The following is a 121896-nucleotide window of genomic DNA, read 5'->3' on the forward strand; positions in this document are numbered from 1 at the left end:
TTAAATTTATCTGCTCTGTTCATGTTTGGTACGAAATCTTAAGTCTCGTAAATGTTGCAAGCAAAATAATGCAGAATCCGACATTTGATATAGGAAAAATTACAGAAAATTTTGATTATGTTATACGAGAATTAAATACTCGCCGAACAGACCAATATTTTCAAAATATTATTATAACTGCAAAAGAAGTAGCAAGCAATCTTAATATTGATCCTATTTTTCCAGACATTGGCAAAAGAACAAAAACAAAAATGTTTGGTTACGAAGCATCAGATGAGACAATGCATGATCCTAAACAAAATTTTAAAATAAATTTTTTCTTCGCGATTTTAGACACGACAATAACTTCAGTCACGGAAAGATTCATACTCTTAAAACAACATAGCGAGGACTTTAAAGTTATAAGAGACATTAGCAAATTAAAATATTTTACCGATGAAGATTTAATGAAACACTGTAAAGATTTGCACTTTAAACTGAACAACAATTAAGATTCCGATAATCGCGATATTGATGGTATGACTTTATTTGAGGAATTAAAAACTTTGCAATGTTTTATTAAAAAAGAGTTGGCTCCTCAGGATGTTTTAAATTATATATATGAAAATAAATTAACCGACACGTTTCCGAATACTGCGATTGTGATGCGTATTTATTTAACATTACCAATATCCGTAGCATCAGGGGAAAGAAGTTTTTCAAAACTGAAACTAATAAAAAATTATTTACGGTCAACAATGTTTGGAGAGCGTCCAACGGATTTATCAATTATATCAATTGAAAATAATATTATGGATTCATTGGACATTAAAGATATTATTAAAAATTTTGTGGCGGCTAAAGCAAGACAGATAAATATGTAAAATAAATCTACATTTATACTAATTATATAGTTATAAGCATATCTCCAAAATATCTTTGTTATGTAATATTTCTTTTTATATTAAAATAAAAGTAATTTTTGTTTATATATATATATATATATATATTCTGTTGTATTAAGCAATAAACATTTTAAAATGTTTATTGTTAAAAATTCCTTATTAACGAATTTCAGTGATTACAATATTCTACTACTGTTAAATAAAATTTATTTTTATATATGCGCATAAACTGTTTTGTACTTTTAACAAAATAAAATTTTTCGCAAAAAATTTTTCATGGAAAAAACTTATTTTATGGGGGCGCTGAAACACGTTTTGCACAAGGGCGCCTCCTACCCACGGCGCAGCACTGTCGCCGATTATTTTATAGTTTACTATATTCGGCATGAAACTCTTTGATTCCGATCTTTGATTTCTTATTCGGTTTTGAAACATTGTTTCAAAACCGAATAAAGCCTATTGGCTCTTTATATTTAAGTAATTATATATAAGTGCACCTTTTTGACAACTCGTATAGCAAAGTATATAAGTTCTTTTCGCTATAAGTTCTTTTCGTGGTGTGCCTATATATATTGTATATACAATATGCAATATATATGGGCACACCACTCTGGCATTCGTATAGTGAAGGTACGTAAATTCTTTTCACTTAAACTTTGATACGAATATCACTATACGAATGCCAGAGTGGTGTGCCCGTATGCCCGTATACAATATATATGGGCACACCACTCTGGCATTCGTATAGTGAAGGTATGTAAGTTCTTTTCACTTAAACTTTGATATCATCCAGGTCTACTTACTCACTGATGAGACCTCAAAAAAGGTTGAAACCGGTATGGATAGTGACCTCTCCTCATAATGTAAAGCAGTATTACATCTCCAAGGAGCTGTGTTTTCACATTATGAGAAAATATCAATGATGGTGAGGGAGCTTGCTCCACCTTTGCTTCGAGTTGCCTTGGTGTTGTACTACCAAGTGGTCACTTACGCTTGGATTCGCCATAGTTCTTCGGCATGAAACTCGTAGATCGTAGTTTTCGATCTTAGAGTTTCGCATACTGGCTGTAAAATAATAAGGGATTTTTGTCCCCTTAATTTAATTAACTTCGCCAGAAAATATAGCCGTTTGGCTTTTCATCTTATTGCAACACAGTATTCTTCAGCAAAAACGAAAACAATGATTTTAATTAATCGGATTCTTGCGCGTAATTCGATTAATATAATTTGTAACGAAATTTAAATTTGTTCCTTTTATTCCATTAGCATCAGTGCTAGTAATTACAAGGATCGAAATATTTTTTCAATCATGATTCAGTATTTTTCCAAGACCGGCATAAACTCAAAATTATTGAAATTGAGCAATTTAAAAGGGGAGGCATCAGATATGGTGGTAAATGTTTGTGTTCAAACTTTGAAGGATTTGAAAAGCGATACTAAAAAATGCATCGGATTTGGCCGACAATGCAAATATTAATTTTTGGGGCCGAGAAAGAAAAAGGTACAAATAATGTGTACACTAAACTAAAAACAGAAATTGGAGCAGACATTGAAGGAATTGGATGTCCAGCCCACATATTACACAATACATTACAAACCGCGGCCGATCAATTATCTTGCGATGTTGAACAGATTATTTTAAAACTATTTAATTATTTTACTATATACACTATAAGAACAGAAAGACTAAAAGATTTTTGAAATTTTGTGGATGTGGAATATAAAAAATTACTAAAACAAGATGGTTATCGCTGCTACCTGCTAATACACAGTGCGGAGCGGAAGTTGGAGCGCCTGCAAAACTCTTTCCAGAGTGCCTCGGTTAACGGAAACAAGTGTTTGAAAGGAAAAATAAGCGTAAGAGTGTGAGAGTTTCAGAAATGAAGGAAAGAGTGTTGTACAGTGACTCGTTAGTAAGAGGTGTGATAGATGAGAGTTTAACTAAATCGTACTTACGAAATTTAAGGATGTAAGTGAGAGTATTAGAGTGCAAAACCAGAGGGTGAAAGAATTGATAGTTGTGGCGGGTACGAATGAATTGAAAGGAAATAAATTTTTTATGAGAGAGGACTTGAAAGTATTGTTAAAGGTAGCGAAAGAAAAGAGTGACAGAGTTAGGATGGTGAGTGTTGCCGCGGTATGACAGAGAGGAATTTAGAAGGAGAGCCATAATCGCAAATGACTTTATGCGCAGGTTATGCAGACGGTGTGGTGTGGAATTCGTGGACGTGTGAAATGAGTTTGATGGGCGAAAGGATTTGTACAAGAAGGATGGCTTGCATTTGAATGGATTTAGTGTGCGGAGACTGGAAAAAGTGTTGCTGAATGAAATGAAAATGATTGTGCAGAACCATGGAAACTAGAACTATCAAGAAGTGGGGGGGGGGAGTGGATATGCGGACATCAGTGAGACAGTTGAGTGTAAGAATGTATATAATGTACCCAAGCCAGTAATAAGGACAAGAAATCAGAATGGAATAGTTAGAATAATGCATCAAGATAGAGGTGGGACAAAAGGACCTCTGCATTTCATGTATACTAATGCCAGGAGTATTAGGAACAAGAAGGAAGAATTTTTGGCCTTGGTTGGCTCTTCCTGGCCACAGGTTATTGGCATTACTGAAACATGGCTGACGGAAGTTGATATAGTTAGTGGGATAGAATGTGTAGGTTATAGTGTGTTTAGGAAGGACAGAGAGAATAAAATGAGGAAGGAGTGTTATTGATGATAGCTGATGAACTGCAACCAAGGAGAATAGAAGTTGAACTGTAGGATAGTGAATAGTGCATATTTAAGGCTATTTGGAGTGAGATTGAGACTAGCAGAACAAAATATACAGTTGGATGCTACCACAGACCAGGTGATGGAATAGATGGTGGAGATAGTATGCATAAGAAATAGATGCAATGAGCTGAAGGAGAGTAATTATTATGGGGGGATTTCAACTATGGTAACATTGATTGGAAGGAGGAGCAGATACATGTGAAGAAAGAACTGGATTTTATTCAGTTACTGAGGGATAACTATCTGAGACAGCATGTAATAGAAAATTCTAGGGGTTTGAGAGTGCTTGACCTGGTAATAGCATCTGAGAATTTGACTGTAATGAATATGACCATGCTGCCACCTACTGGTGAGAGTGATCACAAGGTCTTGACCTGGGAGGTAGCTAAAGGTGTAGAATTCTCGATTAAGACAGGGTATACGTGGAATTACCATGTTGGCAAGTATGACAAGCTTAGGAGATTGTTTGGTTCAGTGCATTGGCATGTAAAACTGCAAGGGCTGGATGTCGATAGGGCATGGGAAGTGGTCAAGGAGAATTTGCAGGAGGTTATGGCTGATTGTATACCCAGGGTCCGAATAGTAAAACAAGTACGGGTTAAATGGATGAATAATACTATTAAGCTTGAGCTGCAAAAAAAAAAAGAAACAACTGTGAATTTAAAGAGAAAGGTGACCGGCAGGCACACGAACGGTGCAGGCCAGAAGGGTAACGAGTGTGGTAATAAAAGCAAATGCGGATTATGAAAGGAAACTGGCTATGCAAGCCAAAGAGAGTCCCAAACAGTTCTTTCAATATGCTGCAAGTAAAAGAAAAACTGTACATGGCAGAATGATTTTAAGGAATGTCGATGGCAAGGAGGGCACTGAATCAGTTGATATCGTGGAATTACTGAGTGAGCACTTTGCAAGAGCATATCATCCAGATGGTGACATTGAAAGAATGAAGGAACCAATAGTTTATACGGGAATTGTAGTGAATGAAGTGGAGGTGAATAGTTTATTGCAGAACCTTAATGTGAATGCATCTGTGGGATTGGATGGTATACCGGCACGGGTCTTATGTGAAGCGGCTAAAGAATTATCAGTGCCCTTGACCATGTTGTTTAATCTGAGTCTCGTGTCTGGTTTAGTCCCGAAGGTGTGGAAAGAGGCGGAAATAGTTCCACTGCATAAAGGAGGATCCAAGACTACTGTTGTAAATTACCAACCGATCAGCATATCTTGACATATCGTTGTCAAGGTCTTGGAGAAAGTAGTGAAGGGAAAAATACAGAAATGGATTGATGAAAACGAGATACTGTATCGGCGACAGCATGGCTTTGTGAAGGATAGATCATGCCTCAGTAACTTGCTCAAGTTTTATAACATAGCGACGGCTGAACTGGATAAGGGTAATGGGTTTATAGTGATACTGCTGGACCTGGCTAAGGACTTTGACAGGATACCACATGGAATTCTAATCCGTAAACTGCAACATATGGGAATGGATAAAGAGTTGGTGAGATAGATAAGAGGGTGGTTGATGGAGAGATATCAGAGAGTAGTTTATTCAGGAGTAGAGTCCAAAAGATGGCCTATGACTAGTGGTGTGCCGCAGGATTCTGTTCTTGGAACACTACTGTTCAATTTGTTCATTAACGATATAGGAAAGGATCTGAGAGGAACTTTCATTTGTTCGCTGATGATGCAAAGTTGGGTAGGGAAATAGTGAATCCAGAAGATGTCAAAATCTTGCAGGATGATTTGGATAGATTGGAGGTCTGGGCTAAGGAGGATGGATGTCAATTTAATGTGACAAAATATAAGGTTATGCATTTTGGGGTGAAAAGATTAGCAGCAGTATACCACATTAGTGGAACTGTACTCCAGGAGATTGACGAGGCCAGGGACTTGGGGATGTTGGTGGATAGGGAGATGAAGTTTAGGGGTCACATTGCAAAAGTGGCTAAATCAGCTCATCAAATCACTTGGTTGCTCAAGAATACTTTGTCGAGCAGAGATAAGCAAGTTATTGTTCCTCTGTACCGATCCTTCATAAGACATCATCTCGACTACTATGCCCAGATTTGGTCACCTAGGTTTCTTCTTGATGGGGAGGAGGTTGAGGGGATCCAGAGGCGAGTGACCAAGATGATAGCAGGTCTATGGAATGAACCTTATGAGAACAGGTTGAAGATTTGTGGATTGCAGAAATTGGTTGATAGGCGGAAAAGAGGAGATATGATTGAGACATTCAAATTTCTGAAGGGTTTCTATAGGATTAATTCAGAGGATATTTTTGAGATAAGGACTGGTGGTGGGAGGACTAGGGTACATCTATGGAAGCTGGACAAGAGTGTGGTTAGTAAGGGTGTTAAAGCTGGGTTCTTTCTTTTTAGAGTGGTAAATGAGTGGAATAGGCTGCCAGAGTCTGTTGTCGGTGCTATGACAGTGAATAAGTTCAGTGAATGATAGGCGGAAAAGAGGAGATATGATTGAGACATTCAAATTTCTGAAGGGTTTCTATAGGATTAATTCAGAGGATATTTTTGAGATCAGGACTGGTGGTGGGAGGACTAGGGTACATCTATGGAAGCTGGGCAAGAGTGTGGTTAGTAAGGGTGTTAAAGCTGGGTTCTTTACTTTTAGAGTGGTAAATGAGTGGAATAAGCTGCCAGAGTCTGTTGTGGGTGCCATGACTGTAAATGAGTTCAAGGCAAGGTATGATAGATACTGTGAGAATGTCGAATAGTTGTGTGGACATGATGTTTAGGTCCTCCCTCGATGAGTCTAAGGACTCCCTGGAGTCCTTGGAGTCGCCCGTAGTAATAATAATAGTAATATATGTGAATATGTTTTTTTTTTATACCTGGTCACAATGGTAACGTGGAAAGAATATTTTCCTTAATGGAAATCCAATGGACGGAGGATAGAAATAGACTTTCAATAAATACTGTTCAAAGTATTCTTCAATATCTAGAAAACTACGATTTTAATTGTCTTCAAATGCATGATTATTTACTGAATAACAAGGCTCTATTGAAAATGGCCAAATCTAGTGATAAGTTCAAAAAAGAAAGAGTAATATTTTAATTAAAACAAAGGATAACTAATATTAGTTTTGTGATTTTTAATAGTTAAAATAATCCCATGGTATTATTTCTTGTAGTTATAATTTTAAAAAATGTTTTTGTGATTTTCTTTTCTTTAAATTTTGTGTTTGTGCTATACTTGATTCAAGTATAAAGTCAAGTAACTTGAATATCTAATATTTTATATTTATCACTGTGATTTGTTTAGTTGAGTTGTAAGATCTTTATAAACCAAAGAATTTTTATATTTGTTACTGTGATTGTTTTAGTTGAATCGCAGAATATTTATAAAACAAAGAATGTTTTATTTGTCTCTGTGATTTTTTTTTTGTTTTTAGTTGAATATCTCGTGACTGTGATATTTGTAGTTCATTTGTAGAAAAGAAGATGTGTAGTTTTAGTTTGTTTGTTTTTTTTGTTGTTGTCAAAATTTCCTCGATCCAGTCCTGTGTCCCGGTTTGACAACCAAGAAATCTGACAACCCTAGTCAAGGCACAAGGTCACGCAGAAAGTATACCCCTCCCCCTACAGAGAAATAATAGATTAAGAAAAATCATAACACTTGTCCTTTCAGATAATCAAGCTCAGCACCAGATAACAACCTCGTATTTGCTTCATTTGGCGATATCAAATGGCATTCTGTTTCTAGTTTTTCCGCTGTAGTCAGGAAAGTTGCATTTTACGGAAGGATTCCCTGTAACTTTGTGCTGACCTGCAGCATGTACCACACAATGACAACTCTTACAGATGTGCTCTGAAAATATATGGGACTGGATTTTGTAGACGCAGTCTCGTTTAATTCTACTACTACTTTGACTTCTAGTAAAGCCCATTATATTTTTAATCTTATGGAATAACAGTAAATGCTGTTTGTGAAAGTGATCACAAGAGACGAGAACAATTCCTGACCGATTACTTCGAATTTCAGTAACAAGAACGTGTGTCTCAACTTAAGAACCATGAAAACCAAAAGGATTTCATTATGTTGGACGTACTCAAATAAAATGTGACGATTGAGTCTAAAGCATGCATACACGTTCCTATATACTAAAACAGTTGAGGGATGACTTTTTTTTTCACAACTTCGTAATTTTTCATGTAGCAATTGATAACTTTTGTTTTATTTCATGGCGTCGCAAATTCTTAATTAGCTCCAGTTATAGATTATATTATTACATAAAAATAAATATTTTCTATAAGTGAAATTATTTTAAAGTGTTCAAGAGAACAATATTTCAATTAAGAAGAAAAGCCAAACGGCTTTTCTTTTTAATTGAAATTTCTTCTTCTGGGTAGTGACCTCTCCTCATAATGTAAAGCAGTATTACATCTCTTAGGAGATGTGTGTTTTTACATTATGAGAAAATATCAAGATTAGTGAGGGAACTTGCTCCACCTTTGCATCGAGTTGCCTTGGTGTGGGACTACCAAGTGGTCACTTCCGCTTGGATTTGCCGATAGTTCGTCGGCATGAAACGCTTAGATCGTAGTTTTCGATCTTAGAGTTTCGCATACTGGCTGAAAAACAATAAGGAATTTTCATCCCCTTAATAGAACAATATTTCGTTTTCATTCCGAAGTGATTTAACGATCATCTTATGAGAGACAGAATTGCAGAAATCCATAAGAAAAAATAAAATTCTTCCTCTGTGCCTATCTCTTTTTATTTCGAAAATTTTATCAAATAAAAACAGATAAATCTTTTAACGCACTTTTATTTGGTGGCGACACACTTTTAGTTCTCACTTTTCTGGAAATCGGTTGGCGGAAGCAGTTCAATGCCTCTCAAGTCAGAGTGATTAGACGAAAAGTGAAAAAATACGGCAGACAGTTTGCTTTTGTCTTGTGTTCTGAATCATAACTGGTACTACTGCGTGTATTACTGAAAGTTCTATAGTTAATTTTTCTGATTTGAAGGTAGCTAGTCAACTAAGGAAAGAATAAAAAAAAAAGGAAAGAAAAGAAAAGAAAAAAGAAAAAACATGGGAAATAGAAAACTTACTCTTCTTTTCAGTTGGTATATGTACAGTTATATTCTCGATACTAAAATAGTGCTGTGCAAGCGTTATCGGTAGAGAAAAAAAAAATCAGGCCGAGTGGATAGAGTGCTCGCATTCCAACCAACGTTTGGTTTCGAATCGTAGGGTAGCATGGATGATTGCGACAGTTTTCGCTTCTGAAATCCACCATTCTATTTACTGGGGGCCTGATAACTTGAAAAATATTCCATATTTCGCTTTCTACAGCAGGGTTCCCAATTCTACTAATTACTACTTACAGTATTAGTTAAAATTATACTAGTTACACGTAGTACTGGGATTCACATAAAGAAATGAAAAAAAAAAAGCGATACAAGAATAATCGGTACGTCATGTTTCATGTAACACATCAATATTAAATTTCCTTGACAGAGTAAAATATGAAAATCGAACACACAATGTGCTAATGTTTAGGAACCATACAACTTAGTTTGATCAATAATTATTTATTGATTTGACGTCCGTAGACGCCGTATGGTCACTTCCGTACCTCATTGCATTTTAGAAGCGAAGTCTCCTGCTACAATAAGTGATAGGGTTGCAGATTCCCTTTCCACACAGTTTGTGGGACAATCACAAACATCCATGCCCACGGCGGGATTTGAACCCGCAGGCTGGAGAGAGAGGACACACTAACCACTCGGCCAACCAGGCCGGCTACAAATAGTGAATAACGTTAATTTGAGTTAATCAATTATAAAATTATTCATACTCTATTCTTACCAGCTTCAACGTTGCAATCGAATATTGATCTTCGCTCGATAGTTTTATTGCAGCGGCTATCTTCTTATCACTGACAGTTAGCTCAGCACTCAGTTCTCTCCATTTCCTTACCAACAATCTTTCATTATCGTGTGTCTTCTGAAACACTTGACTGATCTTTTCCAAATCCTTTTGGTATTGCTCATATTTTTCATCCAGTGCAAGATCTTCAGAAATCTGAAATGATTTAAAAATTATTGCAGCTCGAGTATAAAACTATACTATTATTCTATAAAACTATTATTTCAGCACTTTAACGGTGATCGTGCAGTGATAAATAGCGTAATGGCTAAAATATTTTTGATACTGGTAACGGCTTGTCTCCGGCTTCATATATTTGTCACACAGGTCTAACGTTGGAAGTTAGATTTTTTTTTTTTTTCAAGTGAGACATGGGCTTTAAACCATATCACACTATACGCACTACATGAAATTAATGTACATATTGAATATATGATGAATATAGGAGTAAACAAGTACCTTCAAAAAACGTGTACTTTCCTTTGTGCAACAAGGGAAACACTTTTTTCTCAGAGGGTTGCAAATGATGCAGCAGCGTTATAACAAGAGTATAACACTTCGTGGGGAATATGGCGAATAATGTGTGAGTTGCACGGTTCCACCTCAGTTCCTTCATGGTGATTATCACAGCTTTTCAGCATACCCTCGTATAGTAATAAAAAGGGTATTCGATAATATCTAATGCAATAAAATGCATTTACTTATATTTCGACATTTAATTTATCGGACATCCTGTGCTCATTCTATTATTTTAAGCTCAGATATAGTCTGATTTCCAGGATCCTCTTTAACTTGCAGCAAAAGCAGATGTGTGAAACGAGAATATGTCCCGTGAGTTCACTTTACATACCTCTATTATAAGTCATTCTTGTTATATAGAATTAAACTTTGAGGACTGAAGGCATATATGAATGCTTAGTATCCTAAAAAAACTATAGAACAATGAGCATGATGACGCATCATGTATTCTGAAAGACACTTTCAGAATGCATTAAGATTACCTATTAGGTATACATTTTGTCAGATAAGTATAGGCAGTTCTAGAATATTACATGACTTTCATTTGATATGGAATATACTGTCCTTCCTTGTAATTCAGCAAGCAAAGCTGAATTACCTGACTCATACAGAGGTGGCAACGGTTTCCTCCTTAATTTGGGATTTTGTCTCGAAAAACAAGCAAATCATTGAGAACTCACACAATTAATAAATTTAATACACTGATCTAATAGCCTTAAGGTTGGAATGAGGTGGAATTAGAATTATTGCTGAAGCTACAGCCACAATATAAAAATCAAACCCTTGCAGAAGAGCTGAGTTCTAGGTACTGGTGAAATGTTATGTGCTGTAGGATGAAAACTTCAACGCTTTAAGCTCAACAACTCAAATAATCCACTCAAGGAAGATTATGACATCACAAAAATCTTGTAGTATTTGTGTGTGTGTGTGTGTGTGTGTGTGTGTGTGTGTGTGTGTGTGTGTGTGTGTGTGTGTGTGTGTGTGTGTGTGTGTGTGTGTGTGTGTGCTTTTACTACTGATTGCGCCATTGCATAAAGCTTATGCTGTTAAGTGTAAGTGTAATTATAGTGTACATGTACTTTGATAATACTGCTTGTATAAAGTCTAAACAAAAGTTGAGTGCTCTATCGATTTAACAGTTACTGAATTAATTTATATTCTCTCATTTGTTTTTCATAGTTTCAGTTTCGGATGTGTCATATTCAGTACGTTATTTTACAGGGAGGCATGTAGAGAGGTAGCAGGAGCATTCGTTCTCTAACTTGAATCAGTCGATGATGGACAAATTCTGCTCCAGGGTGGAATAGGAAAGATAATTAATCAGGTTACCTATTTACTTCCCGACGATTATTCCATACTAAGCAAATAGTTCTGTTTTTATAATTTCGACAAGTCTGCTGTTACTCTCCCTTATCAATCAGATTGGATCCACCCTTGGATCTCTTCCAAGATTTAAATTCTACTACTAATAGTCAGAATAAATATGACTTACAATTTAGCTTGTTTTTTAACTTACTTTTTGAAGCTGTTGGGCAAATTGTTTAAATGACTCCTCATCAGCTGATAGCGAAAACTTTTCTGGTGGTGATCGTAGTGTGCTTTTATTTGTAACCTGCAAATTAGGGGGAAATAATAATAATCAATGCAAGAATAATGAATGCAATAATGAATGCATGAATGCAAGAGAAAGTGAAAATTCGCTTGATTGTTATTTCCACTTCCAAAAAGAGTAATCATATAATTTACATTTCTCATATAAAATACTGTATTTTGTAAAGCATTGTTTGTTTAGTTGTTATTTTAACTATTCATATGATGACGTCACCATCTCAGTGACTGCTAGTTTAAAACCAAAAACTGTATAATTATATACTTCATATTATTATTATCATTATATTTATTGTATATTTATTTATTATTGTTTATATAATAATAATAACACCTTATTTTAAAGAATATTAGCAAAGTTACCTTATTTCTTCGAAAGATTTACATTTAATGTATGAGAAATTGTTTTTGATTTATTCTTTAATATTATCCGCTGAAATCAGACAAAAGTTCACTTACCATTAACGAAACTGTAATGCCAGGACAGCAGAGACAAATATTAAAATAGATCAAAACGAAGTCTCTGGGAAAGGTATAAAAATTCTCAGTGTTTCAAGGGATCCATTGAAAGCTTGTTGAGGGGAAAAACTTAGTTATCCAACCGACTGAAATAGCTTCAAATAAGTAAATAATAATAAAATTCTTAAATCACATGATTCATTTCTAAGGAAATGTATGTCATGCTTCATAGTTATTCGATAGACAAAAGCATCCAATAAGGGAACAGATATAATGAATGTGAGAATTTTGAGATACTGTTGGCCCAAGTATTGTATATTATTAAAAATAGTACCATATTTTATATATTACATCATTGCATACTCATTATGTGATACTGGAGGGCACAATCAATAATGTCTTCATTCACCAAAGGCGTTTTGAAGAATCTTGTTCAAACCGTTCGTAAATCGATAGGCAACCAGTATACACCCTCTCAATCAATTTAATGTATGATGAAGGGCTCATGAAAATTTAGTTTTATCGAACTAAAATGAAGGGAGTGGGAGGTGGACGCTTCCTCCACAGAAACACCTGCAGGTCGCATCGTTCACCCGTTTTTGACTAAATTTGGAATATAGTTTCTTACATTGTTAAAGGTATCCCTCAGTGTGCGAATGTGCATAAGCCCTTCATCAAATAATAAACAACTCTATTCCAAATTTGATCGAAGTCGGTGAACGATAGTGTTTGCGGAGAAGGGGAGGAGGTGAAAGAGGAAGGAAGAATAAAAGCGACACCTTTTTAATACAAAAAATGCACTTGAAAATAGCGAAAAACGGCGTTTTCTGTTTTCAGTGTGCTTTTGTTTTCATTCTTTTTTTATTATTATTTTTTTTATTTTATTTTCTTTTTCTTTTAAGTAAATTGGCTTTTAACGTTCCAAATTAAGAAATCTATGTCCGGTTGACTACATCTGTCTAATAAGTAGTGACCAGAGCTATTAATAATATTCAACTTGGAAACGGAAGCAGGTCAAGTTTCAATTTTGACAGTCATTCTTGTAGTATGCCCAGTCAGTACTTGGTTTAGAGTCGCGGCCCTGAACTTACGTGAACCTATAATGCTCTTTCTCCTGCAGGCTAGCATAAGGGAAAATATCAACAGCCTACGCAGACCTATTCCGATATAAAACATTAATATCATATATTGAATAAAACTATACAATGTTTTATATTAATTATTATATTATATAAAATATCGTAATGGGGAAGATGTTGGGGATGAACATCCTCAGGTCTGTTATTTAAATCAAATAATATGCAATGAAAACTTTCCCTTCAAGTGTTCAATACTGAAAGTGAGTAGGATAATAAGAACAAATAAAAATAAATAATTCATCATGTTCATGCCTCAATTAGGAATAAAAATAAGGTAGAGCGATTTAGGTTTATTTCCAGATAATAGATTAAAAATCACTCTTCATACATTATTGTATGAATTCTATGTTCCGTTTGTTCTGGATGCCAAAACATGATCGACAAAATCAAAAACTGGCTGAAAAAAGTTCTCCTAGTGGGCAATTAGGATCGACCTGATAAAGTGTTACAACAGGTATGTCAAACAAGCCGCCTGCCGACAAGTAACATGCGACCTGCCAAACTTTGTAACCAATATGGTTATTTAACTTTTGACGACACCGAATTAAATAAACATATTTAAAAAAAAATTAACATTTCCACTTAAGATTATTTTATACGCCAAACTACTCTGCAATTTCTAAAGGAAATAATGTTCTATTTGTCATTTCAAAAAATCTTGTTACACCACTGCATAAATATCGAATTTAACCGAATTTTAACGAGCAAGCCTACGTACGCCGCTACATCCGCTGACCACAGCAATCGGAGGCTAGCCGTTAGCAATTTTCAAGTCGTAAGAAAGTGTAGTATTTTTTTTATAATTAATAAAGAATTTATAAAAAAATAATGTCGAAACCTTCAACCAGTATAAGTAAAAAACGATTAATTGAAGAAGAACATCGTAGTTTTCAAGAAAAATGGGAATTGCAATATTTTTGTATTCAAGGGGGGGGGGGATGTCTGATATGTAGAAACTCTATTGCAGTTTGCAGAGAATATAATATTAAAAGGCATTACGATACAAATCATAAAGAAAACCATGACAAATATGTTGCGAAACTTCGCGAAGATAAATTGTCAGAATTAAAGTTAACACTTCAAAATCAACGAAGTGTATTTACCAAACCTATTGAAGATAACAGACCTACGGTAAAAAAAAAAGTTGATATCACATTTAACTGCAAGCAAGTCGAAACCACTCACTGAAGGGGAATTTATTCGCGAATGTATTATTAAAGCAGTTGACGTGTTGTGTCCTGATCAATTAAAGAATTTAAAAATATAAGCTTATCTCGAAATACCATTGCTAGCAGAACTGTTGATATAGCCGGGAACTTAAGGAATCAACTAAAATCAATAATTCCAACATTTCAGACCTATTCCCTTGCAATTGACGAAAGTACAGATGTACGGGATATCGCTCAGCTGGCTGTTTTTATTCGCGGATGTGATATGAACTTAAAAGTAAGTGAAGAACTTCTAGAAATTATGCTTATGCATCAAGCAACCACTAGAGTTGATATTTTGACTCCCTTATGGAAGTTTTGAATGAATACAATTTACCGTTAAAAAAAGCTAGTTTGTCTTGCAACTGATGGTGCTCCTGCCATGAGACTGGTGTTGTTACAAATTTAAAAGAAAAATGCAAAGAACAAGGTAATAATTTTCAACATTTTCATTGCATTATTCATTAGCAAACATTATGCTCCAAAGTTTTAAATATTGGACATGTCCTAAAAAATGTCAGTAAAATTATAAATTATATTCGTGCACGGGGGGTTAATCATCGCTAATTAGTAACTTTCTAGAAGATATAGAAAGTGAATATAGCGATTTACCTTATTATACAGAAATTAGATGGCTTTCCAGTCATAAAGTTTTAAAGCGATTCTTCGAATTGCTGGACGAAATTACCATATTTTTAGAATCAAAAAATTATGAATGTGAAATATTAAAAATTGATCAATGGATAAAGGACCTGGCTTTTTCAGTTGACATTACAAGTCATCTTAGTCAACTTAATCTTAAGCTACAAGGCAAGCATCAAGTAGTTACCGTATTATTTGACAATATTAACATTTTCAAACAAAAATTATTACTTTGACAAAAACAAATTCAAAAAAGAAAATTTATCCCATTTTGAATGTTGTTAATCATTATTACAAAAATCACCGAAATTAAAATTTTCAGAATATGCCAATCAAATTAAGTTATTAGAAAATGAATTCGAAAGAAGATTTTTAGATTTTAAGAAATATGAAAATCAATTTCACCTATTTACTTCCCCTCTATCGATTGATGTTGAAACTGTTGATGACAATTTACAGTTGGAATTAATCGAAATTCAGTGTGATTCCGCATTGAAACAAAAATATATGGATGTTGGAATTCCAAAGTGCTATAATTATTTATCAGTCGATAGATACCCCAATGTGTTATGTGCAATTAGGCGTATTTTAGTTATGTTCGGCAGCACATATTTATGCGAACAACTATTTTCAACTTTAAAGAATAATAAAACTGCGGAAAGATCAAGATTAGCAGACCAGCATGTGCAAGCAATATTGAAAATAATTTTTCAATACAGCTCAACAAATTCAACCAGATTTCGTTAATGAAAAACGTTGTCAAGTTTCTTCAAAAAATGATATGTATAATTTTATTTAAATATGTAAACTTTATATTTTATACGTATTTTTGTAACGTGGTTGTATTTTGTACTTATATACTCTAATGTTAATATTAAAAAATCTGTTTCCTCTTCATTTCGAGATTTTTTTCTGTTGCGTATAATTCTTAATTTGGCCCTTGGAGGTAAACGAGTTTGACATGCCTGTGTTACAAGAATACGCTTGTATTTAAAGTAAGAAATCCTCTTTCATTTTATATTTTTATACTGGCAATGAGTGGCCTATGTATGGTCAAAAATAATAAAACAAAACACACATTTTAGCAATTAATAATCAATATTACATTACATAAGTTTCACTTCAGGACAAACTATATATATATATATATATATACATATATATATATACATATGATTTTTTTTTTTACCTTGGGGATAATATATATTAAGGATACCAAGTAATTTTATAAACTTGGGTTTTTTACTCCTTCTCCCAAGTAAGCAAAACAGTTAAGTTTGCGCCTGAACGTAGTTCAAGTCTAAAAGGTAGTGCAACACCAGGGCAACTCGTTGTAAAGGTGGATAAAGATCTGATCACTATTCTTAGTATTTCCCATAATGTAAAACACATCTCACTAGAAGATGTATACCGTTATACATTATGGGTGGGGGAGTCACTACCCAGACCGGTTTCAACCTTTTTTGAATGTAAAAGTGAAACGGGCTCTAAAAATAAGACGATCCCGAAAGATCGCCCAACTCTGCGTTGTTCCACTGAATGACAGGCTCACCCTGTAACCGAGAATAACGTCTCAGTATTGGCTCTACCCAGTGGCAGGCTTACCCCACCACCAAGCAGAGTCATAATCTCAACGGTGGCCCCACTCAGAGACAGGCAAAAACCTATCCCCAAGCAGAGCCTCCGGTTTCAACATTTTTTGAGGGTAAAAGTGAAACGGGCTCTAAAAATAAGACGATCCCGAAAGATCGCCCAACCCTGCGTTGTTCCATATATATATATATATATATATATATATATATATATATAACTGAATGAAATCGAATATGTGGTTAACAGATATAGTTCGGTATTGTTGTTTTAAGTTTTCATTCCTCTCAATAGATTATTACAGCCGCATGCTGGAGAGACTTGCGTGAGAACGATACCGCTGCCGTCGGGTTTGTACCCTGGTGGGGATCATCTTCAATAACAAGGTTAAAGAATAATTCCGAACTAAACGCAATCCAACAGGACCTCTAGGGCGACGGGACAGAAGAAATATTCTATATTTGAATGGTCGGCATGGAGGAAGAATGTTGCAGGATCCCCATTCAACTTGACTTCTACACCATTGCAATTTGATTTCCTTCAAGTATTGTCTGTTGTAGTGCACCAACATTCCTACATTGAAAGAGGTCACGAAAACGGAAGTCTTTCACACATGGATTACCATCATAACATCCACACAAGTTCCTCTGGCGATCGGTACGTTCAATCAGGAAGCTGCTATCGAATCAAACGTATACGATGGATGTTTGATTCGATCATCAAATTTGATGACTGAGGCAATCAAGCATTTTGGGAGCTGAAACCATGATGCGAGCAGAGCGGATACGTTTTCTGGATCCACTATGCTCACACCAAACGAATAGGAGGTCAGAAAGGTGTCCCAAAAATAGTCTGCCTCATTAACTCCTGATGGGATAACTGCGTTCAAGAGAATCATCATTCATCGACAGATGAATGATGATTCTCTTGAACGCAGCACTTGCTGCGCTCTTGCTACGTACTTGCTTTGCAAACTGATATGTTCGGATACTTATGGATAATTTATAAATTGGATTGACTAATTCACTAAATGGACTATCCTTGAAGCGAAGACTTAACTTCAATATAGGTGTTATTCCAAAAATTCATCATACCTGAAATCGACAGCTGGGAAAGAGAACACTAAAGAAAATACACCTTCTTGTAAAAAGGGAGATAGAAAAAAAATTATTCATGAGGTGATTTCCTATTAAAAATTAGCTTTTCTGTCATCTATCTGAAGTAACTTTTGGAATTAAACAGTGTCTTTTAATCTAATCTAATTTCTGAAGTTGTCATCACGCTACAGTTATTAATGCATATACCTGGAACTTGGATGCTGATAATGGCTGAAAAGAAGTTTTATACCAAATTGAGCACTCTTGTATAATATTCCCAGTCAATACAAAGTATTTTTTTACGACTTCAATGCCAGAGCGGTGAGGATTGACTTACTCTGGCAGGGAACTATTGGGAAGAGTGGTGTTAAAAAAAATCAAACTCAAATAGAATTCTGTTGAAGTAGATTACTGAACACGATCTTATCATCACCAGTACACTTTTGACCAATGAACAAATTCAAGACACCGTGAAAATACCCCGCTCAGGTCACTGGCATTTGAGTGATATTGTCATTGTTATGCTAGTGCTCATAATTATGCCTCTTTCATAAGAGCCATAACCGGTGTTGAGACTGGTGGACTAATCATCCTTATCTTGGCGGCAATCATGATTGTATCAAGTAGAATGAAATGCAAACTACACAGTCAGAGAATTAATGCTAATGCTTTGAAATATCACACAAAGTGCGGCTAGTTCTAAGGGTATCTCCATAGCTAATTACTCACTCACCATCTTGAAAGTGTTGAGCACCATTGGCTGCCGTTATCTACAAAGAGATGATTCGCTTCCAATCTAAGAAACACCACGACTGCTTTGATGAAAATTACAGGGAAATCTAGCTTCGCATCGTTAAGAATATCAAAAGTATCCATGCCAGGCAAAATGATCTCAACAGGACTTTAAAAATAAAAAGTCACGGCAGGAAAGGCAGCTTCTGAAAAAAAAATTCATTGGTGGAGGTTGGAAAAATCTAAGGAAATACAGCGCCTTGCTGACATTTGTGATACTACCCACAGCGTCTTTAGAGCGATGAAAGCATTCTTCTGCTCATTGTCGAATCCCATGCGAATAAAGGTCAGATCGAGTTTCTTTAACGACACTGTCACAATGAGTCCTGACTGGAGAAAACATTTTAACGATCTCCTCAGTCAGAAACAAATGTTACAGATAAAGTTGTCTATAATATTCCCTAAAATCTAATTAGGAATGATTTCAATGCTTTGCATCTTTTGGCTGAAGTTTAATGTTATCAAGCAGGCGAAGTCCAACTGAGAAACTGATCCTAATTCTGCTCAGATTTTTGAAGAAAGAAAGTGTGGAACTTAAGAATCAGCTCCGCAGTCTTTTTGTTCATTTCTGCAAGTCATTAAATAACTAATAGGATATTGAAACCGAACTTTAAGACACCGTTGACAATTAAGATAAGATAAGTTAAGATATCTACTCCAAATGATTCAGAGTAAATACCTGTCATCATCTGGATGGAGTAACCTAGACTAAGAGTAATGTTAAGTAAGTTAAATAAACCTCCCAAAATGACACTAGAGTGTCAATAAATAGAGTCGATTTTCTCGTATTTAGTCAAGCATTTTTCAAATCTCGGCAGTCATATCTCAGAAAATGTATAAAAAAAATGATTCCTTCATGAACGAAATCTTGATCTGTAACCAAATTCTTAGTTTATAGGACTACTGTCATCTCCTTTACCGTGTGGATGGGAAAGTTTGATCACATACCGCTGGTAAAATATCACCACTTGTTTCGAAGGATTCCTAAACATTCAGTGAAAAGACAGGCTCATTATCATCAGCGGTTTGAATGAAGCTAACTACACAAGTACTACTGGGGCAATTATCATCTATGGATAACTTCTTTTGGTTTGGTCATTCATATCCAGCAGATACTCATCTTATAAAACAAATCTTTGTCTCGGAACTGATGGAAGACTAAAGAAGAAGAAGAGAACAAAAGATTCCCCTCAAGGATAACCTCAAGGTAAATATGAAGAAGCGTTAGGCGACATAAACAGTTGAGACAGAGTGGTCAAATAAAATACAGTATCTGCAGGCTCTTAACATCTTGAAACTAAAATTTATGGTGTGCCATTGAGATTGAAAAGAATGGAAAACAATAACAAAGCATAGAGACTGAGAAGATAAAGAATCAGAAATAGGATAGCACTAGAAATACCTCTTAACCATCAATTCCTTCTGGAAGCATATGTCACCACTGTGTAAGGTTGTGTAGATTACGAATAGGTCTCTAATCGGATATATCTAAATCCACCCGTAAGTGGATCACACTCCTAAAATTGTGACAAACTCAGTTGCTGTCATTGAACTGAGTTTTCACTATTTTAAGTGTTTCACAGTTTCAGTTCATGGCTAATTAGTCAAAATAATTTATTATACAGTCGTTGAGTTATATCAAAACTTAGAATGCGTTTGAAAGATGAAACCAAAGGATTATTATAGCGAACAAGAACAAAGAAATGAAATGTTGTTCACCACAAATGAAAAGAATTGATCAAAATCTTCACCCAAATAGTGGGCAAAGTGTTATTCTTCCGTACACGCCATGATATTATTTTCAACGATAAGAAACTTATCAAAATTACTAGAGGATGATACAGTATACTCACAACTTCCAGAAAATTAATTTTTAATTAATTCCAACCCACTCGATATTAAAAATCGAATAAATCAAATATATTCTGACGCCTTTTCATTACTTCTTTTATCCCATACTTAAGGGGAAAATCGAAAGGGTCTGTCTGCAACTCTCACCATTGCACGTTACAGAAGCATGTTAACAGAAGAGGCAGCTACCTGACCAGTATTTGTATGTATTCGCGTGTGTTCTACGAACAGATTTCACTGAATTGTGGGATTAAAAACTGCGTTTCTCCTGAGATAAAGAAAATGTATACCTGTAGAATCAGCTATAAAAAATAGGCCTAGTTTTCTTACTGCGTTAACATGACTCTATGCTAGCCTATATATTAAAATTACTTTATTAAAAAGTTTATGGTCTGTGTGTATAGCTCAGTGGAAGTAACGTTTGCATCAACAGCGCTAATCCTCTCGAAGAAAGACCTAAGTTGAATTCTAGTCGATGACTAGAGAAACTTTTTCTAAGCCTTTCTTTGACACGTTCCTGGTTTAATCGATTTCTGTTAAGAGCAAGCAGGTTTTTTCTCCCAGAAATTGGCGTATTTCTTCCAGTAAACTAAGAAAATCGACCGTAAAATCCACATTATTTCAGACAGTAACATATTGTGTTAGGATTAGTGACCACAAAATATCTGCACTTGTTTGTCGTCTCTTCACTAGATGCCACTTAAAATTAGTGATAATCTCGGCGCAACTATCGCTGCTTAGCTGCCGGTAGAAACTGAATTGCTATGAATCCTAACAATGAATCCTACTATGTTATTAAACAAAAGTGCTGTTAAAATGAAATGGAATATCATTAATACAAATTATAACTGAAAACTCAGTCTCCAAAAGTTAGATAGGGCTAAACGGTCTCGCCTACTCCCTATAACAGGATAAAAGGCAACAGCAGATAATGTTATTAAAAAATAATCAATATTTCCATATTCTGTTTAAAATAAATAAATAAAATTACTATATACATTTGTTCACACCACGATGTTATTTCAGATTTATATTCAAATTCTTTGTTATCATTTGTTAATTCCAGTAAACTGCAGGGAATATTTTATACTATAAAATATGTCAGGCTAAGTTAACCGCCTCGAATGAAAGGGGAGAAGCAGAGTTTCTTCCTTCTGCAGAATTGAAACAATGAACACACGCAGCTGAGAGATATTTCAATCAATTGAATGTCGTCATTGATAATCACACAATTTTCCCATAGCTGCGGATTATTTAAAGGATATACCATAATTATATACATCGCTACTCCATTGCACCTAAGCAATGAAGTGCTGTATTTTATTTTATTTTTTTCTTTTTAAAGACGCTCGAATGCAGAACATAATAGTTATTCGTGAACAATTAAATCGCCATGCAAAGAAACACCACCTTTATATTTTTATTTAAAAGTTTTGTTTTATTATATTTCATATTATATTTGTCCTACATATGGGAGGTACAGGAAACTATAGAACATGTGTTTTTTTTTGGGGGGGGGGGGTGAAAAGTAGAGTTTTAGATCAATTTTCTCTCATAATGAGCTGAAAGTCTTATCATTTCTGGCTATTAAGTTTCCAACGGCGAAATTTAATTGAGAATATAATGGCGGATGTTTGTTTTGAATGAGCTACTCTCTGCAATCAGCCTCCCTCTTAAACCAAAAAATTAAAATGCAATTTTTCTGGTTGGCACACTTAACAACAATAAATCCTACTATGTTATGAAACAAAACTGCTGTTAAAATGAAATGGAATATCACTAATGCAAATTATAATTTCGAAAACTGTTCTTCTACAAAGTTTTTCTTCGAAGAGCAGTTTAATTCTAGGACATTTATAAAGTACTACTAAAATTATTTATAATAGCACATTCAATATCTTACATTATTCTTATTCGTTTTGGAATCCATCACCGAGCTCAATTTGGAAGTTGCATGAATACAATTTTTATTGATTTCTTACATTAATCTTTATAAAACCCCATTAGCTGCCAAAATAAAATTAAAAGAGAATAAAGTTTAATTAACAGAATAACGCAATACACGGATGTTACATTCTAAACCTGTATGTATGTTTAATCAATAAAGCTCGCGAAATAATACTGATTGAATTCTATTGGTGTATTTAGTAAATGACGTTAAACAGATATTTGGAAATGCCTCTAGGGTGAGTATATGTAAAATTTCAGAATAAAATATTATATATTATTTTATAAAATAAAAAAATTATATAGTTTATTAATTTATACAGAATAAAATATTACATAATATTATATTTTTATATAATTTATTATGTATAATAAAATATTTTGATTCTTAAAATATTAAAATGATATTTTAGTAGCAGAAGTAAAATATACAAGATAATGAACGCATTATTCATGACAAATTTAACTGTTCAAATAAAGATATCTTAAATATTTAATTAAAACTTAAATGTTTAGTAAGACTTGATAAACAAATAAATGACCAGCTGTTGAAGATAAGATACATGTAAAGTTGTAACCTATAATTTTACATGTATTATTATTATTACTACCACTACTACTACTAGACCACCAGAAAAAAAAAAAAATTTACATGTTCGATTCTAGTCATCGAATGCTAAGAAGACCTCTAGACCTATTTTTTCAATCGATTTTCGTGTTAGTTAAGCTCTAGCAATTACAGTATCTCCCCCCCCCCCGCTCGAGATACTGGAATTTTTAACCATGGATTTCAGGAAACTTGTACGTAGAACACATTATTTCAGACAACAGTTTGATGCCTTTAAAATCATCGAACGGCTTAGCTCAGGGGTGGAGAACCTTTAGGCATTGGAAGGACGTATATCACTTCACCGCTGATTCATCATATGGCCGTACATTTTATATACGGGGGAGGGGGGGGTGGTCCGGAAAGTTCTGATAAACACCTGTCTTCTTATAAATCCTAAAAGAAAAGATATTTTCTGAAAAAACATTTTTATACGGAAAAAAATTATGAAAAACATTTTTGTTCTAGGGGTTTATCAGAACTTTCCAGACACCCCCTCATGTAATAAATTTTACTAAAAATTAATTAATTTATATATTCATTAATAATTCAAAAATGGAGTTCTACAAACTAAGCAACTGAACAGTTAATAAAAACACTTTATTTTATTATCCAGGAATGCAGGATTTACCGTTAATTTATTTAACTAAGTGTTACATAACTTAATGACTTATTTGAGATTGCTTATTGCTGGATAAGAAATGGATATTTGGTATCAGCATCGTTGTCTTTAGTTTCAGTTGGTCTTCCAGGTTTTCAAGGTGAGTGCTCGTCATTTGTGATCTCAAGCACATCTTAATTTGAACCAGTGTGAAAACCTTGATTCACAACAGTAGGTTGTACAAAAACAAAACAGCATACGTCGAACGCGATGACTCATATTTAGATACTCGACAGCATTCTTCCATATTTCGATGGGATGGGATCTTTCTTACTGTCAAATAGAGATTTCAGAATATTTTCTTCTGAGAGCTCAATGAGCTCCATTTGTAAATTTTCAAGTGCACTGGAGACATCAACCAGATGTGGTTGGAAAGCCAGTTTTATTATGAAATCATGTTTCTCAAAATATTTAAACCTGTCATTGCATTCTTCGATCAATCAGTCTAATATGATCAATAAGAAACTGATGTATTCATTAAACCTATAATTTCAGCTGAAATTATAGGTTTGGAAAGTAGAGTTTGAAAAAATCAACCTCTTCCTAAATGCTTGAATATTCTGCCACATTTTATATATTGATTTAGTTTTGCCTTGTAGACTTGTTTAGCCTTGTAGACAAACATTTAGATTGTTTTGACACTAAGTCACATAAAATTGCAGCATTTCTGTAGAAACCCTCTTTAGAAAATTTACAAAATCTATTTTTTTCCATGTAAAAATTTGTTTTTGTGCTAAACGTTTTCTAGAACTGTTTCCTGTGAACAAAGTACTTTAGAATGATAAGGACGATCCACACTAAATGTTTCCTCATCAATTTGAAGCACATTACGAAACTGGCGATACCTTGATGCATTTTATCGAATACAGTTAACAATATCGATAACTTTCCTTAATGTATCTTTTAAAGAACAGATTTGGGCGAAAGATTCTGTTGTGTTATATACAATGAATTGAAATCAAGTTATCGGAATTTTGTAGCAATGCAACAAATCTTTCATGTTTTCCTGTCATAGAAGGAGCGCAATCTGCGTATACACTTACTAAATTACACAAATTAAACTTTGCTTCCGACATTTATCTTTAAAAATATTAAAAACGTCAATTCCACTTGTTCTTCCGATGAGAGTAGCCAAAGTTAGTAACTCCTCATAATATTGAAAATTTGCAGTTATAACGTGAATATAAAATAAAACTTGTGCTGAGTCAGTAATATCAGTGGACTTATCTAGAACAATCAAAAAATAAATATCTTCATTTTGACAAAATTTTTGAAACTGTTCAGTAACATTGACAGCTAATTCATTTATTCTTCAGCTATAGTTCTCCGTGAAAGAGGAAATTGTTTGTATTTATTAATTTTATCTGGATCTTGACATGCTATAACTTCGACATTTCCACATAATTATATTCCTTACCTTGTTTTCCGAGTATGTATGCTACTTTATAAGTTACTTGAGTAATTTCATTACTTCGTCCTGGCATAACTTTAATTTTTTTTTTTTTTTTTTTTTTTTGTAGCGTCATGTTTATAACAATAGATTTTTCTTGGCTCTCCTTCTAATTTTGCATATTTGTGGGCTTTATGTGAGCATTTATCTTTACACTGTTCAGACCACAGTATCACTAAGTAAACACTATTTTATCTTTGACTGGAAACATATATGCTTGCATAGGCTGACCATACATACCGGTTTTTTTTTTTTATATATATTTCCCGGCCGTCCCGTCGTTTTAATAAAAATGTCAATTTTGTTCCGTTTTTAATAAAAACTATAAATATACTTTAATATTGGTCAATCATAAATTATCATTCATAACCTATAATCGTAGGGAGCCTGTGTAACTCAGTGGATGTGGGGTTTGCACACCACGGCGCTTGACCGCACGAAGGAAGACTTTGTTTCGAATCTAGTCGTCGGGTTAAGGACCACGAGATTGATCATGAGACCACTAGACGTTGAGCCGTCTCTCTCTCTCTCTTCACTGCATGCCGTTTAATTAGTGATAGCCTTGGGCCAGCTATCTCTAACTGGCTGCCAGTGGAGATTGAACTGCCCACTCAGTCTTCAAAAGTTAGATAGGGCTAAACGGCCTCGCCTACTCAATATACATGAATAAAAAGGCGCTAGCTGATTTTTTTTAGCTGATAATCGTATATCAATATCATGGATACCAGTAATTTGTATAACCATGGAGTCGCATTGTTCGACACTAAACATCAATATCTGCAATGATTTATTCAGAGAAAATAAAAAATACATGTTGGCAACAATTGCGCGGCGTCTGTTCTGCTGTAGCGTTAGTTTTTGTTTTGCCTGTATGCTAGCTGGGGGCTTTGTTATTCAGTGCCAGTGGTTTAAAATGTGGTTTTTAAAGTTTCAAGTATTTTTTAAAGCATTAAGTCTATCCTTGTAATGTCAAAGAGGCGTAACAGCAGTTGTAATGACGATCTCCAGAAAGAATTCAAATTTATTAAAATGGACAAGCTCTGTAGTGATGGAACAAAAGTTGTATGAAAATAGCGTAATGCCAATTTTCCGTTGCTCGTGGAGGCAGAAGCACCATCAACCAACATCTACGTAGCCAGAAACATAAGGATGCTGAAAAGACTCTGTCTTCAGTTAAAAACATCAGCTCGTTTATGGTGAGACGTGGTGATAGTGAAAGCGATAAAATTGCAGCAAGTGTAGCTCTTATTACTTATCATGCTGTGCGTCATGGACAAAGTTTTTGTGCAAATGACTGTTTGTCGACATTGATAAATAAAATTTATGAACCAAAATTTTATTTGGCATATATCAAATCAGAAGCAAAAATTACCAACGATCACCATACATATTGAGCAAAGTAATAGAAGATTTGAATAAAACAAAAAGCATTACAGTCAGTTTAGATGCATCAAACAAAAAAGACATCAAAGTTTTTCCAGTCGTTGTTCGGCACTTTTTTGCCAAATTGCGGTGAAACATCCGACATGCAGTGTACTATGTTGAAGGAAGTAGCAAACAAAATTGTTGCCTTGTGTGCAGATAAGACGAACACCAATTTTAGTGGTTGCAAAAGACTTGGCAAAAATAATGTGTTTATGTAATAAAACTTTTTTATCGTCTTACGTTTTCATTAATTTGGAATATTACATAACCACCGTCCTGTTTTTGTCATCCCAATGTCCCGTTTATGTCTCAAGGAAATATGGTCAGCCTATGCTTGCAGTACTGCCTCCTGTTCCTTATTAATAGCTCTATTCTCCTTCTTAATTTTTCTTTTCTTCTTACTTGTCATTTTTAGGATATCAAATAAAATTTAAAAAAGTTAATAAACAAATTAAACAAAAACTTCAACTTGTTCAGTTTGTTATAAAACGACAATACGTATGACAGCACCGCAACATAACAACACATATGAAATACTAAGCTGCTTTTTTTTTATTTTGTTTCGAATCAAGCTTAAGTTACGCCGAGCGCTGGCACTAGCCTCTAGTGATAATATATGACAGTGGCTAACCATTGAACAATGGATAGATCAATAGTGGCAGTTGAGTTTTTAACAATTTAATTAATTGCGCTTTAAAAATAAGTATTATTTAAATATAATCAAATAAATTCACAATTATACATTTGAGAATACAATTTTAAACGATGAAGATACGTAATTGCAAAACATGCGAAAAAGGAGGACTGAACACCTCTTTTGGCTGCATGTGGCCTAGGGACCTTAGGTTCTCCATCCCTAGTTGAGTTATTGGTGAATGACATCTGATGGTAGAGACCATCTACCAAACGAATTCCAATAAGTGAATTACGACAGAATGAGCTCTCCATTCTCCTTTTTCGAGAATAAAATAAATCTCCTTTTTCTAAACATATAGGTTTAGAGAACACAAAATCTCCATTCTCCAGTGAACTTTGGTATTTGGTTTGATGGACCTATTACAATAGGGTAGGGCCCAACGGAATGTTGTTTGCTAGTATTATAAGGGATTATCTGGTGAACTGTTCTGCTGGGATCGTTGGATTAAGGTGTTATAAATTTTATTTGCATTGGTGAGTGCAAGTTTAACCAATGCATTTCCAGTTTTTTATTGAAAAGATGGGCTCTGGCTCTCTGTCATGGGAGATCGAAGTCCTATCTCCATTATGCTATCAGGCCTAGCCAAATAAAATGAAAATTTCACAGTATCCATCTGCTCTGCCCGATTCCAGAAAATGTCTCCCTTAGTGATGGGAGTTTCTTATCATCGTAATGTGCAAGATGGGTTCCTTAAGGATAAAAGGAAGGGAAGCTGTCTTGACTCTGTCTGCAATTTACGTTCTTTCATCTTCGAAGAGCATTTCAATAGGAAGTTGTTAGTTTTTTGGCACAGGAGTTGTTGTCATTCTTAAAGTTGTGAAGAGAAAGAGAGAGAGAGAGAGAGAGAGAGAGAGAGAGAGAGAGAGAGAGACTTCTAGTTGAAGAAATGAAAATATATTCGGTAGTTCGTTTGTTAGCCATTTACTGTTGCTGGGTTTTGAGGAAGAAATGGACGACAAATGTTGTTATTACCTGTGGATATCAAATATTAGTATTATTTTCAAGCATCCATGGAGTCCAAAGACTCATCCCCGAGTTCTAACACCCACACTGACCACAACAACTATCATATCTTACTTTGAATGCATTCAATGTTCGAGCAATCACCATCTATTCCGGCAACACATTCCATTCGTTCACTTACCCAAACAAAACACATGATCCTTGCAGAGCCTCTGAGATGACGTCTAGTTCTAGCATCACTGATTATCCTATGAATAATACTCTGTATCTATTTGATAGGCTCCTCTCGCTAACTTATACATCTCAATCACATTAATCCTCTTCCCCTATCCATGAACCTCTGAAGACCACATTCTCTCAATATGTCCTCATGCTCAATATTCCAGAGTCCTGAGACAGTCTTAGTTATTTGCCTTTGCACTCTCTCTCTCTTTCTAATGTTTCCCCCTCTCACTGATGTAGCCAGGCAATTGCATCTATGCACAGAAATCCAAATGAGACCTAATTAATACCTTATAGACCAGAACTATTACCTCCTTATCCTTACATGTCAACCGTTCTAAACAATATAGCAACGATTTGTAATCCTTACAACTTCGCGATATATCCCCTGAACTTCGGTTCCCTATCTGCCAAGATGCCCAGATCACTTGCTTCCTCCACCTCCTGAAACAACTCTTTCTCTTGCTGCATTGTGGAAAGACAGAGGGTATAAAACAGGGTGACAATATCTCCAAAATAATTTACAGAATACCTAGAAGAAATATTTAAATTTCTTAATTGAGAAGAAAATATCTGAAGATAAATGGAAGATATTTAAGCTATTTACGTTTTGCAGAAGACATAGTTATTTTACTTTAACTGTGCATGAAGATAGACTCATATCCATGAACACCAAATTGCTGGCAAAACAACTGGCCTAAAGATAAACCTAAAAAAGAAGCAAGTTATGAAAAAAAAAAATCAGCTATCGCATTTTATTCTCGTACAAGCAGTAGACGAGGTAGGGCATTAGCCCTATCTAACTTTTGGAGACTGAGTGGGCAGTTCAATCTCCACTGGTATTCAATTGGCTATCTAATTAAGCGGTACGCAGTGAAGAGACGGCTCAACAACACAATATATTTAATGTCTGAAATAGTGTCGGTTCTACGGTCGATTTTATTCAGTTTACGGGACGAAAAACCCGAGTTTCCGGGAGGAAAAAAAAACCGCTTGCCGTGCCAGGGATCGACTAACTCGGGAACCAGTCGAAGAAAGCTTGGAAAAATTTCCACTAGTCGCTGACTAGATTTGAAACGAAGTCTTCCTTCGTGCAATCAAGCTCTGTGGTGTGCAAACGCCACATCTACTGAGCTACACAGGCTGACCAATAGTCCAGCCAGAAATAATAAAAATCAATGATTACGAAATTAAACAAGTAGATCATTACATATACTTTGGACAACAGATATTAATGGAACAAAATATTATGGACGAAATTAAAAGACACGCGATGCTTGGGTGGAAATCATTTGGAAAACTACAGTCAATATTCGAAAGCCAACTGCCACTGTGTCTGAAGAGAATAGTTTTTACCCAGTGTATTCCTATAGCCAACTGCCACTGTGTCTGAAGAGAATAGTTTTTACCCAGTGTATTCTTATAGCTGTAAAACATGGACACTAAATGCAAAGTAAATAAAAAATTAAGAACAACAAATTTAGTATGGAAAGAAGCATGCTTGGTATCACAAGATTGGATCACAAAAGGAATACATGGATAAGAAATCAAACCAAAGTCTCTGACATTATTGATGTTGCAACTAATTCTATTGAAGAAAGGTTCGAGCAATTGGAACATCACACTTCACATTTTTCATTTTTATATAACATCTCTAAATTAAAATCTGAGATGACAAATGAGCTCTTAGACAATTGTAAAAACCTAGAAGCCGTTTTAAAACATGAAGAAAATAGAGACATCGATGCAATCGAGCTATGTGATGAACTGAAAGTAGTGTCCAAGTTAGTGCCAGAAAATACGCCGCCAATGGAAGTTCTTTGTTCTTTATTCTTGAAAGTAACTTTGAATGTCGCTGTCGTCCTAAGAATATTACTGACATTGCCTGTGACGGTTGCAAGTGGTGAGCGTAGGTTCTCAAAACTGAATCTTATTAAAAGTTACTTACGCTCAACAATGGCCAAAACTAGATTGGAAGGACTTTCCATGAATTCAATTGAACATGAAATCGGTCAGAAATTAGACAACGCAGACCTAATTTGTGATTTTGCAAATATGAAAGCAAAAAAAGTGTGTTTTTAATCAGTAGATACTAAAAACAATATAAATTCTAATTAAAATAATGTGAAAATAGTGCTAAAACTATAACGTGTACATTCTATAGTTAAGTGTTACTCAACAGTTCATCGTTGTACAAGTGAAGATCATTCCATATATGTAAGTAATAAATTATAACTACATTTCATGTAATTGTCAATTAATGAAATCGATGGTTTATTTTATGAATATGCAGTATTTTAATCACTTTATCAGTGCATTATTATTAATGGTACTATATTTAAAATTAATGGTCATGAAACTAATGTTGAACATAATGGTTTTCAAAATTCCAAAAGTTAATTTGAGATTGGTGCTGGGGCGGAAAATGGGGCGAAAAAATTCTAGAGCCGGCCCTGTGTGCGTCGGCAGATATGGTTCCAAGACGACGAGGCTCCAGTCCATTTTGGCATTTCTGTGCATCAGTATTTTGACAGGTCCTTTGGGGTTCAATGGATTGGACGTGGTAGCATGGCCCACACATTCACCTGATTTATCGAGCATTGATTTCTTTCTGTGGGGTACCCATAAAGCCATGATGTATGTACGAAACGCCTGTTGCCTCTGACATGGACCTCGTGGCAAGAATCGCCATCGCCTTTTACTAATATCCTGGTCCTGGAAATTCCAGGTATTTTCGAATATGTACGACAATCAATGTGTCATCGGTGTCAGGCATGCATCACTGCTAATGGTCGTAACTTGGAGCTCCTGATGTGAAACCATATTATGTATCCAACTATTACTGAAGTGTTTATTACGCCTAATAAAGTTTTTTTTACACTACTACTGCCTTGTGTTATTTCTGTATCTTTGTTAGAACCTTCCGGTGGCGTTTTAGGTCATGCATTCCTATGTGAATATGGTTGATTTTGATGTTCTTTACGTCCCCTCAAAGTTTGTATGTGGAATTTTGAACCACCCTGTATATCTGATTAGAATCATGAAGTAAGAGATGGCATCAGCTGTGTGCTGTGAATTTCTCCTTGGATGACTCTAAAAATCAACGAGAGCCTTGGGCCAACTTCAGTAATGGGTAGAGATTGAGATTGGCTTCCCAATCAGTCTTCAACAAAGTGATTTTAAACTCTCTAGACTACTCTGTTTGATGGATAAACAGTTTGATGGTGAAAGTGTTGAACAGCGAGTTCGAGCTTGAGATTTCAAATTCGGTTATTTGGCTATGAAACAATATTGAATTTATAATATTGTCCATTCCTTTAACTTTAAAAAGCGAAGCCTCATTGACTCTTTCTTCAAATACTATGTGATTGCAACATAATTGATGCCTTGGCAATTATTTATAATTATTGCAACTCTTTAACAAGAGGTGGCGTTACGGGAAACTACTCGTGTGTCATATGGTTGTAGCGAGGAGTATGTGTGTATCTTAGTTACCATTGCATATCTGCGGTTTATCTTAAGATAGGTGATATAGCGAAGTAAATTGTAATGTATCAAAAAGCTACTTCAGTTTTATTGAAGTCAAGTGCGTCTGCTTTGAATAACAATCTTAATGTTCTGTATCAATCACCTAATAAGGTATACATATCAGTAGTTCATCAGTCAGTAGTGAATATAATAACTCAAAATAACGATTCTGGTACCAATGTTCGGCAGATATCTTGTAAGGATATTGGAGGTGCCTCAGCAAATTCAGTGAATAATATTTTCCAGGTAAATAACAGATCCGTTATATGTTTTCTGTAAATTTATTGCGTGGTCAGCAAACACTGATTCATTCATACTATTTTCATTCAATGTTCTTTTATTTAAATGAGCATACCATGTTATTCACTGTATTTCCATTAATTTTAAGATGCTAACCTAATGTATAAAGATAATTTCACTCATTTTGCAAGTATTCCATGAACTAAATGATCGAATTATGCTATAAAACAACATAAACGTTCTTTTAATGTTAAAACTTATCTTACTAGAATTAATCCATCAAAATCTAAACTGAATAACCTAAGAAAGCCTAACCAAAACTAAACCTTCCTTCAGGTTAAAGAACATACCGTCACTTTGGTTTAGTATACTATATTATCCAACCAAAGAGAATTATAATTGAAAATAACCACAGAATTTAATCAAACTTAAAGTGCACAACAAAAATTAGCATAACTTAACCTAAACCATTCTATTTGTAAAACTGTAAGTGAATGACAACTATACAAACAGTAAGCTGATAAACATGACTCAAATGTAAAAGGATGATAGATTCAGAAACATAAACCTTCAATGATCAAGAAAAGAGGACTATTCATCCTTGCTATGATTGGTGGCCAGTCTGCTGACCATTGGTCATAGTAAGCATACTATGCATTGTTCAAGCAGTTAGTTTCTGTAATGTTGCTAAAATTAATTGGTGAAATCATATTGTAAGGTGCCGATTAATATATATATATATATGTATATATATACATTTTCCTCTTTATTAGGCAAAATGGGTGATTATTGGAAATCAGACAGTTTTTGTTATAGGATCACAGCGAGGTATTCAGGTATGTATTGTGAATTGTGATTTCTGGTCTTAGTTTGATAAATAAAGATACATCTGTTTAAATCTTTGTAATGTTGATAAAGCTGATGATTAGATACACAATATTGCACTTTCTATTTCATATGCAGTGTCAGCATATAAAGCATTTTTCCCCTTCAGTATATTTATGTTCATATCTATTAATTACTCACTTCCCTAAAAATACCTGACACAATACAGAAGAGAGCAACCGGACTGAATAATGACTCATCTCTTTACCAACTCACTCCAACCACTCACACAGGCATTCAGTATCTACTGCATGCATCCTCTATAAATATTTTCATGGTAAATGTTCATCAGAGCTAGCATTAATAATCCTCCCAGTCTCTCTCTCTCTATACCAAATCCATTGAAACTTGTAGCTACCACCCAACACCCCTTCACAGTCCAACTCATAGAACAAATTTCTCTTCCTCCTCTTTCATTCCTGCTGCTGCTGCTGTACTCTGCCACAACCTCCTCTCCCATGTGTTTTTTCCCAAGAAATACTATAGCGCACAGGTCTTCAAATCTAATGTGAACAAGTTCTTCCTTTCCCAGATCTCTTTCCCCCTTCAAAAAAAAGAATGATAATTGGAGTATGATATTAGTTGATGAAAATGGCAGACTAGTAACCATTGCAGAGGATATAGTAGAGGTATTAATAATTCATCAAGTTATTTCAAGTGTGATATTATGCAGAGCTTGAGTGCAGAGAAGGAACTGATGATAAGTCAAGGCAGGAGTATATGAGAAATTAAGTAAACTTGGTGTTAATAAGACAATAGGATTCAATGGCATATCATTACTTGTCATATAGGAAATGTTTCAGTGAGTTAATTGTAGCCTTGACATACCTGTTTAGCAAGTCTTGCAACAAAGCAAGTCTCAAATTTAGAAATGAAATCGAGTAAAATTGTACTTCACAAAGCGAGGGTTAAAATTATAGCAATCTGTGTATGTAGTCTAGGGCATAGATGGCGAACCTATGGCGTGCGTGCCAGAGGTGGCACGTCAACGATTTACAGGTATTATCCATTTATACGCTTATAAATTATTCAACCTTTTTTTTTTTAAATTGTTACAATACGTTCAAATTAAATTTTGTTTTACACGAAAGAAACTAACCAACAAACACAAAGCCTACTATAGGGACAAGGCCCAGCAACTGAAAACTACAGCTGATGTTAAGACCCTCTAGCCAATAGCTGAGGGGCATAATCACATGACTCAGCTGATAGAAAAGAACTGTATTTAGTCGCCAAAACTTTTCATTATTTAAAAACTTATTAATTAACTCAAGTTAATTATCTTTAATATTTTTAGCATATGAAAAGTCACCAGCTGCAGCTTTGTCAAACCACGTGTCTTCTAAACCTATAATATTAAGAGTAACACAGCAATCGTATCTGTCATATCTGCCAGGCATCTTCCTACAGTGGGCTCTGAACAAATACAATTTTTCTTTGCCTCAGTCGACTCATTGTAGATCCGAGTTTATCAACCGCCCGGGCCACGAAAAGTTCTTCTGAAATTTGTCATTTTTCATGAATAAATATTTTATAGTGGAAATATTCTGAGGAGAATAATATTCATGAATGTAACAAAAAGCTCAGACCCAGAACACCTAAATAACATCTATGTAGGAAGTGTCAGTGACGTAGCAGCATATTTTTAAACATGGAAGTATTCATGAGTAATCGGGAATTTTCAGACATCGAAATCTTTCAATATTCAGAAGTTCGTTGGCTGTCCTGCGGTGAAGTTCACGAGAAGTTGTATGAACTCCGAAAGGAAGCTGAGGTATTTTTAATTAATAAGAAAAGTGATCTGTCCCATTATTTCCAGGATAAGAAATAGGTAGCCAGGCTGGCATATCTCAGCGATATATTTTCTTACATAAACGAGTTGAATTAAAACTTCAAGGTCCAGATACAACAATATTTAATGCTTGGAACAAAATCAAATCATTCAAAGAGAAACTCAAACTTTAAATATGATTGTAGAAAGAAATAATGAAATGTTTTAGTCGTAATCAGATTATATTATGGAAAAGTGATTTCTATTCACAGAATTCAGTATCAGATGTTGTTGCAGCCCACTTGAAGATGTTGTTGTTGTCATTTGAAAAGTATTATCCCGAACGGGAGGATCACCGGAGGCAAATTATGTGGATTGTGAACCCCTTTGTTGAATCCAAAGAGACAGCCCTTTCCCATGAAGAAACCCTTCAGTTTATTGAATTATCATCAGACAAAGGACTGGAAAGTACTTTTAGTACTGTGAGTAATGCGAATTTGTAAAACTGTATGTAAAACGAGAATTTATATGTAATCAGATTATATTACGTAAAAGTGATTTCTATTCACAGAATTCAGTATCAGATGTTGTTGCAGCTTACTTGAAGATGTTGTTGTTGTCATTTGAAAAGTATTATCCCGAATGTGAGGATCACTGGAGGCAAATGATGTGGATTGTGAACTCCTTTGTTGAATCCAAAGAGACAGCCCTTTCCCATAAAGAAACAGTTTATTGAATTATCATCAGATAAAGGACTGGAAAGTACTTTTAGTGCTGTGAGTAATGTGAATTCTGGGTAAGAAGGAAGAATGAATATCAAAATTCATATGAAATATCAATGAGATTTCTTCTTTGTTTTTCCACCACATATATTTGTGAAATTTCTGTCATGACTATTCTTATGACGAAACAGACGAACCGCTGGCAACTTTCTGACTGTCTCCGTTTGTTTATCACTTCAATTCATCCCAGAATTAATAAGCTAAAGGACAGAAAACAGCAACAAAATTCTCACTACCATAACTAAAACTTTCCAAAACTCAGTTTTAGCAAAAGAAACTAAGTTTAACTTTTTCAATAAATTTTAATTGTTGCATTAAAGTGATGTGTTTATAAATTCAAAAATATTAATTATTGTTGGAACTCGTGTTTAAAATTGAGAGATTCATACATTTTTATTTATTAAATTACATACTTTGCATATATAAATATTGGGTGTGTGTATGTGATAATACCGTATTTATTCGAATATAATTCTCACTTTTTTTTTCCCATAATTAAGCTAAAAATTTGTAGCGCGAGATATATGCGGAGATTTTCAGAAACCCAAACAATGAAATCTTCCTTCCCATTATTCCAAGCAAAAATTAACATTAATTTACAAGACTTGAGATACATAAAGAACAATCCTTCATAAATGACTAATGATAAGTGAAAGCAGGTTATGAAGACGTGCATATGATGTGTGGTATTAACAAAAGATCGTGCAACTCAAATATAAAAGCAAGCCTACAATTGTTGAATTGAAATGCTAATCCTCTTTTACCGAATCCCATAACATCTGCAACTGTCATAACAATGCTCATTATATATTTCTTAGTTTTAACACATTCACGATGGGGTGTCGTTTATCGTTCCAATTGAACTTCTCATTACCAGCAGGTTCAACTCACACAAAGTTACAATGCTTGGTTTATTTTTAATTGCTGCTTGTTTGCGTTTGAGCTGGCAGGGGAACTCTCAGAAGCATTATATGGCATGTTTCAATTTGTGGTAGAATTTTATTTGGAGTTAGCTTTTGTGATCTGTCTTAATGACATTGAGAATTTCAAATGCAATCAAACAAACACATATTTCATGTAATTGAAAAATTGGACAATAGTTTTTAGTTAGGTACTGTGTTTCCGGTGCAACATATGGTTTTGCTGGAGTTTATACAGCATAGTTTCTGTGAGAAGGGGACATGTGATTCATTAGTTAGTGCTGTTTTTATTCCAGCTGTCTTTAATTGCACTATTGGTTGAGAAATATATTACCCAGACTGCATAAGCATCTGTACCTTATTCAGGGACACAATAAAACTACTTGTTTTTCTTGCATCTGCAGTATAATGGCTGTTGGGGAGGTCGTGTTGTTACCGCAGCGAGCGAGTTACTATCGCCTCGACGTGATCATGTTTAAACATTTTTCGTGTGAGAGGTATCTGCAAAACTTTTTAATATCTTTTTTCGTAAAGTAAAATCAGGGGTGCGAGGGCAAGTTATATTCGAATAAATACGGTAAGAGTTTCACCGACAAGTTGACATCCTTCTGCTGCTTCCCTGCTCAGCTGATGTCTATGGTGAGTTAAAATGCATAAATATTTTTCTCACTACTGTTTTTTTTTTCTTTTTGAAACAAATATCATTAAAATCAATTTAATTATACAATAATCAATTTTACACTGAATAATATTATAAATTTATATATAAATAAATATTATAAATAAAGAAAATATTATTAATAAAATTATAAATAATTAAATTATAAAATATTATATATATATATATATATATATATATTATAAATAAATTAATTAATTTTCTATTAACAACTGTACGGCACGTCAGCAACTCGATTTGTAAACTTTTGGCATGCGCACATAAAAAGGTTCGCTACCACTGGTCTAGGGTGGTAGTTAAGGTGCTGGAGAGGTAGAGAAGTTGGTAAGAGTTCTGATAGGCAATACTCTCTGTAATGGTTAGCATGGGTCTGTTAAAAGAAGATTGCGTTTTAGAAGACTACATACATATTACAACAAGGTGATAAATGCATTGAACAAGCAGATGTATATGCTGTAGTATATTTAGATTTTGCAAAAGCCTTTGAATAGTTTGTCACATTACAAATAATAATTACATAGGATTAGATAGAATTAGATGATAGATTAATGAGATGGACTGGATATTATGTTTCAGATAGATTTCAACAAGTTTTGCTTTTGGGAACAGTATCCCAGAAGACTCATCAGTAGTGTTCCTCAGGTGTCTGTTTTGGAACTATTACTGTTTAACTTATATCTTAATGATATTAGAAGTTTAAATGAGGATATACAGTTGGAGAGAATTGTGAGCAGATGCTGCTGTAGCCTTCCAGGAGAATCTGACTATACTTTGTGACTGGGAAAGTAAATGAAGCTGCCAGTTCAGTGTTACAAAGTGTAATCATATACTCTGCATCCTACCCTGGTCCACCTCATGAAATTCAGTAGGCCAGTGTAGGATGCAGAGTATAAAATTAGTGGAGATATCTTGAAGGAGATGATTGAAGATAAGAGCTAGGAGTGGTGGTGGACAAGATGGGTTATATGGCCAAATTTATGAGGATATCACAACAGATTATGGCAGTGATGCTGAGGACATTGAGATATAGAAGTAAGGAGGTTATGATTCTCTTGTATAAGTCTCATATTCATATATAAATTACTCTGTGCAGATGTGGTCACCTTGTTTTCAAGAGGAGGAGGGTATTATTGAAAGGGATTAGAGAAAATTTACTAAACTGGTTTCAGGTCTCTCTGGAATGTTTGATATGAAGACAGATTGAGGTAATGCCTTTTGCAGAGCCTTGTGGATAGGAAGAGATAGGGTGATATGAATGAGTCATATAAATTTATAAGGGGTTGGATAAAATGGAGAAAAATAGGCAAAACAAGATGTAGTGCCATAATGTTTTCTAATATGTATAGAGTTCATTACATACCAGACACAATTATTTGTGAAGCTAATGTTAGAGATTGCAGTTCATCCATTGCTCAATAGGATAAAAACAAGTAACATGTGAAAAATGAGATATGCCCTTTCATCAAAAATAATGGTAGCAATACTCAGAAAGTTATCCAGACAGTCTTGCATAATATCATTAATAAAATATTCAGATACTAATGATGGTTGTTTTCATATATTGTTTAACAGGTCTTATAACAAGACAAGTCCCAAAGAAATGTAAAGAGAGCAGTTGAAGTGCTCAGTTATTCCAATAGTCTTTCCATTGGATTGAAAATGACTGTTGAAATTATTTGATTATCGATTATAGGCCACCGAAAAGATGTTTTATTTTTGTAGAAAAGTAGCGATTTGGATTTGCATTTCGGTCTGGTTTTGTTTGTTTTTCATAACTTAGCATAACTGAGTGTTTGTGCAGATTTATGTGTTTGAAACAAGCTTTTACTATTTTTGAAGCTTGTGGCAAATGATGGGAATATGGCTGTATAAATGAGAGCAGCCTATTGTGCAGCACAAAAATCAAACACAATTAATGGAAGAGGATGGACTTTTCGGGAATGGTACGTTGTTGTGAATGCAACATGTACATGGCAGAATATGGAGAGTGTGTTGGTGAAGAGACTGAACAGGAGATGAGAGAGAGGGGTATGGATATGTCGAAAGTATGATATTCTGTTGGGCTATGAGTTATCAGTAAATGCGAAACTGCATATGGAATGAAAGAGTGTGTAAATGGGGAGCAAATGACCATATGAATCACAGAACAGCAGCAGCAGATAATTGTATAAATCATGGAACAGAAGTGAGCACTACTACAGAAGCAAAAGAAAGTATAGCTGAATAAGTGAAAGCAGGATACTGTGGAAGTGAAGGAAAATTGGAATCAGGAAACAAATGAAGACTGACAGATAATATAATTGCTGGGATGCAAGACTTGAAAAAAAATGAGTTGATGAGAATTGAAATGAAAAATATGCATAGTGAAATGAGAAGTTTGGTGGATAAGAATAGACAAGTATAAATGGTTAGAACGAGGAAAAGCAGAGAAGAAGAGGTGACAAATGACTTGGGAATAGTGATACGTGGAAATTTCATTATTAGAGGTGTGGTAAATGAGAGCTTACATAAAATCTGTTTTCCAGGAGGGAGAATTAGCAGGATAAATTGATATCTTAGATAAGAAAAGCAGACTAGCAAGAGCTGGTGGTTGTTAGGACAAATGACTTGGTTGGACATAAAAAAGCATGTACGACTGGATATCAGGAGGTTGTTGAGGAGAGTGAAAGATAAGGTGTAGTTGGAAAGGGGTCAGTGTGTTGCCTTTAGGTATGATAATGATGAGCTGAGACAGAGAGCAGGGATCACAAATGTTATGTTGGCAAAGCTGTGTGAGGAGAAGGGAGTGGAGTTTGTGAATGTTCTGGATGCATTTGAGGGAAAGATGGAAATGTACAAAAGTGATGATGAGTTGCATTTGAATGGATTTGGTGCAAATCAGTTAGAGAGACTATTGCTACAAGGAGGAGCAATGACTGATGTCAGCAAGGAGCAAAGAAAGTAAGAGTTGAAGCAAAAGATCAGGAGAGAAGAAACTGGTGAGACTGAAGTGATTTTAAATGAGAATAATAGTACTGTGAGTGATAATGATAGAATGAAAATTCAAGATGGACACGGAAATATGGGGGATCAGGATGAAGTGATTGTAAATGAGAATAATAGCACTGTGAGTGATAATGATAGAATGAGAATGCAAGATGGACAGGGAAACATGGGGGATTAGGGTGGACAGGAAGAAATGGCAGAAAGGACAAAAAGTGTGTGTGGGGGGGGAGTGATGATAGCAGGTGAATTATATCCATACAAAGTGGAAATGTATGATGTAAATAGTGGCAATGGTTTTAAGTCAGTTTGGTGTGAAGTGGAGGTTGATAAGAAGAGATATTTATTCAGATGCAGCTATAGGCCAGGGAGTGTGGGGATGATGAGTAAGAAATGTATATGCAACTTCACTTAGTGAACAAGGGAAGGGGATTATTATGGCAGTATACATTGGAATGAAGAGATAACATTTGGGAATAAGGAAAATTAATTTCTCGACAGACAACTATCTTAGGCAGTATGTAAAATAGGACACATGAGGTTCAAGAGTTTTAGATCTGACATTTCACCAGAGGATATGATTGTGAGCTGGGTTTTGCACTTCCCTCCAGTTGGTGAGACTGAATGTGAAGTGATCACCTGAATTATGGCTAGCCATATGAAGACTTCTCTGATTAAATGATATATGTGGAATTACAACAATTGGTGATTATGAAAAGTTTAGGAGACAACTTGGAGCTATAGCATGGAATGAGGTGTTAAGTGGGATGGAGATAAATGCTGCATGGGAACTGACTAAAAGATATTTAACTACAACAATGTGCAAATATATTCTGAAGATCAAAAGACTGAATAAAGTAGATGTCAAATGGATGAATAAAGGGATTAAGCATGAAATTTGGAAGAAGAAGATACTGTGGAGGCAGCACAAGATGAATAATAATAATTATTATTATTATTTATGGCATCTCCATACAGCCTAGGGACTCATTGTGGGGAGACCCAAATTAACTATCATACACACAAATCCTATCATACCTCTCCTTGAATCTATTCCACTCACTTACTCACTCACCACTCTCCATGCAAAAAAAATCTGGTCTGCACACCCCTATTAACCACACTCTTACATAACTTCCACAGATGGCCACTAGTTCCCTGACTATTTGTCATATATTGAAAATTTTCACTTGCATCAATTTTATAAAACTCCTTTAATATCTTAAAAGTTTTTATCATGTCCCCTCTTTTCCACCTATCAACTAAACTATAACTCACAAAACTTCAACCTGTCCTCATAGGGTATTCCGCAGACCTGTCACCACAACCATCTTGGTCACTCGCTTCTGAATCTTTTTGACCACCTCCTGGGCCCCAAGAAACCCAGATGACCAAATCTGGCAGGCATTGAGCTATTTTATCAACTCTTGCAGTATGCCTTCTGAACTTTATTAGCTCTTTGTCCACCATTATCCCCAAGTCCTTAGCCTCATCAATTTCCTGCAAACCAATATGATACGCATGATATGATGTATCATATGCAACCTTTTCAACCTGAAGTGCATAACCTTACATTTTGCAATATTAAATTGACAATCGTTTATCTCCTCTACTACAGGAGGTAGAGGAGATAAGAGATCTAGGAGTGATGGGGGACAAGGACCTGAAATTCAGGGGTCGCATTGCACAAGTTGTGAATTCATCACGTCAGATAATGGCAATGATACAGAAGACCTTGACAATCACCAGACACTCTTTACCTGGCTCAGATTTGACAGAAGAGGACTCCCAGATCTGTTTTTCTAGCATGTCCCATACATTCTCAATGGGGTTCAGATCTGGGCTTTGTGGTTGCCAGGGAAGATGATGGAAGTTGCTGTCATGCTCACTGAACCACTAATCATCACTAATCATCACTGAACCTTTAATCATCCTTTTATCAACTATTGCTCTCCCAGTTTTGCAGTATGTAAAATGGTAGCAATCAATTGCATGAGAAGTATAAAGGTCAGGCCAGGAAGGTGAATCAGTTGGTAAGAATAGCAAAATAGCAGTAATGAGCAGAAATTAGCAAATCAAGCAAAGAAAACCCCTCAGGAGTTTTCAGTATGTAGCAAGTAGAAAGAAGAATGAGTATTATAAGATGATATTGAGAGATGAAAATGGTGGAAAAGCCACAGAAGACATTGTTGAGGTATGTATTCAGTGAACCGTTTATAAGTGGTTCATCCTCATCGTGGTGAAATTATGGCAAACTCAAGTGTAGAGGACATAGGAAAGGATGGCTTAATTGTGAGTGAGCAGGAGGTTTATGAGGAAATAAGTTTGATGTCAATAAGGCAATAGGATTTTATGACATATCACTATGTATCTTAAGAGAATGTTCCAGGGAATTGGCAGTAGCATTGGCATGCCTGTTTAATAAGAATCTTACAACAGCACAGGTTCCAAGAGAGTGGAAAGAAGGTAAAATTGTTACATTGCATAAAGGTGGTGATAATGCTCTAGCTACAAATTATATGTGTCAATCTGTATACCCACAGTTGTGGTTAATGGATTAGAGAGATTGGTGAGAACTAGGATACAGAAAAATGGGTTGATAACAGAAGTATTTTCTGTGGTTGTAAGCATGGGTTTGTTAAAGAGAGAGAGATCATGTTTTACCAACTTATGCTAAAACAAGGTGATCAGTGTTTTGGACAAAGAAGATACATATACAGTGGTATACTTATTTGCAAAAGCTTTTGATAGGCTGCCACACAACAAGCTACTAAATAAACTAAAATGGGTGTGATTTGATAACAACTATAAGTTGGATCTATCTGATAGGTATCAGAAAGTTGTATATGGGGGTGCAGTATCCCATGTACAACATTGCACAAGTTGTGATGATAGTAGGATGGGTTTAACTGGTGATATGCAACTGTTTGCAACTGATGCAAAATTAGAGTGTGTAATGCAGAGCCAAGCAGATGTTGTGGTACAGGAGGACTTAAATAGATTGTATGAGTGGGTAACAGTATGGAACTATCATTCAGTGTTGTAAAGTGTCAAGGGTTGAAATTTGATAAGTAACAATGGGATGCAAATTATACACTTGGTGGGGAAACTTTAAAAAGGAGGTAGAGGAGATAAGAGATCTAGGAGTGGTGGGGGACAAGGACCTGAAATTCAGGGGTCGCATTGCACAAGTTGTGAATTCATCACGTCAGATAATGGCAATGATACAGAAGACCTTGACAATCACCAGACACTCTTTACCTGGCTCAGATTTGACAGAAGAGGACTTTGCTCCCAGATCTGTTTTTCTAGCATGTCCCATACATTCTCAATGGGGTTCAGATCTGGGCTTTGTGGTTGCCAGGGAAGATGATGGAAGTTGCTGTCATGCTCACTGAACCACTGCTGAACAATTCTTATGTGATGGACAGTAGCCTTATCATCCATGAAACAACTGCACCTGCTGGATAAAAAGTCAACATTGCAGAATAGACTTGATTGGCAACAATGTTCAGATATTTCTTAGAGGACCCTGACCTTCTAACAATATCAGGGGAACCATTCTGTAACAACTGAACATGCCCCCCCACACCATTTACATCACTTCCAGAACCTTAAATTGTGTTTGCAGATAAGCTGGATTCATTGCTTTATGAGGCTCAAGCCAAACTCTTTACCTACTATGAGTGCACAACAAGGTGTACTGTGACTCACCTGACCATGACTTTTTTCTCAGTCTTCCAGTTCCAGTCACAGTGTTCCTGACACTGTGGACCAACAGTAGATGAACTTTCTGGTTCTTTGCAGAAATCAGTGGTTTCCATAAAGGTATGCAACTGCCAATACTGATCTTCTTCTTTGCCAGCCTGGTGGTTGGCTGAGTGGTTAGCATATCCACTCTCCAGCCAAGAGGCTGCAGGTTCAAATCCTGCTACGGGCATTGATGTTTGTGAGTGTCCTACTAACCGTATGTACTGCTGTAACCTGTGATCTGGCACAGTATGACCTTTGATGTCTTTGCACAATAAAAAATCAAAAATACCTAACTGATCTTCAATTCCCTGCACATAGTTTGGTGAGATATGGATTGGGAGCAGCCTTTATTAAATGCTTCGGTCAGTTGCTGCACACAGGAAGTTCTTTTGACTGCACAAGCCCTCTCAGATGATGATGATCTCTTTCTTGACAGACTGTTTTAGGACCACAGTTATGCCTCTTAGACAAGCAATGTGGGTTATTTTTCCACTGATTATACACACAGGAGATCTCATCTTTTGCGAAACCAGTCAGATCCGCTGTTTTCAAAATTGTGGCTCCAGCCAGATAGTCACCCACAATAAGCCCTTTATCGAACTCTGGAATGTCCTTTATTTTTCCCATTGTGATCAACACTATTGGTGATTACTGACCAGCAGCATTCTTAAATAGTTGCCTAGAACATGTGGTGACACACACAACCAAATATTTTACATATATGCTACGTACGTGATATTTACATACAGGCCATACATGTATTACTATTATGTTCTGTGTGCACTTTTATAACATATTATATATATATATATATATAATCAGCCCCCTCACACACACATATGGTTCAAAACCTGTAGCACATCAATGTTGTGTCGAAGAGGCCAAGGATAATGTAGGAATCTGTTGGAGGCTGCAGTCTAAAGAAGACATTATGAGAAATGCTGTTTCAAAGGATATATGTGGATAATAATTGAATGCTGACCAGTGTACTAATATCTGATGGAGTCTTAGCAAAAAGTGGAGGAATGATGGTGACCAGTTGAGCAAATGATAATATTGCCCATGAAACTGATTGAAGAGGCTTTAGGAAAAAATGTGGTGACTGTGAGAAAGTAATTAGAATGAATCTATGTAGAGAAGAGTTACCAATTAATTGGATTTCCCTCTTCTGGATACCATCGATTACTTTTAAGCAAATGCATGAACAGTGTTCCAATGTCAGACAGATTTGTGATGTATACGGTGTTAGCAGTTTATAGGTGAAAAATAGTAACTGAGCAGAAAAGAATACCTAATTTATTGAAGACTGAAGATATTCTATATGTCATTTATAAAGAACTAAATGGCTACCTGATAAATGCTCAAGAACAGTGGTTAGTGTATCTACTCTCCAGCCAGAAGGCTGCGGCTTCAAATCTCACCATGGGCATGGATGTTTGTGATTGCCTGTGAAATACTAGTGGTGGGCAGTAGATGATGATGATAGTTGCGATTCATTGTAGTTGGATTGTGAATGGTGGAGACGGAGAGTTGTAGAGTAGGTGCCCTCCCTTGATGAGTCTTTGGACTACTTGGAGGTGTCACGTAATAATAATAACTGTGTGAATTTCTCTGAACATTTTTCTGGCTTGTATCCAAAGGTGGGTAGCAATTAGGAGATCTGCTATGGATTAAAGGTGGTAGAATCTCCATATTGTTAGTCAGTAATTCCTTTTGCATGATTTTTGAGAGAACCGAAGTGTGTTCAATGGAACAATATTTTAATGGCTGACTTTATCAGCTTTTTTATTGGAAAGATTGAAAATATGATAATATAGGATAGGTATTTATTCCATGGCACAAAATTCAAAATGCACAACTCTCTAGTTTTGTCTCAGGATCAGCAGGATTATTGGTGTCCAGGCTATTCAGAATTCTTTTGCTTTCTTGCTGACAAACATTAGCACTTCCTACTTTTTGGGAGGAAATTTGCACTAGTCATCTGTGCAGTAGTTGGAGTATGAGAATGATGCCATTATATTATCATCTCGGTGTGTGATGATGATGGAAGCACAGAAGATGCTCTCACTGGCTCTGGCAAATGACTAAAAGGTGCTACTACCATTTAAATAAGAGGTGGCATGTTCTTGCATTAAGCTCTTTAAGAATCACATTTGGATCTGTTGATTATTTTTTATTTTATTTATTTATCCCATTCCATATTCCCTTTTCATGTTAGGCTCAATGGTCTGTCACAGCCAAGTAATAACTTGGTTTCTTAGAAATCTGCTTAATACTTGTGATAGGACAGTTAATCCTATCTGCAAATTGCATGCACGTTCTAGCTGGTTTGCCTGTTTTGTAGGGTGAAAAACACACCCAAGTTTCCAGGAGAAAAACCTGGAAACTTGGGTTTCTAGAAAGAAATGTAATTCATCCTAGAATTCAGTTCACTCTAGAGGAGGACAACAATGACCAACTAGCCTTTCTAGATTTATTGACTCTTTGTTAGCTTGATGGTAGTTTGCATTTCTCAATTTTTCAAAGAGATGGTGTGAAGTAGAATAGATATACTGATCATTATATCCATTCTACTTCACACCATCTTAATAAATTTAGTTTAATCCTTTATCCAAGTGTGAGCAAACAAAGTTTGCACCTGATAGTATCTTCAGGACTGGGGTAAGGTGGTACAACACCAGGGCAACTCCTTGCAAAGGTGGAGCAAGCTACCAACACTCCTGTCTCAGTATCTCCTATAATGCAAAACACATCTCCTTGCGGATATGTCTAATGTTATGCATTAAGGGAAGGGCCACTACCCAGACTAGTTTCGACCTTTATTGAGGTCTCTTCAGTGGGAGCCAGGCCCAAGCTGAGATACCAGGCAGAAGCATTTGTAGGTCATCTTTCCCTATAGGAGTTGCCAAATGGTGTGCCACCCTTTTTTAATAAATTACTCTGGATTTAGAGAAAGATGTTGAAAGTTTATTTTTCACTTCAGGCTCCCACTGAAGAGACCTCAATAAAGGTCGAAACTAGTCTGGGTAGTGGCCCTTCCCTTAATGCATGACATTAGACATATCCGCAAGGAGATGTGTTTTGCATTATAGGAGATACTGAGACAGGAGTGTTGGTATCTTGCTCCACCTTTGCAACGAGTTGCCCTGGTGTTGTACCACCTTACCCCAGTCCTGAAGATACTTTCAGGCGCAAACTTTGTTTGCTCACACTTGGATAAAGGATTAAACTAAATTTATTATACTCTAACCAAGTGAAAAATAAACTTTCAACTTCACACCATCTTCCAAGTCAAAAAGTCTGAAATATTAATACCTTACTACACCATGCTTATACTTTGTTCTACAGAGGACCTTTTATGCCAAAAATTGAATTATATCAAATCTGCCTTTCTAAAAAATTGGTTTCAATGGGTCCTTTATCAACAAAACATTTAACAGTTTTAGGCTTCTGGTCTCTATGTCTGAGGAGGAAATCTCTTGGATTCCTCTTCCTTTTTGTTTAAAGGAATATCTGAATGCATCACAGAAGTTCTGAGGCCTCTCAACATTGTGGTGTCCTTTCATCCTGACAGAAAGGGTTCAACATTTCTTTCTTCACCTAAGACAATCTTCCTCCACTCAACTTTCCAGGTGTCTGTTAAATCTCATGCACCTGTGACTTGTCATACTTCAGACACTCAGGTAGATCTACTGCTGTCTGAGGAGCATAAATGTTATATCCTGCATCATGAACTTGAGCAATCTGGTGTAGCTGAATATGCCATCTTTACTAAATATGGAATACTTTGGAAGAAAACCAAGCTCTTACATAAGAGTAAATTCCTTATGGTATATGGAGAAAGTATGTAGAAGAAAATATGTAGCTGAACATACCATCTTTACTAAATATGGAATACTTTGGAAGAAAGCTGCAAGACCATTTTACATTCTCCAGATTTAATGACTTTCAGTTATCCCCTCTATGAGAAATATTATTGTATCAATCTTCTTCTAATTCCTAATTTATTATTTTCTTATATATGTATATGTGTGAGTGTGTACAATTTTTAATTAATTAATTAGGAATTTTATTGACCAGTTGTCTTAATACCATGGTGGCACTTTTTAAAATGCTTATGTTATTTGTATTTTAATTGTGTTCCATTGCGCCTGAAGATGCTTTAGATACTACTGAAAAAATTTTACATCATTAAAATAGTTTTCACATAAAGGTTTTTTTTCCCCTCTCATTTTAAACAGCAGAACAGGTGTTGTGACCAGCTTAAGAGGCAGCAGATGTGAAATGGTAATATATGTGTGTGTGTGTGTGAGAGAGAGAGAGAAGAATGGAAGCAATATCAGATCGTGTATCCAAAGTCAGAAGGCTATCAGGTAGGAGTTAGATGGATGAGTAATATCATTAAGCAGGAGTTTCAAAAAAGAAAACATGGTGAGTATAAAAGTAGCAAGGTGAACAGCAAGCTCACAAGCAATACAAGGCACGGGCAAGAAAGGTGACACGCATAGTAAGGAAGGTAAAGAAAAATTATAAAAAGAAATATTACTAAGTAGAACAAATGAAATCCCAATGAATTCTTTCACTAATTGGTGAGTAAAAGGAATAACATCTGTGGAAGGTTAATGATGTTGAGTGCTGATGGTTAGGAGGTGACAGAAGCAAACAAATTTGTTGAGAAACCACCATGCAAGGGTCTGTCATCTGGTGAAGATAGGAACTGATGTGGAATAAAGGTTGATCAACTTGGAAGTACTTTGGTATAGCAGAATCTCAATGCAGATATCAGCCTGTGTATTACAAATGTGCATATGAATTGGCATTCCCTCTGACTAGGCTGTTTAACTTAAACATCAACACTGATAAAGTCCCAAGGGAGTGAAGAAAGGAGAAATAATTCCATTGCATAAAAAGAGGCTCCAAGACTGGTAGCAAATTATAGGCCAATCACTATATCAGGAATGAATTATAGACCAATCAGTATCTCAGGAATGATGCTAAAAATACTGGAAATGCTTGCCAAAGACACAGATTCAATAATGGGTGAATAAGATACTCTGTTGTAGACAGCATGGTTTTATGAAGGGTAAGTCATGCTCTGGCAGTTTACTTCCTTTTTTTAAGGAGCTACATTTGAGTTGGATAAAGAGAATAGGTAACGAAATCACATATTCCCTACCCTCTATACCCTCCATGATGATGATAATGCTAGATTTTTCAGGTGTGTTTGACAGTATATAATGAAACTGTTATCACATAAATTACAGCAAATTGGAATAGATATGAAGCTAGCAATATGGATATAAGGGGACTGATGGACAAATACCAAAGAGTAGTATGTGGATGAGGAGAATCCAAGAGAAGGCAGTGGCTAGTGGTGTGGTGCAGGGTTCTGTACTCAAGATACTGCTATTTATTTTGTCCATCAATGATACAGGAAATATTCAGTTAGTTAGTTACTAATGCAAAATTAGATGATGTAATTACTGATCAAGGCAATATGGAAAACGAATGATTTAAATAGACTGACTGTATATGCAAAAGATGGTGTGTGTACTAGTTTAATGTGGAAAAGTATAAAGTTATGCATTTTGAAACAAATAGTTATAGGAATCTCATGAATTAATAATAATAAAATATGTCATCACTGATAAATCTCAACCAAAAACAACATACCAAATGGAAAACATTCTGTACACGTTCTGTCCAGGACAGGATTTTACAGATGTCTATTTACATGGGATTCGAATCACAGGAAACATTGGCTTTTGCCAACTGGTTAAGCAGATTTAATTATTACCAGTATAAATTCACAGCCATGAATGTAAATAAACATAATAGAAACTTTTGAAAGCACAATCAAATTGCATGATATTATTTTTTAAACAAAAGTTTTGAGTAATAATTTTGTCATTATGTATTTACACCATGCTAAATAGTGAATGTGTAGACACTGCATAGTTAACTTAAGAAAGAATTCTACAGTAAAATATCTTAGAAGTTTCATGTCGAATTTTATAATATTAGGTAAAATTTTGGGGTACTAGAAAGAACTGCACTTCTACATTGCATTAGCTGAATTTTTTTATGGATGCAAATTGAATTTATTATTTTTTATTTTATTTTATTTATTTATTTTTATTATTTTTTGTCAGATATTTGAATGGGATGGTACAGTTCTTCTCTACTGGCATGCCTTTTCAAGAAATGCTAATTTAGAAGGTAAGTTTTCTCTCTATTACGAGTAAGACATCATAAATAGTGAACAGTAATAATAACAGAGAGCCTCCGTAGTTCAGTTGGTATAGACAAAGCCCTTTGGTTGGAAAGATGGGTTCGGTTCCTTTCCACGACATGAGGAACCTTTATCTTGTCTTTTTCGACTAAGGGTGAGTTAGCCATTCTCATACGGAGGTAGAGGGTTTTTTCACCTGAAAACTCTGGTTTTTCGTCCCTCAGAACAGGCAAACTGGTCCCGTGAACACACACACACACACATGGATCTACAGTCATGAATACTTACAACAACAATGTGGAAGAGATAGGTTTCTCATCACATTCTCCTTACGCCTGTAATCAACCATGAGTCACATCATGGTAGTCAACCTCCTGGATGGAAACAACATATGATGTTAATAATGATGAATAATAAGAGAAATAAATTCAGAGAGTTAATTTCTATTTATTGATTTCTCAGATCCATAACACAATAGATACGACTTAATGTGATTACATCTGCTTTATGAAATTTGATAACAGTAAACAGATTACAAAATGAGATGAAGTCATTATTGCCAATTGTTATTACCCAATTAAAATTTTTCCTTATCATTTTAATCATTTTACTTCTATAGCATACATAAATACACATATTGAATTAGCATATTTATCTACCCAGGTGGCTTGAATTCTTGCAAAACATTATCTGAAGCATTGCAAATTTATATATGGCAAAACATGCAAGCAATTATTATCATATTTTTTTTAATGAAAGTCATTATGATGACAATGCCATTACTTTAAACTGAGGTTTAGCTATCATAGGATTTTTTATTTTCCACTGCTAAAAATGTACAATGATCATCAGCCATTATATGAATACCAAATGGGCATAGTCATCATATTTTTAAAAAAATAAGTGATACTGCATAATGCTATAATATTATTGCAGTTATGACTATAATTATATAATTATTATTATTATTTATATAAAATAAAATGTTGATATTGTAATGCAGAGGAAATTATGCCTCTTATCCAATATTTGTTTTTGGAATTTCATATTTGATTATACCAGGCAGCTGATAAAAATCAGTAAAACTTGCTATAGTAATTACATATAATATATCTTATTATAAATAACTATATTTATAATAAAATATAGTTATTTTATTATAAATTAAATAATATACAGTAGAGAGGAAAAGAGCTCAATTTAGTTCATCAGGATGATTAAAATACATGTATAAAAACGTCATTGCCTAAGAAAAGTCTCATTGACTGATAAAATTGAATTTCATATTGAAAAAAATAACATGTAAGAAAGATTTAAGCGAATAAAAGTTGAGTAGCTCTCAGATGTGAACTGTAGACTAAAATATACAAAGATTATTGAAGAAAAATGAAAGAGTTTGAGAAAACAGGAACCCAACCTTGGAGATTCATTGGCAAGCCTTGAAGAAAACCCTGATTGATTCAGCCAGAGAGGCATGTGGTGAGGTTGTCTGCAAGAATAGAAAAATCAGAACCCCATGGTGGACACAGGAAGTTAAAGAGGCAGTGAAGGAAAAGAAAAAAGCATACAAAAAGTTCTTGGTAAATAAGTCTGCTTTTGCTCATAGAAAAAACAGAGACAAATGTAAGAAAGCTAAACACTGTGTAAAACTGGCTAAACAAAAGTCATGGGAGGACTTTGGCAAGAACATAGAAAATAAATATCAAGAAGGTGGCAAAATATTCTGGAGGTTGTTGAAGAAGCTTAGAAATGGAGGAAAGAGTGCTTTAAAAGGACTTAGAGATGATAAAGGTGACATGAAAACAGGAGAAAAAGCTATCTTGGAAGTACGGAGTAATTACTTCGAAAAATTGTTAAATGAAACCAGCAGTGATAGCACAGTTGTAAAAAACACTCAACAGACATACAGTCAGGAATTCATATCCATACTTGAAGTATAAAAAGCTATCAAAGGCTTGAAATGTGGAAAGGCAGCAGGAGTAGATGATATTCGACCAGAAATGCTGAAGTATGGCGGCATAAAAGTCTTACAGTGGCTGGACTGCATAGTTCAGAAGTCCTGGACAGAGGGACAAATTCCTGATGATTGGAGTAGAGCTCTCATAGTACCCATATATAAAAAGGGAAATAAAACTGAATGTGAGAATTACAGAGGTATTTCCCTACTGAGTGTTCCTGGCAAGATCTATGCAAGTATACTTGAGAAACGGTTGAGAAGAATTGTGGAAGAAAAGCTGGGTGAAGAACAAGCTGGATTCAGGCCAAACAGAGGCTGTTAGGATCAGATTTTCACTTTACGACAAATAGTTGAAAAATCATGGGAATATAACAGAGATCTGTATTTAAGTTTTGTCAATGTGGAAAAGGCATATGACAAGGTGCCAAGAGAGAGAAGCTTTTCAATATGCTACAGTTATATGGTGTCAATGGGACATTATATCAAGCAATACTAGTCTTTATTTGAGTTGTAAGTCAGCAGTTAGAATGGGAGGAAGTATAGGAAGATTGTTTAATGTTAAATCTGGTGTTAGACAAGGATGTACATTTTCTCCTCTGTTATTCATTATCTATATGGATCACATTATGAAGGAAAGTAGTATTAAACCAGATATCAAAATTGGAGATGTTAATGTCAGCTCTTTGCTTTATGCAGATGATGTTATACTTCTAAATAAATCCGCTACAAGTCTGCAAGATTCCCTGACTAAATTGAATAACTGTTGTAATAGATATGGTATGAAGGTCAGCAATAAAAAGACAATGAAAATAGGCAGAATCATTGAAAATGTCAACTGTGTTGTGAATGGAGAACCTGTGGAACAAGTAAAACATTTCAGCTACTTAGGCATGATTTTTAGTGAAGATGGTAAATTAAATATGGAAATAGACAATAGAATCAACAAAGCTGGTATGGTAGGAAGTCAATTGAATAAATTCATATGGAATAAGAAAGAAATTAGTCGGAACACTAAATTAGCTGTATACAAGACAGTGTTCAAACCAGTTTTAACTTATGGATCTGAGAGCTGGGTCAGAAGTAAACCACTTGACCAAAGACTAGAGACTGCAGATATGAGAGTCCTGAGAAAGATTAGAGGCATGAAAAGATGGCATTAATGTCAATATCATATTAAAAACGAGGATATTAGGAAAGAACTTGACATTGCTCAGCATTTAGGAATGCATTAGCAGAGCTAATCTCAGGTGGTATGGTCACTTAAACAGAATGGGGGAGGAAAGATTAGCAAAACAAGTGTTCTCTGCCAGGTTGGCAGGAAAACGACCCAGAGGAAGACCAAGATATAGGTGGATTGATACGGTACAAAGTGCCTTAGACGATAGAAATATAAGATCTGATGATGTTGGAGTCTTGACAAGTAACAGACTAATTTGGAGGAAAATTGTTGATAGGAAGTTAGTAATGATGTAAATTTTTCATGTAGTACTATCATATCCTGTACACTCCTTGAGGATACATAGCAGGAATTTGATGATGTATAAAGACTTTATTTATTCATAAAACTCATCCATATTTGAGGAGAAAAATTATTATTCAAGTTAATTTTGTTAACTAACTGCTTTCAGAACCTAAATTCATCCATAGAAAATAGGAATAGATACAACTCAAGCAGCATAGACTTCTGTTTGTCATTTGTAGTTTTTAGCCTTCTGTTACATAAATCAAGGAAGAAAGCAAGTGAATTGCAAAGCACAGCAACTTCACAATGTGTATATTTTATTCATATTTGTCATCAGCTGCTTATAGGATGAACTGAAATGATAATGTTATTGGCTGCTACAGTATACATTTTTCGGTTAAATTGGACAATGAATCTTGTCTTCTGGTGTTCATCTTTGCTCATCAATTCAAAAAATTTGCTGTTAGCCTATGATGATGTTAATGTGTAGAATCACAATCCATTAAATATAATACTGATATCAAATATTTGGTTTTAAGAAGACTAGTATTAGCATTCATGATGCTGCTGCTGTACTTGTTCCAAATAGGTGTGAGGATATTTTTCTTATCTGTTCTAATCTACTTTGGTCTGATTATTCTAGAAGTGAACTTAAAATGTCTATACATTTAATCAGTTATGAGTAACACACACACACATATATATATATATATTAGTCAGTTGTGACTTTATCAGGTTATTTAACTGTTGATAAATAAATCAGCAGTAATATATAATAAATCCTCTGATCTCTATCCATTCTCCAAAAAGAATAGGCCACACCCTTTTAGTCCTAACATTTTTGGGAATTGGTAGATTGCTGTTCTCTCTGTTATAATGATTTAGAACAGATAAAAACATGATTAAAGAAAAACTGAAGTTTATAGCTTAAAAGCTACATTTCTGTTGTGTAACACCGTTGTTATCAGAGCAACATGTACAACAAAAATGAGCCATTTAGGTTAATCATATTTAAATTGGAAAGTGGTATCTCTGTTTCTAATTTTAAAAAATAAAAAATAAAATTATTTTTTACAGCAGAAATGTATTTTTGAACAACTATTTTTTAAATGTTCATCTTACAGCTGACTATTTCCCAAATGCAAGAAATGACATGGAATCAGTCTTGTTTAAGACTGATTCCATGTCATTAAGACTATTTGTTTGATATGGAAAATCTTCACAGAGCCCCTTGAATAACATCCATCTATCGGTTCATTGGACATCCAATGAACTGATGCCATATGGTCACTCACATGCTTGGTGATATGCTACACCAGTCCTTGCCATGTGGTTCTGTTTTATGCTTTTCTGGAGGCTTCAACTCTCTGAAGATTAGTCACTTCACACACCACCTATCCATCTCATTCAGAGGAAGGTCTATCCCTTCCTCTTTTACCAGGAACTTTCCTTCTATTACTGTTCTGAGAAGACCTTCCATCCTTTCAGCATGTCCAAAGTATTTTAACTATCTTCTATCAGTATCCTTAAAGAGCCTTAACATTCTACTGAACCTTTCTAAAACCCATCCTTTTGTCTGTCTTGATATATATTCTGAAACTCACTACATCTCACAAGCAGCTATCCTTTTCTTATCTGACTTCTTTAGGTTCCAAATCTCACATCCATAAATTGCTGTTGGAAGAATACCTGCATTCAAAATCCTAAATTTTGTTCCTGTGGAGATAGATCCATCCTTCCAGATTTTAGAGGTCTCTGATGGTTGTTTTAGCCATTCCTAATCTTCTTCTGATGTCTTCTGAACAGCAATTCTTCACGTTAATAATGGATCCCGGGTACTCGAACTTGCTGACTTCCTCAATTCTTTCTCCATTAAGGTACACTTGTTTCTCAGGAGCTTCCCTGTCTGTATTTCCTTTGAGAACCATAATCTTTGTCTTGCTAGGATTGAGCTGAAGTTCTCTGTTATTACTGATCTCGTTAACTTTGTCAAGAATTTATCCTAGTTCTTTCTTGTCATTACAGAGGAGTATGGTGGTATCATCAGCATACCTCAGATTACTGATCAATCTGCAACCTATCCTAATTCCTGTCTTGAGCTCATCCAATGCTTCATGCATGATGTCCTCAGCATAGATACTAAACAGGTGAGGAGAAAGTAAACATCCTTACCTAACTCCCTTTCAAGCTGAAGCCAATCAGTTAATCAAACACCTGTTTTACTATGGCTTTTTACTCCCTGTATAAGTTAGCTATCAACCTGATAGTGTGTTGAGGAAAACCCATTCTTTTCATTACATCATTATAAGGACTCTAAATTCTTTATACTTTCCTATGATCTGTCTGAGGCAAAGGTTCTGATCTCTGGTTGATCTTGTTCCTCAGACATCTCTGCCTCAACTTTGGCCTCAATCCTATCTGAAATGATCTTCAATAAAATCTTGCTTACATGAAATATTAAACTTATAGTTCTTGCAATCCTTCATATCTCCCTTCTTATGTAGTGGTATGTAAACTGGCTTCTTCTAGTTTCTAGGCCATGATCCTGTTTTCCATATCCTTATCACTCTTATCCCTCCATCTCCCTGTGGTCTTAATTAACTCGGTTGGGATTTCATCTGCACCTTGGCCTTATTGTTATTAAACTTCTTAACTACTCTTTCAACTTCGTTCCTAAGTGGAGGAGGTTCCAAATCGAAATTTTCTTAGCAAGAGGGCTTCTCAAACAAAATTTTTATCCATTCTGTTGTACAGTTCCTCACAGTATTCCTTCCTTCTGTTTTTGATTTCCAATTCTTCTGTTAGTAGTGCTCCATTCCTGTCTTTGATGACATTCAATTTGGGCTTAAACTTGTGCTTTAGGTCATGAACTAAATGAAACATCCTTTTATAATTGTGCCTCCTCATCTGGAACTCTATCTCTTCACATTTATTAGTATAAACCTTTTCCTTGTTTTTCGAAACACCTTCTTTCAATTTAGTTCCCATGTTGAATCTGATATCCATGGGTCTCTTGGTCTTCTTATTGGGCTGAGATACTTCTTGGCTGTATCCTGTATTATATCATTTCTCGTGAGTTCTTTTCACTAGTCTTCAAAAAATCATCCAACCAAGTTGATGTTGAATAACATTGAAAATTTAAATTAAATGCAATGAAGCATCATATCATGCCATTTAACATGGTAATTAGTGTTAATACTGTGGTCACCCAATCTGCACATATCACATCATCATCATCATCAAATTCCTGCCATGTACCCTCAAGGGGTGTACAGGATATGACAGTACTGCATGAAAAAATTACATCTTTACTAACTTCCTATCTACAATTTTCCTTTTACCTCCAAATCACTCTGTTACTTGTCAAGACTCCAACATTATCAGATCTTATATTTCTATCGTCTAAGGCACTTTGTACCGTATCAATCCACCTATATCCTGGTCTTCCTCTGGGTGGTTTTCCTGCCAACCTGGCAGAGAACACTTGTTTTGCTAATCTTTCCTCTCCCATTCTATTTAAGTGACCATACCACCTGAGATTAGCTCTGCTAACGCATTCCTGGATGCTGACAATATCAAGTTCTTTCCTAATATCCTCATTTTTAATATGATATTGCCATTGATGCCATCTGTTCACGCCTCTAATCTTTCTCAGGACTCTCATATCTGCGGTCTCTAGTCTTTGGTCAAGTGTTTTACTTCTGACCCAGCTCTCAGATCCATAAGTTAAAACTGGTTTGAACACTGTCTTGTATACAGCTAATTTAGTGTTCCGACTAATTTCTTTCTTATTCCATATGAATTTATTCAATTGACTTCCTACCATACCAGCTTTGCTGATTCTGTTGTCTATTTCTATATTTAATTTACCATCTTCAGTAAAAATCGTGCCTAAGTAGTTGAAATATTTTACTTGTTCCACAGGTTCTCCATTCACAACACAGTTGACACTTTCAATGATTCTGCCTATTTTCATTGTCTTTGTCTTTTTATAGCTGACCTTCATACCATATCTATTACAACAGCTATTCAATTTAGTCAGAGAATCTTGCAGACTTGTAGCGAATTTATTTAGAAGTATAACATCATCTGCATAAAGCAGAGAGCTGACATTAACATCTCCAATTTTGATATCAGGTTTAATACCACATTCCTTCATAATGTGATCCATATAGATAATGAATAACAGAGGGGATAATGTACATCCTTGTCTCACACCAGATTTAACATTAAACCATCTTCCTGTACTTCCTTCAATTCTAACTGCTGACTTACAACTGAAATAAAGACTAAGTATTGCTTGATATAATGCCCCATTGACACCATATAACTGCAGTGTATTGAATAGCTTCTCTCTTGGCACCTTGTCATATGCCTTTTCCAAATCGACAAAACTTAAATACAGATCTTTGTTATATTCCCATGCTTTCTCGACTATTTGTCGTAAAGTGAAGATCTGATCCTGACAGCCTCTATTTGGCCTGAATCCAGCTTGTTCTTCACCAAGCTTTTCTTCCACAATTCTTCTCAACCGTTTCTCAAGTATACTTGCATAGATCTTGCCAGGAACACTCAGTAGGGAAATACCTCTGTAATTCTCACATTCAGTTTTATTTCCCTTTTTATATATGGGTACTATGAGAGCTCTACTCCAATCATCGGGAATTCGTCCCTCTGTCCAGGCTTTCTGAACTATGAAGTGCAGCCACTGTAAGACTCTTATACCACCATACTTCAGCATTTCTGGTCGAATATCATCTACTCCTGCTGCCTTTCCACATTTCAAGCCTTTGATGGCTTTTCTACTTCAAGTATGAATATGTATTCCTGACTGCATGCCTGGTCAGTGTTTTTTACCACTGTGCTATCATCACTGCTTGTTTCATTTAGCAGTTTTTCAAAGTAATTACTCCATACTTTAAGGATATCTTTTTCTCCCATTTTCATGTCACCTTTATCATCTCTAACTCCTTTTACAGCACTCTTTCCACCATTGCTAAGCTTCTTCAACAACCTCCAGAATATTTTGCCACCTTCTTGATATTTATTTTCTATATTCTTGCCAAACTCCTCCCATGACTTTTGTTTAGCTAGTTTTACACAGTGCTTAGCATTCTTGCATTTGTCTCTATATTCTCTAAGAGCACAAGCTGACTTATTTGACAGAAACGTTTGATATGCTTTCTTCTTTTCCTTCACTGCCTCTTTAACTTCCTGTGTCCACCAGGGAGTTCTGATTTTTTTATCCTTGCAGACAGCCTCATCACATGCCTCTCTGGCTGAATCAATCAATGTTTTCTTCAGAGTTTGCCACTGAATCTCCAAGGTTTGATTCTTATTCTCAAACTCTTTCATTTTCTTTTCAAAAATCTTTCTGTATTTTAGTCTACAGTTCACATCTGAGAGCTGCTCAACTTTTATTCGCTTTAAAACTTTCTTACATGTTATTCTTTTCAATATGAAATTCAATTTTATCCTGCTCAAGACTAAATAGTGATCACTTCCAATTTCAAACCCTCTATACACTCTGGTGTCCTGCACCAGGGAGAAAACATCACTATCAACAATAACATAGTCAAATAGACTTTTCTTATTCCTAGCCCTTTCTCTCCATGTGAATTTGTGCCCATTTTTATGTTAGAACATGGTGTTAGTAATAACCAGTCCATGTCCTGAGCAGAAATCCAACAGATATTTGCCATTATTATTAGCTTTGCTCTTTTCTCCAAATTTTCCCAAAATATTTTTGTATGTCTCACAATCATTTCCTACTCTGCTATTTAGATCCCCAACAAGGACCAACTTTTCCTTTTTCATTGTGTCAGTTGCTTTTTCTAAAGCCTCAAAAAACTCCTCCACTTCTACCTTAGTAGAACCTTCTGTGGGACCATAGGCACAAATAAGTCTCATTGTCCAGTTCCCCATTCTCATATTTGCCCACATTACTCTACTTGAGACTGACTGCCATTCAAGAAGATTAGCCTCGTATTTTGTGTTGAATACTATGGCTACTCCTTCTTTTCCTTGATTGTCATTGCCTGAATATAACATTTTGTATTTATTGCTCAGAAAGATCTCACCAGTTTTGGTCTTTTTTGTTTCAGTCACCCCTATTATGTCGATCTGGTACTTATCTAATTCCTCAGCTAGCTCCATTTCTTTGCCATTCAGGCTTCTTACGTTGATAGTACCGATCTTTAACTCTGGTGATGTCGAGTTGGGGTTTGTTTTCAGATTTGTTCCAGTAGCTGACTTTTCGCTGTTCGCCCTGGTTCCCTGGCGAAAACAACAGGGGCCTTGTTTAAACGGGCGACGCCCCAGCCGGCATGAAATTTTGTCATGTTGTACCATCATTTTTTATTTTGGTTTAACCAATAAGAATACAATTTGGTCGGCTAAATCCCAAATTGCCAGCCCATCCTCGTTCATTCAGTATCCAAGTAGATACCCAACAGGGTGCACCACGAGAAGGTGAGGATTGGACATTAGGTCAGAAGCCCTGGTCAGTTCTCCGCATTCCTTTAAAGGCTATGTGGAAGTCTCCTCTCAGTTATACAGCTTTGATGTTGGCAGAAACAGATGTGCTTTATATGTTCTTCAAACCTAACTTCAGCAGAATAACTAGTCTGACCAGTAGTTAAGGCCACTTGGAAAAGGAATGTAGTATACAAAAGTCAAGATGCCAGGAATGCACCTTGACTTTTGTAGAAGGTAAAAAGAGAGTTTTTGAACTGGAGAGAAGAAAGTAGAACAGCGGAATTTTTGTGGGATATGATCAACTTTTTCAGAAACATCTTTGATGTAAGGAACAATTATCCAATTCTGGTTTGTTTGTTTTTTAATCAGAGGGTTTGTATGTAACCATATTCATGAAAACAACATGCTCAATGGAGAAGCATTTAATTACAAAATTTCAGCATTTTCTGGTTCTAAGGTACATTTTTGCTAATGGATCTTGTTGATAAGCTTAATCCAAGAAGATCATGTGAAGGAAATTTTCAAGATTTGTGAATAGTCTGACTCCTTTGAGTCAGACTATTCACAAATCTGTACCCAAATACATTACTGAGAAAATGTAGTGTTAGATATTTGTTCAATAAACCATATAGAAATTTTGTGCAATAGATGTTTGTTGTTCCACTTATTGATAAAACATGTATGTGAAATATGCCAGATTGCATAACAAAATTACAAGTTGAATAAATGGGTCAAAGCTGTATAACTGAGAGGAGACTTCCACATAGCCTTTAAAGGAATGCGGAGAACTGACCAGGGCTTCTGACCTAATGTCCAATCCTCACCTTCTCGTGGTGCACCCTGTTGGGTATCTACTTGGATACTGAATGAACGAGGATGGGCTGGCAATTTGGGATTTAGCCGACCAAATTGTATTCTTATTGGTTAAACCAAAATAAAAAATGATGGTACAACATGACAAAATTTCATGCCGGCTGGGGCGTCGCCCGGTTAAACAAGGCCCCTGTTGTTTTCGCCAGGGAACCAGGGCGAACAGCGAAAAGTCAGCTACTGGAACAAATCTGAAAATAAACCCCAACTCAACATCACCAGAGTTAAAGATCGGTACTATCAACATACGAAGCCTGAATGGCAAAGAAATGGAGCTAGCTGAGGAATTAGATAAGTACCAGATCGGCATAATAGGGGTGACTGAAACGAAAAAGACCAAAACTGGTGAGATCTTTCTGAGCAATAAATACAAAATGTTATATTCTGGCAATGACAATCAAGGAAAAGAAGGGTAGCCATAGTATTCAACACAAAATACGAGGCTAATCTTCTTGAATGGCAGTCAGTCTCAAGTAGAGTAATGTGGACAAATATAGGAATGGGGAACTGGACAATGAGACTTATTTGTGCCTATGGTCCCACAGAAGGTTCTACTAAGGTAGAAGTGGAGGAATTTTTTGAGGCTTTAGAAAAGCAACTGACACAATGAAAAAGGAAAAGTTGGTCCTTGTTGGGGATCTAAATAGCAGAGTAGGAAATGATTGTGAGACATACAAAAATAATTTGGGAAAATTTGGAGAAAAGAGCAAAGCTAATAATAATGCAAATATCTGTTGGATTTCTGCTCAGGACATGGACTGGTTATTACTAACACCATGTTCCAACATAAAAATGTGCACAAATTCACATGGAGAGAAGAGGCTGGGAATAAGAAAATTCTCATTGACTATGTTATTGTTGATAGTGATGTTTTCTCCCTGGTGCAGGACACCAGAGTGTACAGAGGAGTTGATATTTGAAGTGATCACTATTTAGTCTTGAGCAGGATAAAATTGAATATCATATTGAAAAGAATAACATGTACGAAAGTTTTAAAGCGAATAAAAGTTGAGCAGCTCTTAGATGTGAACTGTAGACTAAAATACACAAAGATTATTGAAGAAAAAATGAAAGAGTTTGAGAACAGGAATCAATCCTTGGAGATTCAGTGGAAAACTCTGAAGAAAACATTGATTGATTCTTCCAGAGAGGCATGTGGTGAGGTTGTCTGCAAGGATAAAAAAATCAGAACTCCCTGGTGGACACAGGAAGTTAAAGAGGCAGTGAAGGAAAAGAAGAAAGCATATCAAAAGTTCCTGGCAAATAAGTCAGCTTGTGCTCTTAGAGAATATAGAGACAAATGCAAGAATGCTAAACGCTGTGTAAAACTAGCTAAACAAAAGTCATGGGAGAACTTTGGCAGGAATATAGAAAATAAATATCAACAAGGTGACAAAATATTCTGGAGGTTGTTGAAGAAGCTTAGGAATGGAGGAAAGAGTGCTGTAAAAGGAGTTAGAGATGATAAAGGTGACATTAAAACTAGAGAAAAAGATATCCTTGAAGTATGGAGTAATTACTTTGAAAAACTGCTAAATGAAACAAGCAGTGATGACAGCACAGTGGTAAAAATCACTGACCAGGCATGCAGGCAGGAATACATATCCATACTTGAAGTAGAAAAAGCCATCAAAGGCTTGAAACGTGGAAAGGCAGCTGGAGTAGATGATATTCGACCAGAAATGCTGAAGTATGGTGGTATAAGAGTCTTACAGTGGCTGCACTGCATAGTTCAGAATGCCTGATCAGAGGGACGAATTCCTGATGATTGGAGTAGAGCTCTCATAGTACCCATATATAAAAAGGGAAATAAAACTGAATGTGAGAATTACAGAGGTATTTCCCTACTGAGTGTTCCTGGCAAGATCTATGCAAGTATACTTGAGAAACGGTTGAGAAGAATTGTGGAAGAAATGCTTGGTGAAGAACAAGCTGGATTCAGGCCAAACAGAGGCTGTCAGGATCAGATTTTCACTTTACGACGAATAGTCGAGAAAGCATGGGAATATAATAAAGATCTGTATTTAAGTTTTGTCGATTTGGAAGAGGCATATGATAAGGTGCCAAGAGACAAGCTATTCAATACGCTGCAGTTATATGGTGTCAATGGGACATTATATCAAGCAATACTTAGTCTTTATTTGAGTTGTAAGTCAGCAGTTAGAATTGAAGGAAGTACAGGAAGATGGTTTAATGTTAAATCTGGTGTGAGACAAGGATGTACATTATCCCCTCTGTCATTCATTATTTATATGGATCACATTATGAAGGAAAGTGGTATTAAACATGATATCAAAATTGGAGATGTTAATGTCAGCTCTTTGCTTTATGCGGATGATATTATACTTCTAAATAAATCCGCTACAAGTCTGCAAGATTCTCTATGACTGAATTGAATAGTTGTTGTAATAGATATGGTATGAAGGTCAGCAATAAAAAGACAAAGACAATGAAGATAGGCAGAATCATTGAAAATGTCAACTGTGTTGTGAATGGAGAACTTGTGGAACAAGTAAAATATTTCAGCTACTTAGGCACAATTTTTACTGAAGATGGTAAATTAAATATAGAAATAGACAACATAATCAGCAAAGCTGGTATGGTGGAAAGTCAATTGAATAAATTCATATGGAATAAGAGAGAAATTAGTCGGAACACTAAGTTAACTGTATGCAAGACCGTGTTCAAACCAGTTTTAACTTATGGATCTGAGAGCTGGGTCAGAAGTAAAACACTTGACCAAAGACTAGAGACCGCAGATATGAGAGTCCTGAGAAAGATTAGAGGCATGAAAAGATGGCATCAATGGCAATATCATATAAAATCAAAACGAGGATATTAGGAAAGAACTTGATATTGTCAGCATCCAGGAATGCGTTAGCAGAGCTAATCTCAGGTGGTATGGTCACCTAAACAGAATGGGTGAGGAAAGATTAGCAAAACAAGTGTTCTCTGCCAGGTTGGCAGCAGAAGAAGACCAAGATATAGGTGGATTGATACGGTAGAAAGTGTCTTAGACGATAGAAATATAAGATCTGATAATGTTGGAGTCTTGACAAGTAACAGACTGATTTGGAGGAAAATTGTAGATAGTAAGTTAGTAATGACATAATTTTTTCATGTAGTACTATCATATCCTGTACACCCCTTGTGGGTACATGGCAGGAATTTGATATTGATGAATAATAATAAATAATAATTTAATTATGTCAGGAGACAATTTCTCAAATTTTGAAAGGTATGCTCTAAAGCAATGTTTCTCAACGTTTTTTGGATCATGCCCCACCTCAACGTCTCAAAGATTTTGATGTACCCCCTCTAGCATAATAGTTGGCCAAGTTCTGAAAAAGTATAATATAAATATGTATAAATTTTCTGATTTTTGAAATAAAATATTAGATGTACTCTTTTAAATGATAAGATTGAGCCCCAGTAACTGGAAATATGAATTTTGACAGGTATTTAGCAACTTTTTATGCGTGGGAGGGGGGGGGGGGCACCATTCAACTAACAGCAGGACATAGAGGAATTATACTTTTGTGGATTTTATGCAGTCCATAAATTTGGCTTACTTCTGTGAAAGGTACATAGTTTGGTTACAAATTCCTTAATCCAAGAAGATATGCTTTCTAAATTTTTATTTAGTCTCATGACTAGTGATTTAGTAGGATCCACAGAAAAAAATTAGTGAGTGGTCGAATCACATAAGAGACATTTTTCAGTAGAAATCAGAAAAATTCAAAACACTTATGTATTTTAGCTCCTTGTAAGTTTCTTTGTAGTCAACTTACAAACAGCTAAATACACATTCTGTTAATATGATGATGGTTAGAGATATTGTAATGTTAATATTACAAATTCAATTAAATAATTTGTAATATTAATTTTACTGTTTAATTTGTTCATCAGTGTTATAGGAAATTATTTAACAGAAAATATCCAACTACTTGCTGATGATGCAAAACTGGATAGAGCAATAGTTAATAAAGATGATATAGAGATCTTGAAGTATTTTAAATAAGCTTGAAGTATGGGCTAAAGTTATTGGCTGCAAGTTTAATGTGGAAAAGTGTAATATCGTTCACCCTGGAATGATGGGATTACAAATCGTGTCCTATATTGAGAGAACTGGGTTGCAGGAAATTGATGAAACTAAAGATCTGCGGGTGATTTTAGACAAGGAATTGAAGTTTAGAGGACATATTGCAAAAAGTAGCTAAAATCACACTTTGTATTATCCGATTGCTGAAGAACACACTGACAAACAGAGATAAGAAGATTATTATCCCTATTTATAAGACTTTGAGAAGACTACATGTGGACTTTATTACTACTATGCACAGATCTGGTTGCTTGGGTTCCTTTACAATGAGAATCTGTCAGAGAGGATCCAGAGGTGAATGACTAAGACAGTGTTATGTGTATGAAATGCTTTCAGTGTGAAGATATATTGAAGGTTTGTGGATTACAAAAGTCCAGTTGATGGACAAATAAGAGAGGATATGACAGAAATATATATGCTATTAAGGAGGTTTTACAGGATTGACACAGAGGAAATTTTTCAATACATGACAGGAAGGGAGAGAGCAAGGAAATTGTTCATCCCCAGAAATTGTGTAAGAGTGAGATTAGCAAGGATGCAAAGACTGGTTGTCTGTACTTAGACAGTAGTGAATGAGCTCAAGGAGAGATATCGTTAGTGTAAACCTCTCATGAATCTTGAGACTCCATGGAGATGCTCAAGAAATAATAATAAAAGGAATGAATTTTTAGCTACCTATAATTTTGCCAGTCAACAATATGATTATCATCAAGAGATATTCCTTTCATTATACAGTTGAACCACTCATAGACTACTTTCTATCTATCCTACTAACTCACCATCTATCCATCTTGCTGAACAAAGTTTTAAATAGAATGCTTCTTGGGTAAGGAATCTATATTCTAAATTCATACCTGTCACTATAAGCAATGACTAAAATTAACCTATGTCTTTTTGTTTGTTTTTTATGCAAATCTTGGTGTTACTGTGAGGCTCCACAAACACCTGATTTTTTAATTTTGTGTGTGTGTGTGTGTGTGTGTTTGAAAATCCAGCCTTCCTGCTTTGCGATATGTATGAAAAAATTAACTTTTAATTTTTCCATAGGAAGATCATGGCCAGTCATATATTTAAATGAAGCAGTGGAGAAATGTCTTCAGTATTAAGAAACATCCATATTTTTGCAGCTTTCTTCTGAAAACTATAAACCTAGCATATATTTAGTACCATAATTATATAGTCACATGTGTGTCACAGTAGAAATTATATTTATTTTACAAATATTCCATCTTATGTATCCTGAGACTTCCTCAATTTGAGCAAAGAACAATAGTAAGGAATTTGAATAATAGAACAGTAAAGCACATTGCACCAAATTAGAATCCTCTATACATACAGTTCTACATTTGCTAAGTTAAAAACTATTGGGCTGAATATGATAAATCATCATCAAATTTCTGACATATATCCCCCTCATGAGAAGAGTGTACATAATATTATGATAATTATACATGAAAAAGTTACATTATTACTAACCTCCTGTCAACAGTTTTCCTCCAGATTAATCTGTTATCTGTCAATACTCCAGTATTATGATATGATATATGATATGATTATGATATGATATGATTATGATATGATATGATATGATATGATAATTCATGTACTTCTGTCTTCTAAGGCACTCATCACTGTATCAAATCACTTAAATCTTGGTCTTCCTCTGAGTCTTTTCCCTGCCATAATGGCAAAGGACACTTGTGTTGTTAACCTTCCCTCTCCTATTCTGTTTAAGTGATAATACCTGCCAAGATTAGCTCTACTAACATTCCTGAATGATAGCAATGTCTTTCCTAATATCCTCATTTTTGATAAGCTACTGCCACTGATGCCATCTGTTTATTCCATTAATCTTTCTCAGAACTCTTATATCAGAGTTTTCCAGTGTTTGATGAAGTGTTTTATTTCTAACCCAGCTCTCAGATCCATAAGTTAAAATTGGTTTGAACACTGTCTTGTATACAGCTTATTGTTTTGACTAATTTTCTCTCTTCCATAAAAATTTATTCAGTTGACTCCCTACCATACCAGCTTTACTAATTCTGTTGTCTATTTCCATATTTAGTTTACCATCTTTACTAAATATTCTGCCCAAGTAGCTGAAATATTTTACTCATTCTATAAGTTCGCCATTCAAGATGCAGTTGATGTTTTCAGTGTTTCTGCCTGTTTTCATTGTCTTTTTATTGCTGATTTTCATACCAAATTTATTACAGCAGTTATTTAGTTTAGTCAAGGAATCTTGCAGACTTGTACTGGATTTCTTTAGAAGTATAACATCTCCATAAATTAAAGAGCTGAGATTAACATCTCCAATTTTGATATCAAGTTTAATACCACTTCACTTCATAATGTGATCCATAAATATAACAGTAAATGAATAAGTGTCGATAATGTGCACCCTTGTCTCACACCTGATTTAACATCAAACCATCTTCCTGTATCTCCTTCAATTCTAACTGCTGAATTACAACTCAAATATTGACTGTATTGCTCAATATAATGTCCTATTTACACTGTATGTAGTTGAGAACAGCTTTTCTCTTGACCATGTCATATGCCTTTTCCAGATCTACAAAAGTTAAATTCTTATATTTAAGTTTTGTAAATACTTATATTTCCAAGATTTCTCAACTCTTTGTCCTAAAGTAAAAACTTGATCTGGACAATCTCTTTGGTCTGAACCCAGCTTATTCTTCACCTTTTTATATCACAATTTTTCTTAGCCTTTTCTCAAGTATACTTGCATAAATCTTAACATGAATACCCAGCAGAGAAATTCTTCTGTAATTTCCATATTCAGTTTTATATCCCTGTTTTTAGATGGTACTATGAGAACCGTAGTCTAATTATCTGGAATTTGACTCTCTCACCAGGCCTTCAGGACTATTCATTATAGTCACTGTAAAACTTTTATATGTCCATATTTGAGCATTTCTGATTGAATATCATCTATTCCACCTGCCTTACCACATTTCATGTTTTTGACAGTTTTTTCCACTTCAAGTATTTGATATGTATTCCAGATTGCATGCCACTTTTTGTTTCATTTAGGAACCATTCAAAGTAATTACTCCGTATATCTAGAATATCTTTATCTTCAGTTTTCATGTCAGCTTTATCATCTCTGATTCCTTTTATACTGTTTCCTCCATTTTTAAGATTTTTCAATAGTCTCCAGAATATATTGTCACCTTCTTGATATTTATTTTCTGCGTCCTTGACTTTTTGTTAATTCAGTTTTACTTTCTTAAGTTTTTCTTTGTGTTCTTTTAAGAACACAATCTGACTTACTTGCCAAGAAATTCTAATATGCTATTTTCTTTTACTTCACTGCCTCTTTAACTTCCTACTACACCATGGATTTCTGATTTTTTTTATCTTTGCAGATGACTTTATCACATGTCTCTCTGGCTGAATCAGTCAATCAATGTTTCTTCAGGGTTTGCCACTAAATCTCCAAGGTTTAGTTCTTGATGTCAAACTCTTTTTTTCTTGAATAATGTTTGTGTATTTGAGTTTACAGTTGACTTCTGAAAGCTTCTCAGCTTTGTCATTTTAAAGATTTCTTACATGCTCTTCTTTTAAATAAGAAATACAATTATATCCTATTTAAAACTAAATGATGATCACTCCCAGTTTCAAATCTTCTGTGTGCTCATGTCTTGAACCAGTGGGAAAACATCACAATCAACAATAACATAGTCATTGAGACATTTTTTATTTTTTGCATCATCTTTCCATGTGCACATTTTTATGCTAGAACATTGCGTTATTACTAACTAGTCCATGTCCTGAACAGAAATCCATCAGGTACGTACCATTATTATTAGCTTTGCTCTTTTCTCCAAATTTTGTCAAAACATTTCTAGGTCTGGTAATCATTCATTTTCTACTCTGCTGTTTAGATCTCTAACAAGGACCAACTTTTCCTCTTTTTTTTCCCTTTTTTTTTTTTTTTTTTTTTTCCTGGCTTCTCTAGTACCTCAAAGAATTCTTCCACTTCTTCCTTAGTAGAACATTCTTTGGAACCATAGGCACAAATAAGTTTCATTGTCCAATTCCCCATTTCTGATATGTAACCACATGACTACTTGATGTAGCCTGCCATTCAAGCAGATTATCCTCATATTTAGTGTCGAATACTATGGCTACTCTTCCTTTTCCCTGATCATTAACCTGGATGTAACATCTTGTATGATAATTATGTATGAAAATGATAATTAAGTTAAATTATTAATATAATATAATATAATATATAATAATACAGTCTATTTAACACAGTTCAGTATAACAATTCCCCACCTTTCGGGATGGCAAGGCAATTGTTATGATTAAAGTTTGGTCGATGAAGTAGTCTTCGGTACTTTCTTTAAATAGTTGTTCATATCTGGATTTGATCAACAGTTTGGATCCTATTGTTTACATTTTCCAGTGGGGAAACACCAAACTATATACAGATATGAACAGCTATTCAAAGAAAGTACTGAAGCATTATTTCATCAACCCAAACCTTAATCATAATGACTGCCTTACCCACCCAAATTGAGTATAACGAATTGTTATACTCAATTGTATTAAATAGCTTGTATTGTTAATAATTTAATTTAATTACATTATTCATCCAATAATTTTTAACTTAGCAAACATGCAGTTACGTGTATAGAGGATTCTAATTTGGCACATGTGCTGTAGTTCTATTGTGCAAATTCCTTATTGTTCTTTATTCCTTATTGCTCGCACTTAGGATGTCTTATGATACATGAGACAAATTATCTGTAACATGAATTTAATTTCTACTGTGGCACACATGTCACTGTATAATTATGGAAATTCCACAAGGTCTCACTACACAAGAAAACATTTAGCACCATGACTAGGCTGAGTGTGAGATAATCCATTTCTCCTCCTCTAGAGACCAAACATGTAATTTTTTTTTTCAAGCTATTTCAGGCCTCCAATAAATAGGCTGATGATTTCACATTAATCAACAAAAATCATTTACTACCTAAAAAATTTCACAAACATCCATGCCATGGTGTGATATGAACCTATGGTCTTTTGGTCGAAATTGACTGAAATGGTCATAAAAAGTTTTCATGAACCAGCAAAGACTGTACAAAATGAAACAGTAATTAATATTGCTAACCAATTAATTATTCATTAATTCATATTGAAAAGAAGAACATGTAAGACGTTTTAAAGCGAATTAAAGTTGAGCAGCTCTCAGACGTGAACTGTAGACTAAAATACACAAACATTATTCAAAAAAAAATGAAAGAATTACCAAACCTTGGAGATTCAGTGGCAAATCCTGAAGAAAACATTGATTGATTCAGCTAGAGAAGCATGTGACGAGGTTGTCTGTAAGGATAGAAAAATCAGAACTCCATGGTGGACACAGTGAAGAAAAAGAAGAAAGCATATAAAAAGTTCCTGAAAAATAAGTAATCTTGTACTCTTAGAGAATACAAAGACAAATGTCAGAAAGCTAACACTTTGTAAAACTAGCTAAACAAAAGTCATGAGAAGACTGGTAAGAACATAGAAAATAAATATCAAGAAGGTGGCAAGATATTCTGGAGGTTATTGAAAAAGCTCAGAAATGGAGGAAAGAATGCTGTAAAAGGAATTAGAGATGAGGCAGGTGACGTGAAAACTGGAGAAAAAGATATCTTTGATGTATGGAGTAATTACTTTGAAAAATTGCTAAATGAAACAATCAGTGACAACACAGTGGTAAAAAAACACTCAACAGGCATGCAATCAGGAATACATATCCATTACTTGAAGTAGAAAAAGCCATCAAAAGCCTGAAATGTGGAAAGGCAGCAGGAAATGATATTCGACCAGAAATGCTGAAGTATGGAGGTATAAAAGTCTGGCAGGGGCTGCACTGCATAGTTCAGAAAGTCAGGACAGAGGGACGAATTCCCATTGATTGGAGTAGAGCTCTCATAGTACCCATATATAAAAAGAGAAATAAAACTGAATGTGAGAATTACAGAGATATTTCCCTACTGAGTGTTCCTGGTAAGATTCATGCAAGTATACTTGAGAAATGGTTGAGAAGGATTGTGGAAAGGAAGCTTGGTGAAGAACAAGCTGGATACAGGCTGTCAGGATCAGATTTTCACTTTATGACAAATAGTTGAGAAATCGTAGAAATATAGCAAAGATCTGTATTTAAGTTTTGTAGACCTGCAAAAGGCATATGATAAAGTGCCAAGAGAGAAGCTATTCAAAACGCTACAGTTGTATGGTGTCAGTGTAGCATTATATCAAGCAATACTTAGTCTTTATTTGAGTTGTAAGTCACTAGTTAGAATTGGAGAAAGAACAGGAAGATGGTTTAATGTTAATTCTGGTGTAAGACAAAGATGTACATTATCCCTTTCATTATTCATTATCTATATGGATCACATTATGAAGGAAAGTGGTATTAAAACAGATATCAAAACTGGAGATGTTAATCTCAGCTCTTTACTTTATGCAGATGATGTTATATTTCTAAATAAATCCAGTACAAGTCTGCAAGATTCCCTGACTAAATTGAATAACTGTTGTAATAGATATGTATGAAGTCAGGAACAAGAAGACAAAGACAGTAAAAATAGGTAGAAGCATTTAAAATATCAACTGCATTGTGAATGGAGAATCTATAGAACAAGTAAAACATTTCACCTACTTTGGCATGATTTTTAGTGAAGATGATAAATTAAATGTGGAAATAGACAATAGAATCAACAAAGCTGGTATGGTAGGAAGTCAACTGAATAAATTTTATATGGAATAAGAGAGAAATTAGTCAAAACACTAAATTAGCTGTATACAAGACAGTGTTCAAACCAATTTGAACTTATTGGTCTGTAAGCTGGGTTAGAAATAAAACACTTTACCAAAGGCTAGAGACCACAGATATGAGAGTCCTGAGAAAGATTAGAGGGCGTGAATAGATGGCATCAATGGCAATGTCATATTTAAAATGAGGATATTGGGAAACAACTTGACATTGTTAGCTTTCAGGAATGTGTTAGCAGAGCTAATCTCAGGTGGTATGGTCACTTAAATAGAATGGGAAAGGAAAGATTAGCAAAACAAGTGTTCTTTGTGATGTTCACAAGAAAAAGACCCAGAGGAAGACCAAGATATAGATGTATTGATACAGTAAAAAGTGCCTTAGAAGACAGAAATATAAGATCTGATAATGTTGGAGTCTTGACAGGTTGGAGTTGGAGGAAAATTGTAGATAGGAAGTTAGTAATGATGTAAGTTTTTCATGTAGTACTATCATATCCTGTATACACCCCCTTTAGGATACATATCAGGAATTTGATGATGACCAATTAATTGCAGCTTGAGGTTTCTACAACTGATGCCACTGATCTTCTTCAAGCACATTATTATGGAGAGCTTAGAGATCAAGGCCTCATTGAAATGGTAAAATGAAGTAGCTAAGGAAGAAGATATGAGAGCTGTATATCCCGTTCGTTCCTTCGCTCTCAAGGAACTTGACAAAGCTTATCAACAGAGAAAAAAAAAAGCAAGTGAGATTTTTTTAGCTCTCAAGATTCAGATTTTGACTTCACCAGAAAAGTTGCTATAGATTTAAAAAAATGCTTATGCATGCTAGTAAAATTTATAAAGAAAAGAGAAACTCTTGGAAACAAATAACTTATAATCTGTGTGATTTTAAAGACTGTGGTTTTGTACTTTGCATTTTTCCAAAAAAAAAAAAAAAAAAATTGGAGTTTTCATTTCTTTGGATAAACAAATCATTGTTTAAGCCTAAACATTTTTTTTCTTTTAAATTAATTACTAGGATCAAATTTTATTGTTGAGAACATGACCCCTGTTTTTAACATTACATCTGTGGGAAATAAATTCCTGCTTTACAAGTATGTGCTAGGAATAAATTAACTTGTAAAGTCAGGAACTATCTGTACTAGATTTTATTAAAATCCATCTGATCAGAGTAGAGTTGTTATTTTCATATAGATAGATGGATGGACATTCAAAATGAATCTATTTGGGTGGTTATAAAATTTTTTGGAATGCACCTAAAATAAGGATCATAGGAATAAAAATTTTTGTACTGGTAAAAAATTTCAATGCAGTGCATATTGCTCTTCTCTATACATATATAAAAAATTTCAATGCAGTGCATATTGCTCTTCTCTATACATATATATTTATTTATTATTACTGCTATAGAAACTTTTGCAAGAGGTTTTGCAGCTTGTGGCAGCAGTTTACTCTGTGCAGGTAAGTACGCTGCATTTCTTTTGAAAATTTAGAGAATGTTATTTAAAGATTTAAACATGTATATATGTGTGGGTGTAACTTTTTTTTATATTGATGCCATATATATATAGAAAACTTTTTTTTTTTATATTGATCTCATACATGAGAGGTCAGGAGACCTATAAGCACATCAGTACCATGTGTGAGATGCAGGTGAGGACTGAGACAGAAGTTTACTATTGATATTTTTATTTTTTTGAAGAACTGCGAGTTGTAATTGTTTGGGAGTACTTTTATGAGGAAGGCTGTTCCAGAGGAAGAGGAGAAGCAGGTTTGGTGTGTTTACAGTTGCATAGTTAAAGGGATACTGGGAAGCAGCTACTTTTGTATTAATAGGTGCAGCTGAAAGTGAAAGAATGATAGTTTCCAGAGGGATCATAATTGAACCTAATTGCTCACCTCTGGATAGCATCAAGGATTTTAAGGGAAGTTTTAGGTGCACCATCCCAAACATGTGAGCAGTATTCTAACCAAAGGTGGATTTAGGATTTGTATATAGTTAGGAGTTGGTTGGGTGTAAAATAGCCTTTTGAACAAAAGAGGATGCCTAGTTTCTTGGATGCTGAGGAAACTATTGTTGTGATGTGTTTATGCCAGGAGAGACTGGAGGTAAATGTTAGTCCAAACAGAGAGATCTAATCTTGTCTGATGATTTGTGTGTTACTGAAGGTAGGGGATGAGCTGAGATCTCTTTTGCAAGAGAAAAGACACGACTGTGTTTTGGTGGCATTGAACATGACAAGGTTGTCCTCTCCCCATTGAAGGATAGTATGAAGATCAATGTTTAAGGTGCTGGTTGTAGATGATCTTAAAATCCTTTGACATCTCAGGATACCCTTAAAATCCTGGGATGTCAGAGTATTGCATGGTTTTTTGAATGACTAGGATGAGTGGAGAGTATTATCATCAGCAAAGCTGTGGATAGGATTAATGGTGATTGCAAGTTGGTAATTTCTGAACAAGAGATAGGGAATAGGACAGAGCCTACAAGCACACCATCAATGGTGAAACTCAAAGAGAGGAAGCCATCTATCATGACTCACAGAGAATGACCAGAGAGAAAGCTGGCTACCCAAATTACAGAGGGTGACAGGGAGATCAAAGGATGGCAATTTGTTAAGCAGGTGACGAAGCCACACATGGTCAAAGGCCTTGGAAATGTCAAGGGTGACAGCACAAGTTTCTTCCAACCTTTCCATGGCACATTTCAAAGTTACAAAGTCAGCTGCAGATCTTGAATGGCAGAATTCATGATGGTCTTCTAAGTAGTGGAGGAGTTGACTGTTGATGACTTTCTCCATTATTTTGGAAAGGACTGAGGTGATGGCAATTTGTCAGTAGTTTGATGGTTGACTTCTATCATCCTTTTTAAGAATAGGATGGATACGAAATTGCTTCCATGCATTGGAATAAATACAGATATGTTTAATAGATTATATAGAGATGATGTGGATGACAGGTGTTAATTCTGGAGCCCAAGGATGGAGAACAATTAGAGAGATGATATCAGGTTTCATGATTTTGTTTTGTTGAAAAACTAAAAGATGCATAAATTGCTTGGATTCCGATATGGTAGGAGGTGATTTCTTTCCCTTGGTTGGTCATCAGGGAAAGAAATGCAGGGTTTGAGGAAAAGAGTGATGCCAGGAAGTCAGCTTTATTTTTGGGTGAAGTAACAGTGATGCCATCAGGATGAGAGAGGGGTGCAGGAGAGCAGAAATTGCATTCAGCGGTCTTAGCGAGGGACACCAGAAGACACAGCTTTCATTTGGACAGTAGGTAAGTTTTTGCTGTTGGTCTTTATGAAATCAGATTTGGATCTGTTGATGACTGATTTGCATGTATTGCATGCTTTGGCGTAGGTGTGTATGAATCTGGAGTTCTTGAAGTGAGCCACTTGCAGTAAACTAAATTTTTTTTCTTCAACAGCTTTGGTACACTTTCGGTTGAACCAGGGCTTGGAAAGCAGATGACGATTATGCCTTGAACTGGGGATGAAGGTTTTCATGCCAGTGAGAATAATTTCTAACTCGTTGACTGTTCGTGTTAGTACCAGATGAGTGGAAACAATAGTCAGGAAAAGAGGATTAGAAATTCTGGAGGTCATCCCAGTTGTCTCCTTTGTAGTGCCAAAGGAAAGTTATGAGGTTGGGAGTGGAGACCTGTACAAGATTGTGGTCACTGTTGCCAAGAAGACCGGTGCCTCTACAGGTTTTTTTTTTTTTTTTTAAATACTTTGGAGAGTGAAGCAGGTTATCAGGAATTTGAGTAGGTAGATGTACGATTTGTTTTAGGTTGTTACTTATGGCAAAGACTTCTGCTTCTTGTTGTTGAGCTTGGCCAGTGAACTAAAATTTTGGAGTCTTTGAATTGGCATTAGATCCTAATCATTTCAATATTAACCCAAGTATCAACTTGTCTGAATACATCCTAGCCTTCATTAGCCAGGCAAATACATGTACAATGTACTGAACAATGCAACATACGATTAGAAATGTTTTAAAATGACATCAGTCCCTTCTATAACTACATAATGGTTGTCACCTTTGTTAGTCTTTACCGTCTTGTCTACTAATTTATATGTTTACACTTGAAGAAATTCTGTGCAATGATGATGAAATATTGTGTTGTTAATTAAAATAAATGTCAATCTTATTCCGGTGTTGTGCCTTATAAACTCTTAGTAACATAGTCCAAACCAGCAATGTCTACATGTTTATATATACAGTGGGAGGGGAGCTGGATAGTTCTGATAAACAACAAGAACAAAAATGATATTAAAGCAACTGATATAACCACAAGAAAGAACATACAAGGATATAACAATATAAGAGCATAAGTTACCTTCATAAAACTGCTACGTTTTCTTGTTTTTATATGAGTTGCTTGAATATCATTTTTCTTCTAGGTGTATATCAGAACTTTCTAGCCCCTCCCTCCCCCCACATATATACAGGACTCAACAGATTATGCAAAAAAATTTACTTGCCCCATTATCCAATTTTTAATGTCCTAATAAGTCAGTAGGAGTTGTATAAAGTGATTGGTGATGTTGCATCTGTGTTTTTCTTAAAAATATTTTGTTTAGAAAGTTATTTTTTATTAAATAAAAATATTCTGTGTTGTCACCCTGTCTGCAGCTACTCACCACAGGCAAGTGGATAAGCATATTTGTTGAGTACTGTGTATGTGTGTATTCATAATCATGTATGTAATAACATCTTAGATCTTTATTTTAGCTTTTATCCTACTTTGACTTATAGCATGTTTTTTAATGAATTTGTATCAGTGTTTTTTAGATGCATACATACATACATACACATGGGCAGTCTACAGAGATGTTGAGATGTCAATAAAATTATATTATAAGTGATGTAGTTTTTCACAGACATAGTCAATGTATAACATTGACAAAACTTTATTCATCTCCCAGAAAAATAAAGATATCCTTATAATCATATTATAATTCTGTTTACTGAACCTCTTAACTTTATTAACTCTAGTTAACCTCATCATCCATGTCTTTATGAACAGGGAAACAGTCATGCAAATATAGTGCAATATACTTTGTATATTATTCTATCTTGTATGTTATGTTTTTTGTTTAGAATATTAGCTAAATCATAGCCTCTAGCAGTACTGCACTTAAACAAAATGTACCTGTAATCAGTTTCTGTTGGTAATTTTGAATTGTAAATAATATATATGATCCAGAATATGAGAACATAATTGCTACCCTGATTGTTATTTTTTGCATGGACTCATTTTAAGAAAGGACCAGTATGATATTTTGATTAACATAATTGTGAAAATATAGTGTACAGTGCTTGGTTAGAAAGACCTGGGCTTGCAAATTTGTACAATGGAGAGCAGGGAAATAAAATTAAACCATTATAAGAGAATTTCATCTAAATGAATTAGTCATATATAGAAGTGGCAGAATTCCTCTGCTCTCTGCAAAACAGACATAGCAGACTATGTAGATTGGATTAATTATTATATATCATTCATTTGATTTATGTGGAGCAGAGTTATTTCACTTTGTGCCTTTCAAGCTTGTTTTTTCATTGATATTAATGACTCACATCGAGGAACTATATACATATAACCCCTCAATTATCCAACCACAGTGAGAGAGCAATTTTCTGGTCAGATAATTGAAAAGTTGTATAACTGAAAGCACAAATACATGGCCTGTATCAGAAGTCATTTGACACACAAACTCATTCAACAGTGAGTTGAATAATAACCTACCATTCAACAGTTAGTTGAATGGTGGGTTATTCATTTTGAAGGTCAGATAATTGAGAGATTGCTATCTCTCAAAAAATTATATTCTTGTTTTCATCCATGTTTTACCTGTGCATAATCAAAGAGTTTGCATGTATAGTAACTTCGCATTGAGTTGACCTATATATCACATAATGCACAGTATATTCCTTTTTACAGGGCATGAATTATGGTGAAGGCTATTTCTCAGACCAGTTTTTTACATTTACTGAAGTCTCATCATTGAGAGTTAGATCTTTAAGTGATATTGAGAGCCATTTCAGTGGCATCATATTTCTCATATACACTGGTTTCCAAACACTAAGGACGAACTGCATTTTTAAAATGTATATTTTAAAAATGCAGTTCATATATAAAAAAATTTTCATTTTCATGACTACAGCCAAATGTGGACATAAATTTATTGCCAGCATACTACTAAATTATATTATGCAAAAAATGTGTTATAATTTTCATACAAATTAAATTGCAATACATTTTTGGGCAAAAGTTACAAATTTCCTAAGGAGGGAGTTAAGGAATTAATGTACAGTGCTTACAGAAAACTATGCAGAGACACATTTCAGTATGGAATATGTCCATCCTGAATTGTAATGCAGCTCTCACAACGTCGTACCAGGCTTAGCAGCAAGTGATTCAGGAGTTTTTGAGGCAAACTAGCCCACTCCTCCTTCAGAGTAAGGCCTTGTTTGTTTTATAGAGGGCAATTTCAAGCAGTAGTGCATCTCCCTATTGCATTCCAAACATGTTCTATGTGGAGCTGAGATCTGGGGAATGTGCTGGATACTTAATTCGATTGATATCCTAGGTCTCCAGAAGTATCTCCACTGCTCAAGTATGACGTGGTATGGCATTGTCATCCATAAAAATAAATTCTTGGCCTAAAGCACCATGCAACAATTGAACATGACATTGAAGAACTTTGTTGCAATATCGTTCACCAGTAGTACCTTTTTCCAGCATGTTCGGTGCATCCATTAAGTATAATGCCTACCCACACCATGACCATGGCACTGCTGTATCTATCCCTTTCAATAACATTTTTGCAATGGTAAGCATTACCAGTTTTATCTGTAAAGGGTACCTTAGTCATTGCTGTCTTGTCCAATTTTTATGGATACATCACTGAAAACACTGCTCTATAGTGAGTGTGGATAAAAGTATGCAGACTACAGGCACATAGGCCTACTAGTTTCAGATGTCTTGCCACAGTTTGTCGTGATATCTGTACTTGAAGGAGCCATAGTGGATCAATTACAATTTTGCTTTTATAACCAAAAATCTGTCTTCATGCTCCATGATGAAGTGAGGGCGATCTCTTAGCAAACATCTGGAACACATTCCATTGGTTTGAAATTCTGCCTAGAGTCAGGATACAGTGCTATGTGAGATTCCAAATTCTCTGGCAATATCAGTAATTCTACAGCCTTCAAGCTTTCTAATAATTCCTCCCCACAGAAATCATCTAGACGATGGCTTTTAGATGTTACAAGACATCCAAGCTTGCAACTTTTATTCCTTCACAAAAAGAGCTTCCTTCAAACACAATTCACTTAGCACAGCCTTTTGTCTTTTATACTGTTAATTGCTACCACGTGACCTCCACTTACAATTCAAACATTTGAATTTGTACCTGCTTTCTACTTGAAATCGTCAGTTATACAAATTGCCACAAGCTGATTCATCTGAATTTGAGGTTGAACCAAAATGGTGTTCAGCCTTAATTTTGGACACCAGTATAGAAGTAGCCAAATAGTATGCAATTGTATATTATTACTGTACTCTGGATCTGAGATAGATGTAGAAAGGCTGCTACATTGGAAAGTATGCTACAGATCAAGAAATAGTAATGTTCTATTATCTTTCATTTCCAAAATAAACTGGATTGTTGGCTGAGATGATTGATATATTCTAGACAAGTCTGTAGTTTTCTTCTTCCAAATCACAATTATATCATGATAGTATTTTAAAGCTTTCTCTTTAAAATTTTCCATAAAGAGATTATCAACCTGTGACCTGTGCCACCATAGTATAGCTCTTCTTTTTAAGTATTTCCAGTAGCTTTAATGTTTGTTTTCGGTAGACTTTTAAGCTTGCTAACTGATCATTAAAGTATAATCAATGAAGTTCCTGATTTTCTATACAAAATCCACTGAATATTTTATATGATTTTGCATCTTACTCTAATCACATTATAGTGTTAACAGCTATGACGAATATTTGGAAAAGCTGTGAGTCAGATATTCTTTACTATCCACAGTTAACCAGAAGGAAGGCATATAACTGTGCTCCTGCATGTTCTAGATATCACAGGATATTTAGAGTATACCTTATTTTCAAGTAGCCAGAAGGAAGTTTAATAAATTTTTGATTAGTTTACTAATCTTCTGTGTAATTTTCATATACCTTATTTTCAAGTAGCCAGAAGGAAGTTTAATAAATTTTTGATTAGTTTACTAATCTTCTGTGTAATTTTCATATACCTTATTTTCAAGTAGCCAGAAGGAAGTTTAATAAATTTTTGATTAGTTTACTAATCTTCTGTGTAATTTTTATACAGTATTTCATATGTGATCTCCATGTGCATGGCATCATTCTCCTGATTCCATCTTTAAAATAATAATGTTTTAATTTTCCTTGGATACTGTAGTGTTTTTACTTCTTGTTCTACATTGGCCATGATGATATTTGTTTTAGGAATATGAGGCCACTTTACTGAAGTTACTGAGCAGCTTTTGTTGAAAGAAATGTTTCTTGATCTCTTGATCATTAATTATAGAATGCCAAGCATATTTTAGCAGTGCAGTATGCAAGTTTCTTATTATAAAACTTTACAATGTAGTCAAATGTATTTTGTTGTTATAAAACAGCTTAATATGAGTGTCTTAAGTCATTTGTGCAGTTTGACTCAGATTTATTTTCTCTACTTTTAATCTTCATGTCTTCATTTTTCTTCTCTTTGTAACTAGGTGCACATGATGGAAGTATCCTTATATTTCATGTTCCATTAGGTGGACATGATATCACCCTCTTGGAAACTTTAAGGGAGCACAAAGTTGCAATTTCTGATCTCAGTAGTCAAGAGGATTTGTTGGTTAGTGCTGATGACAGTGGAACCATCAATGTTTGGAAAGGAGAAAAATCCCTAAAAAGAACTAGCTCATTCAGTGGATATGGGTAATTTACTTTTGGTCATCCATAATCAAAGCTTTCAGTTTAACAAATTTGAAAATATAATAATAATCTAGAATTGAAAAATGGAAAACATGGTAGATCTATGTAATGATCTATAATATAAAATAAAATAAAAACATAGCATTAACTGGAATTTAGGCTGACCAATGATCATAACAAACCTAATAAACTAATGTTAATAATTGCATCAACTTTTATTTTTGCTGTTTTCCATAAGCAAAGTTGAATCTAAAAACTTTGATAACTATATGGTGTGGAGAAATGTTTTCTTGGGTTGGAAAAGACATTCTCTTGTATACTGGAACTTGTTTATGAACAAAATCCAGCTGATGATAAAAGACCTACTCAAAGTGCTTAAGTGGGTAGCAATTTTGGATGTATCAAGTGTTATATGTTTGCCAGCCGCCCACTTGGCTGAGAGGATAGCTTTTCTGCTCTCCAATTAAAAGGTTGTGTTCAAATCCCCCTGATTGTTTGGATGCCCTAAGTGCCCATTTGGTATCTAGAGCAAGGTTTCCAATATCTGACTCTTAGCCTACCCACAACACTAATATATGACAGGATTAACATTTTGTGAGTGGGATACTACTCTGCTATCACAGCTACTCCTGGATAAGGCAACTGCATGCTTTCTACAAATCCCAAGTTCAGTGAGAAATATATGACAGGATTAACATTTTGTGAGTGGGATACTACTCTGCTATCACAGCTACTCCTGGATAAGGCAACTGCATGCTTTCTACAAATCCCAAGTTCAGTGAGATATAGAATAATACTCCCATGCCTGAGTCTGTGTTCCCAAATATCCTTAAAAATCCTAGATTCCATTCCACAGAGATTGATCAGTTTCTGTGATTTCAGAAGCATTATGCATCAGAGCTACACTCTTATTTTCCTCAAAAAGCCATTGATATACTGACAGAAATCAATCAACGTGTACTGTCTAGATGGTATAGTAATACCTTGCATTACACAGTTTGGAACAGGTTTTGCTATAGCACAGTTTATAATTTAACAGTAGTACAATACCGTATTACATTACTCGACATTCCAGCCCTACTAAAAACTGTGGTAATTTAGCATACCACAGTAATGATACACATAGCTGTATCATTGCATACTTGAGTATTATTTCAGTTCTGGTGCAGAATAGTTGTGGTCACTTGACAATGTTAAGTTTTATTACATATGAGTAAATATTTTATTACATATTAGCATACCACAGTAATGATACACATAGCTGTATCATTGCATGCTTCAGTTCTGGTGCAGAATAGTTGTGGTCACTTGACAAATTTTTATTACAGATGAATATAGTGGGAATAGGAACTTCACTGAAGCTTATAAATATAACAAATGTAAATGGTTAACACGAGAACAAAAACTTGAAATTATAAAGCATCATGTGCTCAAATAATACATGACAAAGGAATGAACGGGTCATCAGTATGAATGCTAATTAAGAAGAAAGATCTAATCAAACACATGGAACCACAGAGTCTTATATAACTTATATTTCTGATCTCTGGAATGTCGAATATGAGGAAAGGTTGAGCTGATGCAATTTACTGAGTTAGTGGATAGGGGGAAGAGGGAGGATATGATGGAGACCTAAAGTTAGTAAGGGGCTGTTATAGGATCAATGTTGAAGAGGTTTTACAGATAGAAGATCAGGGGAGAACAAGAGGTTATATCTGTTAGTGACATGGACACTTTTTTCATTGTCACTTTTCTGATATGTATCCTCAAGGGATGTACAACATACTATGATATTATTGCATAATTAAGTCTATTATTACTAGTTTCTTTTGTTTGTTATAATTCCAATGCAACATTTTGATCTTCAAAAGCACTACTAATACCTTCAATCCACTTATAAGTCATCCTCTGGATCTCTTTCCTGCCATCGAACACTTGCTTGGCTAATCTGTTTTCTCCTATTCTATTTAAGTGACCATACCAGCTTAGATTAGCTTGGCTCAGAATTCCTCCTTACTTACAATGTCAAGTCCCTTTCCAATTTTCCTTTCTAAATGTTATTTTTAATGTCATTCTGCCATTTATGCCACCTGTTTGCTCTCCCTAATTTTTCTGAGAACCCTCATATCCATGGACTTAGTTTGAATACTGTCATGTAAACTAGTTTAGTGGTTTGGTTAATTTCTCTTTTATTATCATCATCAATTGCCATATATGTACCCTCAAGGGGTGCACAGGCTGCTATGAGAGTACTACATGATTAAGTTTACATTATTCCTAATCTCCTGTTAATTTTCCTCCAAATTAGTCTATTACTTGTCAGTACTCTAATATTGATGTATCTAACATTTTGGTCTGCTAAGGCACTTCTGATTGAATCAACCCACCTGGACCTTGGTCTTCCTCTGGATCTTTTTTCCTACCATCTTGGTATCAAACAATTTGCTAATGTTCCCTCCCATTCTGTTTAAGTGACCATACCACCCTACGTTAGCATTGCTCACACGTTCTTGAATTCTAACAGTGTCAAGTTCCTTCCTGATATCTTTATTTTTAATGTGATTTTGCCATTATTGGCACCTATCCCAGACCTTAATTTTCTCAGAAATGTTAAATCTGTTGTCTCTAATCTATGCTCAATCGCTTTATTTCTAACCAACTCTCAGATCCATAATAATATAAAATTGGTTTGAATACTGACTTATATACTGCTAGTTTAGAGTTTTGGCAAATTTCTCTTATTCCATATAAATTTATTCAACTAGCTCCTCACCATACCAGATTTACTTACTCTGTTGTCTAGTCCAAATTTTAATTTGCCACCTTCACTAAAAATTGTGTAAAATATTTTACTTGTTCTATACATTTTCCATTGTGGGTGCAGCCAAAGATTCTATGTACCTGCCTGTTTTCATAGCATTAGTCTGTATAATATAAGCACGTATTCACAAGAAAGATATTTAATTAACCAAATTTTCGGTCTGGAAATTGCAGACCATCTTCAGTGGCATTACTAGATCAGTTTTAAAAAATACAAGGTGGAATACTAACAATAGATCATTTATAAACAGAACAAGCCGCATGATGTTATAACACTAAGTATTAAAGGGAAATATTTTTAAGCAGAGACATGATTGAATTAAAAATATTAATAATTTCAATCAACATCGTCGTATAAAGTTTACTATGGAAATAGAAAAAAAACAACCAGTTATCATTTTTAGACGTTCTCCTCATCCGATCACCTTCAAATACTCTTACAACTACAGTTTATAGGAAACCAACTTTCACAGGTTGTTATATTCTTAAAGAATCTGCCCATCATCCTTGTCAAAAAACAGGAATCAGAAGAGCCAAAATTAATTGTTCTACTTCTAATTTTCTACAGAAAGAACTTTCTACTATCCAACAGCACATGAAATTCAATGGCTTTCCCAAAAAGAGTACACAACATCTTCTCAATTCTTATGATCCTCTTCGAAACAACAAAGATTCAGTACGTTGAGTTCCAATTCCATCATCATCAGTTGCATCAGCCTTGGGACTGGTAGCTCAGCAGCAATTTCCTCCATTCCGCTCTGTCCAATTCCATACATCTCTGGTATTTCAGAACCTATTTCAAGAATTCTGAAGAAATATGAGTTAACAGCTACTTATTCACCTATTAATAAATTATCTTCCCATTTTCCTTCTTCTAAAGACAAATGCTCAACTGTCTCTTCCTGGAGTTTATCAAATTCCTTGCAACTGTGATCTCTTCTATTTCGGACAAACTGGACGCTCTCTTGAAAAAGGAATCCAAGAACATCAATCTTCCATTCATCACAACAAACCCGAAAAATCTGGATTGGCTCAGCACAGGATAGAAACTAACCACAACATTCTTTGGTCAAAAACTCTCCTCTTACATAGATCCCACTATAAATTTGAACGTTTGTTCAAAGAAAGTGTAGAGGCCTTACTCTCTCGTAATGACTGTATATCTGTATCAAAAATCTGGGAAAGTCTAATCAGGATGACTCATTAATTCATATTAATTTTGTTATTTAAAATTATTAATATTTTTAATTCAATCATGTCTCTGCTTAAAAATATTTCCCTTTAATACTTAGTGATATAACATCACACGGCTTGTTCTGTTTATAAATGATCTATTGTTAGTATTCCATCTTGTATTTTTTAAAACTGTTCTTGTAATGCCACTGAAGATGGTCTGCAATTTCCAGACCAAAATATTTGGTTAATTAAATATCTTTCTTGTGAATACGTGCTTATGTTATACAATCTTTATGTCACAAGTGTTTCCTTAAAACATCAAAAAGTGTTAGTCTGTTTATTACAGATTTTTGTGCCAAATTTGTTACTGCTGTTATTCTGAGAACCCTGAAAACTTGCACTTGATGTGACTAGAAATACATCATCTGCAAAGAGCTAAGTTTGATTCTAACATCAGGTTTAATGCCACTTTCTTTCATAATGTGATCCATATACACTGAGTTAGCTTTGCATTAAGAATCCCCCTCCCTCAGATTTACATATTCAATGAACCATATGATATCAACATCACATGCAGCCACTATAAATGGACATACCTATCCTGTGTACATAATTAGTAAACGTTTGCCAGTAATGGGAAAACGTAGTTACGCAATCTTATTTGACTGCAGGCAGATAGTTGGAGCCCAGAGGGCAGATGCCAGTATTTCAGAAACAGCTGCACTTGTTGGTTGCTCCTTTATTACTGTACCAAAACTGGATTAACCATGAACAGACATCAAGCAGGAGGGCTCACATTGGTCAGCCATGAGTGGTTGATTCTAGTGTTGAGTGTCATGGCTGGCATCTCAGCAACACCATGTAACAGTCACAGCTCACCCACCAGTACAACAGTGGGGTAGATCGACCCATTTCCACAGTCAGAGACCAACAAAAGGTACCCATGATGATGATGGCTAAGCATCACAAGGAATGTTGGCAATGGACCTTCAACAGATGGAAGAAGGTCATTTGGAGTGATGAGTCCTGTTTCCTGCTGCACCATGCTGATGGCCAAATTTGCATTTGGTATAAACAGCATGAGGCCCTATCTCCTGGTTGCACAGTTGGGGTTCAACAGGCCAGTGGAGGCGCTGTTATGATCTTGGGAGCTTCTTCTTGGCATGCCCTAGGTCATCATCACACAAAATGGTGAATGCTACAGGGACCTGTTAGCCGGCTATCTTCATCCATATCTGCAGGAGGTCTACCCCGACCACAGTGGCATCTTTCAACAGGACAACGCACCTTGTTCATCAGGCTTGTACAACCACTGAGTATTTGAAGAGGAAAACAACAATGAATTTGCCACATTGCCTTGGTCCCCAAACTCCCCTAACTCAACTGAACATGTGTGGGATGTGCTAGAGCATGGTGTGAGAACTGCTGATCCTCCTCCACAGAATGAGTGTGAACTGATGGAGTTGCTGCAGAGGACATGGGTCGAATTATGCATGGAGAATGTTCAACACCTTGTGGAATCTGTTTCTAGGCATCTGCAAGCCATGATTGCACAGAAAAATACTAAGGTGTTATTAGGTAGGTGTTCCTAATGCAGAGCTAACTCATTGTAGATGATGAATGAGAGTGGGATAGTGTGAGCCCTTGTCTTATACCAGATTTTATATCAAACCATCTTCCTGTATTTCTGTCAATTCTTACAACTTAAATATATATAGGCAATGTACTGTTCTGTATAATGTTCTATTTACGATCTGCATTAATAGATATCTCAAAATAATTACAATAAAATATTTTTAAATATAAATAATTAATGAATTACAATTTATGGAATACATGAATATTAGTATAATTCCCCAAAATTGAGAAAATTTAAGGCAATTGTTTTTATTAAGGTTTGAATTGTGAATGTGTGCTTCACAGCTTTCTTTGTACAGTCTTTTCAGAATATGTAACACTTTGGTTTTGTTCCACTGAATCCTGTGTTTTATAGAAAATGTGGTTGCTAAACTAGATTTATTGAATTCTTTAGGTGAAATAGATTCTCGATGCTCTTTAAGACGAATTTGTGCAAAATGACCAGTCTGTCTGTAATAACATATGCTGCAAGAGCAGGAGATTTTGTAATCTCCAGGATAAGAGAGAGGAGGATATTTGTCTTTAGGAGAGATAGGGACGATATTAAATTTATGAACTGGACAGAAAGAGCTTGTAAATCAATCTGTCAAAGTAGTCTTGCTATTTTTTCTGGAAGTCTAACATATGGAATACAAATTCTGCTAATTTCTTCTTGAGGCAGTTAAGACAATGACCATAGTTATTATTTTATCGGTAATTTTTGTATTATAACCACTAGAGATAATAGATAGTTTTTTTGTTTAGAAAGAGACTCTTTCTAAATTTGTAAAACATATTTTATGAACTCTGCCTACTAGAAATTTGACTACACCATCTTCCTGACCTGAGGGTCATGAAGATGATGCGAGTCAGAATCAATGTATTTATCAGTCCGAGTTGGTTTTCTGTATACTGAGAACTGTAGACCACCATTTGGTTGACATAGAATGAGAACATCCATTCTTGGGTTTATTGAATCAATTTATTCATGAAGATCAGACAAGGAGAAATTCCATTACAGCAAAAACATATCTGTAGCAAATTAATGCCCCAAGTGAAAAAAAATTTCCAGAATATGTTGGAATTAGCTAGAGTTGGGAAAAGAGAGAGACCCCCATAGCTGTTCCTTTTATGTATTTGTTTAATTTGTTTTGGCAGCTGAAATTTTGTTCAATTCAGCACTATAAAAACAATGACACACCTCTTATTAACTAATTCTAAAAATATTTTGATATTTTTATAAATGGTCATGTATCCTTGTACAAGTCTGAAGATCTGCCAGAAGCAAAGTTTAATATTTGCAGGATATGGATCTGGTTATCTAAGAATTTTTAGCATTAAATTAAGCTATTTAGTAGCTGCCCATGCTAGGGATATCACTGCTGTGGATGTTGCAGAAGACTCTGGCATTGTAAGTGTTATTATTTATTATACATGTATATGTTGTGAACAAACCATCCATTTTATTTTGTGTTTCTTTCCATTGGAGAATCATGATTTGCCATCAAAAATAGTTGATGGCATTGATGGAGATGATTCGTAGTAGAGGTTGAGACAGTTGTAAGTGTCCTCCCGCGATGAGTCTTCGGACTCCTTGGAGGAATCAGGAATAATAATAATAATATCCTGAGTTGATGAAACAGTCAAATAATTTTACAGTATCTGGAGGAAAGTCATTAAGTCTAGTAAGTTTTGATGTAGTCTCACTCTTGACAAATATCCTGCTGACAGATATGAATTACTTCATAACCGTATATGTGCAAGTTGGCACATACCTCAGTATAGTATGTTACATGGGTGCATGCCTGACAACTGCATGTGTCTATATTATACTGATTCCTCATAACCTCAGTTATCTCTGTACTCATTCTAAATAATTTCCAAACTACAACACAGATTATTGAATAGAATTATTTTGTTCAATTCAGTGCTATAAAAACAATGACACACCTCTTATTAACTAATTCTAAAAATATTTTGATATTTTTATAAATGGTCAGGTATCCTTGTACAAGTCTGAAGATCTGCCAGAAGCAAAGTTTAATATTTGCAGGATATGGATCTGGTCATCTAAGAATTTTTAACATTAAATTAAACTATTTAGTAGCTGAAGTAGCTGCCCATGCTAGGTGGATCACTGCTGTGGATGTTGCAGAAGACTCTGGCATTGTAAGTGTTATTATTTATTATACATGTATATGTTGTGGACAAACCATCCATTTTATTTTGTGTTTCTTTCCATTGGAGCATCATGATTTATGTAGTTAGTTATTCTTTTATCAAATCAAAAATAGTGTTCACAGTATTTTCTGGAAAGAAACATCATTTCTGATATGGTTGGATTGCTAATGATTAATAAAAGTTTTATTTGAATTTTTTAAATTATTATTACTAGAGAGAGGGAGAATAAGTGTGTGTGTGTGTGTGTGTATATATATATATATATATATATAAGGTAATATTTAATATTAATTCATTTCATATGAAAAGTATGAGTTTCTAGGGAGGCCACATACTACACACACCAGCTATCGTACTTGTTCTTGAATTCATTCACACTGCTTGCGCACACAACATCCAATGATAATCCATTCCAATCATGCACTACTCTATGAGAGAAAAAATCTAGCCCTCACCCACTTTTTAGTGGCATTCATTTTCAGTTCCAAGGATGTCCTCCAACTGAAATCCTGTATGACCCTTTCAGAAGTTTGCGAGTCTCAGTGATATCACCCCTCTTTCTTCTGTTTCCTAGTGTTTGCAGTCCTCAAATTCTTAATCTGTTCTTCATAATAAGTATTCCACAATCCTCATATCATTTTTAACACTCTGCACTCTCTCTCTCCACTGTATCAAAATCACAACAGAAACTAGAAGACCAGACCCGTGCACAATAGTCCAAGTGAGGTCTTATCAAGGCCTTGTAAAGAGGCAAAATGACATCCTTATCTTTACATGTCAAAGTTTGTTTCAGAATTGCAGTTATCTTTTGAGTTGTATTTCCAATCTTTGCTAAATGGCCCCTGAACTTCAACTTCGTATATACTAACATTCCAAGAGCCCTGGCCTGATCAATTTCTTCTAGCATAATCCCACCAATATACAATTTGACATTGGATATCTAATCACGACAAAGTGAATGACTTTACATTTACTGACATCCATTTTCCCATTCCCACCATTCCAGCCTATCAAATCATTCTGCAAGTACTGCATATCAGCAGTCCTGATTACTCTATCTTTGCATCATCATCAGCAAATAGCTGTATCACCTGTCAAATCCTTCCCAATGCATTAGTGTACAAATTGAATAACAGTGGATCAAGGATTGATCCTTGTAACACACCACTGGTTACCTTAAATCTTGCAGACTCACATCCCCCATATATCACTTTTTGATATCTGTCAGTCAGTCTTCTTATCCACGCTAATATTTTATAATCCAAACCCATATTCTCCAATTTATGCAACAGTCGTCCATGTTGTATTCTGTCCAAAGGTATCATAATGTATCCATTCCCCCTCTCTAGTTCAATGGTAACATTACTATAAAATGTGAGTAAATTGCTAAAACATGACTTTCCTTTCATAAATCCATGCTGTTCGTTGCATAGTAAAGATTCTCTGTCAACCCATTTCTGAATGAAAGCCCTAACCAACTTTTCCAAAATCTTCACCACCACGCCTCATATACTGATTGTTTGATACATCAGTCTTTGCAAAGAAAAATTTGCACCCTTATGCAATGGGATTAACATACATTCTTTCTTCCTGCAGAATCTTCCCTGTTCTGAGAATCAAATTATATAGCCTGGTCAAAGGAATAACCAGTTCAGCTGAACACTCTTTTAGCACCTGTGTTGATATCTCATCAGTCCCCATTGCTGAATTCTCATTTAGTTTGTACAACAGCTTTATTTAGGTATGCCTACTGAAGGTATTTCCTTATTGAAAAAAATATATTTTACTTCGGTGCAACACCTTTTGAATTTATATTCACACGTGCTCTGTTTCATAAATATTTAGAGACAAATATGTGACGCTTCTGGCTTGCTGTTTATAATTTTCATAATGGACACTTGGATTCAAGTCATCGAACTCTAGGGACACATTCTGATATTGCATCATTTAAGTATTTTTAAAATGCTTCCCATCCAACATCCAATACCATTGCGCTGAATTCAGGTGGTCATAATTTCCTGCTTTGTAGTTCAGCGTGTAACCTTTTCTGAATGAAACATTTATAAACTTAGCCACTTCCCAAGGAGTACCACATATCACTGTCACCAACTGGAGGTAGAATAGTTATGTCTTTAACTGAAACATATCATACACTATAGTCAGATCTAACACCTTTGATCTCAAGTTCCTTCTGTCACATGCTGCTTGAGGAAGTTGTAACAATTCAGTTTCATTCTTCTCATGAGATTTTACTGGTACCCAATCAAAGTTTGGATAATTAAAGTCCCCCATTATGATTGCTCTTTTCGCACCCATCTTACGTGAGATGCATTTCTTCATCACTAGCAACTGATTCACCAAGTCTGTAACATCCCACTGTGTATTTGATCTTTTTAGATTTCCACCTCACACTAGATGGCTTCAAACTCACTGCCTGATGAACAACTGTTATTGGTATTACAGTCATAGGTCTGAACACTACCTGGATTCAAGTCATCCAATATCATTAGTAGCATGCCCCTCCCTCCTCTCCTGTCTGTCCTTCCTAAGAGTACTGTACCCTTTAGTGTCTGATTCTGGTAGCCAGGTCTCACTAATGCCTACAATCTGAGGTCCCAACACATTGACAAAGGCAACAAACTATACCTTTGTTTCTGATACTCCTAGCATTCATGTAAAGACATAATAAGCTAACTGCATGTTTTTTGTATACTCTTATCCGTAGTCTGTGTGACATGTTTGGACAACTTGCAGATCTCTGTTCTTCTCTCTTTATACATGTAACGTCTGATGAGTCTGAACCAGACAAACAAAGTCAAAATTGTTCTCTCCTCATAACCATTTCCATGATAATGCCCATTAACAGTTACATAACATTGTTGCTTTTACACTCATATTCTCACCATTCCTCCTATTATAGTGATAAGTAAAATGATCATATCTTCAGTTTAGTCAATTAAATTAATCAAAAATCAAACTAAGTGCAAGCATGTACTTATTCTCTAATTTTACTTTGCTGTTGCTCCGATTGCGTTTTTTTTTTTTTTCCCACACATTTTTATATATGTAAATTTTTGTTTAGGAATACAAGCATTTAAATCATTTCAATCTGTTGTGTATTTGATCACAAATCAGACATGCAATACTGTTTCAGACAATACATATACAAGAAGGAGATCAAAGTTTCCTCAGTTTGGAAGAAATCTAATTAACAAGCTTAGGTGTTGAACATTATTCTTAACTTATTTTAATGATATTAACAACACCAATGAACCAATTTATAAAAAATTTGTTTATTAACTGGCTTATATCTAGTCTGGCCATAAATACTTTTACAACTTGAACAATGCATAAACCTTTAAGGACATACAAACCACATGTAACTGTCTGCACGGTTAGCCTAGTGGCTTTGCGCTTCGCAACCATATGCCTGGGGAAGGAGTGTCCTAAGTTCGATTCCCGTCGGTGACGTGAGGAGCTGAAGGATCTTCCTCAGCCATAGCCAAGTTAGCCAGTCTTGGGCGTGGACAGCAGGGTTTTTTCCTCGGTTTATTCTGAGGTTTTTCATCCCGCAACGCAGGCAAACTGACCTTGAGAACTTAACACTACAGGCCATGGGATATACTGGGGCATAGGGCTGACCACCTTATCCTGTAAACGGATTGAGGTCCGATGATCAATGGACCCTCAACACCGCAAGGTAAAAGAGGGTATAAAGAAGATGAGAAACCACATGTATGATGTCCATATAGCACCACTCAAAGTTTGAAATGTCCCCTTTTGCCTTTACACACACCCAAAGTCTGAGACTACATACCAATGGTGGCACATACAAGATCCAACAGAAATGCTACCACTGCTCACTCAAACTCTGATCACAATTTGAAATTCAGCAGATTCAGATCAGGACTTCCAGATGGCCAATCAGATTGTGGTAGGGCACAATCGCCTCAACCACTGTTGTGTGGGCCTCGCCTTGTGTGTACCACAGGCTCCCACAGTGTCTTGATACATTTTGACAGAGGTTTTGACTCCTTTCTTGCAGAAATGCAATGGGTGCCTCCCTGATACATTCTCCCCTACAATCATCATGTGGGTGATGACCTCTCTGAATCCTGGCTGCAGGGCATGTTTAACTGCCAATCATTTTGGTGATTAAACAACTCTTCACAGGTGAAAATCTTCTCATCTGTGAAGAGGATATCTCTGTCTGTTGTTCACATACTGCCAGAGAAGTGCCTTTCATTTTATCACCCCTCTGCTGCATAATTTGTGATATTCGGAAGTGCCCTGTAGAACAACGATGGCCTCTCACTTCCAGGTCATCATTTAGTATATGTGACATCATTCTCTGCGAAAAGTTCATGTCTCTCGTGATTTAATTTTCTGTGTTCTCACAGGGTTACGGCAGAGGCATGCCTTCATAGCCCTCATAAACTGTTACATCCTAATGCAGTGCAATCGACCTGTTCTTTAGCAGTCAGATACATCTTCTGTATTGTTATAATGGTTAATAGTCTGATAATACACAAACATCTTACTGATCCTGAGTGTTTTTAGCATGTTGAAAATAACAGTTGGCTGCATGCCAACCTTGTGAATTGCTAATACAGCTACAAGGTTCTCATATTCTCACCACTGCATGTTAACCCATACAGCTAGACAACTGTCTCTCTACTGATAAACATGAATGCTGGCTGTGCACAGTGCTACTAATGGAACCAGACTTGCACAATTCTGTGGGCAGTGCATGGGTGTGTGTAAGTTGTAACAGTATTTATGGCAAGAAACTTCCATAGCTCAGCTGATATAAACAAAGCCCTTTGGTCAGAAAGACCTGGGTTCGGTTCCTGTCCAACTGCATTCTTATTTGGGAATCTATAGAAAAAATAAAATATTTTAGCTACTTCACCATCTTTACTACCAATTTTAGTAAAGATGGTGAAGTAAATATGGAAACAAATGATAAATTTAGCAAAACTAGTATGATGGGTAGGCAGTTGAATTCCTATGGAATAAGAGAGAAATTAGCAAAAACACTAAAGTTTCGGCTAATTTCTCACTTATTCCATTATAAACTAGTAGAATACAAGATTTAAACTGCTTTCTTATGGATCTGAGGATTAAGGATAAAACAGTAGATCAAAAACTAGAGACTGCAGAATTAATGCAGAATCGTTAAAACTTAAGCTATTTGGGAGGAATTGACATAATTAGCAATCTAAGATGATATGAACACCTGAACACTTAAACAGAATGGGAGAATTTCTATTCCAAATATGTTTTATGGTAGGAGAAAGTCCATGAACTAGGTAGATAGTCTTCTAAGGCACTGTTAACTGCATCAAATATTTTAAAATTGTCAAAAGTTTTGACAATATTGGAGACCTGAAAAATAACAGAATATTATGGAAAATAATTATTATTAGCTTACTGACAATAGTTAAGTACTATCATAGAATAAAGGCTGGTGTGTAGGATACTCCCACTAGCTGACAAAAAAAATATGCAAAAATATTTACTTAAACATTAAAGTTATATTTTATAGAGAAGTAGATAAACAAGAATATGTAATTACAATAAAATTAACATTTTCTTATTTTTGTTGTAGGTTCATCATTATTTCGCTCTTTCCTATCATCTTCTTTGAAAATTTCTTTGTACTATGTTTTGCACATACAACTACTTCATGTTGAAACTTGTGTTTATAGAGTGCACTAATTCACCTAGTACTAACAGAAAGTTCCAAGTTAATTTATTTTGGAAACTTGTGCATGGGGGGGGGGGACAGTTAACTTAGTCTGGTATACCCCTTAAGGATACATACACCAAGAATGATGATGGTGACAGGTGACCTTCCTACAAAAGTAGCTTTATTAAAATTATTTGATATATTAAGAACATTGTTCAGCAAATCTCAGTCGACTGATTTTAGTTCAATACAAAATTAATAACGAAAAAAACTCACATACAAAGATTATAGTATAATTTTCGCCTGTGTGTCACAGGCATCTTCAGTACATATTAAGCTCAAATTAAACAATAACTGACAATTCCAAAAAGTGCCACCTAAGTAGCTGGTGTAAAATAACCAAAAAGGTCAATAAATTTCCTAAAAAAAAAAAATAAATAAAAAAATCAATACAATAGAAAGTTAGGAAAGATTAGCTGATTTGTAAAGTACTATCTCCCATAAAGGAGACAGACGTAAGCCGTCGGATCTGTTTAAGTTAGGAGAATGAAGCAGAGCTTCATGTTTCTTAATAAAGGCGTTCCATGAGGAACAGACTTTTGTGAAGAACTCTTGTCTTTCTCCAATGAACTCTATGTCTAGTGAAGATGGCATGTTCTGCAAGTCCAGACTTTTCAGGTTTAAAATATTCAATATAAGATTGGTGTTCTAGCTGAATAGAGGCAGATCTTCCTGTTTGCCTGAAATAAGATAATCCACAAGAGCACGGAATCTGGTAGACACCTGGATGATTAAGATGTGGAAGCTTGTCCTTAGGAGAAGTGAGAAAGGTGGAGATTTTTCTAAACGGTCGAAAGGCAACAAAAATATTCAGTGGTTTTAAAACTTTTGCTATATGTTCACTGATGCCTTGTACATAAGGGATAGGGATGCGCGTTATTTCTTCTATGTTTGAAGAGGAAGCCCTATTAAAACTACTCAGAGTTCTTTTAATGAAGCAATTCTTATAACCATTAGATAGAAAGGAAGAAATTTTATTATTTTTTTTTGTTTTTGTTTTGTTTTTTTTTTAGGAAATTTATTGACATTTTTGGTTATCTTACACCAGCTACTTAGGTGGCGCTTTTTGGAATTGTCAGTTATTGTTTAATTTGAGCTTAATATGTACTGAAGATGCCTGTGACACACAGGCGAAAATTATACTATATTAAATAATCTTTATACGTGAGTTTTTTCCATTATTAATTTTGTATCGATATGTCTACTCACGGTATACCTCTTTTAAAACTTACTGCTAGACTTCACGGAGAGTCTATTTCCAAACAGTCTGCTAGATATGGTAAAGTATTGGTAAAGAAGACCAATGCATTAACAGATTAATATTCCTTAAACGATGTAAGATGGCCCAGGTTATTCCGACCTGTTGTAAAATAAAAGAAGTTTTTAGGTCCCCAAAAGCTCATCGGATCTACTTAAAAGCTAGTAAGTCTCTTTTAAATAATCAGCTACACGAAGCTAAAAAATCTGTTGCCCTCTTAAATAGAATTGGTTGAAACTTTTAATACTATAATGCGCATATCTTCAAGTTCTTACCTAAAGGTCTTTAATGATTCTCGTGACAAGCTAAAACACAAATTTGAATCACTGGTCAGCCTACCTAGATCCAGTATTAATACTATTGATATAGATAAAGTAGTTATAAATGTTTCCGGACATCCACTAACAGACTGCGAACGTTTTGTTTTATCAAAAGGACATGATTTTGCCATTATGTCGAATAAGGTGCCACCTATGGATTTTTTTTTCATAACAGACAGGGGTATTCGATCCTTATCCCAAAAAACTGCCAACAGATTACGTTTTGAATGTACAAAAATTATTTTTAATGCCAAGCCTCCTCGTCCTAATCTTTCTTACTCTGAGTTTTAAAGCATTGAAATCACTGAAGAATAACAATAATTTAATTATTATGAAAGCTGATAAGGAGAAGGCTGTAGTGATTCAAGATAGGAAGGAATACAAGAGAAAAATGTCTCTTTTACTTCGCAACTGTTCAACTTATAGGCCTCTTACATCAGATCCTACCCTGAGTCAATTGAAGAGACTTAATTCTCTTATAGATAATGTATCTACATGGAATGCAGATCAAAAGAAAAAAACTTAAAACCTTCTTCGGTCGTCCACCTAGATTGTATGGTCTTCCAAAAGTTCATAAACCAGGCATTCCGTTAAGACCAGTCGTAGATTGTATAGGTTGCCCCACTTACAAAATCTCAAAATTTTTATCAAATTTACTCTCCTCTTCAACTAGAGGAACTGATACTTATATAAACAATACTTTGGATTTAAAAAAATAAAATTTCAGATCTTCATTTGGACGTTTCTGATATCATGATCAGTTTAGATGTTGTTTCTTTATTTACAAATGTGCCTCTTTCTGAAAGCATTGAATTACTACAACAGGAATTTCCTTCAGACATTGTAAACATATTTGATTTTGTAATACATTCTGGTTATTTTTCTTTTAAAAATAAGTTGTATCAATAAATTGAAGGAACAGCAATGGGCAATCCTCTTTTTCCTACTATCTCCAATTTCTTTATGGAACATTTTGAACAACGTATCTTTGACAACATTTCTCCCAGACCTACGCATTGGTTCAGATACGTCGATGACATTTTTGCTGTATGGAATGACTCTTCAGATAAACTTCAACAATTTCTCACTAAGTTAAACGCACTTCATCCTAGGATCAAGTTTACCCTAGAAGTAGAATCAAATAAGCAGTTAGCCTTTTTAGATCTTCTAATTCTTTGCCAATGAGATGGTAACCTACATTTCTCAGTTTATAGAAAGAAGACTCGTATAGGCCATTATATCCATGCGGAATCTCATCACCATCCCAGTCAAAAGGCAGGAACTATTAAAACACTGGTTAATCGGGCCCACTCCTTTTGTTCTTCAGACGATCTTTTACAGAAAGAACTGCATATTATTTCTTCCTTTCTATCTAATGGTTATAAGAATTGCTTCATTAAAAGAACTTTGAGTAGTTTTAATATGTCTTCCTCTTCAAACACAGAAGAAATAACGTGCATTCCTCTCCCTTATGTACAAGGCATCAGTGAACGTATATAACGCGCATTCCTCTCCCTTATGTACAAGGCATCAGTGAACGTATAACAAAAGTTTTAAAACCACTGAATATTTTTGTTGCCTTTTGACCGTTTAGAAAAATCTCCACCTTTCTCACTTCTCCTAAGGACAAGCTTCCACATCTTAATCATCCAGGTGTCTACCAGATTCTGTGCTCTTGTGGATTATCTTATTTCAGGCAAACAGGAAGATCTGCCTCTATTCAGCTAGAACACCAATCTTATATTGAATATTTTAAACCTGAAAAGTCTGGACTTGCAGAACATGCCATCTTCACTAGACATAGAGTTCATTGGAGAAAGACAAGAGTTCTTCACAAAAGTCTGTTCCTCATGGAACGCCTTTATTAAGAAACATGAAGCTCTGCTTCATTCTCCTAACTTAAACAGATCCGACGGCTTACGTCTGTCTCCTTTATGGGAGATAGTACTTGACAAATCAGCTAATCTTTCCTAACTTTTTATTGTATTGATTTTTTTATTTATTTATTTATTTTTTTTTTTTTTAGGAAATTTATTGACCTTTTTGGTTATCTTACATCAGCTACTTAGGTGGCGCTTTTTGGAATCGTCAGTTATTGTTTAATTTGAGCTTAATATGTACTGAAGATGCCTATGATACACAGGCGAAAATTATACTATTAAATAATCTTTGTACGCGAGTTTTTTCCGTTATTAATTTTTTATGTCTACTCATGGTATACCTCTTTTAAAACTGATTTTAATTCAAATTCTGTTTATCTGTTAAATGATTCAAGCATGTAAGCAATTGAGTTCTGACATGCTGGTTCATTTTGAAATAAACAATGAACTGAAATGAATGCCTTCATTACAGTATGAAATATTTTGATAACTCAGTCAAAGCCTCCTACGTGCAGCAAAATATAAGGAATTAAGTTCTGATAAGTTGGTTGGTCATGAATTAAGCAACAAGAGTCCATATTATTTTGGCAACTCAGAAAAGCATATGGATCAAACAAGTAGCGACAGTAGTCCGATGGTTCTTCTGGCTCTCCCACAGCACTGTCATAGTGCCAAAGTACATTCTGTGACAGACACTGGTGTGGGAACAGAGGTGGATGAATTGGCAGTTCGTAGGATTTTGCAGAATCTCAGTGTAAATACAGCTGACTAGGCTCTTTAATTTAAATCTTAGTTCTGGTAGAGTTCCAAGGGATTGGAAAGAGGGGAAAATAATTCCCTTGCATAAGGTAGGTTATAAGACTGCAGTAGCAAATTATAGCCTAATCAGTATTTCAGTAGTGGTGGTAAAAGTACTGGAAAAATTCAAGAATTGGCAGCAGATAAGAATATGATACTCTGTGAGGAGCAACATGGCTTTGTGAAGGATTGGTCATGTCTTAGTAATTTAGTAACTTTTTTGTAATAGAATAATGGCTACATGATGATTCTGATGGATTTTGTAAAGGCATTCGACAGAATACCATATAGAACTCTGTTATGCAAATTAGAACAAATAGGGATGGACATGAAACTGGTTATGCGGATCAGATGGCAGCTGCTAGACTGGTATATGGAGAGGCAGAATCAAGGCAAAAACAGGTGACTAGTGGTGTGCAATGAGGTTCAGTGCTGGGACTACTACTGTTTAATTTGTACATAAACGATATAGGAAATAACATGAAAGGAAATATGGAGAGCTTGTAGGATATTTTAAGTAGGCTACCAGTATGGGCAAAACATAATGGGTGTCAGGTTAATGTGAAGTTATGCATTTTGAAATAAATTGATTAAAAGCTGTGTGCCACACTGATGGAACTGTACTCCAGGAAATAAAGCTAGGAATTTAGGGGTGGTAGACAGAGTTGAAGTTGAATATGAGGACATATTACTAAGATCACATACCAGCTCAAGCAAGTATATGTGCGCTGATGACCTAGCAATCCTACATCAATTTACCTCCTTTGTCAACCTTGAACATCCTGGAAGAGTACTTCAAGCAGTGGTACTTGAAGCCAAATCCAACAAAAACTGTGTCCACAGTATTTCACCTGAACAATGCAGAGGCAAATCTACACCTCAACCTTTTTTTCTGTGGAAAAATGGTAGAATATGAGCCTCACCCCAAATACCTTGGAGTGAGCCTGGACAGAAGCCTAACCTATAAAAGGCATATCACCAACCTGTCCAACAAAATTAAAATGAGAAACAATATCATTTCAGTGCTTGCTGGAACAACCTGTGGTTGTGGTGCAGAAGGTTGTCTGCACTAGCCCTCGCATTCCCCGCAGCAGAATATTGTGCCCATCTGGGAAAGAAGTGCACACACACCAACATTATAGACAGCTAAACTCTTGCGCACAGTTAGTGGGACAGTAAGAAGCACTCCTGTCTTATCTAACATTGCTCCACCAAACATACGGAGAAGACAAGTCTCGATTAAAGAATTTAATAAAGCAATGAACAACCCACTCCTGCCCCTGCAGCAGACTCTCATAAATCCACCTAGTCTTTGCCTAAAATCTAGAAAGCCTTTCTGGTCCATTTATGAACTCTCTTCAGCTGCCCTGCCATCAACACCTGTGTGTGGAGAGGATACTGGTCCAACAATCTCCTAACAAACGGCTTCCTGGTAAAAGATCTCTGTGCTCTACAGCCTGATTTTGCTCTTCCTAGGAAGATTTGGTCAATCAATCAACAGGATCAGAACTAACCAGGGCAGATGTGGCTACTTACTACATAAATGGAGGCTGTTAGACCACCCTTATTGTGATTGCTCTCCCGTGGCTCAGATGATTACTCATATTGTGAACGATTACCCAAGGCGCCAATTTCGTGGTGGTCTACAGGACATCCACAGGTGAGGCCTTGGATTGGCTTTCCAGACTGGACATTGACCTGTAGCTGCTCTGTATTCCTTTTGCCATAAGAATAAATAAATAACTAAGATCACTTTTAAGAATACTTGGATATTGAAGAACACAAGTTGAGATAAGACATTTGTTATTCCTCTTTATAAGGCCTTCATATATCCACATCTGGATTATTGTGCTCAGTCTGGTCTCCAGGGTTTCTTGCAGATGAGGAAGTGGTGGAGAGGATTCAGATGTAAGTGACCAGGATGGTGAGTGGTCTGTGGAATGTTCCCCATGAGGATAAATTGAGAAGTTGGTTGATACAGAACAAGAGGTCATCCCTGGAAGTTAGTTAAAGGTGTAGTTAGTAGGGGCATAAGGACTAGATTTTTGTGCTTGGAGAGTTGTGAATGAATGGAATGGGTTGCCAGTGTCAGCACTTTATCTGTTAATGGGTTCAAGGAAAGGTATGACATTGTGTAGATAGTTTGGGTCTCGTGTGATGCGCCTTTGGACTCCATGGATGCACTCATAAAATAATAATATTGTATCCAAACCACTTAGAATGAATAGAATCTAGATTACAAATCTTCAGAAAAATTGGGAAAATATCATGCAGATCAATTGATGTTTTGATTTCTAGATTATTGTTACACGGAGTCCAAGAATCATCATGGGAGGGTTACACTATTATTAACATAATGCCTATCATCTCTCTCCCTCACTTTGAAGTCATTCACATCAACTGCCTTTGGCAATTTATTTCATTCATTTACCACTCCTCAAGCAAAAAAAAAAAAAAAAACCTTGTTCTTACACCCCTACTAATCAGACTTTTACAACAAGCTCCAAGACGACTCCCTGTCCTCTGATGCTTTGCGATGTGCTGGAAAATTTCTTTACCATCTATTCTATAAGTCCTCTTTAGTACGTTTTGAATTCTCTCTACCACTTCAAAGAAATCCAGGTGACAAAATTTGCATGGTCTTCCAGCTGCAGTCGTATCAAAGGATTAATAACTTCCTCATTCCTGCATGTCAGTTTCCAACCACGTAAACTTTCTGTCCACCATTAATCCTAAATCCCATCAATTTCTTTCTGTGCAACATACAGCCTGTAGTTTTATCATTCTGAAGTGCAAAACTTTATACTTGGACACATTGAATTGGCAACCTTTGCCAGCTATTCTTTGCTCAAACTACCAGTTTAATCTATTTAGATCTCTACATTCCCATTATTTGTTATTGCTCTCCTCAGTTTAGCATCATTGGTAAACAATAGATGTTTCCCTTTAAATCATTTCAACTATCATATACAGTGGTGCCTCGTACTTTGAAAGTTCCAGAGTTCAAATGCTTCAGAACAGAAGAAATTTGATTCACAGTTCGAACGACATTTCTAAGTTTGAACTATAGTCCAGGAACTCAGAGCCATATAGCATTAGACAGTTTTGGCACACCATTGGGCATGCTTTTCTCTCACTCACTTCCCCATGCCTACGCAGTGTGTATCTGTCTCAGTCCGCTGTGCGTTGTCCCTTACTTTACACAGCCTAGTCATTGTGCGATACGTTTGCGTAGAGAATTTTAACTGTTTTTGACATTTTTTTTATTGCCCATGGCATCCAAGAATGTAGAAAGAACAAAACCTAAAAGAAAAGTTGTAGTATTGACAATTGAGATGAAAAAAGAAATTATCATATAACACGAAAGCAGTACACATTTGACGGATCTGGCAACGATGTTTAAAATGTCAAAGTATGTCAACGATAAGGTAGCGTTCTTAAGAATAAGGAAGCAATAAAAGCAGCAAATGTGGCTAAAGGTGTGACAACATTGAACCTCCAGGAGATCACATGTTAATGAAGAGATGGAAAAAACTCCTTTTAGTGTGGATAAATGAGAAGCGATTACGTGGTGACGTTATTACTGAGAGAATTATTTGCGAGAAAGCCAAACATCTGCATAATGAACTTAAGAAACGCACACCTGAGACCAGTACTGAAAATGTGGAGTTTAAAGGAAGGCTGGTTCGATAAATTCAAAAAGCGAACTGGAATCTATAATGTTGTCATGCACAGAGAAGCACGAGTGTCATGTAGAAGCAGACAAATTTGTAAAAACCTTTAAGGAGTATGTGGATAGTGAGGGAATTGTATCTCAACAGGTTTTTAATTGTGATGAAACAGGTCTTTTTTGGAAAAAAAAATGCCCAAAAGGAGCTATATCACAAAAGAAGGCACCGGGATATAAACCTATGAAAGATAGAATTACTTTGCTGCTTTGTGATAATGCTAGTGGAGACTGTAAGATAAAGCCTTTGCTCATTTACCATTCTGAAAATCCATGCATTTTTAAAAAGAACAATGTCATAAAGAGCAAATTCGGTGTTACGTGGAGGGCCAACATGAAAGTGTGGGTTACCAGAGAGTTTTTCACTGAGTGGATTTATCAAGAATTTGCTCCCACTGTAAAAGCTTATCTTACTGAAAAAAATCTACCATTAAAAGCTCTTCTAGTGATGGACAATGCTCCTGCTCATCCCCCAAATTTAGAGGAGGATTTAGTTGGTGAATTCAGTTTCATCAAGTTTTTGCTGCCCAATATCACTTCTATCATACAACCCATGGACCAGCAAGTGATTTCAAACTTCAAAAAACTGTATATGAAGGTTATGTTTCAAAAGTGCTTTGAAATAACCAATGCCATAGAACTGACTCTTAAAGAATTTTGGAAAGAGCATTACAACATTCTTCATTGTTAAGGATTGTCGATAAGGCATGGAAAGAAGTTTCTATTAAAACAATGATTTCTGCTTGGAAAAAACTCTGGCGAGATTGTATTTCAGTCAGTGAAGTAGTAAGCTGTTGTAAATGAAATTGTGTCTTTGGGTAAAGCTATGGGATTAGAGGTGACTGATGAGGATGTAGAGGAGTAGAGATCATAAAACCAAACTCAGCACAGAAGATCTTCAACATCTTCATGATCAACAACAAAAAGATGTGGAAAAAGAAGAGAAGGACACCAAAGGATGCATTTCCAAAGCTGACCTTCAAGAATTGTTCTCTGTTTGGGTTAGAACACAAGCTGTTGTGGGAAAATGGCACCCTAATAAGACAGTAGTGACCAGGAATATCAACTTATTCGATGACAACCTGATGGGTTATTTTTAAAATATCAAAGAACATCATCAGCGCCAAACAACATTAGATAGAATCTTCTCTGCAGAAAAAAGAGAATGTGAATCAGTATTCTCAACTCCAGCTAAGAAGCAGAAATATGATGCTTAACAATGAGAGCATTATTTTCGTCTTTGTGATTTTTATATTAAAATCACAAAGATGATTAATATTAAAATAATCTTATATTAAAATTTATATAAGATTATTTTATTTAATTTTTTCTAAGTTATTAACATTAAAAAACCTAAAATAGATGAAATAAAATAAAAATTATTGAAATTTTTGGATATGGGAACGGATTATTTCGCTTTCATTATTTCTCCCCCAAAAGAAATATATATATATTTCAAATATATATATATATATATATATATATATCAAGGTTCCAAGTATGATATAAAGGTTCTTCAAGAATGGAACATGAAGCACACTACCTCCTTGACCTAAAACAAAGGAATTTTAAGTTGAATACATGAATATATAGGATATCAAGGTCACCACATGCACTAACGAACCTATGAAGAAAAAAGTATAATTGGGAAAAGTGAAATGTATAGTGATTTGAAGAAATTAATAGTTCAGTTTCTCTTAGGAAAAGTCAAGATGGTAGAGAATCTGGAAGTTTTTTTTTGTCTTCATGTAATCTGTTTCTCTTTGCTGATTCATTCATTACTAATCTGGAAAGTTCTTAATGTTTAGTCTTAAGTTCAGTCTAGTGATCTGTGGAATAACTATTGTAAAATTGACCTTAAAAAGAAATGTTAAATTTCTTTGTGATGTATAACTTAACTGTGATAACATTAATCACATTCCATGCTGGAGAGTCGCCAGTAAGCAAAGTGTGATATTACACTGTGCAATGAAGTTCATCTAACAGCAATACCTAGTATCACAAGTATATCACACATACCTAGATTATGGTGATGTGAAATCATTTCCATAAGTATTTTATTATTACAGGCTACTACTCCAAGGAGTCCTTAGACTCATCAAGGGAGGATGTTTAGGGAGGTCCAACATCATATCAAGAATAGTAACTGGAAATGAAGATATGAAGCTATCTTTCTCCTAGAAGTCCTGATGGTGCCCTCTGGAGGGCTAGGTAGGCATTCTTGGCCGTTGGGCTGAAGGTCTGCTGATGTATGCCTCCCAAATTTGGGGCAGTCGCATACAACCAAATTTGTTGAGGTTTGGAGAGTTTCTTAGGGCAGAGGCTGATTCCATAAATAATCTTTCGAATTTATATTTGCTCCGGTGTATTATTTTTGCTTTCTTCCACCGTATTCTGTGGTGAGTATCCAGAGCATGGTCTGCAAGACCAGAATGGCTATATTTGTAAAACCGGATGTAGTCCTTGTGTTCAGAAATTCTGATGTTCGCTGTCCTGCCTGTTTGGCCAAAGTACGACAGTTTACAACTGCAAGGGACCTGGTATACCCCAGGTAGGTCTAGGGGAAGTGGTTGGTCTTTGGTAGAGCGGATAAGGGATGCCAATTTTCTGTAAGGCCTGTAACAGGAGGTGAGGTCATGTTTTTTTAGAATTTTGGTAATTTTTTCTGAGGTGCCTCGGATGTAGGGAATGATGATGGATTTAGAGTAATCTTTTTTGTGGAGGAGGGGAGAGAAGGGGGGCTGTGGTTTGTAGGTTTTAATATTTTTTTTTGGGGGGGGGGGTAGCCATTGGCTGAGAAAGTGTTTAGGATGTGATTTAGTTCAGTGTTAAGGGCTATGTCGTTAGAACAGATTAGTTTAGCCCTGTTGTATAGTGTTTTTACCACTCCATATTGTTGTGAGGGGGGGGGTGAGATTGTTGGTGGACGTATCTGCCTGTATGGGTGGGTTTTCTGTAAACTGAGAAAACCAAAGTTCCATCAGGCTGGTGGGTGACTAGTGTGTCTAGGAAGGGGAGGCAGTTGTTTACCTCTTTTTCCAGGGTGAACTTGATTCTGGCGTGTTGGTTGTTTAAGTGTGTGAGGAAGGAGAGGAGTGTTTCAGAGCCATGTGGCCAAATAGCGAACACATCAACGTAGCGAAGCCATATGGTTGGTTTTTGTGGGGCAGAGGCTAAGGCTTTTTCCTCAAAGGTCTCCATAAAGAAATTGGTTAAGGGTGGGGAGAGTGGTGAGCCCATGGCTGTCCCCTCTATTTGTTTGTAGAATTTTCCCTGCCAAACGAAATAGCCTGAGTTCATTGTGAACTGAAATAGGGCTGAGATATCGGGAGAAAATTTAGCTTGGATTAGCTCTAAAGTTTCCTTGAGTGGGACATTGGTGAATAAGGAGGAGACGTCGAAGCTGACCATTATGTCGGAGTGTAAGGTATGCTGGCTTTGAAGTGGGCTGAGTTTTTTATGTGTGATGGTGTGTTGCCAGTATAGTGTGTGAGCTCTTTGGCTAAATATTTAGCTAATTTGTATGTGGGGGAATCAATGCCATCCACTATGGGACGTAATGGCACATTTTCTTTATGTATTTTTGGGAGTCCGTAAATACGGGGGGGCATAGAGTTAAACGGTTTTAATCTGTTGGTAACTTCTACAGGCCAAGATGTGACTTTCTTAAGGAGGCTGTGAAGTTTTCTAATTTGTGAGTTGGTGGGATTGTAATTGATAGGGAGGTAAGTAGCCCGATCTAATAGGAGAGCATTCAGCTTACCTTTGTAGTCCTTTTGGTTAAGTACTACAGTTGCATTTCCTTTATCCGCTTTGGTGATAACTAATTCTTTATTATTTCTCAATTCCTGTAGGGCTTCAAATTCCTTGTTGGATATATTGGTTTTGGGTGGTTTTGCTATGGAAAGGACACAAGCTACATCCAGTCTTACACTGTTGGCGATTTGATGTGGGAGGTGGCGGATTCCTCTTTCAATCTGGATCATAATATCCTCACTTGGTATTTTTTTGGGAGCAATGGCGAAGTTGTGGCCAAACAGGCAGGACAGCGAACATCAGAATTTCTGAACACAAGGACTACATCCGGTTTTACAAATATAGCCATTCTGGTCTTGCAGACCATGCTCTGGATACTCGCCACAGAATACGGTGGAAGAAAGCAAAAATAATACACCGGAGCAAATATAAATTCGAAAGATTATTTATGGAATCAGCCTCTGCCCTAAGAAACTCTCCAAACCTCAACAAATTTGGTTGTATGCGACTGCCCCAAATTTGGGAGGCATACATCAGCAGACCTTCAGCCCAACGGCCAAGAATGCCTACCTAGCCCGCCAGAGGGCACCATCAGGACTTCTAGGAGAAAGATAGCTTCATATCTTCATTTCCAGTTACTATATTGTTAGAGCCTGTTGTGCTCCTGCCTTTTGTAAGTTCCTTTAGAAAATGGCAATGAGACATTGGCGAAATATCGGAAATATCTATTAAAGTATTATTTAATTTATATTCGGATCTACGTTGTTTCAATTCCCTAAGTTATTTAGAAATGCATAACCAACGTATAAGCCTATCTACGAAAATCATATCAAGAACTATCCAGCATTTGTGCAGTATCTATCCTACTTTGCTTTGAACTCATTCACAGTCATGGCACTGCAAATTACATATTCTGTCTTGGCTATTCAAGAACATCTTCAGCTTCTTTTATGCCCAGGACTGCTGAGGAGATATCTTGGTTTATATGAGAATAAACCAAGTGGCATGTGCAGGTAAAAAGAAAGTAGAAAGCTTTTATTGTGTTCCTTGAACATCTTGAAGTTGTAGTCTTAAACTATACTCCATGGGATTTGGTAGAATTAAGTGCAGCAGAATTATTCATTAGCCAGTTGGGAAGTCTCCTGCTGATTCATTGGCAGGGTTCCAACCAGTGTACTACTTACTCTGTGTGTGTGTGTGACTGCTTTGAAACTATACTCTTGAATGGAAGAGACTCTAGGCTTCTATTGAATGCTCTTGCCACTACCCAAACAATGTCAAAAGGGAAGGACAGAAACTAGAACCCATACTCTAGAGATCAAATCTGGCAACATTCATTTCTAGCATGCAGTAAAATGTGGCAGTTATATCATTGGTTGATTCATGAAAGACAAGAAAGTATACTTTTGTGTGTCCGCTAGGTTCCTAGAGACTTGTTTGTGGACACCAGCTGCATCATATGAAATAGGGTGTCATCTGGAATAAACAGGCTGTATATTATACATTACCACCAGCCCTTTAGTGACCATAGAACAACTCAAAGGTATTTCATGTGCACAGATCTGATTTACTAATAGAATGATATTACTTACCCTTAGTATAGATTAGATCTTATTGTGTTTATTCTATGAAGCAGTGCCATTGTAAATTACTGTATTCCAGTCGTAGAATGTATTTACTCCTAATCTACATAATTTGCTCATTTACATTATACTTATAAGCAAACACTCGTTAAATTCCTAGATTGAAGATGCATTTTTTGTAGCATTCATTATAATCAGTTGTATTTTTTTAGGCTTTATCTGTATCAGAAGATAGTTACATAAGGATATGGCAATTAAAAGAAAATGAAACTTTGCCAGTAAGTATATTGTTTGGAATCTCATAAAATACTGATATATATTTGTTGAAATCAAAAATATAATATGGCACTTCTTATGGGGATTTAATGAAAATAATGCACTGCATTAAGGTGTAAATTATTTAATTATTCCAATATTTTGTCTGATGCAGACAATATAAGGAAAATAGAAATGGTTAGACTTCGAGCCTGAAGTCTCTGAAACAGCACCTTCTATGGGTGCTAATTTATAGCCTTAGTTTTAAGTCATCTGTCTAATGATAGGAAGTCTAAAAGTTTCAATGTGGATGTCTGAAACTTTCATATCTTTGAAAGTTTCATTCACATTTATTAAGATGTTTTTTTTTTAGAGAAGGTCTCATGTTTAAACTTGCTGTGAAAGCACCATTATCTTTTCAATTTGATTTTGTGGATAGTGTCCCGAGTATGGTCTGACAATCCATAGTTATGATGACAGAAACAGTATTTGTTTTTCTAACAAATACTTCCAATTTTTCTAATCTGTCCAAAATAGGTTGGTGTGCAGGACCACAGAACTCTATATATCTCTGGAAGAGAAAGAAAAACGGGTATAGGTAACTAATTTGATGTTGGGAGTGGGAGGGAGTTGAAAGATGTATTGAGATTGTACCTTTATGAAGATTGTGAAAATCTGTTCTGAAGTTTCTTGAATATTATTATTATTTGTTACCTCCAGGTAGTCCAGTGACTCATCGAGGGAGGGCATCTACTCTACAGCCCTGCTTCCACCAACTGACTGCAACTACACCAATGCCATCACCACCACTATTATTTCCACAGACAATCACAAACATCCATACCCATGGCGGGATTCGAACCCGCAACCTCTTGACTGGAGAGTGGACACTAGCCACTCGGCCAGCCAGGCTGGCTAGCTGAATGATAACAATACGAGGTGCATTGTGAATTGTGTACTCGTAGCAGTGGGATGTGCTTGCACCATGAATGACCTTCAAGGTCATTCATGGCGGTCATTCTAGAAGCAGTTCAGATAAGCATCGTTCGCTGTCACTCGTAGTTAGTCTGTAGGCAGTTATAAAAAGAAACACATGTGAAGTTGCTTTGCCAGAATAATGTCTTACATTAAACTCTAGCAGCATATTAAATTCAAATTCCTTGTGAAATTAAAGAAGTCACCAACCGAGTGTTCAAAACTGTTGCATGAGGTGTACAGTGATAATGGAATGGCACAAACACTTTGCTGAAGGTCAAGAAAATGTTGAAGATGACGAACGACTAGGTCACCCTGTCACGGGAGCAACCGAACAAAACATTGCAAAAATTAATGAAATTGTCTGCAACGATCGCCGATTAAGCATTCGGATGATAGCAGACATGGTGCACATTGATAAGGAGACTGTACAACAAATTTTGCATGAGCAATTGAACATGAACAAAGTCTGTGCCAAAATGGTTCCCCAAAAACTTGGGTCAGGAGCAGGAAGACGTAAGGAAACAAATTTGCACTGACATCATGGAACGGCTGACAGTGGAGTTGGACTTGCAGGAGAAAATCATCACATGTGATAAGACATGGATTTTCCAGTACGATCCAGAAACAGAGAGATAGTTGATGCACTGGAAAACTCCCACATCACTGAGAATGAAAAAAAGCAAGAATGAGCAAGTCAAAACTGAAGGCAATGCTGATCGTTTTTATATATATATATATATACAGGGTGTTCGGGATAAATTTGACAGTTTCGTAAGGAAAAAGAAAATCTTCTTTGTATCTATTAAATTTAATGAATTGACAAAAAAACATTACAGGCAGAGTTAATTACAATACTATCAACAAGATTTACTCAAAATAACCACCATTAGCATCGATCACAGCTTCAATTCTGCTTCGGAACCTCGAACAAGCTGATGCTACAGTCTCCCTGGGAAGGGCCGCAAAAACTGTTTTAATTTTATCCATTAACTGGGCTTTTGTATTACTGGAAGTGCGATTGGTGTCTTTTTCAACTGCGCCCCATACAAAATAATCCATGGGGTTAAGGTCTGGGGAGTTTGGAGGCCAAACATCTGGACTGGTGAAGTCGTAGAAATTTTCAGACAACCATTTTTGACTTTTCCCAGAGGTGTGGCAAGGGGCCGAATCCTGCTGCCATACATACGGCCTACCATTGGCTACCCTTGTTATCCAGGGCTTGACTACAGTTAGCAACTCCACGAACAAAGCCCGAATTCCAATGCCAGGGTTCTTCAACACCTGTTCCTGCAGATTTGCGAGGAATTCTGCTGTACGAACGCAATCAGATCGTCTGCTAGGGATCTTTCTTCTTGCTACATCCTCGTAGTCACCATTGCAAGTCTCTAGTTCATGCCTGATTGTTTTTACTGTATTCAGGGAGCATTGGGCAGCAGTCGTAATATCCTTATTTTGATGGCGGGCACGAATCATCATGATACAAGTTATTCTCTTCCATGATTCAGGTGGGTTCCGGCTATCCATCCTTTCTGACATCTTGTATATGAATGAAGAAGGGTCCAAACTTTTAAATGAAGAGAAGTGTGTGTTAATACATGTAACTTACGGAAAAATATAATTAATTATAAATATGTCAAATTTATCCCGAACACCCTGTATTAAAAACGATAAAAACGATCAGCATTGCCTTCAGTTCAATTCAATTCAATATATATATATCAGGACAATGCTCCAGTGCACTGTCTGTAAAGTAGTATCTGGCAGATAAGAAAATCCCAGTGTTGGACCATCCACTTTATTTGCCAGACTTAGCTCCATGCAACTTTTACCTTTTTCCAAAGTTGAAATTAGCATTGAAGGACACCCATTTCCAGTCAGTGGATGAGGTAAAGAAGAAAACAATAGAGCTGCTAACACCTGATGACTTGCAGCACTGTCTTGATTTTAATATGATTCTGCCAGTGACATCTGATTAGGGTGCCTAATTTTTTCTCAGTACTTTTATATCTTTGGTCTTTAATAAAGTGCTTTATTTATAATCCAACTCAGATCTATATCATAAAACTGTTGAACACTGTCTTGTATACTACTGGTTTGGCTAATTTCTCTTTTACTCCATATAAATTTATTCAACTGGTCCACCATGTCAGCTTTGCTTATTCTATTGCCTGTTTCCAGATTTAACTTGCAATCTAAAAACTGTCTAAATAGCTTAAATATTTTGCTTGTTCTCCATTGAGAATGCAATATTTTTATATTCATGCCTATTTTTATAGTTTTGTTCTTTTTTTTATTGCGGGTTTTATGCAGTTTAGTTAGAGAATCCTGGAGACTTGCACTGAAAATAATTTTTCATCGTTTAGGAGTACACTATCATATGCATAAGAGCTAAATTTGATATCTCCAATTCTAATATCAGGTTTAATGCCACTTTCTTTCATAATGTGCATCCTTTTCTTACTCCTGATTTTACATCAAACTATCTTCCTCTAATAGCTGACTTACAACTTAAATATATATATATATATATATACACACACACACACCTCTGTATAATCATCCATTTGTCCTATATAATTGTATTGTTTTGAGGTGCTTTTCACCTTGTCATATTCCTATAATTTCTCAACTATTTGTCATAAAGTGAAAATTCTGATCTTTGCAACCTCTATGTTTATATTCTTCTTAAAATTTTTCTGCTACTGTTCTGTCACTACTTGTTTTGTTTAGCAATCTTTCAAAGTACTCCAGACATCTAGGATATCCTTATCTTCATCGTTTAGGAGTACATTATCTGCATAAGAGCTAAATTTGATATCTCCAATTCTAATATCAGGTTTAATGCCACTTTCTTTCATAATGTGCATCCTTTTCTTACTCCTGATTTTACATCAAACTATCTTCCTGTATTTCCTTCAATTCTAATAGCTGACTTACAACTTAAATATATATAAACTATATATATACACACACACACCTCTGTATAATCATCCATTTGTCCTATATAATTGTATTGTTTTGAGGTGCTTTTCACCTTGTCATATTCCTATAATTTCTCAACTATTTGTCATAAAGTGAAAATTCTAATCTTTGCAACCTCTATGTTTATATTCTTCTTAAAATTTTTCTGCTACTGTTCTGTCACTACTTGTTTTGTTTAACAATCTTTCAAAGTACTCCAGACATCTAGGATATCCTTATCTTCTGTTTTTAAGTCTGCTTTATCATCTATGATTTCTTTTACGGTAATTTTTTCCTACATTTGTAAACTTTTTTTTTTCCCAATAGCCTCCAGAGCATTTTGCTACCTTCCTGATACTTAAGAGGGTGGTCTGAAAAGTTCTCGACCTAACAATGAAAAAATGAATTTATAACGTCAAAATTATTTTTATTTTCAACATAATCTCCCTTAAAACTAATACATTTATTCCATCGATGCTCCAGCACCATTATCCCGTCCCTGTAGTGGTTCTCAGTAAGATCTGTAAAATACCCCCCTATAGCTGCAATCACCTCTTGATTTGAAGAAAAATGCTGACCAGTGAGGAAGAGTTTTAGTTTTGGGAAGAGATAGAAGTCTGAGCCAAATCTGGGGAATAGGATGGATGTTCCAACAATTCATAGTGCAGATCCCTTAATTTTCCCATTGCCAAAACACCTTTGTGGACAGGTGCATTGTCCTGATGAAAGATAATTTTTTTTCTTCTGCAAACCAGGTCTTTTTTCGCAAATTTTTTCTTCTAGTCTGGTTAAAAGATCAGAATATTATTCCCTGGTTACTGTTTTACCCTTTTCAAGATAATTAATAAACAAAATGCCTTTACAATCCCTAAACTCCGATGCCATGACCTTTCTTGCTGATGGAACAAACTTTGTCTTCTTTGATGCTAAGCAACTGGCATCTGTCCACTGTTTTCACTGCTGTTTAAATTCTGGTGTGTAATGGTGAATCCAAGTTTCATCCATAGTAATAAATCGATCCATAAAATCTGTTTTATTCTTGTCAAAATGCTCAAGCACTGTTCAGAGATTTTCATGCGAGTGCGTTTTTGATCTGCTGTGAGCAAGTGTGGCACCAATCTTGCACAAAGTTTTTCCATTTGCAATTCTTCATGCAAAATATATTCTACACGTTCTTTTGAAATGCCTATAGTCTCAACAATTTCATGCACTTCGACTCGCCAGTCATCCAATACCATATTATGCACTTGATCAATGATTTCTGGTGTTGTTACACTTTTTGGACGTCCTTAACATGAATCATCTTAAAGACTGGTACGACCACATTTAAACTCAGCAGCCCATTTCTTAATTGTCGAAAACGAAGGAGAAGAGTGCCCATAAACTTTTATGAACTTCAAATGAATTTCTTTTGCCATTAAACCTTCTTTTATTTTTTATTTTGGTTTAACTAATAAGAATACAATTTGGTCGGCTAAATCCCAAATTGCCAGCCCATCCTCGTTCATTCAGTATCCAAGTAGATATCCAACAGGGTGCACCACTAGAAGGTGAGGATTGGACATTAGGTCAGAAGCCCTGGTCGGTTCTCCGCATTCCTTTAAAAGCTATGTGGAGGTCTCCTCTCAGTTATACAGCTTTGACCCTTAAGCACCCACTTAAGAGGCAGTGAAGGAAAAGAGGAAAGCATATCAAAAGTTCCTGGCAAATAAGTCAGCTTGTGCTCTTAGAGAATACAGAGACAAATGCAAGAATGCTAAACACTGTGTAAAACTAGCTAAACAAAAGTCATGGGAAGACTTTGTCAAGAATATAAAAAATAAATATCAAGAAGGTGGCAAAATATACTGGAGGTTGTTGAAGAAGCTTAGGAATGGAAGAAAGAGTGCTGTAAAAGGAGTTAAAGATGATAAAGGTGACATGAAAACGGGAGAAAAAGATATCCTTTAAGTATGGCATAATTACTTTGAAAAACTGCTAAATGAAACAAGCAGAGATGACAGCACAGTGGTAAAAAACGCTGACCAGGCATGCAGTCAGGAATACATATCCATGCTTGAAATGTGGAAAGGCAGCAGGAGTAGATGATATTCGACCAGAAATGCTGAAGTATGGTGGTATAAAAGTCTTACAATGGCTGCACTGCATAATTCAGAAAGCCTGGACACAGGGACGAATTCCCGATGATTGGAGTAGAGCTCTCATAGTACCCAATAAAAAGGGAAATAAAACTGAATGTGAGAATTACAGAGATATTTCCTACTGAGTGTTGCTGGCAAGATCTATGCAAGTATACTTGAGAAACGGTTGAGAAGAATTGTGGAAGAAAAGCTTGGTGAAGAACAAGCTGGTTTCAGGCCAAACAGAGGCTGTCAGGATCAGATCTTCACTTTACGACAAATATTCGAAAAAACATGATAATATAACAAAGATCTGTAATGAATTTTTTTTTTATTTGGAAAAGGCATACGACAAGGTGCCAAGAGAGAAGCTATTCAATACGCTACAGTTATATAGTGTCAGTGGGGCATTATATCAAGCAATACTTAGTCTTTATTTGAGTTGCAAGTCAGCAGTTAGAATTCAAGGAAGTACAGAAGATGGTTTAATGTTAACTCTGGTGTGAGACAAGGATGTACATTATCTATATGGATCACATTATGAAGGAAAGTGGTATTAAACATGATATCAAAATTACAGATGTTAATGTCAGCTCTTTGCTTTATGCAGACGATTTATGCTTCTAAATAAACTACAAGTCTGCAAGATTCTCTGACTAAATTGAATAACTGTTGTAATAGATATGGTATGAAGGTCAGCAATAAAAAGACAAAGACGATGAAAATAGGCAGAATCATTGAAAATGTCAGCTGTGTTGTGAATGGAGAACCTGTGGAACAAGTAAAACATTTCAGCTACTTAGGCACGATTTTTAGTGAAGATGGTAAATTAAATATAGAAATAGACAACAGAATCAGCAAAGCTGGTGTGGTGGGTAGTCAATTGAATAAATTCATATGGAATAAGAGAGAAATTAGTCGGAACACTAAATTAGCTGTATACAAGACAGTGTTCAAACCAGTTTTAACTTATGAATCTGAGAGCTGGGTCAGAAGTAAAACACTTGACCAAAGACTAGAGACCGCAGATATGAGAGTCCTGAGAAAGATTATAGGCGTGAACAGATGGCATCAATGGTAATATCATATTAAAAACGAGGATATTAGGAAAGAACTTGACATTGTCAGCATCCACGAATGCGTTAGCAGAGCTAATCTCAGGTCGTATGGTCACTTAAACAGAATGGGCAAAGAAAGATTAGCAAAAGAAGTGTTCTCTGCCAGGTTGGCAGCAAAACGATCCAGAGGAAGACGAAGATATAGGTGGATTGATATGGTATAAAGTGCCTTAGACGATAGAAATATAAGATCTGATAATGTTGGAGTCTTGACAAGTAACAGACTGATTTGGAGGAAAATTGTAGACAGACAGGAAGTTGGTAATGATGTAATTTTTTTCATGTAGTACTATCATATCCTGTACACCCCTTGAGGGTACATGGCAGGAATTTGATGATGATACACTGCTGCGAGTCCCCCCAAATTTTATCCGGGCTCCGGAACCGGCATAGCTGACGAATCAGACCTATGGCTGGGTCGGCATTCCTGACTGTTATCCAGGAAAACCAACCCAGCCACAGGTCTGATTCGTCAGCTATGCCGGCCCTCTTTGCCAACGTACTCTGCTCCGGGTACAACGTACTCTTACCTTCAATAAGAGGGTACAGCCCATGGCTGTACCCTCTTTTTGAAGTTCGCCCCAATAGCTAACTTTTATATGGAAAACTTTGAGCAACGAGCTCTAGAATCAGCGTGCCTAAAGCCCAAAATCCGGCTCAGATACGTCAACGATATTTTCACCATTTGGCCCCATGGCTGTGGAGCACTAAATACATTCCTTAACCACCCAAACAAACCAAACAACACAAATATATCCCATTCACCATTGAAATAGAAAGAAATAACTTTCTTCCGTTCCTAGACACACTTGTCACATGTCTTCCCTCAGGCTGCCTCTCCTTCTCAGTCTACCACAAATCTACACACACAGGCCAGTACACACACAAAAATTTGTATCACTACCCAACACAAAAACTAGGTGTCATAAGCACCCTTAAACACAGAGCTCAAACTAGTTGTTCAAATGAACAAGCTCTAAACCAGGAATACAAGATCAACCATACATTTATAAAAAATTGATACACTAAAAAAACTATTCACAAGATCCTCCACAGAGATACTAGTAAAAAGATTTCCAAAATACTATTGCCATACCTTATGTTAGAGGCATTTCCAAAAAAATAAACAGAATACAACATCAAAACCACCTTTAAACCCCTTGAGAAAATTAAGACACCTACTCAGTGCTTCCAAAGATGCTCTTCCACACCTAGCCCACTCAGGGTATACAAAATACAATGCTAATGTAACCGACCATACATAGGGGAAACAAGGCAAACCATCCCAATTACGAAGGACAAATACAAACGCCACATTAAATACTTCCATTTTGAAAAAACTGCCTTTCTGACCATGCACTCCAAACATACCACAGAATTGATTGGAAATAGTCCCTACACTGCATCAAAACCTGATTCAAGAGGAAATTTAAAGAAGCATGTGAAATGCTCAAACATAATCCAAATCTGAACAAAAATGATGGCCTAACCATTCCAAGAATGTGGAAGACCCATTTGTAACTTTTATAGCAACCAGAAAAATCTCACTACAAGACGACTTTGGTGAAGTGTTTTTTTTTTCCCTTAGTATTCAATAGCAACTTGAATACAAATCCAGAAGAATCTTAGTACATGAGGACTTTAGCAGAGTTTATTGTAGTCTTTTATTTAATTTTTATTTTATCTTATTTAATTATCACTAGAGGTCAGGCTAAGAAACAGATCAATTAACAACGTAGATTTAATTTCCCTTTATAGAGTGCAAGAGCATGTGGCTTGGTTCCCTATACACATGTATCCTTCTGATGATGACCTCAATACAGGGGTCGAAATGTCAAGTGTTATTTTATTAATAATTAGTAAAATAATCATTTCAACACGTGTGTTTTGTGTCCCTAAATTCGTAAATATGAACAAAGAAATTTTATTTTTGAAACCTATTTTTATATATATAGATATAGAAATTCTTCTAGTCGAAGTAGCAAGTAAATTGGATAAGCGTATAGATAGTTTATAAGTGGGCATCCTATATAGTCAATGACTGGTCTTATTGGAGTACCTGGTTTATTAACTTTCGAAAGACCATGTGGTCTAGGTATTCAACCAAAGAGGAATTTAAAATTTTGCTTTTGTTCTTCATCCCAATTAGAAAACATTGTCAATAAGAGAATCGAGTCTATTTATCTGACTACAGGTGGGATCAGATGTAAGGTGCCTATAAATAGAATAGCCTCAAAGCCAGAGACATTTTTCTATCGTATTCTCTTATCTTGAATAACAACAATAGCCTTTCCCTTGTCAGCTTTAGTGATAAGCTAATTGTTATTCTTCAAGGACCTCAGTGCTTTAATTCAGAAAAATAAAGATTAAGATTTAGCACTAAAAAAAAGTTTGTACATTTGAAACAAATCTTGTTAGTTATTTTAAGAGAATAAGGATCGAAGGCCTCTATCTATGCTATGAAAAAAACCCATAAGAAGTACATTATTGGGGAAATGGCAAAATCACATCCTTTTGATAAAACAAAAAGTTCATGCTGTGTTAATGGATTGCCAAAAATATTGAAGATGAGTTTATCCATGTCACAGACACCATTATGAGTACTAGTTCTAAAGTGACTTACAATTGAATCAGACTTATGTTTTATTTGTGCCTATGGTCCCACAGAAGGTTCTACTAAGGTAGAAGTGGAGGAATTTTTTGAGGCTTTAGAAAAAGCAACTGACACAATGAAAAAGGAAAAGTTGGTCCTTGTTGGGGATCTAAATAGCAGAGTAGGAAATGATTGTGAGACATACAAAAATATTTTGGGAAAATTTGGAGAAAAGAGCAAAGCTAATAATAATGGCAAATATCTGTTGGATTTCTGCTCAGGACATGGACTGGTTATTACTAACACCATGTTCCAACATAAAAATGTGCACAAATTCACATGGAGAGAAGAGGCTAGGAATAAGAAAAGTCTCATTGACTATGTTATTGTTGATAGTGATGTTTTCTCCCTGGTGCAGGACACCAGAGTGTACAGAGGATTTGAAATTGGAAGTGATCACTATTTAGTCTTGAGCAGGATAAAATTGAATTTCATATTGAAAAGAATAACATGTAAGAAAGTTTTAAAGCGAAAAAAAGTCGAGCAGCTCTCAGATGTGAACTGTAGACTAAAATACAGAAATATTATTGAAAAGAAAATGAAAGAGTTTGAGAACAGTCAAACCTTGGAGATTCAGTGGCAAACTCTGAAGGAAACATTGATTGATTCTGCCAGAGAGGCATGTGGTGAGGTTGTGTGCAAGGATAAAAAAATCAGAACTCCCTGGTGGACACAGGAAGTTAAAGAGGCAGTGAAGGAAAAGAAGAAAGCATATCAAAAGTTCCTGGCAAATAAGTCAGCTTTTACTCTTACAGAATACAGAGACAAATGTAAGAAAGCTAAACAGTGTGTAAAACTAGCTAAACAAGTCATGGGAGGACTTTGGCAAGAATATAGAAAATAAATATCAAGAAGGTGGCAAAATATTCTGGAGGTTGTTGAAGAAGCTTAGGAATGGAGGAAAGAGTGCTGTAAAAGGAATTAGAGATGATAAAGGTGAAATGAAAACAGGAGAAAAAGATATCCTTGAAGTATGGAGTAATTACTTTGAAAAACTGCTAAATGAAAAAAGCAGTGATGACAGCACAGTGATAAAAAAACACTGACCAGGCATGCAGTCAGGAATACATATCCATACTTGAAGTAGAAAAAGCCATCAAAGGCTTGAAATGTGGAAAGGCAGCAGGAGTAGATGATATTCGACCAGAAATGCTGAAGTATGGTGGTATAAGAGTCTTACAGTGGCTGCACTGCATAGTTCAGAAAACCCGGGCAGAGGGACGAATTCCCGATGATTGGAGTAGAGCTCTCATAGTACCCATATATAAAAAGGGAAATAAAACTGAATGTGAGAATTACAGAGGTATTTCCCTACTGAGTGTTCCTGGCAAGATCTATGCAAGTATACTTGAGAAACGGTTGAGAAGAATTGTGGAAGAAAAGCTTGGTGAAGAACAAGCTGGATTCAGGCCAAATAGAGGCTGCCAGGATCAGATCTTCACTTTACGACAAATAGTCGAGAAAGCATGGGAATATAACAAAGATCTGTATTTAAGTTTTGTCGATTTGGAAAAGGCATTTGACAAGGTGCCAAGAGAGAAGCTATTCAATACACTGCAGTTATATGGTGTCAATGGGGCATTATATCAAGCAATACTTAGTCTTTATTTGAGTTGTAAATCAGCAGTTAGAATTGGAGGAAGTACAGGAAGATGGTTTAATGTTAAATCTGGTGTGAGACAAGGATGTACATTATCCCCTCTGTTATTCATTATCTATATGGATCACATTATGAAGGAATGTGGTATTAAACCTGATATCAAAATTGGAGATGTTAATGTCAGCTCTTTGCTTTATGCAGATGATCTTATACTTCTAAATAAATCCGCTACAAGTCTGCAAACTTCTGACTAAATTGAATAGCTGTTGTAATAGATATGGTATGAAGGTCAGCAATAAAAAGACAAAGACAATGAAAATAGGCAGAATTATTGAAAATGTCAACTGTGTTGTGAATGGAGAACCTGTGGAACAAGTAAAACATTTCAGCTACTTAGGCACGATTTTTAGTGAAGATGGTAAATTAAATATAGAAATAGACAACAGAATCAGCAAAGCTGGTGTGGTGGGTAGTGAATTGAATAAATTCATATGGAATAAGAGAGAAATTAGTCAGAACACTAAATTAACTGTATACAAGACAGTGTTCAAACCAATTTTAACTTATGGATCTGAGAGCTGGGTCAGAAGTAAAACACTTGACCAAAGACTAGAGACCGCAGATATGAGAGTCCTGAGAAAGATTAGAGGCGTGAACAGATGGCATCAATGGCAATATCATATTAAAAATGAGGATATTAGGAAAGAACTTGACATTGTCAGCATCCAGGAATGCATTAGCAGAGCTAATCTCAGATGGTATGGTCACTTAAATGGAATGGGAGAGGGAAGATTAGCAAAACAAGTGTTCTCTGCCAGGTTGGGAGGAAAACGACCCAGAGGAAGACCAAGATATAGGTGGATTGATACTGTACAAAGTGCCTTAGACGATAGAAATATAAGATCTGATAATGTTGGAGTCTTGACAAGTAACAGACTGATTTGGAGGAAAATTGTAGATAGGAAGTTAGTAATGATGTAATTTTTTCATGTAGTACTGTCATATCCTGTACACCCCTTGAGGGTACATGGCAGGAATTTGATGATGATGATGATTATGCTTTAAATTATCACGAGTAGAATTTAAAAACACGTTGGTAAGAAGTTGATGAAATATGAAGAATAACGTTAAAAACTCCACCCACTAATACAGATTCTATAACTATCTTGATAAAATCAATTTCCTTATTTAAGAGGACTAGAGATTTTTTTAGCTTCACCTGCTAACCTTCAAGTAAATCTGTTGGGCTTTAGAGAGACCTGTAAATTTCTTTTATTTTACAACCAGTAGGAATGACCCAAACATCTTATGTTTTAGAAATGTAATTCTGTTGATGCATTTAGCCTTCTTGACTAAAAGTTTGCTGTATCTATCACATTGTATAAAAGTAGACTCTCCATAAAGTCTAGTAATCTGTTTCAATAATGGAAAAATGGTTGAATATTGAGCCAAAACCTGCTAGCTCTTTTCTTCGGTAATTATGATTTATGCACTAATCAAAAGTTCAGTTCTAAATAATAACATTCAGACATGATCTGAATAATCAGAGGTTTTTTTGCCTAGTCTCTGAAACCAAGAACTTGAAGCAGCTTCAGACCAGAGAAACCCTTAATCAAATTTACTAAAAAATTGAAAATAGAGCTTAAGTTGCATAGCAAAACCTATGCAACTTATGCTGAAAATTTATATTTTCATAACTTGCCATTTTTTTTTTTTTTTTGAAACTTCCAGTCACTACTTTATATAATTAGGTTGCATCTCAAACTGCTATGAAATTCTTCCTCACATCTTCTAATGGAAAAAATACTTTCTTAAAAAGAATGAGGTAAGTGAATTGCTCTCTTTAAGTATAGTTCTATTTCTGTTGATACTGAATTATATTGTATAATGTGATCATTATGTTTTCCAAGTTGATATGCTTTCCCACTTTCTTTCAGATTTCTCATAAATTTAGCACAACTGTTCCAGATAGTGAATTATGTGGAGGCTCCTTCCTTGGACCATCAGGCAATGCCTTTTGTATCACAGGTTATGATTTGCATGAAGTGCTATGTTACAGAATGTAATTTCCAAATGATAGCAGACTTGGTCTCTACTTATAGTTCCGTCCATATCAGTTCCTTTATAATTTTTATATTAAAAATATTACAATACCCAGCTCCATTTTAGATAGTTTAAATTACTGAATGATTTCATTGAGAATTTTAAACAGTTTAAATTCATTTAAAAAAGGCTAACTGTACACTCTGAATTCTTTCAAGCTTAAAATTCCTTACACAATTATTACTTTTTGGAGAATCTAAAATATTCATTTCTAAAAAAAAAAGAAAATTAATAATAATGTATATAACTACTTTTCTATAAATTGAAATAGATAAAACAGCAAAGTTTAGTCAAAGCAGAATTTTCAGCATGCTATAAAGATCTTATCTTTGATTAATCTGTGCTAGGATCACTGGCAAATATATATATTTATTTATTTACAGAGTAACT

General features: G+C 35.4%; 1 protein-coding gene across 2 annotated transcripts; it reads left to right on the forward strand.

The window, feature by feature from the left end:
• The first annotated feature begins 31932 nt into the window (after nt 1-31932).
• On the forward strand, nt 31933-121560 carry LOC150106289 (WD repeat-containing protein 54-like). 2 transcript variants are annotated; one of them, XM_090392307.1, is made up of 8 exons: nt 31933-32216; nt 32984-33046; nt 50135-50201; nt 73297-73347; nt 80646-80853; nt 88464-88632; nt 107931-107996; nt 121341-121560. In XM_090392307.1, the coding sequence occupies exons 1-8, from the start codon at nt 31992-31994 to the stop codon at nt 121467-121469; spliced, it is 978 nt and encodes a 325-aa protein (XP_090248433.1). In that variant the 5' UTR covers nt 31933-31991; the 3' UTR covers nt 121470-121560. The 2 variants fall into 2 exon arrangements, with proteins under 2 accessions (XP_090248433.1, XP_090248434.1); XM_090392308.1 differs by lacking the exon at nt 32984-33046.
• Nucleotides 121561-121896: the final 336 nt, after the last annotated feature.

This window comes from Typopeltis vanoorti, chromosome 5 (genome assembly GCF_054136105.1).
Source record: "Typopeltis vanoorti isolate ZY-2024b chromosome 5, IOZ_Tvanoo_1.0, whole genome shotgun sequence".
Taxonomy (NCBI): Eukaryota; Metazoa; Arthropoda; class Arachnida; order Uropygi; family Thelyphonidae; genus Typopeltis; species Typopeltis vanoorti.

What these genes read in the sequence shown, in the direction of transcription:
- LOC150106289 (XM_090392307.1), top strand. Translation starts at nt 31,992, where the DNA reads ATGTATCAAAAAGCTACTTCAGTTTTATTGAAGTCAAGTGCGTCTGCT. An exon ending in AAGAAATGCTAATTTAGAAG is followed by an intron (nt 50,202 to 73,296) that starts GTAAGTTTTCTC and finishes TTACTGCTATAG; the next exon opens with AAACTTTTGCAAGAGGTTTT. An exon ending in AGCTCATTCAGTGGATATGG is followed by an intron (nt 80,854 to 88,463) that starts GTAATTTACTTT and finishes ATAAATGGTCAG; the next exon opens with GTATCCTTGTACAAGTCTGA.